Source organism: Aptenodytes patagonicus, chromosome 16 (genome assembly GCF_965638725.1).
Source record: "Aptenodytes patagonicus chromosome 16, bAptPat1.pri.cur, whole genome shotgun sequence".
In the NCBI taxonomy this organism is placed as follows: domain Eukaryota; kingdom Metazoa; phylum Chordata; class Aves; order Sphenisciformes; family Spheniscidae; genus Aptenodytes; species Aptenodytes patagonicus.
This window is the reverse complement of record NC_134964.1, coordinates 754,583-876,478: the sequence shown is the minus strand read 5'-3', so window position 1 is coordinate 876,478 and position 121,896 is coordinate 754,583. Positions and strand designations below refer to the sequence as shown.

The following is a 121,896-nucleotide window of genomic DNA, read 5'->3' as shown; positions in this document are numbered from 1 at the left end:
GCCTTCTGCACCCCAAACTTTGCTCCATCACTGCTTAACCCCTCTCAATCATTATTCATATTCCAGCTCACCCATCGCAACCCTTGATGTGGAAAGGGCTTTTTTTTTTACCCCTTTCCTTCTTTTTTTTTTTAAGGCCTCTGCTGAGAAATCTTTGTAACTAATGGCCCTTTAAAGTAAAATATAATTAAAAATAATGTGGAGCACGCCGAAGCCTGCTGGCAGCTTGCGATGCGGGTGGCTGATGAGGAGCGGGGCAGCCGGGCAGCCACGGGTGCTGCCGACCTGCCACGGTGGTTCTCGGGCTGGGGTGTGTGGGTACCCACTGCAAGATGCTGGGGTGGGCTCACCCTGGCCTCGTTTAGCCCTAAAGCAATTTCTAAATCACCGAGAGTGCAGGGCTTCTCTGTCACACCCGTGGGGACGCCGGGGCATGCTTTGTCCTCGCCCTCCCGTGTGAAATGGGGCATGGGTGGCCCTGCCGGGAGGAGATGCTGAGCACGAAGTGCTGGGGCAGGGGGAGACCCAATCCCACCTGGCTGCTCGTGGGGCTGCGACGGGTCGGTCCGTGCCCAGGGGAGCCTTCTTGGACAGAAAAGTCTGTTTTTCACACTTTTAGAAAGCCAGGGAGGAAGAACCGGCTTGCTGAACCTTTGCCGAAAACTGCGTTCCCCAGTCACCCTCTTGCAGGAGCCGGAGCATGACAGAAGTGTGCAAATGAGGACTGGCTCATTTAAATTTAATGCTGATGAGGAGATCTTCCTCCTCTTTCCAGCAGAGAGCAGATGTTCCCGTTTCACATAGGCAAGGCATCTCTAAATCACTTCCCCAGCAGCGAGGTGGACAGTGATGTCATTGTTTATAGGTTATTAGTTATTATTTCATAGACAAACCTGACATTTTTCCCTTTTAAAGATACATTGGGATGTATTCTGGGTTTCTGCCACTGAAAATATCCTGGCAGTCCCGTCATTAGCCTCCTTCCAAGATTCAGGCTGCTTTCCTCACAGCACATAATTAAAACAGCACTTTGAATTTTCAGCAGCTTGCAACATCTTCATGATATACGGGAACCCAGGCAACAGCTCGCTGTCGAGCCCAGCCCCGCCAAGAGACAGCATCCAGCGAGCCGTGCCGGCGAGCCCACGTGCGAGCAAGGCGTGCGCATGTGGACGTGTGAGATGCAAGCAAGGGACGCGGCACGAGAGGTGGCAGAGCAGCACGGCGGCCCCGGCAAGCCCCGGGTGTGAGCCACATGCCGGCTGCTCAATGTGGTCCCCTCCTCTGCGCCGGCTCCAGCCGCTCCTCTCCGTGATGGTGGGGAGGTGCCGGTGGTACTGGGGTGCTTTTAGCCAGTTCAACACCGTTTAGCTGAGCCATGCAGCCCATCCGTGGCCTTCCTCCGGCATGAATCGTGGTTGCCTTAATGAATCCCCAGGGAACACGAGCAGCTTGCCACTGGGGTTTTAACCTGGCCAGTGGCACCGTGGGCTGCAAGGGTCACCACCTGAATGGGGCAAAAAAGAAGGAGTTTGGGGCTGCCCAGCCCTCGTGAGCACACACGGCCGGAGCTGCATGGGGCTGAAATGAGATTCACGCGTGCAGGAGGTGCTGGATCCAGCGGGTTGGGGCTGCCGGCGTGGGAGGAGGGCAGAGCCAGCAGGGATCTGGCTGCCCTGTGGGGTGCAGGGAGCCCAGGGGATGTGTGCCGGGCTGGAGAAGGGAGCACAGTGCTGCGAAGCCCCATAACACCAAGGGAGCCCAGTGCCAGCCCCCTGCCACTGCCTGTGCTCTGCACGCTGGTACCAGCCCAGTGTGTCCCCCTGTCCTCCCTTTTCTCAGGGTACCAAGTGGGTTTGGCGACTGCAGGGCAGCATTTGAGCAGCTCGCAGCTCCAGCCTTTTCCGCGGGAGCTCTCCAAGGAGCAGCCTGAGTCCACAGACCACACGAGGATGGGGGCGAGGGACCAGCAGCTGCCCCGTGCCGACCTCCCAGCAGCCCCACAGCAAAGTGCAGGGCGCTGTCAGGCTTGAAGCCCATCCCGTCTCCACTTTGCCGCTGCTCCTGCCATGCCAGAGCCGACATGCTCAAGAAGACTGGCCCTGCCTTAAAACATTCATAATGGTACAAAATGCAGTTTGGGGGTTGTTTCAGTGGAAAGCCCAGACCCAGCTGTGGCCCAAATGGCTTCATCTCCCCCTGGACAGACCTGGGCATCCCTCGGCGCACCAGACCTGGCTGTGGTGCTCGGTCACTCCCAGCACGGCAAGTCCCAAGACCTGCCCCGAGAGCCGCTCTCCCGCGGTGCCCGGGTCCCGCTAGCTTGGGACAGACCCACCTTGTCCTCACGGGCAGCAGCCACCACCCAAAAATCACCCGGGGCTTCCTCCCGCTGTGGCCCCAGCCCATTTCACCGTCCGAGCACCCGGCTGTGACAGCCCTGCCCCAGCCCAGGCAGGCGGGGACCAGTGATGCTTTACCTCACGTCCAACCCCACCTGCATCCCTGCCCAAGTGGCAGCACAGCGGGGACGCGATCCCGGCTTTATGTCAGTCCAAACCAGGCTCCATTCAGCCCTTGTCCTGCAAGACCCGAGCTTCAGATGCCTCCTGCCCCCCCCCCAGCTGCCCCTGCCCTTCCCGTGCCCCAGTTCTCGCCCGTACTGGTGTGACTGGGGCAGCTCCCACCCACAGCGCTGCCGGAGCGGGCACATGGCGCTTGCATGCACGGAGGAGCCAGCAATGAAAGGAATCATATTAGTGCTCCCCTAACCAACGGAGGGGAGTTAATGAAATCAAACTGGTTTGTTGTTGTTGGTTCTGATTATTTTTTTTTTTTAAGATCTGGCTTCTATCTGTCGTTACCATTATATTGCATAACCGGGGAGAAATCTGAATGAAGTTAATACCCGCGAAGCGTGGTGCAGAATATTCATGTACTGGGAACCAGAATGAGGCAAATGTGAATCTTTATTACCAGTGGATGTTGTTAAATATTTATATTTTCTGTTTGAGACACACTGTGACACATGAAACTCAATTAGAATATAAGTAAAAACCATGCTAAATTATAGATAAACGGCAACAAATGAAGGGGAGCAGTCTGAGCTCCCCATGCACAGCCTGGGGGGACAAGGGTGACAACTCTGGGAGAAGAGGGCAGCCCCACCAAAGGCACCACCGTCCCGCAGCGACCTGCCAGCGAGCACCGGCACAGCTCTGCGTTTCCTCTGCAGGGCTGATTTTTGCCCTGAGAAATCCCAAACCACCCCGTGCCTTCATGCGAAGCAGCCCCAGACATCCCAGCTTCCCCACTGGTCCCGACATGTCACAAGGACCCCCGAGACCCCCGCTCCTGGGCTGTGCTTACTTTAATACAAATGTGTCTAGTAATAAAAACTACAGGAAAGACAGATGTTACAGAGAAATATATATTCGGGGCCAAACGCTGCGCTGGTGCCATGCTATGGAAATGGCTGGAGATTTCTATCCCTCTGCTCGCTGAAGCTAAGCTAAGGATGCGGTCAGGGCCGGAAAAATTAGGGACTGAAAGGATTGTGGGGTTAATTCTGTAATTATTTGCTCTGGGAGACGCTCGTCATCACCGGCGAGGCTGGGGAGCAGGGGAGGCCGTGCGGACGTGGGCTTTAAGTGGCTGCTGCCGGGGCCGAGATCAAGCAGCGCCTCTGCGCAATATCCGCAGGGATATTGCTGTGGGCGGACAGACAGACGGACAGCCGTGCTCCCAGTCCAGACAGGTGTTTTCTCCCCGACTCTGCGCAGTGCCGAAGCCCCCAGGATGCTGGGATTCCCCTCGCTGGCCTTGCAAGAGCATCCCGCAGGAGCATCCCTCGGCGTTGCCATGGAGATGCGGCTCAGGAGGAGCCCGGGTGCTGTACCCCTCCGGGGGAGCTGCAGGACCCCCCCGCCCCACCGCAGCTCTTCCCCTTCGCTGCCCCAGGAGATCATTAGGGCTTCATTAATGCTCCAAGGAACTCGGCCAGAGACGAGCACAGGATCTGTCCCGGCGATCAAAGCCGCGGCCCTTCATTAGTGGCAGTAACCAGGACTATCATTAGTGTGTGATGAGGGAGACCAGAGCAAAAGGGCAGAGAGGCAGAGAGACAGGGAGGAGGCGTGGAGAGAGAACAGCAGCTTCCCAGAGGGTTTTTTGCCTGCGCTTCTCAGCTTTGCAAGTCTCAAAGGACCCCAAGTCCCTGCTGCCCGCCCTGCCCCACTCCCGTTTAGGTGGAGGGCTCCGAGCACGGGTGAGGGGCGCACGGGCTCTGCCAAAGCAGTGCGGGGATGGGGACTCCGACCCCCTGCTCTGCACCGGCCTGGGCTAACCCAGCTGTGCCACAGCCACATGCAGAGCTTTCCCTCCCTGGGGCACATTTCCAGCCTGATTTCCTCCTAATTTTGTCTCCTACCTCCTTTTGCTCTGCCTCACTGCCCCTGCCTGCCTGCCCCCAGCACGGGGTACTCCCCCCCCCCCCCCCCGTCCACCCCCTCCCCGGCTGTCCCCTCACCGAGCCCCTCACCAGCGCTGGCCGGCCCGGGAGCTGTGTGTGGAAAGATCCTTGTTTTGCCAACAGGTGAAAAACATGCCTTTTAGTGAAGAAAACAGTAATACAGAAGGAAAAAATAATAGAAATTTAAATTAAATTTAAATTATGACTTTTCTGAGGTTCATTCCTGGAGGTATTTAAAAGACGAGTAGATGAGGCACTTAGGGACATGGTTTAGTGGGTGGTGGTGTTGGGTTGACGATTGGACTCGATGATCTTAGAGGTCTTTTCCAACCTCAATGATTCTATGATTCTATGATTCTATGAGCAGAATCCCTTCCTCCTGCTTCTGACTCTGCTCCCACGGAGTGATCAGCCATGTCCAGCCCCGTGGGGCAGGCGTCCTGCCCGTGCTGGCGGGGATCCCGGATCTCCAGGAATCCCACACCTGCAGGGAGAGGATCCATGGGATCCCCGGACCTGCAGGGATGCCTGACCTGTGGGGATCATGTTTTCCACGGGGAGAGGAGGGAAACTTTTCCCCAGCCTGTCCCATCCCCATAAACCTGCTGATGGGAGGTCCCCGACCCGATGAACCCTCCTGTGGGGCTGAGCCCCCTCGTGCCAGGGGTGCATAGAGCTGCCCGGGGGTGCCTGGCAGCCACATCCCCCAGCCCACAGACCCCACCGGTGCAGGCTCTGACCCCCGGCATCGGACCATCCTCGTCAGCGCTCAGCCTCAGCAAGTAGGGTTTTAATTCCTCGTGACCAGGACAGCAGCTTGCAGAGTGTGCTCAGAGCGGGGGCTGAGCTCTCGGCCATGCTACCGACACCCCCGTTGCAAGCAGGCTTATTATTGATAATACTACTACTAATAAAAATACCAGCATTTCCCAGTGTGGTGTCTGCTACCGGAGGCTGACTGCCCAGCTCTGGCGGTCCATTCCAGGTGAAACAAACCTCTGCTGGGAACACACAGGTCCCTGGCCAGGGCCAGGGTGGAGAGCATTCAGAGCAATGAGGAGCTACAGAGCAAGAAAGCAAAGCCAGAGACCTTCCCCTGCCAGAGCTTAGCCCCCGGCCCAGCCTTCCCATGGGTCCCCAAACACCATGGGGAGACCCGCTCTTGCCCCCAGCTCGGGCCAGGCTGCTGGGACACATCCAGCCCCCATGGGCTTGCAGTGCAATCCTCCATCGACGCTCGGGCTAAGGCTTTTTGGTACAACCAGGTCCCCGTCCAGCACTTTCGTCCTTGTAGACTGTTTCTAAATTAGATTTTGCTCTTTTCTCTGTTATCCCTGCCAACCCCTTAGGAGCTGGGAAATAGCTTTGTCCCCTTCTTCTCCCCCTTTAATTTCCAGTCGTTCACCAAAACACCGATTCCCTTTCTTGCCTGCTTTTCTGGGAGATAAACACATCTGTGCTGGCCACGCTTTGCACATCCCAGAGGCAGCCAGCATCCCTGGCACGCGGCGGGGGGAGCAGCTCCCGCACCCCTCAGCAACTGATGGAGACATCAGTCACAGCCACAGAAACCTGAGTTTTAAAGCAGGAGATGGCGAGGAAGAGGTGCCGAGAGGGGTAGAAAGCCTGGTGCTGCCAGCATCCCAAGCAGACGCCTGGGAGGGACGAGGGAGTCGCATGTGGGAGCAGGGTCTGATCCAAAGGCAGGACCTGGGAGCTGCTCACGCAGTCCTGGAGGGACAGGGACCCCCGGCTCCATCACACCCCGGCTGTGGGGCCACACAACCACCATCTGACCATGGATTGGGGGTGACGTCAGTGCCACCGTACCCAGCACCCCGAGTCTATCCAGGGCCCCATGACTAATTTGGGATGCGGTGGACATTTTTAATACGCTGCTATAAATATTCATGGGCTGTCAGCTATGAAAAAGGACCCTGCCTCCCGCCGCGCTGCCCTGCCAGAAGGCAGCACAAGGGAGACAGACCAAGCCCTTGCTGGTGGCCGCAGGGGCTCAGGAACCCTGGGGGGCCACTGGGACATCCCCAGTTTACACCAACGAGCATCCTGTTGTGAGGATGCCTGGCTGGTGCACACCTTGCAGATGGCCAAAGTCAGGTTCTGCCCAAATTCTGGTTGAACCTCAAACCAGTTTCCTTGCGGCCGTGACGTTCCCAGCAAGTGCAGGGGCGAGCATGCCGGCACGGGTGGGGGCTGGCTGTCAAACCCATGTCGCAAATTCCGCAGAGCCGTAGCTCGCGCCTGTCACGGCAGCCTCCAGTCTGCTGAGCTGCAAAAACCTGATGAAAGCCTTGTGCTGAGTTGCATTTCTGCTTTGCTGGTGTGCATCGCCCGAGGGATCGCCTGCCACCGGCTCCCACGTCTCCACCTCTCTGCACCACTCAGGCATCGCCACTACCCTGGCCCCAAAAGCATCACCGCATAGAGCTATACAGCCCATCTCCTGCATTTCTGAACACCTATCGATTCCTCTTTTATGTGCTTCACCCCAACATATCGATCCAATTTAGCCTCCATAAGGCAAACTAAATTAGCTGCCTTTAATCCATGGATAACGGCAGCGAGCCTGGCTCTGCCTGTCCCAGATTCACGGGTGTCAGGGACAGGAGGAGAGTGCTGGGTCGGGCAGGGACGTGCAGGTTCATCGTCTGTGGGCAAGGCCCCCAAGCAAGCCAGCGGGCATCAGCCCCGAGGCACCAGGGGAAGTGGCCTCAGGACAGCCATGCTGCAGACAGAAACCCAGCTCCTGTGGGTGGGGGCCCCATCCTGCTATTCCAGCAGGAGACTTGGCCCCAAAAACCTGGGCATCACTGCCCGGCTCCTGCTTTCCCCAAGCCCTAGGGTCCCTGATGTGGGTTTCAGCCTTAGCTGATACAATGAAGCGTCGCTACATGCTCCTGCCAGGCTGCAGCACACGAAGGGTTAACCCCAAATCCAGCCAGCTATGGGGAGAAGAGCAGCCTCCGCCCCACTGGAGCTGTGTATAAAACCCCAGATGAAAAGTGGAGCCTGTTCCCCTTTGATTAGCAGCCGAGGCTCCCAGGGAGCCCTCAGCATCTCTCACCGCTAATTCAGCAGCTCACAAAGCGCCGAAGGCACCGGAGATGCCACCGGCACCTCACCTGGACTGACAGCCTGGCACAGCACCTGGGGGACATCCCCATGCTAGTGACGAGGCTGCGTGGGACCCACTGCGGTCCTGGTCCCTCTGTGCACCCCCAAAACCCCCCATCCCACCCAGGCACCCGCTAACATGTGTCCTCCTCCGCCCTTCTGTAAAGCCTCCAAAATACACATTTAATTTCAATTTAATGCAATAGTTACCATGGTCAGTAAATACCAAAACCATATTAAAGGAGGATTAATAGCCGTGTAATGGCCAAGTGTCTATTGCATAACCCTTAATAAGCGCAGATGGCCTCCTGCCACGCCGCGGGCGCTGCAGGGCCTCCAGCCATCCCTTCCCATCCTTCCCAGTGGTGGCCAAGGTTGACAGTCCCATGAGAAGTGGATGAGATTGCTGCAGCGCTGCCAGGCGGAAGGGGGACATCTCCAAGGGTTAAAACTGGTTAAAGGCATCAGTCTGCAGCTGCAGCACCTGTTTGGAGTGGCTGAGCATCATGTGGGGATCATGGTCCCCAAAACGCCCTAGCACGTGTGCCTGGCAACAGCAGCCGGCCTGGGGACAGCAGCGAATTTCCTGCACGGCCCCTGGAGCGTGTCTGCCCCTCTCTGCCCAGTAAAAACCCCACGTTAAACGGCTTGGCTGCGCCCCACTTGTGTTTTCTCCCTCTGGGGAGGGAGGCAGGGAGCATCCCCATCCCACATCCTCATCACGCTGACTGCTCACTGCACCCGGCAGCATCCCAACACCAACCCACTTGCAAGGTGTGCCTTGTCTCTGGGGTCCCCCTGCTCCCCGCTTTGGGGGGACACTGCCCTGAAATGCAGCATTTGGGGTCCCCAATTTATCCTGGCAAAAGAGGAGCTGGAGCACACGGTGGCTCTGAGAGAGGCAGAGCAGGGCACACGCTCCAGGGCCACGCGGGGGTGGCGGATGGTTTGGACAGGAACGGCCAGGACACACTTTCACAGGAAGGGAAACTGAGGCAGTGGCCGAGCCAAGTGGGGCCCCCCTACAGAGCCCCCACACCATGGTCTGGCGCGGCCCCCCTGGTCCCTGGCACCGCTCCGCATGGAAAGTCAGTTTAAAAAGAAAAAAAAAAAAAAAAAAAGCACATTTTGAGCAAATGTTGGCCGGCTTCAGCTGCAAATTCACTTGTCAGGAATATTGGAATTACTGGAGCTGGATGGCGTGAACATCTGTGCAACGCAAACGCCGGGGTGGGGAGGGGGAAGCGGGGCCGGCTCACGTGCCAGCCCCCGCTGCTGCCTGCGGACGCTCCAGCAGGATGCCGGAGGAGGGCAGCTGCGACCCAACACGAGCCCCCCACCTGCCACCCCGTGCAAAGGGACCCCAGTGGGCTCCCCAAAATGCCCCAGGGAGGAGGCTGCGACTCAGGGGACTCACCATGCCAGCTCGCCGGCTGCAAATTCCCTTTGGGTGAATGTTGGAGTAACTGGGCTTGACGGCACGGGACAGGCACGGAGGGACTCCTCGCACCAGCGGGGCTCCAGCCCCACATCTCCTGCCCTCCTTGCCCCTGCCCTTCCCTAGGACTGCCTGCACTGGGGTGCTGCAGGCTCCCTCAATGTTTTGGGGTGCCATGGGGCTTTTCCATCACTTCCAGAGCAGCCATGACCAGCACCTAGCCCTTCCCAACCTCCTCCCTCATCGGCACCACTATAGCCCCCAGCTACCAAAACCTGCCCATTTATGCCCAAAATTACCCTCAGGCAGGAGGTAATCGGCCACTCAGGCGTGAGCAGGTGCTCAGGTGTTGACTAATTGGGTGCTCAGGTGTTGACTAATTGGCCACCCAAGCACGGTGCAATGGGGTGCTCAGGCGTGACCTAACTGGGTGCTCACACATGAATTAGTTGCGTGCTCGGGTGTGAACTGGGCACCCATGCCCAGGCACCCATGAGGGAAGCAACCGGGTGCAGAAACCTCATTATTTTGCCCAACGTACCTTCTCCGAGGGGCTGGAAACAGGGATGGCTGAATTGCACCCCCACGTGTGCCTCGAGGGGGGGGGATAGGCACCGAAGCAGGGTTGGACCCGGGCTTGGGGACGCCCCTCTCCATCTTCCCTCTCCCGCAGATGCAACATTGCAAATAACAAACAGCTTTCAAAGCCCCGGCTCCCATTGATGTCACATCAATGCCAACGGAGATAAAAGCCGAGAGACCCAGAACCAGCACCGGCTTTGCTGGGGAATATTAATTAGAGGGAAAGCCTCAATAGAGCAGCAAGGGTGGCCGCTGGTGCTGCCTCCCCTCACCGTGTGCCCCGGACCCCCGAAGGGGCATGATGGGCATCAGCCCGACCAGCTGCCTCGGTGGGCTGAGCGATGGGGTGCACTGCAGATCCCCCAGTGTAAGAGTTAAAAATTGAAGTGTTGAAAGGTGGGGGTTTTTTATTAAAAAAAAGGAAGGGGAAAACCTGCTTCTCCCCATCCGCAGCTGCTGGGGCTTCCAGGCAAGCCCAGAGCCGCAGGCAGGGTGATAAACCCCCCCCGCGCCCTCCAGAGCAGCCTGATGGCAAATCCAAGCGTTCGTGGGGAAAAAGCAGCACATGGGTTATTTAATGCATTTTTTTTTCCCCCAACAGCTCTGCAGCTGGAGAGAAGCACGGGGGAGCGCAGGATGCCACCTCCTGCCACCCTGAGCCTCCCCGCTGGCGGGGAAAGGGGGGTCCGGTGCTGCCCTGGGGCAAGTCCCCTGCAGGCCCCGCATCCGCTGCCAAAGGAAACATGGGAAGGGGTCAGGAAAACGGATATTGTGAAGTGGCACAGGACCCTTGAGCACCGAGACCCCGCTCCATCACACCCCCGAGAGCCCAGGCCAGCTGGGCAGCACCCTGCCAGCCCTGTCTCCCGTTAATCGCCCTGGAAAACGCTTGCAGCAAATCAACGGCATTTGCAGCGAAATTGGTGGGTTAACGACAGGAAAGTAATGAGGAAGGAAGCATCGCCGGGAGGGCTTAACCGCTGTGGCCGTGCCGGCTCCCGCAGCCGGGCCCTCCTTCGGCACCGCCTGCTGACGAGGAGCAGCACCCATGGGTGCGCCAGAGCCCAGCCCGGCCCGGGGGACACTGAGGGGACCAGCGAGGGGGGGTGTTGCAACTGAACTCAAGCAAAAAGGCCCCTTGCCAAGGCCATAAACCCGAAGGGCTGAAGCAGCCGGGTTGCTCCGGGGACGGGGCAGAGAGTGTGACCCACGGGGCCACGCAGGACGGGGCCACCGGCTCCCAGGCAGCAGCGAGGCGGAGGTGCCGGGAGTACCGAGATGCCACAACATCAGTTATGTATTACGGTGAACTTTTCTTCCTTTTTTGTTTTGTTTTTTTCTGAGAGGTGAGCCCAATTCATCCTGACAGAGGTTCACAGCACATTTTTGCCCAGCGGCTGCTTGCACCGACAAGCAAGACGGTGCAGGAGAAAGGCACTCGGTGCCTGTGCCACAGGAGCTGGTGGGCACCAAAACGAGCTTGGCACATCGCCCCCAGCACCATGCCAACTTGGGGATGGCTGCTGCACATGGACCTGGCCAGCCCCAGGGCCTGAGACGTCTGGGCTTCCCCACGGGGTGCTCAGCGCCGGCCCCACTCTCCGAGGATGCTCTCCTGGCACGGACACAGCACCAACCTGCTCCAAGCGCTCATGAAGACGGGTGTCAAATCAATCCCCGCAGCAGAGATGCCAAGTTAAAAAAAAAAAAAAAACCAAAAACAAAAACCAGAGGAAAGCAGCCAGCCATCTGTCAAACCAGCAATTTTCAGCTGGATTTCCAAAAACACTTCAGCTTTTAAAACCAAGAGAGGAGAGAAAATAAAAACCCCTCCTCTTCAACAAGCAGAAAAAGCATTCACAGGATGAGGTGCAAAATTCCTCTTTGACTTCAAAGGCGTTTCTCCTGGCCCGTTACCCCCAAATCCTGGCACAACCCACTGGAAAGCCAGCGGGCAGCGCGGCTCGGAGCTGTTTTGCCGCCAGACGACAGCATCCCACCAGCCGGGGCTGGGGCTGCCATGCCAGGGGAGCCCCAGGGTATCAGAGGGATGCTGAAATGTGGTACTTGCCCATTTGGAAGCACGGAGGAGGAGGAGGGACGGGCGGGAGGAAAGGGAGAATAAAAAAAAAAAAAAAAGTTTACGCTGCAGCAAAGGGAGCTTGTGTGGTTGGCAACAGCATCCCACTTCTGCCGGGGTGGGTTATCTCCCTCTGCTCGGCATGCAGAGATGCCAAGACTCAGCAGCACCGTCCCCATGGCCAGCATCAGCAGGATGCGGCCGAGCCCCCAGTGAGGATGGGCCAGACTCTTGCTCCAGCCTAGGCTTTGCCGGGAAAGTTCAGAGCGAACAGCCCCCTCCTCAAATGCTGGCTGAAAGGCATTTTTAGGGGTTATTTCTCATGCTATTATTGAAACTTTCTGCAAGCAAAGTCAGGGGCCAGACTGGGGCAGCCGCAGCCCCAAGCACCCCGACCGGCAGCACCCACCCACAGCACCCAGCCTGAAAATGCAGCCCCAGCCAACCCACCTCACCAGCCAGCCGCCCCTGCCTGCTCCAGCCCAGCCCAGCCGTCCTCCCTGTCACGGAGCTGCTGCCGGCCGCTCTCCTGCCAGCCCCTCTGCCTGCAGGCTCGGGGGTCCCCAGCCCCTCGGCTCCTGCCCCAGCAGGGAGGGCTGACAGCCCCAGCCAAGGCGCAGGTGGGACATCACCCTGCTTGCCATCCCCGCTGGGGATCCCCAGCCGGGGCGGTGCAAAGCGGGGGCACCCCCCCGCAGTGATGCTCAGGACCCCGGGGCAGCCACGGGGCACACCGGCCCCCCCCCCCCCAGCTCCCCGTGTCCTCAGCCCTGGCGCCTGCCCCCTCCAGCCGCCTCAGCCCCGGGGAAGCTCCCCACCTCGCTGCGGGTCCCAGGGGAAACACTGCAGCCTCACAAGCCCCATCCCAGCATGGACACGGGCACTGGCTGCTGGGCCTTTTACAAAGAAAAGGAGACTTCGAGAAGTCCTTTCTCGAGCTGTACCAGGTCTCTGCACCCTTGGCAAAGCCAGCACGGGACGTTTAGCTGTTTGGAAGTGCTTAGGCTGGGTCTCGTGGCACGTTTTCATCAGTTGTGGTAATCGGCAGGTTTTTTGCGTGCGCTATATTTTAACTTAATGTATGTTACAATCTACCCTGTAATGGAAAAATACCGCGGCTGTCATAACCAGTAACACTTTCAAAAGCACTTGACTCCCAAGTCATCCAGGTGCTTTTGACAACGTTGCCCCAGGTTGCTATAGGAACCCTAATAGTTTTCCCATCTGACTTCTCCATTAACGCTGGGATTTATATTTAATTTGTTTTCCCTTTCCTCAGCGAGAAGAGGCGAGGAGCAAGTGCATGTGCAGGGGGAGGAGAAGCTCCTCGGTGGGTGTCTCCTGGCCGTGCCAAAACCAGCACCGGGGACCAGAGCCTGTTCTGCCAAGATGCTGCCAGAGCAGCAGCGCAAGCAGAGCCCGACCTGCTGCAGGCAGAGAAGGGCACAGCCCCACTGTGCTGCCAGGAACCGTCCGGGAGGCAGTTGATGCCCAGGGTGGCTTTATTACGGCTCTCTCCCGTGTTCCCAGGCTGGCGTGACAGTCTGCCTCCCCCTCGCCTTCCTGCAGGCAGAGGGGCTCACGAGCAGAGCATCCCGTGCAGCTCCTGGGGCGAGGTGACGGGCAGGGAGCAGGCGAAGTTGCTGCAGAGATAGGCGGTGGCTTTCCCGTCCTTCCTCTCCAGGGACGCAAGGAAAGGTAACTGGCGGTAGAGGAACGCAGAGCTGTCTCCATCTGCTAGTATCAGCATCTGCCGGAGAAGGAGCTGTGAGAGCGCAGCCAGCACCAGCCAGCTGGTCCTTCCCTCCCCGCAGACGTGCCAAGCGCTGGCAGCGTCCCCCCACGCACTCGCCCAAAGACAGGAGGGGACGGGGAGCTGAGGGGACCCGTGCCAGCCCTCCTCCAGGGTCCCGCGGCAGCCACCTCCCCATCGCGCCTGCGCCACAGGGAGCCCATGGTCTACACCATCCCCGGCAGCTTTGCCTCCCTTTTCCCCTCCAGACACCTGGCAGCCGGGGAATGAAGCACAGGGACCGGCACACCCCGGCCCAGAGGGGGGCTGCCCGAGCCAGCTGGCTCCCTGGGGACACTCACCAGCCCAGGGGTAGCCCCAACCCCAGCACCAGCTGCAGCATCACCCCTTCCCACCCTGCAGCCCAGCTCCTCCTGCCCTCCAGACGCTTCCCAAAAGCTCGGACACCAGCGAGCAGTGGGTCGGGGGCTCTCCCAGCTGACACGGCAGCACCAGCCAGAGGTGATGAAGGGGCTGCCATGATAATTAGCTTTTCTGAAAGGGAAAATGTTTGTCAAAGCCTCAGGGCTAGCAGGCTAATCAGGGGAAAGGCAGGGAGCCTGGTGCTGACACAGATGCAAAGGGTGACCAAAGCGCAGACCCTTCCCAGGCCCAAGGCACAGCGGCAGCAGCATCCCACTGCCAGGGCACACAGCTGTCCCTCACCCGTGCCCGGCCCCAGCCCCGCACGTGTGCCCGCCGCAGTGTCCGCTGAGCACTGACATGCTCGCCACACGTTTGCGCTGCTCATGCCGCTGCCACTGAGGGATGCTGACACCAAACACTGCCGCCCCGGCTCCCACCGCCCCTGCCAGCCGCAGAGCGGTGGCACGCACACCTCCCACCATGGCACTGCTTGCCTGGCGTGAGACATCCTCTGCCACCGGCCCCGGGGCCAGGAGCAAACCCAGCACCCACACCCAGCAGGGATGCCTGTGCAGCCTCCCCCGTGCCTGGCAGGGGCTGCCCTCACCCCGTGTCCCCAGGGAGTCACCGCGTCCCCAAGCCCTTGCCCTGGACAACAGCTGCTGCGGTCCCTGATGACCCCACATCTCCCCCTCGGCCCCTGCCTTGACCCAGCTCTGGCTCAGCTTGTTTCACTGCCTGCCTCCTGCTCCCCCCCCCCAACATCCTCCCCCCTCGCCTTTGTCTGGAATTAATTCCAGGAGTGATTAATTACCAATTCATGTCCAATCTGAAATTCATTATTCATTTTTCTCACAAGCTCCCTAAGGTCCTCTTGCGGGGCCAGGATGAAGGCGAGCAGCAGGCTAACAACACTCTGCAGCTGAAGAGATAATGGGATCCTTCATAATTACCCTAAAGACCATTAACAGGGCAGGGATCTATACCAGGATCCAGGATCCAGACCTGGAGCAGGGATCCATCCCTCTCTGCTCCTGGCACCGGGACCCCCAGGGGAGCAGCCGCTGGCATCGCCCCTGGAGCACGTGCATCCCCACGGCAGTGGCTGCTGCCTGCGGCAAAGGGCTCCTCTGGGCGCGGGGTCCATTTAAACCTGCGACCTCAATGCCATTTTATCATTGGCGTCTCGTTACAGCAAGGATTTCAATGTGAGGTTTGTAAGGAATTAATTACTGGAACGACCTAATTAATTGTGTTCCTGCAGACAAGCCTAGCCCCCAGCGCCCTGCCGGCACCAGGGGAGCGGGGGTGGCAGGGGACACAGCGGTGACGTTTCCCCAACGCCTTGGCAAAGCCGATTCCCAAAGCTGCCACGTCCGCAGAGCGGGTGACCCGGGGCTGCTCTGCCTCGGGCAGCTTCTCGGGGTGGGGAAGGAGAGATGGGGAGCAGCTGGAAGGGGCTGAAGGCAGGTGGGAAAAGGAGCACCCGCGTCTCCCTTCTCTGTGCAATGCAGCACAGAAAGAGGAATAGCTGTTGGGAAGCAGCAGGCTGCTCCTGAAGGCAGTGTGATCCTCTGAGCAGTGGGATTCTCCTCCCTTCTCTCCATCACCTCTGCCAGACGAGGAGCCATCACTACTGCCAGAGATCAGGCTGTCTGCGGGGAATGAGCGTGGCACCGGAGAAGCCGCCGTGGGGCTGCGCTCCTCCGGGGAGAGAGCCTTCCCGGCAGAGATCCTCCTGCCACATTCCCTCTTCCAGGAAACAAACTCAGGCTGCCGAACGGGACGGCTCCTGATCCATCCCACCATCACAACATGAGGCACACACAAGGGCAGGCACGCCCAGCCCCCGGCCCTGCCTGCTGCCATACTCCAGCTGCAGCCCCCCCGTGCACCCCTCCACGCACAGCCCCCCTGCACGCAGCCCAGGCGGGCACCGCTGTCCTCAGGCAGCTCCCGAGCTTCGCTTCCCCCACAGAAATATCCATCCAGAGCACCCAGCCCTCCTCTTCCTCCATGCTCTGAGGAAGGCAACAGCCTGGGGGAGACGGACCTGCCCCTGAAGAGCAAGCATCCCCACCAGCCGGGCTTGTTACCAGCTTAGCAGGAGGGAACCAAGCTGCACGGGAGGAGAGGGAATGGCTGTGCTATTTGCTCTGCTCAAGACCCCGAAGCTGCCGGCTGCGTTCCCCCAACCCAGAGCCCACGTGGACTCAGGCGACCAACGGCTGAACCAGCTGCAGGGAAAGGGAGAGGGTTATTAGCAGTGGCGCTGGGCTCCCCGCTGCCACCACGTCCCTTCCCGTCCCTGCAAACTGGGTCACCCACTGTAATCCTTCACAGGGAGAGAGGAAGAGCGCAGGAGCAGAGGCCTCGCATGCAGCACGGGGACCAGCATGGCCAAGGGCGCTGCTGGACGGGAGATGGCGGAGGAAGGACAGAGAGCTGCGTCCCTGACCTGCACTCCCAGGCAGAAGTTGTGACTGTCCTCCAACACCGGCGTTGAACACCGCTGGGCACGTAGGCAGAGGGTCAGGGATGAAAGCCTCCATGGGCTAAGCTAACGCGAGGACAGAGCAGGGAATCCCGTGCTGATGGCTCAGCCCTCCCCAGTTCACCCTAGCTGGGGTTACAGAGGGAAACTGGTGCTTTGGCCCCAGTGCCAGCTCCCCACACGCTGTGGCTCAACGTGCCAGTCGCTGGCACCAGGACCCCGACAGGCAGGGATGAATCCGGTCCAGAGGCTGAAATGCTGAGCCCCCTCGCCCACAGCCCAGCCCTGCTTCCCTCGGCTCAACAGCCTTGCCAAGGCGTGAGCCATCCATCCCCGGGGCAGGGACGCTGTTTGCCGAACATGACAGGCGCCAGCTGCCGCGCTGCCCTTCCCTGCCAGCTCCGCGGGCAGCAAACAGTTCCATCCCCATGGCAGCACGGCCCCTCCGTGGGATGCACCGAGTGACGCATCTCTGAGAGGGGACGCAGACAAGAAGAGCGAGGCAGTAACCCCAGCGAACAGCGACAGCACAGCTGGGGGTAAAGCTTTTGGGAAAAGCCAGCCCCTCCCGGACGGAGGTACCCACAGCTGGAGTGAGGTATGGCCTTGCCGCTTCCCAAGGGTGCAAGGGTGGCTCCAGGCAGAAGGTGACCCAGACACTGGCTGCATCTGCACCGGGCGTGACGCATCCACACCGGGCATGACACATCCGCACCGGAACGAAAGGTTTTTCCCTTGGGAGAGCAGTGCTGGGGACGCTGGGCTCAGGCTGAGAGCTGTGAAAACAGCCGGCAGCAACAGCAGCCGCTGCTGCAGCCACTCGCTGGGCTGCCAGCACTCTGTGCCAGGGAAAGGGGTGCAGGGGCTCAGCCATGGCCCTGCCGGCTGCGCTTATGAATATGGGAAGGACAGGATGCTTCACAGAAGGGAGGCAGGACAGAGGAGGAGGAGGAGGATGGATGCTACAGCCGCACTGGGAGAAAGGATGAAGGCACCAGCAATGCAGGTGGCAGCAGAGAGCGTGACGGCAGCTGGCAGGGAGCGGCTGCGCAGAGGCCAGGGGAGGGCTGGCAGGGCTGGCAGGCAGGGCTGGCACCTCTACCTTGTTTGGGCTGAAGACGGAGTGGACGCAGCGCAGCATCTCTTTCGTGTCTTCTCCTTGCGGGTCCCCACAGATAACGACCTGTCCAGGGAGAGCGTGGGTGGCAGGAGGGAGAAAGCAGAGCTGTGACTGCACCCACACCACCACCAGGCCCCCTCCCTGCGGCAGGTCCCGTAGGGGACACATGAGCCCCAGCCCGTACCTGTTTGAGGGTGTGATGGAAGACAGCGGTGGCCCGGGCCATCTCTGGCAGGGTTATCGGGATCTTCTGCAGCCTCTCTGAGAAGGCGGCCAAGATCTGCCCGGCTTTTTCCACCCACTCCGTATGGCCGGAGTAACAAGCTGCTCGGAGCAGGTTTGTGACAGTGACAGAGTTGGCCGTGGGCTCTGCTCCGTCTTGGTCTGCAGGGGACAACAGCTCCTCCATCAGCCCAATGCCTCACCACCCCAGGGCTCGGTCCTCCAGCCGGGCATCACCCCTGCCCTCCCTAAGCTGCCCCACACCATAACCCACGCAGAGCATGGCCATGTCCCCAAGCTCACCATCCTTCAGGCGCAGGAGCAGAGAGGGATCGCCAGCCTCGCTGGAGAAATACGCAAAGCCTTTGGGGTCCCAGAAGAGCTTGTCTTGCATGTGCTGGAGCTGCAGAGCCCACTCCAGCCAGCCCTGCTCCAGTGAGGCTTCGTACAGGTCAAAGAGAGCCTGGATGACGAAGGCGTAATCCTCCAGGAAGCCCTGGATGGGCACGGCGCTGCAGCGGCCGATGGGAAAGGAGCATCAGGGTCTCTACGCTGGCCAGGTGGGAAATGTTCTACAACCCAGCAAAGCCCTACCTACTGGTCTCTGCTACCCGAGGAGATGCCACCTTAGAGCTCAGTCCAAGATAAGCAGCGGCTGTGCCCAGTCATCACACAGCTCAGCCCCTGGTTTCTCTATGGTCGAGCGGCAGCAGGGGAGGGCAGGGGAAGGCTTCTGCCAGCTCCAAAGATGAGGAATGGAAAAGGATTTGACCCTAATTCCTCCTCACTGCGGGGGGGGGGGCACTAATCCATCCCAAACTGCACCAGAGGCAGTTCTGCACAAGGCAAACAGCCTCCCTCCCTCCAAGTTCAGTCCTGCCTGGAGGAGGGGAGGATGGGGACCACCGGGGGCCTGGGCAGCTCCCACAGGGTGGCCGGTAGGTCCGGAGGCACTCTCTGTACCGCTGCTCACCTCTGCTCCACCCTGTTGTCTTTGCCCCGGTAGCAGCTCCGCAGCAACCTCCCACTGGTGGGGTCGAAGAGGTGTCTCCGCAGGAAGGCAGCTGCCTGCACAGCCCGGCTCACATACTCCTGCTTGGCCAGGGCCGCCCCGGCCTGGGCAAAGCCCGAGATCATCAGCCCTGCATAGGCACAGACACGGGGAGAGGCTCAGGGGGGCACAAGGGACTGGTGGGGGTGTCACCGTCTTTCCTTTAAAGGATGCTCAGCATGAAGCTCATCCTCCCTGACATTCGAGGCAAGTCAGGGCTCAGTCATCAGCTCTTCCACTCAGTTCAAACCACTAAGAAAGTCACTTACTGTCACCAAAGAGAAGGACAGAGCGCTGCAAGGCCAGCAAGAGCTAAGCTTTTGCTTGTGGGCAGAAACAGGGCTTAAGAGAGTCTTCCTGTTTGCAGGACGTGGTATAATTCCAGCTCACACCAGCTCCAGACCCAGCTACCCAGGCATTTACTGCTGGGAGCAGTGCCTAGGGTACTGCAGTTATTACCTGCGCAGGACACCTGGACGGACGGACACAGAGCTGTGGTCTCCCAGCTAATGCAGCAGTGGAGATGGGCTCTGTGCCCTGCCTGGGTCCTGAATCCCCAGTTCAGTCCCCTTCCCCAGAGCCCCACCGGGGGAGCCGGGCTGAGCCAGGGGAAGAGTTTTGCTGCTCTCTGCTGGCAACAGGGGAAGAAAATAAAGCCAGAGCAATATCCCGACCCTCGGCAGCCCCGTGGCTTGCAGGTGTGGGGCAGCTTCCCCCAGGTGCTCCCACAGCCCCGGACCCCAGCCCACCCACCGCCTCCGTGGGTGTAGCAGGACTCGTTGCTACAAGCCCCCAGAAACGTGCTGGCCCCAGGCAGCCACGGCAGGGTCTGGCCAAGGCACGCAGCCCCCGGAGCTGAGCCGCCTCTCACCGTTCCACGCCGCCAGCATCTTGGTGTCCATGTGTGGCCGCGGCCGCTGTGCCCGGGCTGCAGACAGCCTCCGCCGGCCCTCCCACAGCAGGGCACCGAGCCGCCCCAGCTCCAGCCCGAACCGGGCTGCCGTCAGCTCCAGGGAGGACTGAACAATAAGGACGTTCTTGCCCTTCAGCTCCTGACGGGGGTCCTGAAAGGAGAGCCCCGTTCTATGAACACTACCAGGCTGAGGAAGGGTTGGACCCCGTGTGCTTTGGGGCTGCTCTGCCATCCCCCCATGCCCAGGGGTGTGGGTCCCCCACCGATGCTCCCGGTACTGGGCAGGTCTTTGCCCTCCCTCACCTTCATGGGGCTCACGTTGCCGGTCTCCTTCACTCCATAGTGGTGCATGAAGACATCTCCCAGGGTCGTCCCCTCTGTGGCCCCCTCGACAGGGTCAGGAAGGAGAGCCCGGATTTCCTCAGCCTCCCACACACAGAAAGCTCCTTCTCGCTTCTCTCCGGATGCGGTGGTCGGGTAGGAATCCGCATCTTCTGCGCTGTAGAAACCTCCTGCCTGGGAAAAGAGCAACGGAGAGACCCTCCAGCTACCGGGACAGCACCTTCACCCAGCTCCCCATCACTGCTGGGCTGGCAGTCTGGCCAGCGAGCCGCGGCAGTGCCCCAGACTGAGCTCAGCTGGGAAGGGAGGGAGGGAAAAGCAGCCCCGAGTCACGTCGCAGGGCAGGGTAAGCGTCTCCCTTTGGCCCAGCTCAGGGAACAACCTACCTGGTCACTCAGGTCCCGCGAGACGTAGAGCAGAATATCTTGGGCGACATCGGCAAAGAATTCATCGCCAGAGATCTGCGGGAGGCACGGGGCGGTCATCAATGTTACAAGGGGCAGAGGGGAGGCAAGAGACACAGCAAGATATAATAAGTGATTCTGATTTAAAGAGCTGGCAAAGGGGGGGAAACACATTTCTATGTCCAGGGATTTTAAATGTGGATGGATTCGGAGTAAGATCTCTGACATAAGTCTACAGGCACTGGAGAGCAACCCTGGAGTTACAGCAAGGTCAGAGGCAGCAGCACGTGTTTGCTGACTCGTGCAAAGACCAGCCAGAAGGCTGTTCCCTGCCCCATTATGCTCAAAACCCTGGGGCTAAATTGTCACGGATTTGTGCAGTGTTCCTGTCCGGATGAAAACCAGTAGATGAAGGGGAGCATGGGACTGCTCCGTGCCCATGGGACGGGGAACATCTTGGGGAATAGGCTTCAAAGCTGCTCCCTAAACCAAGCCAGCCCTCCCCAGCCAGCACTCAGCGTGCCACGTGAGCCCCCCCGCAGAGGGATGCCACGGCTGTACCTGAAACGCTCTGCTATACATAGCTGCCAGCTGCCCCTGGTCGTACAGCATCTTCTCAAAGTGAGGGACGTGCCAGTGCTGGTCAGTGGAGTAGCGGTGAAACCCCTGCAACAACCAAGTGGACACATCTCAACCCCACGCCTTCACCCCACGCCTCCTGGGCATGCCAGGGGTTTACCCCCGAGGCTTTCCTCCTACCTGACCGATGTGGTCATGGATGCCCCCATGGGCCATCATCTTGAGGGTATGCAGAGCCATCTGCAGCGCCCGGGCACCTTGTGGAGTTGTTCGGTGCAGGGCCCAGTACGTGAAAAGGAAATTCAAATTCACTGAAATACAGGGAGAAAGTGGGAGGCTGTGGGGTGGGCTCTGCCCCCCGGCGCTGCCTGCTCCACGGTGAGGCTCAGCAGCAGAGGCCAGACTGACCTGGGGTGGGGAACTTGGGGGATTCGGAAAAGCCGCCGTAGTCCTCATCATAGGAGTTGGAGAGCTGCTGGAAACAGGTGGCCATCACCTCTTTGGATGGTGGGGGTGACTCCTGGCCCCGCACACGGATCTCGGACCTGTATAGCAATGCTTCCAGGATCTTCTGGCTGTTCTCCAACAGGGCATCTTTGTTCTCCTTCCACTAAGATGCAGAGTGAGAAAGTCAGTTCTTCCATTTTTTGTCTCTCTTTCTGCTTCCTGCATTGCACCAGTCCAAACTGCACCTTCAGTTCTCGGTTCCCCTCCCCAGATCAGTCCCAATCCATCTCTAGCCCAGCCAAAGCTCTGACGTGTTCTCTGGGCTACTGTTTCTCATGACTGTATCTCTTAACTCAGTCACCCATCAAGCCCGGACCAATTTCCCTGCAGCCCCTTTGGTTGAGCACTGCCTGCTACGCCATTCCTGCTCTGTACCTGCTCTGCGATTCGGAGCAGCACGGTCCGAAAGCCAACACGATGAACTCCATCTTCGGGAGGGAAGTATGTACCCCCTACAAAGGGCTTGAGGTCTGGAGTCAGCCAGACGCTCATCGGCCAGCCACCTCCACCGCTGGTTGCCTGAAAGACGAATCACGGGTGCACCAAGGTCATGCAAGAGGCACCCTCTGCTCTGTACCCCTCTGGCACACACACGTGCCTCACTTGAGGACAGATGTGTGCTTCTCTCCATCCTTGTGATCGTGGATGGCCCTATTCAGACCACCCCACATACTGGTTCTTCTTGCCTGAGGACCATGAACCTCATCCTGAAACAGTTAAAGCCTCCCGAGCCCTGCCCGTGCCTCCCTTACCTGCACGAAGGTCATGTACACTTTGTCCACATCTGGCCGCTCCTCACGATCCACTTTGATGCACACAAAGTTCTTGTTCATAATCTCCCCGATCTCCTTGTTCTTGAAGGACTCCTCCTCCATCACATGGCACCAGTGGCAGGTGGAATAGCCAACTGAAAACAAGCTCGGGCGAGTGAGGAAAGGCCCTTCGCGGGGAGCAGGACAGGCGTTATGGGGAGATCGCTCAGAGGTGGGACACCCTGCTATGGGGAACAGCTGCTGCCCCCCTGGAGAAGAGGTGGAGGAGAAAGGCCTCCTGCGAGCATGGAGGCTTGCAGGGCCTCCTGGGCTCTCCAGCTCTTGCTCCTAAAAACTGGCCGAGGACTCTGGTAGCCAGGAGGGCCCCTGGATACAGCCCATCTTCAGCGAGAGCTATTAAAGCCCTCTCTTGCTGGCAGAGAATTAGTGCCCAGTGTTCAGCCTTACCTATGCAGTTATTCACACACCAGCTCAGGACACAGCCCGGCTTATCTGGTCATCTACTGCACAACACGTGGGAACACGAAATACGTCTTGTTTCTGGTTACCTGACAGGAATATCAGCTTGTTTTCTTTCTTTGCTTTATCAAAGGCTTCCTGACTCCAAGGGAACCTGTGGAGGGAAGACAAGAAAGGAGCTTCAGGGGTCACTGCTGCCAGGATTCACGGGCTCCTCTAAAGCTGCCTGAGAAGCCGCTGCCTGGTGGAGAGCGGTCAAGACAGCCGGGGGCATGGCTGGCTCAGGAGCATGGACCCCAAGCCTGTGGGGAGCTGGACAGGAGGCCACACTGCTTCGTCTGCCATCGCTTCCATGGCAGCAAGTCCCTCAGCCCCACGGACACGGGACGAGGAGGGAGAAAGACACGAGTCGCTCTTACCAATCCACGGGGTTGTGAGCGTGCTGCAGGAGGTAGGGGGACTTCTCGTTAATCAGGCGGTTGGTGTGACGAGGGACGCTGGGGGGGCTGGTTGTCCCCCCCGTGGCCATGGTGACGCTCCCCGTTAGAAACACGCACCTGCGACGCCAAACAGGCTCATCATTTCCTTGCTCACCACAGCGAAGCGCAGCCCCTGGAGAGAGCCGCGACACCCCAGACCAGCACCACCTTCACCCAGGCTCCCTTGGGTGCCCAGCATGGCCCCGGAACAGGGTGCCGCTCCCTGCTATTCGCCCCCTGTGCCAGGGAACCGCTCTCAGGCCCAGGGCTGGGCAGCTCCACTGGGGCTCAGTCCACCTCCGTCCCCCCCCCAGGACCCCTCCGCCAGGGCAGCAGCCCCTGCAAAGTCTTCCCCACTTGCTGGAGGCTCAGGCGAGGCTGCTCTTCCCATGCTCGCCATCCCCAGGGCTCCCTCCCCTCCAGCCCCCAACCCACCACTGGCATCCTTTGGGGGCACAGTCACCCGACAGCCGCGGGCAAGGGAGCAGCAGCTGCGGGATTTGTTCCGTGTGTCCTCAGAGAGGAAAATCCCCTCCCGCGGGTGCCGGGGTAGGTGCGGGGTCAGGGTGCGGGCAGGGCGGCACAGGCTCTTCGTGGCGAGGGGAGCAAGGGACAGGAGGGGACCGGAGTGATCCTCCTGCTGCTGGGCGGGATGCAGGGGTGGGACGCTGGGATGCCGGAGGGGGCGCGAGAGGGGTGCAGGAAGGGGGTGCAGGGACTATGCAAAGTCACGCAGGGGGGTACAGGGATGCAGGGAGGGTTTAGTTAGGGAGGATGCAGGAGGGGTGCAGGGAGGACTTAGGGAGGATGCAGGGGGACGCAGAGGGATGCAGGGAGGATTTCAGGGAATGCAGGAGGGGTGTAAGGGTGCAGAGAGGATTTAGGAGGGATTCAGGGGGGCATGACTATGCAAAGTCACGCAGGGGGGTACAGGGATGCAGGGAGGGTTTAGTTAGGGAGGATGCAGGAGGGGTGCGGGGGGGGTTTAGGGGAGATGCAGGAGGGGTACAGGGATTGCAAGGATGCAGGGGAGCATTTAGGGGGATGTGGGAGGTGCAGGGAGGATGTAGGGGATATAGGAGGGGTGCAGGGATGCGGGGAGGATTTGGAGGAGCGCAGGGGAGGTTGAGGGAGGTGCAGGGGGAGACAGCGGTCATGCCGAAGGGCCGCCAGGCGCCGCAGCGACCGCCGCCCACCGCCCCGCAGGGGCGCAGCCGGGGCCCCCAGCCGCCCGCCCCCGGGGGCCGGCCCCGCCCCTCCCGGCGCCCCCCGCCCGCTCCCAGCCGGTACCTGCGGGCCCGGCGCAGCGGCGCCGCGAACATGGCGGCGGGGCGGGGCGGGACGGGGCGGGGCGGGGCGGGGCGGGGCTGCCGCCGCTCCCCGTGACCGGCCCGAGGCCTCCGGGGCGGCACCGCCGCGGCCTGGCCCGGCGCCCCCCGGCCCGCCCTCCTCGCCGGGCCCTGCCCGCCCCCGCCGCCCGCCCCGGGAGCCGCACACCGCGTCCGTCAGAGCATTTTATTGTCTCGCAGGCAGCCCGGAGCCGCCGCTCTCCAGCAGCGCCGAAGCACCGGCGCCCCCCGCCGCCCCCCTAGGCCCGGAGCGGGGCCCAGCAGCGGGCGAGGAGGCGGCTGTCCCCCGGGGGGGACCCTGCCCGCCCTGCCCGCAGCTCCTTCTGGAGGGACCGGGGGGGGGGGGGCTGAGGGGAGCAGCGAGCGGGAAGGGGGCGAGGGGCTGGCGGGGGGCGGCAGCCAGGGCAGCGCGAACCAGCCGGGACCCCGGCGTGGGGCAGCGCCTGCCCAGGGAGGGGAGCACGGGAGGGGGCAACCCCAGCTCCCCCCCGGCCCCAGCGTTGCCCTGGCTCCCCGCAAGCACCGGGGCGAAGCCCCCTACCCCGAGGGGAACCATCCAGCAGCGAGGCCGTGGCCAGACCCCATGCACCAGCCCAGCCTGCTGCACCAGAGCCCCCAGACCACAGCCCTTAGGAGGGGCCCCACCACGGCCCCTACACCGCCCTCGGCAGCGGCTCTGGCCCTCGCAGGGGAAGGGGGCCCCCTCTCGCCCGTCAAGCACGGGGGCTCATGCTGGCTGCCCCCCAGCCGGCAGGCACGGGGAGGGGGCTGGCGTGGGGGGCACCCTCCCTTGCAGCTAGCGAACCGCTGGCCCCCCAAGGTCTTGGCAGGAGAAAAGGCCGGGGAGGTCTGTAACAGCCGGGGAAGGGGCAAGAGTCTACACATCCAGAGACTTCAGAGGAAGGGGTTGAGCCCCCCCGGAGCGGCCGGTGGGCCGCTCAGCGGCAGTAAAGGCTGCGGCAAATTGCTGGGGAGTTCGGGGAAGGCGCCGGCCTGGGGGAAGGCACTGGCAGAGGCGGGGAGGGCGGCAGTGGCGGTGGGGACGCTGCTGAGGGGCAGCGGCAGGGACGCGCTGTAGGTCATGGAGTTGGCGGGGAGGCCCGTGGGCAGGCTGGGCACCGGCGAGCTGGTCCGCATCTGGTTGAGTGTCGGCTTGGGCTGCTCGGCGAGGCTGAAGGGGTTGGTGGGGGACGGTGTGCTCAGACCTAGCAAGGAGAGGATGGGACACGTCAGGGCAGCCATGCCACCCCCAAACACTCCTCTGCCCAGCCCAGGGAAGCCCCCGGCCGGCAGCCTGCACCACAGCACCGGCACCTACCCGAGAGAAAGGGGTTGCGCGTCTTGGAGGCCGGTGCAGGCGCGACCAGGGAGTCCAGGTTGACCAGGGAGGAGGCAGCGGGGCCGAGGAAGGCCTCAGGGGTTTTACAGTCCTTCCGCTCCTTGCCGGATTCGGGCAGGGAGTCGGCCAGGTTGGCGAGGTCAAAGCTCTTCGTCCCATCCTGCCTGGCACTGGGGAACAGGTCGCCGAAGGGGTCCAGCTCTTGGGGGGGGGACACGACATGAGCCACGTGAGCCAGCTGGGAGACACCGGGGGTGACAGCGTCCCCCCCGTTACCGCACGGGGCGGCTAACAGCACATCGCGCCCCAGGTCACAGCTTGATGCAGTGGGGCTGAGGCTGCAGCATGGCATGCCTGAGCTCCCCCCGAGCCGCCACAGGAGGCGGCGGGGTTGGGAACATGGGTGCACGCAGGGACCAGAGCTGCCCCCTCGGCTACGGGGCAGCCCAAGCCCACGGCACACACGATGGCAGGTGGGAACAAGCTTTGGCCACGCCAGCAAGCAGCCACACACAGCCCAGTCAGCCCTGGAGCTGCCTCCCTGCAACGGGCAGGGACAGGTCACCGTCCCCACCTGCCCAAATCGGCCCCTGCCCGCTCCCCCAGCTCTTACCAACGGGGCTGTTGGACTTGGCCGAGGAGGGCGGCTGCGAGGGCTCCTGCTCCGGCGGCTCGGGCGGCTTTGCAAACAGGTCAAAAGCATCCCCCCCTGGAGCTGGGGGGAAGAGGTGAGACTCAAGGAGGGGAGCAAGCGGGGAGGTGAGAGGCGGGAGATGTACGGGCAGGAGAGAGGCAGGGGCGGCTGCCTGCAAGGAGACAGAGAAGAGGGCGTGCGGTGGGGGGGCGCAGGGCTGGGGGTCGGGAACGTGCACTGGCTCGGGGGGGGGGGGGGCTAAGATGAACCAGACCATTGGGGGGGTCACTGCAGACCAAGGCAGCCCCCACACTGCTTGCAGCCGTAGCCCCCGCAGCAGGCAGGTCCCTTTCCCAGCCCCAGCAGGGACAGGCGGAGGGGACAGGTCTGCAGGAATGCTGTAACAACCAGCACTGGCCCCCAGGCCGGATTCTGCTCTCCTCCCCAGGGACTTAAAACTGAGGGCAATACATGCAGGGCCTCCACGGGGCCGGAGGAAGCACCGAGGCGGAACCGAGAGTGGCATTGAGCTCTGAAACACAGGCGGCTCCTACAACTGCTTCCTCATCTGCAACGCAGCACCTGCGAGCAGCAACCGTCCCATCCCGGTAGGGCGCGTAGGGCTGGTTTGGGGTGAGCAAACAAACAGGTAGCACCGGTGGGGGACACGCTGTCACCCCGCTGCTGGAGCGGTGCGGCAGCTGCTATCCGCTCCCATGGGAGGGCTCCGTTAACTGTGCCATGTTAATTAAAGCAGCCTATTCTGTGCAGGGACAAAGCCTAAAAGTTCTCTGAAGCCTTCAGGATGCCGAGGGGCAAGCAGAGGTCCCGCTGCAGGGCAGGAGAGCAGGGAGGGGGAGTTTGCAGAGCTGGCTGCGGAAGGAAGGGGGGAGCACCCCGGGATGCCCACTTGCAGGAGGGCAGCGATGGCCAATGCTGCCCACAGTCCCCAGCAAAGCCAAAACGCCGATCGAGCCTCTTACCAGGGTTAGGAGGTTGCTCGGCCACAGCGGCCCAAGGGTCAGCAGCTGGCGTAGAACCAGGGACCTGGGTGGGGGGGGATGCCGTCACCCAGGGGTCCGCAGGAGGGAAGCCAGAAGACAAGGGTGCCTTCCCCCAAGGGTCAGAGGCTGCAGTGGTGCTGGGGGGGAAATCCCAGGGCCCGGCGGAGGTTTGCTGGGATGAAGCGCTTGCCTGGGAGAGGGGCTCCCCGCCAGCGGCTGGGACCGGCACCCAGGGGTCAGCCGCACCGGCCCAGGTGGAGGCTGCCGGCTCCGCTTTGGGTTTCATATCTGAAAGAAGAAGGGAAGCTGTGGAAGAGGGGAATGGCGCAGGGCACGGAGGGATGCTGAGCGGCGGGTATGTGCCCGGGGGACCACGGCTTCCAGCAGCACTGCCCGGGCATGCAACAGACCGGGCAGCGGAGGGAGGAGAAGCAGGAGGTCCTTACTGTTGCTGGGGAGGGACAGAGGCAAGGGAGAGGTTTCTGCCACTGTCCCAAGCTTTGGCAGCCTGCGAGTTGCCCCCACCTGGCATATCCCATGGGTCGGCAGACGTGTGGCTGGAGGGGGCTGGCGCCGGCCCGAATATATCTGCCAGCTCCAGGATAGAGGACTGCAAACAGAAAGGGAATTAAGGGGTGAGGGAAGCCCCGGGCAGACCTGCGGGATCGCCCCAGAGCCCAAGGCTGGCTGTGTGGCCATCCAGGCCCCCAGCGCTGTACCTGGCTTTTCTTCATCTTATCTTCTTCTTCCTCTTCCTCCCTGCCCTGGGCAGTCTCCTCTATGGCTCTCTGCAGCAGGGAATTCTCCCCTTGCCAAGCCCTCACCTCCTGTGGGGACAAGGGACAGGGCCCATGAGCTCAGCAACCCTGCAGGCAGCACCTTCTCCAGGAGACAGACCCAGCACAAGAGCTGCCACCGCATCCCCGAAAAGTCCCAGCATCCGAGCAGGCGGCTCCTCTGGGGCCGAGCCCGCCAGGAGAGTGCTCAGCAGACAGCCCGGAGCAGCGAAAGCAAAGCAGGTGCCGGAGCGAGGAGGCGTTTCAGGCTCCAGTGCTCCAGAGAGAAGCCCAAGTGCAAGGAGAGAGGAGTGCCCGGGGCTGCAGGGCACAGGTACCTTCTCGTGCTCCTCTTTGCTCAGCGCGAGCGCTAGCTGCAATTGCCTTTCTTCGTCTGTACTGGAAATTGGAGGGAGTGGCTTCTGCCAACAGAGGAAATTGGGAAATTCAGCTTGCCCTCAGCTCGCGGGACTGCTTGGAGGTCCCTGTCCTTGCCACCGCCTCTCCTGCGGCCCCTTGCCTGCCTGCACAGCATCTCTGTGCCCATCCAGACAGCTTTGCCTGCAGACCTCCCGCCCGGTGCCCCTACGCTCTTGAACCAGGCTCCCCTGCAGCCATTACCCCAGCTCCTTCCCCTACTCCATCACCTGCCTCTGCATCTAGGCCGGGACGACCCTAAATTAGGCAGCCAGCATCTCCCCTGGGAGGTTTTCAGGGACGCCGATGCAGTCAGCGGAGGAGAGGGGATCGATTAGGCAGCCCCTCGCCCCGGCAGCCTGCTGAGGAGGTGGGTTTGCAATGCCGACCAGCCTCGGTTCGGGAATCCTGCCCGGCCCTGCCCTGCTGGGAGAAAAGCGCCCAGACCTGAGGCAGATTTTGGGGAGAGGCTGTCCCCGTACAGCCATGGCAGCCCGGATTACCGCTCCGTGACGCTTGTCCAGCAGCGTGGGACCAGCTGGGGCTGGGAATGGGGACCCTGGTGGGGGGGGTGTTTGTGTGTGCACACCTGTACAAGTGTGTGCGAGCGTGCACACATGTGCACAGCCCAGAGGGACTCCAACAGGCAACACTTTCAAGAGCGTGTTCCTACAGTACTCATCGCAGCAGCGTATGGAAGCTATAAATACTCCAATTCCAGGACAAAAATAGGGATATACGCTCTGCTCCGTCTCCAAAAGAGCCTCCATCAGGCAGGGAAGACGGGCAGCAGCAAGCGCCGTCTCCAAAGGTTGTCCCCTGTCCCGGCAGGACCGAGCTCGCAGTGCTCAGTGCCAGCCCCGGGGGGACGCCCACCAGCCCGGGCACACAGCCCCTCGGTCACCACGTCCCTCCGACTTTGTGTGCCCGGCCGTACCCGCGTGCCCACACAGGCCGTGCCAGCCAGCGGCAATCTCAGCCGGTGCGCAAATAAGCCGTCCCGGGTGGAAAAGGGGCCGTGGCCAGCAGATAGGAGAGGGGACAGCCCTGGGGGAGGTTTCACGGTTGGGGACAGCAGCTCGCTTGCTGCCCGCATCCCTGCTCAGCTCCTCCTGGTGCTGTTTTCCAGTGCTCCTTCAAGCCCGGTTTGAAAGGACCAGCAGTGGGAGGGAGCACCCGGCCCCACTGAGCCCCCAGCCTGGTGCACAGCCTCGGGGATGCTGCCGGCTCCCCACCCACCACGCAAACCGCAGCGCTGCGCGAGGCATCGCCTCCTAAAACCTCCGCAGGAAGGCAACAGAAATGGGGCGAGCTTAGACCAGAAGCCCTCAGCAGAAGAGCGCAGCCAGGTTTGGGAGGGGTCGTAGTAAATCCAGAAGACCCCCCCCAAGTTCACCCTGGGGTCTGGGAGGCTGGACGGGTCTCAGCCTGGTGCTGTCCCTGCCGGTACGAGGACGGGGAGCAGGGACAGCCCATGCCTCCATCTGCCTGCTGGCAATTTTGGGTGCCGGACAGTGCGAGCAGCCTGGTGCAGTTGCAGGTGCATGCACCGGCCTCAGGCAGCCCCCAAAATCCTCCCTCCTCCCAGGGAAATGACCCACCATGCCCGCAGACAAGGCAAGGTGCAGGGAGATGCCCAGCTTCGCGCGCCCTGGGGCGGGCAGAGCCACCCTACCTTCTCCGCCTCCTCCCGACTCATGGCCAGCGCAAGCTGCAGCTGCAGCTCCTCCTCGCCCGTCGTCTGGGGCCTCGCTTGCTCCAGGTCGGAGGCAAACCGTGGGGATGAGGATGATGCTGGGAGATAACAGAGGAAAAGGGGAAGAAGCAGCGTCAGGATTGGGGTATTTTGGGGAGCACATCAGCAGCCTCCCCCAGGCCCCATCCCAACGCCCACAGCTCCGCAGCATGGCTTCCCCAGGGGACGTAGCCCCACATTAGAGCTCCCTACCACAAATGAGCCATGGGTTTAAGGTTTGGGGCACCGCCAGCTGCCACCACTGCTGGGGTTCACCACTGGCCAAGCCAAACCTCTGCCCGCGGCACAGGATAGAGTCAGGCTTCACCACCGCTCCTCCAAAAGGTGGCGGGGAGCGATGAGCACCAGGAGGGTGCAAACCAAACGCAACGCCTGCCTCCACCCCACAGCGCGCCCGAGCGAGCCGCCAGCCCTGCGAACGAGCCCCCAGGCCCCTGCCAGCAGCACTCACAGTTAAAGGAGGAAGGCGAGCCCCGCGCCCGGCCGTAGTCGTCACCGTAGGGCGATGCGCGGCGGCCATAGGCGACCTGGTGGCTGCTGCTGCCCATGCCCTCGAGGGCCATGCGCTCCTTGGTCTGCAGCGCGTGCGCCCGCTCCTGCTTCAGCCGCTCCTCGTCCTTCAGCAGTGCCATCACCTGCTTCACCTTCTCTCGGATGTTGATGCCCTGGTCCTTGCCGTCCCGGTCCACGTACTGGAAGTCCTTCAGCGTCTGGATGGTGTAGAGGTTCTCCCGGCATTGGTGGGTCACCTTCTCAGAGCCAGTTTTGATGAGGTAGTCCAGGAGGGTGAGGGCTTTGTAGACATGACGCCAGTTCTTGCCACTGTCGTTCAGCCGCCGCCAGATCATGCCCATGACCTCGGCAAAGGCCACCGTGTTGAAGGTGAGGTCGGCGATCTCCGACATCAGGGAGCTGGGGGGTCCCCAGGGATCGTTGGAGGTGGCCTCCCGCACCTTGATCTCTGCCTCCGAGTAGTTGTGCACGATGTTTTTCACCTGCCGGCGCAGCGCCGAAGTCGTCATGGCTGTGCGGTGCCGGAGACCCGCCGGTGGCAGGCAGGAATGGTGGAGAAGGGATGGGCACTCACGGCCACGGCCTCACTGGCACCTGCAGCGGGGAACGGGGACACAAAGACGTCAGCACCGCCCCAACCACTGAGACCCGTCCCCAGAGCCCCCGGCTGGATCCTGGGACACTTCTCAAGGTGGAAGTGCCCATCGTCAGGGCATCAGGTGCACTATGCGGGGCTGCCACTGCTCGCTAACCCAAAGACACGCAGGACGCTCAAGGGGAAAAAAAATCTCATAGCAAGCCAGTACCCAGCACCGAGGAGCCGCCAAGAGATTTGGCTCTGGATTCAGCAACATTTGGAGGAGATTTTACCCTGCACGTCTGCTTCTAAAAGTAACCACCTGAAAATGGCAGCTCCCTCCTCCAGATCCCAGCTGCCTCAGCCCCACCATCCCGGAAAAGCTGGTTTCAGGCCCCCCAGCCCTCACGCCAGCCAGGGGCTCCCCTGTACCCCCAGATGCACTATCTGCGGCCATATGTGGCCCTGCTTGCCCCAGCCATCGCCCCAAGGCTCTCAGTGCCACCGAGGATGGGTCCTACAAAACCAAAGCCCTGCCGTGAGTCAGAGCCTGCCATGACTTACCAGCACTGGCAGCCACTCGGGTGGGTTTTCCCAGCAAACTTGATAATTTTGCTTCCGCGAGAGGCTGCGGATATGGAAGTGCATGCTGACGCGGGGTTGCGAATTTGGGGTGCTATCCTCCAGCGCCAGGTCAGCGAGTGGGATGGATAATGCAATCCCCCTCTCCGAAAACCCCCGAGCTGCCTGAGCCTTCTCTGTGCCCAGATGCAGGGCCGGGGCAGCAGGGGCCCGTCCTTGGGGCGTGCTGCACCCGACGGGGGATGCAAAATCACGTGGGTCAGTCTGGACCCATTTTCACGTGAGCCCATCTCCACTCTGCCCCCTACTCCGGGCTAGTCCTAATCCTCACCTTCTCCCTGCATGGTGGGAAGACACCATTTACCCTCATTTTATCAGAGGGCTAAGCAAAGCCAGGAGGCAGAGGCTGCCTGGAGCTGCCTTGCCCTCAGCAGGGCCGCGGAGCCAGGCTGCTCCCAGAGCTCCCACTGCAACTGCAACAAAACTCAGTGGCAATATTTCCCCGTCCGAGATAGCGCTTGTGGGCAGAGGAATATCTCCCCTACGCAGCAGGGCCTGCGGACAGCGATTACTGGTTTCCATCCCACCACCCACCTTGGGGTGCCGGTACCTTCCTGGACTGCAGCCGCTGTGCCGCGTCCAGCCCTCTTCTGGCTCGGGACACTGCTCCCTCCCGCCGGAGCTGGGCCAGGGCTGCGCCGATGTGCCCACAAGCCACACACAGCGCCTGCCACACTCCCGTGCAACCCGTGCAACCAGTCCAGCACCTCCTGCTCCCGCGGGCCGGCGGCCGGGTGCCCCACGGCTCCGCCGGCAATGTCCCCCGTGAGTCAGAGAGGAGGCTGGCACCGCCACGCTCGCGGGAGGCTGAAGTGTCTCTCGAGACACTTCCCTGTATCGATTCCCTTTCGCAATGCAGCCCGTCAGCACAGCCTTTGGATCCCACGGGGAGAGCACACGGTGTGGACAGCCGCACTGTTGCCCGCCTGGCACGAAAACACCTTCGTGACAAGGGCAGCGGCGCAGCAAAGTCCTCCAGGACTTGGCTCTGCACTCTGCTTTCCACCAACACCCAGGCGGGAGATAAAGTCACGTTTTCCAAAGGTGCCACTGGCCTGGCAAACACCAGCAAACACCGGCACTCCTCCTCCGGGGCAGGACGGTCCCTCCTGCCTCCAACAGGTCTCCTGGCAGGACAAACCCCAGGTCCAGCGTGACGAGCTCCGGCACCACTTGTTCTGGCCGGAGACCCGATCCCAGCTGGACTTTGCCTGCCACGAGATGGGCTGGGAAGTCTGCATGGGAAGAGATGGGAAGCAGGGGCTGGGACAGGGGTGAGAGGAACGTGGCCCTGGCTGGAGCACTGCCAGCGGTGTTAAAAGCAGCGGGGTTTATTGAACACCATATCCCCCCCGCCGGAATATAAAGGGAGTGAAACAGAAGCTGTGCGGGAGATAAGGCGGCAGCACCCGGCAGCTCAGATGGAATTACTGCAGTGACCTTGAACAAGAGGCTGCCAGGTGGGAGAAGGACACACGAGTGCGGGGACAGGTCCCCATTGCCCCGCGGCCCGGCCCAGGGGACTGCGGAGGCGAAGCGGGGACGGCGGGGGGGGGCGGCGAGGAGGAATAACATGGAGGGGGAGCAGGAGGGGATGGGGCGAAGGAGGAGAGGGCAGAGGGGCCAGACGAGAGGAGGAGCGAGGCCGAGGGGGGGATTAAAGCCTCGCTCCATCCCTAATCAGGGTGCGGGAGCAGCGCCCGACATGGAGGGAGCGGCAGGGAAAGGCTCCCGGCAGAGCCCTCAGCCGCGCCGCCGGCTCCCGCAGCCCGCCCGGGGGCCGCCCCCGCCGCGGGGCCCCGGGGCCCCGAGCCCGGCCCGGGAGGCGCCTCGCCACCGAGCTGCCCGCCGGGGCCCGGCATCCCCCGGCCCGCGATGCTCCGGCGTCCAGAACCTTCCTCTTCCTCCTCCCCCTCCTTCTCCTCCTCCTCCTCCCCTTCCTTCCTCTTCCTCTTCCTCCTCCTCCTCCTCCTCCTCCCCCCCTCCCCCCGCAGCCCGGCTCCCGAGGGGCGCGCAGCCCCGCTTACCTGCGCGGAGCGGAGCGCGGCCCCGCCGTGCCGGTGCCGGTGCCGGTGCCGGTGGGAGCGGGCTGGAGGCGGCCGCAGCCCGCCCGCTGCGCGCCGCCGAGTTGCCGGGCTGGCTGGGCAGGTCCCGGCGGCAGGTCGCGGCTTAACCCCTTCGGGGCCGCCCGAACCCCGGCCCGGCTCCCGCCCGGGCACCGACAGAGGCGCTCAGCCCCCGCCCCGGTGCGGCGCAGCGCCGTGCGGTACCGGCCGCGGGGGATGCGGCGCCGAGCCCCTGCCCCGCCGCATGCGGGAGGCGGGGATGCTGTAAATGCTCAGTCACTGCCCCTCGCTGGCAGCCAGCCAGCCGCTGCCTGCCGCTGCTTGCTTTGCTTTATTATTTTTTTTTTTTCCCCTCCCTCCCTCCCCCCCCCCCATTATTTTCAGACAGAAATCAACGTCCCCGGGCTGGGAAGCGCCTCCGAGGGCTGCCGACCCTCCCCGCCCTCCCCATAACGCAGCTCCCTCTCTGGTACCCAAGGCCACGGTTGCAATTTGGGTTCGTTAAAATTTTTTTGCCAGAATCTAAATTTGGAGCGGATTCTTCCCCTGCTCTGAACAGCTACCGGAGCCTGGCTGGGGGAGAGAGGGAGGCATCAGATGACATGACAAAATAAGTCATGTCTCTCGATCGTTTCAATGCCACCCCCTCTCTCCCGGCCTCTGCCTTCCATTTTAATCACTGACAGGCCTTCAAGTATTATGGATAGATATAATCTTTTTAATATCACTGACATTTTCCATAATGGAAAGCATCTCCTGCGTGCTGAGACATTCTGGAGGGGGATCATGCCTTCCTGCTGATGCTCCCGCCGTGCAAAGCGCAGAGCTGAGACTCCTCTTGCCCCAGGCCCTGGCGCTGAAGGTCTGCAGGTCCTGCCTTGGGTCGCGAGGAGAAGGCAACGGGGAGGCCATATGCCTCCAGGAGCTTTGCAGATCTCATCAGCCTGACTTTCCCAACAGGCTCTGGCCGTGCAAGCTGAATGTGCATCTAGTCCCACTCCCAGCTGCAGCCTGTGAGAAGAACACCTCCAGCATCCAAACCATCCTCCAGGTCGACCTGGAGAACATCCCAGTTTGGGCGGTGGGAGGCATTCTTCACGGTTGCCTGAGACCCAGGCCTCCTTCTTCCTCTGTTCCCAGTGCTCCCGGTTCACCTGTGTCAGACGGCCGAGGCAGCCAGCTTGCCCCTCTTCAGGCACTGATTTTTTTATAAGCAAAGTGAACCTCTCCATAGGGACAACACCCTACGAGCTGCAGCGGAGCTGTACAAACACGGGGTTTGCTTTGCTAGGTGGCCCACAACCCCGCCGTAGGAAGGGGGACCCAGCAAGGCTCTAAAGCCGATTTCCCTCAGCCCTGGCACAAGCCAGCTGCTCACCCAGACCCCCTCTGCCACTGAGAAGCCTCTGGAAATCTGCTGTCACCTTCTGTTTGCAGCATTTTCCTGGAATCCCCCTTCCTGGCCTCTCTAATAGTTACGGTGTCTTCAGGCCCCGGCTCACGTGATGGGTTTGGTATATAACTCCCAAGGCCAGGAAGGTCGCTCACCTCGGTTATTTAGCAAACACAACACAAATTATTAACACTAATACAAATAACGCCCACATTTGGGAGAGGAAAAGGAATACGCTCCTTGTCTGGCTGCTAGGACTTGGCATTATAGGGACTGGAGCATCCACGTGTCCTTCAGAGCGCAGGGCTGACCAGCCCTGAGGGTCTCTGCTCTAACGACAGAACCCACATCTCACACCAGGCCTGTGAACGAGGGGTACATGTTTCTAAAGGTGTTCCGTGGAAGCCAGCTCTAATTCCACTGCAGTTCCAGTCATCTAACTTCCACAAATCAATGCAAAGGGGGGGGGGGAAGGCAGCTGGCTGGAGAAAGCTGCAGCAGCCAGACGGCAGAGTATCGCTCTTGTTGGCCCAGCACATCCCTTCCTGTGCGCTGCGTGTACCTCATCCCTTGAGGACACTCTTGTCCAAGGCTGCAAGAGGCACTGGCGATATTTATTTCAAAAAATTAAGACTATTCACAGCATTCAGGTTTGTTCTCCTTTGCAGAAGTTCTTACGCCACCCACCCTGTGCCACCAGGCTCCTCCCGCGGAAGGGGAGACCAGCCTAGGACATGCTTCCACAGTATGTGACTGACGCGAAACTCCCATCTACCTGTCTTCACATTAACAAGTTTTCCTGTGAGTAGAGCTACACATGGAGCCTGGTCTCTATAGGCTGGACTGGAGGCACGGATCCCGTGAATGGGCTTTGCCATCTCGTAAGGTGAGGCTACCAGATAAAAGTATTCCTGCCTTTGAGACAATCACGTTGCCTCTATAATGTGCAGACTCCCTCTTGTCTAGAAACAGATGGCTCGAGCTGTTTGAGTTGGGCAGATTCACAAGCTGATAATCATCTCCAGGGAGGCAGGAGCTATTGTCAGAGCCTGTGAGACACACCCCAACTTCAGGCCTTTTTCCTCCTAATTCTCAAAATGTTGCTGAAATTCTCGCTACAGTAATGCTGAGCAGAGACATTCCCTTTGTGGGTTCGTGCCCGCTAAGCCAGAAGAGACTTCTGGCTTCCACAGAAGCCGAAGTGCTTCCCCTGACCATGCTAAGAGAAAGGATCTCGAAACACGAAGGGCCTCACCTGGCCAGCAAAAAAAAAAAAAAAAAAAAAAAAAGCTGCATTTTGCCATGGTAATGCTGGGAGCCAATGGGAAGAATATATTCCTCTCCCCAGAGACAGCACGAGTTAAAATGAGAAAGCAAGAGAAAACAGTTCTGCAGAAGGAACAGTTACGCTACGCGTCAGCGTGGCTGCCAATGTAAAAGAGCTCGTGCCTGAGGCACACACGCCTGGTGCAACTGCGCAGCGATGCACAGAATTTGTAACAGCAGTGCTCAGCACGGATATGCATCTGCCGCCTAAGAACCCCAAAGGTATCACGAACCTAAATTAATAATCTACACTGATGTCATTTCTCCACAGGGCCAAAGCCTCTCCGGGGAATGCCGTCCAGCTGCTTTAGCAGGAAGATGGCACTTTACTGACATAAGCCAGGTCTCTCTTGATGCCAGGTCAAGAGGGACCCTGCCTTGGAAGCCTGCTCCAACCCAAGCCCAGCTGCAGAGCATGCGACACTCAGACTTGGGATGCTTCCACAAAAAACCCCATTCCAGCCATGATGCACAAGGAAACCCAGACAGACGGTGGTGATAAGCCCAGGCGCACACGCAGGCTGACAGAGCCAGGATGGATGGCTCCAACACAAGGCCTAACCGTGCTCACAGTATTTACGGCATGAATTTCACTCATTTTAATTCAAGAGTGATTAGTCTTGGAAAGAAGCAAGTAAGAGCTGGCTCAGAATGGGGCATCGGCACGGGCACATTGAGCTGGATGGAAAGAGGTGGCAAGATCAGCACAAGAAAAACTCATGGGTGCAGAACCAGGCAGGGTGGCACACCCCTTGGGACAGTGCGTTTTCATCAGGATCCTGAATGCCTCAGAGAAGCCTGCTGTCAGCGAGTCCCGAGAGGAGACTGGACAAGCAGTCAAGAATATGATCAAAAATGGGATGGATTTTTCTAAGTTACTGTCCTGGTGCTTAGGCTCATGAGTACAAGGGACACTCTCTGCTCACTCGCCTGCTAGCCAAGCAAGATCGAGAAACAAAGAATAAGACATATCTCATGTTGACTGGCACTTTTAAATTCTTCTTCCTTAGCAGAAATGCCAGTATTTTCTAGTCTTAACAGTTTCTGAGGCTGTGATATTTCTTGCCTTGTCTCTTCTTGGCAAGCGATCATCTGTAGAAGTAACAGATGATCTAGCAACAGTCTCACATCAGAGCATGTCAGAAAAGAGGCACCCCAGTATTTGTAATCACTGCATCACTTCAGAAAGAAGAATCTCCACTTGATCTGTGTAAATATGGTTATTTATTTTTTAAAAGTAAGTTTATTTCTAGTTACAAAGGGCTTCGCTCTCCCACTTTAGAGCATCTTTTTTCTTTAGTTCCTCAAATAAAGAAACCATTTTGCTCACCATTGAATCCAGCAGCCCATAAACCTGCAGCAGAAATTAACAGAAGATAGTTGCAGTGAAAACACGTGAAGAAGTCCTGATGACAAGACCGACAGACAGAGAGATGGTTTCTCATGCAGGAGCACATTAACGTACGGGCATGCACACAACCGCATAAAAGTGGCTGCCTGCTAACAGAGCTTAGCTCTAGTAATAACTTTTCTGGCTATGAAGTGTGTTTAACGTTATCCGAGATACAATTAATTCTGCTGATCCCTCAAGAGTCTGCAAGCATGCTAAAGACATCCCAGATAGAAATCCCGCATGTGGCTATGTGATGGCTGGATTTACGTTAACAGATTCCAGGCTGGAATAAAGGACATCTTACTTTGTATTTCACACTTGCCTTGCTACAGAATCACAGACATACGTTTGTCAGTTTTCTGAGTTTAACAAAATGCGTTTGCCTCTCCACCTAAGCTTCAACGTAAGCTTAGAAGCAAAGAACAAAAACTAGAAACAAAGATATAAGCTTTGGTCAGACTCACTTCAATATAAAGTTTCTCCTGGTATGTCCCAAACAAAATAGGGTCCACCTGCTCCTGGGGAGGTTCCACTCTATCTGTAGGTACAGCTTCCACAGGCTGTGCTCCCTCTTTCAACTCCTGCGATGAAGTGGAAGATTTCAGCTTTTTCTCATCTTTTAACTTTCTGCTGCTTGGACGTTCCTATTCAGGGACAGACGGAAAAAAAAAGTGACATAGGCCAGAACACCTTTCAGATTGTGGCGAGATGCACCTCCCAGAAGCAGCACCTCTTTCACTGGGTTGGAAATCAGCTCAAATTCAGGATACACAACCTCAGAACGGGTCACACTGTCCCCAGCACTTAGATTTCAACAGGCATCCCAACACATACCTCTTTCTCTTTCCCTGCTGTCTTTGTGGTTCTTTTTTTGCCTTCTTTATCCTTACCACCAAATGACCTTCTCTCTTCTTTCCTAATGGTTATTCTGTCTCCCTTTCCTCCTTTTATAGGTTGCTTTACTTCCACTACAAAAGAAAGAATTTCTATTACCCAAAAACAACATTTTCACATCCAGAAAGACAAGCCCGCTGCACTCACGCAGTGGAAGTATATTACTTTTGCAGTGTATTTTCCTCTTTTTATTAATCTGAGCTGTACTGCACTGAAAAACAATACCTTGAAGAGTACTTCGTTTAAATAAGGAATGAACAGGTCTCAGACATGTATCAGAACGAGCCTGTAAAACAGCTAATAGTGAGATAGGGTTTTCCGGGTTAGTCTGTGTGAAAACCATGGCTACATCTAGCTAAATTAAAAGGCTTATTTGTGCGGTCTTTTTTTCATGACACCAAACCACAGATCACAATTAGTATCACACAATCTGCCTTTTTTTCTGACGCGTTTTGTTATAAAAGGTTTGAGGGGAAACTGCTGACGTTGCCATTTCAGTTGAAATTCAGCACGTTTTCTGGATTTCCAACAGTCCACAGAAACCGGTTGCTGTGCTAAAACTACCATTTACCCGTTTCCTCTGGAACAACATCTACATAGGCGTCCTTCTCAGGCAAGCCAAGCAGGGATCTCAGCTTCAGAGAGTGACTCACCAGACCATCAATTGTTTCACGCCACAGCTGGAGACTGAGAAAAGCATCAGAATCAGAAGGGCGACAAGTACAGCAATTGCCATCTTGTTTTACCCTGTGCCCAGGAGTGAAGGCACCCTACAGCTGAGAGCTGTTCTGCCCAACTAAACCAATAAACTAGCACCCACCATCTGAAAAGCTGTGCAGAGGGATGCTCAATTTCTTTCCTCACGTCCGAGCCTTCTGAGGTCTCAATGGTTTGCAAACCAATGGGCTCATATGGACCCATAAATAATACTGTGAAACTAGATCTCCTGCTCTTCAACATGACACATGTTGGTAAATCAGCATCGACCTGCTCTCTGTTTATCAAGAGGAACCTGCACCCTTCTAATTTAGAAGCAACTGAAAGCTGTTGATATGTTTACAGTCTGAAAGCCTGAGTAAAGAACAGAGAACTGTATCTTCCCTCATACAGTCTATCTGAGTAAAAGGGTACAGAAAATTACCCAAAGGTTTCATAAATATAGACTAGAATAATCTTGCCAGAAATAATCTTGTATACTCCCCAAAATTACATGAATTTACTATTCTAAACTTATCTCCAGGGGGAAAAAAAAAAAAGAAAAAAAAAGGCATTTGGGTCCTAGACTGCTGCTACAATTAATCTATAAAAAACCAGAGTGTAAAGAAGACTTCTAGACCTCATATAATTATCTGCACTCTGAATCACAACGCTTGCAACAGAGCTGGCTAAGGCTGTTGATCACACGATGCATTTACAAGGTTTATCTTGCAAAGGTAACGCACCAGGTTTGATACAAAAGGTCTGACTGAGTTGGCCTCTGTTCAACACACAGCTCCAGCGCTGCCTTATTGAGCTGGGTCAGTGCTGCTTCTCGCTGCTCCTCCCTGGGGATTGACTTTATAGCCTGATGTGAGAGAAAACACAAGGTCCGTGGAGCGAGCGCTTCCTCTCAGTCTTCATTCCCAGTCCGTGGACCCTGAGCTCAACACAGCACGCCACGGCTCTCTTCCTGGACGCCAGTCTGAAACCAGGTTGCACTGAGCACTTACGCACCCAGGTGTGGCCTCCTACAGGGCTGGGATTTGGCCAAGGTGCACAGGCGACCCAAGATCTGGGGAGCAGTGCCAGACCCCTCAGCGAGATTCACAGTAAGCCCCTTTGCAAGGTCACAGGTGTGCTGGAGAACAGGGATTCTAGCGAGCTAGAAGGCCCCGAAGTAAAGATTAGTTATAAAAGCAGCAGAGAGGTTTCCAAGAGAGCACTACAGAAAAACTGCGCTGACAGAATCCAAACCACTCTTGCTTTAATCTAGGGAGGTCTATACTTTATCCACAGCCTGTCATGAGTGCCCCCTTAGTGCTCTGATGAATAGGAAGGACTCTCCAAGGAGAGGAGCCCTTGGGGAAGCCCCAGGAGGCTGTAGGATTAGCCTGCCCCCCACATTCAGTCCTGGGATGACAGAAAGCTAATGGGGGAAGAGCTTAAAATATCTATTACATTGTGCGGTTCTCTTTTCTTCTTCACACAGCAGCCCTCAAAGTCTCTCTTGGGAATCTCTTTACAAGAGCACTGAGGGTGTGGTCAGCAGAGCTGTAGTGATTTTCTGTGATGCACATCATAAATCGTCTCTAACTCACAGCACATTGGAAGCAGACCTTTGGGTGGGCTCACACTGGGGTACACCAGGCTATTTGTAGGGAAACGACAACACCATCAGCTTGTCATAGCAGTAGAGGGAACAGGGGTGAACACCTGCTTAAAGTCCTCAAAGGAGAAGTTCCATCCTGAGGGGCATAGTTCTTCCCCCTCCACATTCGTCATTTGACTCGGAGCCTCCTCAAGTGTGTTCTTCCAACCTGGGACCTCTGCGGTGCTGCTCTGAGCAGGGAGAGCCTCTGAGGTACTCTCCTGGTACTGCACGTCCTCCGCAGTCCTCTTCTGGCCCGAGGGCACTTTCTCCTCAAAGGCTGAAGGAACAGTCATGTGCTGCCTCCATAGTTCATGCAGCTGCTTTACCACTCGATGCTGATAATGCAACTGTGATAACAGGGAAAAGGTAAACGGTGAAATGAGCTATGCCTTTCCTCTACAAACCTAGTTGTTAAAGCTACCATGGCAGACTATGCCAGCCTCCAGAAACCCAGGGATGCACCAGCCCCACGGGTCTTCCCTCCCTGCTATTTCAGTTATGTAGCCCATCAAACAGCAAACATCACCTCCGGATTCTTCTGGTGGAACAACTCTTCCTCTGTGGCATAGGCACCCACAGGAGATGGGGTGCGCTCTGGGGTCCGAATTCGGACAAGAAGTTCCTTCAGACTCTCTTCTACTATAGTAGCACCTTCTTGAGCAGCCAGGTCACTCTGAGGCACCACAAGAAGAACAACACGTGTGAGTCCCCGTTCCATATACAGACACACAAACAAATTCACACCCACGCTAGTAGCCACATGTATACGTTGTATAGGGTTTCAAGGACAAGAATAACTGCAAGCCCCACAAAGCAAAGCAATACTTGCAAGAGCTTTTCAAACAAACCCCACAAATCCCCCCCATACTATACTTTTCAAAGCGTAGTGTAATTTTCAATTTGTACCTTAACTGATATCATAGCGTACGACACATAATCCCATCCCCACTAAGTAACTAATGAAATCCATTACCAACAGAAAACTCATTCTTTAAAGGACCAGTGTGAACAGTTTAGGAGACACAATCACGTCTTTATTAACAACATTACAATAGACTGCAGAGTTCTTCCATTTTATTTAGCAAACCTGCTCAAGTATGTACAGATGTTCTGCAAATAAATAATCATCTTGCTCTCAGCCCTAATTGCATAGCAATAAAAATACCATGTCATCCACTCCCACCCTTATCCTCTTTTTGCGTATTAAGTTCAAAGCTCACAGTTACCCAGTTACATGCTTGGTTACCTCCAGCTTCTCTCTGAGGTCAGCCAATTTATCCTCATACACAGCAATTCCCCAAAGGGTCACCTGCAGCAGAGCTCCTCCTAATAACAGAGGATGTGTCCTAAATTCCCAGGACTCGCTGAAAATGCCTGCTCTCTCTGACTTGAAAAGAAAGGAAAACTTCCTAGTTTCCCCGGGCAAAATTACCCCTGAAATAAGAGAGAAAATGCATCGGTCTGCAAGAAAGCACCTGGTTAACTTGACCCTTTTCCAGCCCCACCCCGAGTGTCTTTATCTCTGTAAGAGACTCTTTCCCCATAGCTTAGCGGGTTATCACGCTTCATCCAGCTATTTTTCTCCTTCCAGATTTACTCTCAGTCACCATGTTACTGAACTGGTGTTATTTCCACCGCACGCTCCTTTTACAGCAAGCTCAGTACTCTCTCTGGCAGATCATGCCCAGTTTGCCATCAGAAAATGATTCACTTCTCAATATTCCACCCATTTACATTCAGTGTAGGAGCAACCTCCTTTCCTTCAAGTCCCACGAAAGGGATCTGCCTCGCACACCTCTTTTGGTGTGAGTCAGCTCTGACACCCAGGGTGGCTTCCTGAGGAGAATCACCCAACAGGCTTGCTCTGCCATTAGTCAGACTCAGCATCGCAGACAACTCCTGAATACTTGATCTCTGGTCTATGTACAAAGGTCTCGGAGATCAGCGGCTCTCATACCTGGTCTGGCATCAAAGTAAAAACACTGCATCCTCTGCCCCTTGGTTTCTCTGGAGGGAATCTGCTGGGGAAGCCTCACCCAGTTATACCAGACGGCAGCTGTGCCATCACTGCTCACCGTCAGGGAGCTTTCAGCTTTCTCACCAGCCAAAGTCTCAAAGGTGAGCCGGGCAGCAATGCCGATTTCATCCTACAAGGAAGAGGAAAAAAAGACAGCTAACTATTTCTACTCTATCTGGCAGGATTTATCTTGCCTGAAGTCATACCGCAAATAAGGGGTTGAGCCTTGGTAGGAGAATTTGTAAGGCAGGTCCAATGAAGCGGCCATTATACAGAGAGAGCCTGGGAATCTGAGCTTCGCGCCACAGAGAGAGCAACCCCTTCTGTTCCTAGATCTCTCCAGAGGAAATGTAGGGATACTCTATTACGCTCGGAATAAATCCCCCATTCTCTGGCCTGGGAGCGACACTCATCGTACAGCTGTGACTTGGGAACTCAAGCAGGCTTAGCTTGACTAAACAATAAAAAGCGCACAATTACCCTGCAAGGAGTGGTGCAGTTGATCCAACGAGCAGGCTGGCCACAGAAATCTAAAGATGGACCCACTACCGCTTCTGGAACCACATCAGGGTAGTCCCTTAAGGAGTCACTGCTAAAGAAAAAAAGAGCCAGCGTTTTCATAGAGTCAAATTCACTTTCAGAGAGGGGAGAACCATGGGTGATTTATAAGACCTTATAAGAAATAATCCCAATTAATGCTCTTCCACATCATCTCTTTAGGGACAGAGCCCTGCAGATGCGGTAAACTCCAGCTAGTGACTTGTCACCATCAAGGAGGAGAGGACACCCAGAACATTAAAGAATGATACCTGCCTAAGGAAGGCTGAGGGTACATGAGTAAGGAGAACGGGCCCTCGGGTTGTGCCTGTTACAGATGGACAGGACAGGGAAAAAAGGCAAATTGGTGATGGAAGTGGAAGGCTGGAAAAAGACAGCCAGATGGAGGTAATTTAGAGCAGAATCCCCACCCTGCCGAATGTAAGCTCTGGAGCCACGCAGAGGGAAGACTGGAGGAAGGGCCTCAAAAAAACCCTTCTCTTTGATTTTTGCTCTTTAGGCATGAGGCCCCAAGGCACAAGGGAACTGCTTGATTCCTAAATCTGGTGACTTTAATATTAGAACATGCCTTTTATTGTGCCCCAGTGGAGACTCCTCTGCGTTCTGGATAAGGACGGTTAAGGATACCCTTACAGACAGATGGTACGTACTCAAAATTATTTATTTCTGCCATGAAGTAAAACTTACAGGGACTCAGACTCTTCAGAAGTGGTGGAACGTGGAAAAGGCTCTGTTGAGACAGATGTGAAAGGCTGCCCTTTACCGATCACCTCCAGTCCATCCAGATCCTGGACATACAGAAAAATGACCAACTCACAATTTCTCTTTTTATATAGAAAGGAAGTTAAAATACCAGACAAATGTACCCACTGAGTCAAGTAAAGTAAAGTTGAGATATCTGGCTCCTACAACGGTTTTTAGAGGTATCCAATGAATGTTTAAGAGACACAGGAAGGAACCAACTCTGGGTCTCCCAAGAATCAACCCTAGATGACTGCATTCCCCACTACCAATGATGCATGGATGGGAAGTCTCCTTCACACACGTTTCTCATGCCCAGAGCCAGGTTTCAGAAAGAAAAAGGTGAGGTTTGTTCAGTTTTTAAGAGGGGCTATCTGCCTTCAGGAGAAGATTTTGGATGCGTGTCTTCCACGTGGATAGAAGTGTCTTCCTTCTGCCCTGAGGCAGATCAAGTATCAAAGTCCCACACCAGCATTGGCAGGTTTTTTTGTTGCCTAGGTCTTGGGAGCTGCATGCTGCTGGTTTGGGGTCCTATTCTGAGGCTCCTAGACCACTCCATGCAACACTTCGGGAGGCTAGACAACTCTTTCATGGGTGTGGCCCTTTGGAAATGTGGGAACTTCCAAGATAAGTACTGTGGGGCTAAGTTTGAGGTTCCTAATGCTTTTTCGGATCCAGTTCTTGGCAATTTTATGTTACTCTACAGCATCTGACAAGAGACGAGTTTTGGGGAGAAGAGTGTTGCTGCGCTGTTGTGGGGAGAAGACTTGCTGGTCTGTTTTGATCGTAGAATCATAGAATAGAATCTTTCTTAAGCTCTGGACCCCTCAGCATAAGAAAGACACGGACCTGTTGGAGTGGGTCCAGAGGAGGGCCACAAAAATGATCAGGGGGATGGAGCACCTCTGCTATGGAGAAAGGCTGAGGGAGTTGGGGTTGTTCAGCCTGGAGAAGAGAAGGCTTCGGGGAGACCTTATTGCAGCCTATCAGTACTTAAAGGGGCTTATAAAAAAGATGGCGGCAAACTTTTTAGCAGGGCCTGTTGCAACAGGACAAGGGGGAATGGCTTTAAACTAAAGAGGGGTAGATTTAGACTAGATATAAGGAAGAAATTTTTTACACTGAGGGTGGTGAAACACTGGCCCAGGTTGCCCAGAGAGGTGGTGGATGCCCCATCCCTGGAAACATTCAAGGTCAGGTTGGACGGGGCTCTGAGCACTAGTTGAAGATGTCCCTGCCCACGGCAGGGGGGTTGGACTAGATGAGCTTTAGAGGTCCCTTCCAACCCAAATTATTCTATGATTCTATACAAAGAATGCCCTCGCTCCTCTAGTCTTACCGGCTTATAAAAATCTAGCTCCTCTAGGACAGATTTTAGCTCCTGCAGTCGATGCTTCAGGAAAAGACTCTTATCCCAGGTTAGATGGAAAGGGATCTTCTTCGGAGGCTTCAGACCTGTGGAAAGACCCATACAAGAGCTCACTGCCTACATACCCACATGCCTATTAATTTCACTCTCTGTCAAAAGTTGGTCTCATGGTGCTTTTAAAGAGGAGGTCCAAGAGATGACTGGGAAGTAGCTTGTGCTGCAGCTGCCAGAAAGGACAACTATAGTGTGAGCCTCCGTACTCGCAGGAGTCGCTATTTCTTTCTGCTGCTCCCTCCACACTTGTACCCCATTTCCGTGGAATCACCTCTCCGTGACGTTCCCTTACCAGTTTCCATCCGGACAGTGTGGGGTTTCCCCACGTGAGTAACCGGCTCTGGGTAGCCACGTTCTCTCTGAGTCAGTGTCATCGTCAGACCAGTGAGTTCATCTCCAATACGCTCGGGCTGGCTCCAGAACTCGCTTCCTCTTCGGTAGCCCTAGGGTGGAAAACAAGGCTCCTGCTGACGCTTTCAGAGGCGTACGGCTGCCTGCAATTTTCACAGGGACTAGAAGCTAAAAAGAAGGAGGGGTCTAACTCTGCTTATACGGATATTTTAAAAGTCTATAAATTGTCACTTTCTGCAGAGCAAGCCAAAATTTTTATCAGGCTGCTGTCAAAGACAAAAGAAGACTTTCCTGTAGCTAGTGCTACATGAAGGTTGAATTATATTAAAATAATGCCTCACACAAATGCAAATTCTTTGATAGTGCTATAAATGTAAAAAAATATTTTTAACATAGGATACTCCCATAATCCTCCTGACTTACCCATACTCCCTTCTCCGTGGCAATCACTAAAATTCAAGCCTGAAGCTATCAGATCTTTCTGTCCCTGGAACAGCAATTGCAGCATGTCCCCATGCCACTTCCCAGTGCATGACGGTCTTTGGTGATAATCAAGAAATGGCACTTGCCCGTGTACGGCAGTTGGTTAGCAAGGAGCCAAAGCACACCACCACCTTCCTCTGACTAGTACTGATAGCACAGTTCATGGTTTTATTTTTAAAGTCACTGAAAGCTCTGCTTGCACACTAGGACTTGGAGTGACTTTGATAAATATCTAATGACAGACCTTCAGAGGTGTTACTCACAACACCAGTGTCTTGGCTCTTTCACAAGAACAGAGGAATCAGGATGCAGAGGACTTGGGGGTCTCACCTTTCCAGGAAGCAGGGCAGGGAGACTCCGGTCAATGAGGTCACGTTCTTCCTGGATTTGCCTGTAATCCTCCGAGACGCTCATCAGCAATTCATTCTCCGGCCTCTGAAGAATTTCTATAAAGAAGGAACGTCAAATCATTGGTGCTGCATTTCTGGGCACACCCTTTACCTATTGTTCACGTGTAACCCCCTTACACTGTCCCCCATCAAATCCACTGTCCTTCCCCCAGCCAGACCCACCAGCTCACCTCCCCACAGCACCCACGGCCACTAGCACTAGCAGCGTGGGGAGCTCCGAGAACATGCAACAGGATTAACCCCGGTCAGCTATGACCATTACAGTTTGTTGTGGTGCCATGAAACTCCTCCACCTGCACACGGAATTTCACAGAACGAGGCCTCAGCTTTGCTCACCTCCTAGATACTTCTCCTGCTTTTTCCTGATTGCCATATTACGGTGCCAGTTCTGGAGAGCTTTGTGCTCTGCTAGTGGGGTCTGATGAACCTTTTTCTTCTCTCCTCCACGTTCCTCTTTTAAAGCTGCTGCGGAAACATCTTGATGAGAAACCTCAGTAAAATCCACTATCTGAAGAGAAAGGAAAGGTTAGATTAACCTCTCCATGCACACACTACCACCACAATGAGAATGGGAGAGGGGAGGAGAAAAGAATTCTTCAGACTGACAGCACTTTTACCTGATCACTCTGAGAGGAACAAAAATAGGGCATTAGGAACACACTCAGAAACAATGGAAGGATTTATCTGAGTCATTAGACTCGAGCAAAGGCATTGCTGCAACACCAGCTCTTCCCTTTCGAGCCTGACGCCATCAGCAGAAGCACATATAGGAGAGGAAGACTCTGCAATTCTTCCCCCTGTGACCTCCTCCTGCACACAGGACTGCAAAACCTGCTGGTGCAGTTTCTCTGAAGGCAGGCCCTCCCCGCAGAGCATGACGAGGCTGGGAAAACCACACCTCAGGCCTGACCTGTTCCTGATAGGTGCTGAAAAGCATCGAAAGGTACTGTAGGCGCTGCACTCCACCTCTAGAAAAGTGCCGCACAGCAGCATTTTCGTAACTTTACAAACCAACCTGAGTGTTTCCTCTGGCCAAGGCTTCCATCTTGAACTCCTGGAGACTTCCCAAAATGTGATGGGGGAGAATCTCTCCACAGCCATCAAACAGTCCTGGTCCTACAACACAAAAAAAAACCCGCAAACGATCCCAGAGTCAGGTCAATAAAGCCAGGCTTGGGAAAACCAAAAGTCAAAGACGTGAAGTCTAACCCTACCAGAAAAACTCAGCGGTTCCCTGGGTGCCTTTGGGAAAGCAGGATACGCTACGAGGAAACGTGACTTCTTCTTTGTCTCTTTGGGTCGATGTTTTCGAACAAGGTATTTCCTCCTAACTGGAACTCTCCCAGCATCATGGGGAAGGTGTGGAGCATGGAGCTTCAGAAAGTAAACAGTCACAAGGCAATTAGGTACATGCTGACTCACCTTCATTCCTTCTGAGCCTTCTAGGATACGCAGAGAAGTCATATCAGTACAGGCTGTTCCTCCCCTAAGAGGCACGTTACATGACTGCGGAGGTACCAGCTTAGCTACTGTCTTACCCTTCTGGACTCTGCTTCATAACTGGGGCAGGGAAAAGAGTTTTAAATCACTTTCCCGACAGTTTTCTGCTGTGTCACTTGGTGTCAAATGCCACCAGTCACACAGTCTGACGCAAGTTTTGGAAGGGAAGTGCTAATAGCTACTAAACAACTTATACGTCTTATTAGGCTAGAAAGTTGGAAATGATGATCTGACAAGAAGCAGTACAGACAAATGGAATGAGAACTGAACTCCAAGAGCGGGTCCAAGTAAACGGACGGGATCCTCTGTTAAACACGCAAAATAGAAGGAGAGTTTCAGGTAAGGTAGCTGTTTCTGTCAGTAAAAATACATACTTTCTCCAGGTCCTCCACCTTAATTGCAAGCGCCTGGATGTCATCTCCTTGCAGGACACACGAAACGGGCTCAGGCTCTTCTGCAATTGTTGAGGAGGACGGTTCACACGTCGTTTCCTCCTTGTCTGAAAAACAGATGAAGAGACGTCCTCTTCAGCCTCCCAAGGAAACCCCACCTTCCTCTTTCAGCCCGGTTATTCATTTCCAGCTGAACTATGTTTTGGGGCAGTTTTTTTTTTTCCCAAGGTTGCACAGAACAATTAAATTCAGCATCTCTTACAATTGGAAAAATCGAACTCTGAGAAGCTACAAGGACCAAGGCGGATCGCGAGGACTCAGCTGTCTCACGCTTTATTCTAGACGAGAGACGACGGATGAGCTGAACTCGGCCCGCGCTTCCCGCAGGGTAGAAGAACGACCCCCCGGGAGCTCCCTGCCCCGGCCGCGGGCGCAAGCAGGCAGCCGCCCCGCAGGGCTGGACGGCGGCCGCCGAGCACAGCGCAGGCAGCAAGCCGCGGGGCTGTCGGACGCTCCTAAATAGCAAAATAGCCCCGAGGCTGTCAGACGGGCAATTGCTATAAATAGCAAAATAGCCCCGAAAGAGCAGAAGCCCCGGCCCAGCCGGGCGCAGGGCAGCGGGCAGGGCCACAGCCGAGGCAATCCCACCGGGGGTTTGCTTCTCCCCGTATCCTTAACCTGCACGTCCCCCCAGCTGGGACCGGCTCCTCCACACACGCGGGGCCTTTCCAGGTGGAAAAAATAATAATAAAGGGGGGGTGGGGGGGGTGTCGCCGCGCGGGGAAGGGGCTCCCGTCAGCGCACGGCTCGGGAGCGGCGGGGGACGCCCAGGCCGCGCCGAGGGCACAAGCCGGGCCCGGGGCCCGGCCGCCGCTGAGGCCGTACCCGGCGGGGTGGCGGCTCGGGGCTCCCGCCGGCCCGGTCCGGGCCCCGAGCAGCGCCGCCGCATCCCGCCGGCCCGCTCCGCGCCCGGGCGCCATGGCAACGCCTCCCGCACACCACCGAGAAACTCGCCCTCGCCGCCTAGAGCGGCGCCTCCCGCCGCGGCACCGCTTCCGGAGGGCGGGACGGCGCCGCCCGCTGTAGGCGGGCGCCAGCTGCCCGCCCCGCCCCGCCATGTCGGTGTCCTGCGCAGGCGCAGTGCGGCAGCGGCCTGGCGGGGCCCGCAGCGCCGAGCACCGGGGCCCGCACCGGGGCCCGGCAGCCGCGGGACGCCGCTCCCACGCCCGGGCGGCGCTGCCCCCCCCCCCCCCCCCCCCGCACCTCTTCCAGCCCAGCACACGGCTCTCGCTTTTTATTCTCCGCCGCTTACGAGCCCGGCGCGCCCCGCGGCCTCGCCACCGGCCCTGTCCCCCGTCGGGCTCCTCTTCGGGGGTCCCGTCGCCACGGCCGGACGCGGCTCCCCGTCCGGGGCGGCCGGCAGGGCCCGGCGGCGCTGCAGCTGGCAGAGCAGGCCGGGCAGCAGGGCGTCCAGCAGGGCCAGGCCCTCCGGCGTGCACCGCAGGCCGCTGGGGGAGAAGCGGCGGGTGAGCCCCCCGGGGGGGGGGGTGCCGCGGTGGCCGGTGGCCACCGCGGCACCCCCCCCCCGGGGGCTCACCCGCCATCCAGGATCAGCCAGCCCTGCTGCTGTAGGTCCTTCGCCTCCCCCGGCGCCCCGAACGCGGCCTCCAGGCCGAGGTGTGGGGAGAAGTGCCCCCAGCGCTGCACGCCCCGGGGGCGAGGAGAGGGTCGTTAGCGATGGGTGGTCAGCGGCGGCTGGATGCCGGGTTGGTGTCCGTTCCCCCCCCCCCCCCCCGGGAGCGTCTCCTCACCTCGTGTGTGACGCCCTCGTCTGTGCGCAGCCCCAGGGCGAGCACCTCTTCCAGCCTGCGGGCAGATGGAGAGCTTGGGGGGGGGGGAGCGCGGCAGGGGAGGGGGGGACGCGGGGGGACACCCCCGTACTCACTGCTCCAGGGGGCTCAGCACCACCCGCCTCCTGGTGCCGTGCCCGCGGCTCCGCACCTCCCGCATCCAGGCGTCGGGCTCCGGCGTCTGGACGCGGGCCTCCCGGCTGCGGCCGCCCTCGCCCCGCGGCACAAACCGCCCGTGTGCCCCTGCAACGGCGGCGGGGGGACAGGGTAGTCCGGGGGGCACGCGTGGCCATGCGTGGCCCCCCGTCACCCCCGGCTTACCTGGCCCCACGCCGATGTACTGCTCGGCCCGCCAGTACGAGAGGTTGTGAGTGCTGAGGGCGCCCTGGGGGAGAGTGTTGCACAGGGTGAGGGGGAGCTGAGCCTGCTGGGGGGGAGCGGCATGGCATGGCATGGGGGGGGGGCACGGCATGGGGGGCACCCTACCTTCCTTGCAAAATTGGAGACCTCATAGTGCCGGAAGCCGGCGGCCACCAGCACGGCGCGGGCGGTCTGGTACATGTCGGCCAGGAGGTCCTGGGGGGGCGTGGGCAGGGCCCCCCCCCAGACCTGCGCCGCCAGCGCCGTGCCCTGCTCCAGCGTCAGCTGGTACAGGGAGACGTGGTCGTCGCAGAGCCCCAGAGCCGCCTCCAGCCCCCGGGCCCAGGCGCCCCGGCTCTGCCCCGGCAGCCCGAAAATGAGGTCGATGGAGGTTCGGCCGGGGAAGAGCCCCCGTGCCGCCTCCACGGCCGCCCGTGCCTCTGCCGCCGTGTGCTCCCGGCCCAGCAGCCGCAGCTCGGCATCGTCCAGCGACTGCGAAGAGAGCGTGGGGGCAGCGGGGGGCACGGGGGGCTGCAGGGGGTGGGACGGGACGGGGGAGAGCCCCTCTCACCTGGACGCCGATGGACAGGCGGTTGATGCCAGCCGCCCTGAAGCCGGCGAGGCGCGGTGTGCCGGCGGAGCCGGGGTTGGCCTCCAGCGTGACCTCGGTGCCAGCGGGGAGGTGGGCAGCCCCTGCGACGGCCTCCAGCACCGCCGCGATGGTGCAGGGGCTGGCCAGGCTGGGGGTGCCCCCGCCGAAGAATACAGAGGTGACGCTGTCGGGCAGAGGGTGGGGAGGCTGTGGGCGGGTGCCGAAGGGCCCCACGGCCCCCCCCCCCCCGAGCCCCTCCCGCACACCCACCTCTGCACCTGGCTGAGGCGGAGCAGGGTGCGTGCCTCCCGCACCAGGCAGGCGCGCACGGCCACCTCGTCCACCGCCGGCACCACGTACTTGTTGAAGTTGCAGTAGGAGCAGCGCTTGCGGCAGTAGGGCCACTGCGGGCATGGGGAGCCGTGGGGGATGGCTGCGCCCCCACCCCCGGGCACCCCGCTTTGGTGGGGGGACAGCCCCAGCCCCATGCACAGGCCCCAGCGCTCCCCTGCCTGCCGCAGGGGCACAAGGTGTGCGCCCCATGGGTGCCACCCTTCATGTGCACAGCCTGGGGACCCACACACACACACGTGCATGGCAGGGGAGCCCCACGTGTGCCCCATGACATGTGCAAGGCTGGGATGCCCCCCAACGTGTGCAAGCCCCGGGCTTCTGCATGCACCCACACATGTGCAAGCCCCAAGGTCCCTCATTCACCCCCCAATGTGTGCAAGGCCCAGGGTCCCATGTGTGCCCTCACATGTGCAAGCCCCGGGTCCCACGTGCACCCCCACGTGCGCAAGCCCCGGGGTCCCTCCCCCGACATGTGCAAGCCCGGGGTCCCCGTGCACCCCCCACGTGTGCAAGCCCGGGGTCCCTCCCCCCACGTGTGCAAGTCCGGGGTCACTCCCCCCACGTCTGCGAGCTCGGGGTCCCCGTGCACCCCTCACGTGTGCAAGCCCGGGGTCCCTCCCCCCACGTGTGCAAGCCCGGGGTCCCCCTGCACCCCCCACGTGTGCAAGCTCAGAGTCCCCGTGCACCCCCCCACGCCTGCAAGTCCGGGGTCCCCCGCTCACGTGCACGTAGAGCGCGGCTGTGGCGGGGGCGGCCGGTTCCGGGACCGTCTCCGGGGCTGGTTCCGAGGGAGAACCCGCTCCCGGACCCCGTCCCGGGCCGCCCCCGCCGGGCCGCGCCGCAGCCATCGCCGCCGCCGGCCGCCACCCCCTCGCCGCCATCGGGCCCCGCGGGCTGCGGCACCGCCCCAAGGCGGGCACCGAGCCTCGCCCGCCGGCCCCCGGCGGTACGGCGGTGCCGGGGCGGCGGGGAGGGGGAAGGCGGAGGGGGAGGGAGGGCAGAGCCCTTTGCTGCCGGGGAGGCTGCGCGGGGGGATGCCAGCTGGGGATGCCGGGGCCGATGTCCTCCCCCGATGCCGTCCCGGGCGCACGGTCCCGACGGGGCTCGGGCACCCCCGGGACCTGCCCCCCCGCAACCCGCTTCCCCCGGCTGCCCCTCCGGGCTGGAGGAGGGCTTTCCCGTCCAGGGGCTGCCCAGCGCTTCTGAGCAGGGAGCCGTGCGTGTCTCCGCGCAGGGTTGTGCAAACCCAGCGTTGACGGCCCCAGACATTATTTTTTCGTAATTTGCACTATTAATAGCCACGGAGAAGTGAGAAACGCCTATGACAAAGGCCGTGGCCGCAGATTCCCGTTTCCAGGCCAGGAGCGGGTAGTTCGGAATAACGCACCCCTGACGTAACCCCCCCCCCCTCCCCGGGAAGAGCCCCCGGCTGCCGGGAGTTCCCGAGCCGGCAGCGAGCGCTATAAGAGCGGGACCCGGGCACGGGGAAGGGCAGAAGCCCCGGAGGCTGCCCTGAGCCCCCCGCACGCTGAGGCTCTGCTGCCGGCCATGAGGGTTGGCCCTTCCCCTCCCGTGAGTATTGACAGACGGGGCAGCGCCGTCCGGGGGGGGCTGGGGCGGCCGTCTCGGGAGGCGTCCTGGCCAGCGAGGGCTGGATGTGCCCCGGGGAAGGGGAGGGCAGGGAAAGCTTCCCGGGCACCCAGGCTCTGCTGGGGCTGAGACCCACGGACGGTGCAGCACCGGTCCCGGGACACGAGCAGAGCTCCGGGGAGCAGGGATGGGGCGAGGGGGGCCTGTACACCCGTCTGCTGGCTGTGACCGGTGCTCGCTACGTTTCTCAACAGCGCGTCTACCCACACAAGCCAGAGCTGACTTCACGTTCATTTCTTACCGGCAAACCCCCAACGATGGTGAGTACACGGGGCCCTTCTGGGCAGCACAGGGGCCGTGCAGAGGGTAGAGTTACCAGACGGGAACCAGAGGAGAAGCTCCTCTCGCTGCAAGCCGGTCCCGCACCTGGGTTAGTGCTGGGGGAAGCAAAGGAAGGTAAAAAGTCCTTCCCTAAACATCAGACCTAGAGGTCCACTGCGTCCCCAAGGTCACTGGCCGCAGTTGCTGTAATGCAGGTAACGGTTCCCCCTCGGGGAAGGAAGATTTATAAGGATCCTAAAACCAGGGCAGGCAGGAGACCTGAGTTTTCCTTGCACGCATCCCACTTACTCCAGAGCGGGCAGAGGCGAAGCTGGTGAAACACGCTGACGCCAGCCCCACAAGCAGTTTGGGAACAGTAGAGGAACTTGCTGGAGAGACACTGTAGGGAAAGGGCCCGACGTGAACCATCCCGTATGTTTTTCTTCCAGAAAGCAGGCACGAACTGCAGACTTGTTGCCCGCTTGGTCTGCTTCCATGGGTAGAGCCCACAGTCCAGCTGGGAGATCCCGGATCGAGACGTCGCTGACGCTTCACCTCTCTCCCCGTTGCACCGTTTCCCCCCACCCGCCGGAGAAAGCCCCAGTGCGGAGGTGGAGGCCCAGCCGCTAGCCCTGCTCGGGAAGGAAGCAGGAGGGAGACAGCCGGGAGGTCGTCAGGAGTCAGCAGCAACGTTATCTGCTTCCCAGCTGGGGTGGGACACTTCTGCCAGGAAGGAAGAGGAGCTCTGCTCTTCCACTTCTCGGCATAGTGCTTCATGGTTGGGAGGTACCAAATAACTCCCGTAAAACGCTGTCCCAGGTATGCTCTGCTTCGCACTGCCGATGGGACAGGAACTTTGGTATTTCTGCAAAATCCTTACTCTCTGTCTTGTCCAAAACTACAAAATAAACAACACCAAGTCTACCTTGGAGAAGTTTCTTTGGGGGTCAGAAGGCCCAGGGGAGGTGTGGGAACAGGGCGAGCTATTCCAGCTAGCTTTAGGGGGCCCCTTCCCGTGCAAAGTCTCACTCTCTAAAGTCCCTGCCCCTCATTTCAAGCTCATCAGCTGGGTCATTGCACTGGGCTGTGTTGTGCGACCCAGGAGTCTCTGCAGCACCCAAGCAGAGAAGGCATTCACCTACCTTGGGAAGCCAGGCCAGGCTGTTAGGACTTAAAATATCAGCAAAAATCTATCAGCATCTGTTCAAGTCCTCTGAAATGGCTGCAGCCAAATTGCTCAAAGAGATGCAAGATTTTAAAACCTTCATAAGGTCTTTCAGTAGCAGGAGAGAACTCCAGAAATAAGCATCCCTTCCTCACACCGCAGTATTTCTGTTGGCAAAGAAACAAACCCAACTAGGGAAAAAAGGCTCTCTGTTTTATTAAGTGAAAGTGCCATCAGCCTGATGTCAGGGAGAGGAGGTCTCCACCACGTCGCCCAAGGCACAGGTGAAAAGCAGATGCAAAGCTGGCTGAAATGGGGCTGATTTATCCCCTTTTTGGTTCTGCCTTCCCGAGCTCAGAGCTGAAGGTGCTTTTCCATCTGCTCCCTCAACTTGTATTTCTGAATCTGGAATAAAGTGCAGAGAGGAGGAGGAGGAGGAGGAGAGACTCAGACAGGAGACGGGACAAGAGGCCAGGGCTCCTGCCCTGCCCCAGTCCCTCTCTTACCTTGCCTGAGACAGTGAGCGGGTACTGATCCACAAACACAACGTACCGCGGGATCTTGAAATGGGAGATCTGGGAAGAGAAAAGCAACCGCTACGCAACCTGCCGGGAACAGTGTATCCCGCCCAGCTGGTACTACCCAAGCCAGGGCTGGATCCCCAGTTGCTCTAATCCCCGGCACTTTCACCTGCAAATCCCCAGCAGCTACTGGATGTGCTGGTCCAGCAGGGAACTGAATTACTGGGCTCAGAGGAGTGGGAGACCCACCTTCCCTTTGCAGAAAGCTTTAATCTCTTCCTCGGTGCAGTCCTGCCCAGCCCTCATGCGGATGCAGGCGCAGATCTCTTCTCCCATCCGCGAATCCTTCACACCAACCACCTGGTTGGGACAGAAGGACGGCGTGACCCCTGGGGACATCCCTCTCCTCCCGCAGGGTATGAGTGCTGGAAAAACAGCGCGAGCCCTGACCCGTATCATGGGGTGCTGGAGTCGTGGTGTGGGGCTGTGTAAAGGCAGCTTGAGCCGCCTGACCGTCCCACCGGTGCTTTCTACGTGACGTCGAGCCCTCCTGGAAGGACTTCCCAGCCATTCGCCAGAGGAAAGGTGGCAGAGCAGGCTGGGCACCCGGACGCTAGCACCTTCCTTTGGGTTTGCCAAGTCACCAAGGGAGCGAGGGCTGAGTCAGACCAGCCAGGCGGCAGCTCATCGTGGGTGCAACATGGACCTGTTATCCCCCTGCGTGCCTCTGCTTCCCCAAAAAAACGGGGCAACAGGTTTCACGACCAACAGGGAGACTTGGGAGGCTGCTTCAAGTGCTTTGGGATCTCCAGATGAAACAGCAGGAGAGGGATGAGGTCGAATTATATTATATATAATAATACATTAATATATTATATTAATTATATATTATATATTAATATAATATTATATATATTTTATATATATTACATGAGGAAAAACTTCTTTACTGAAAGAGTGGTTAAACATTGGAAGAGGCTGCCCAGGGAAGTGGTGGAGTCACCATCCCTGGAGGTATTTAAAAGACGTGTAGATGAGGCGCTTAGGGACATGGTTTAGTGGGCATGGTGGTGTTGGGTCGACGGTTGGACTCGATGATCTTAGAGGTCTTTTCCAACCTCAATGATTCTATGATTCTATGAATTAAAGGATTATTTGAAACCCTTATAATGGCAGATCTTAGCAGACCACTGCCTGTGACACCAGGAGATGGGCTTCCCAAGCCTGATCTCTCTCTAAAATTTGCTCACACTATTTCACAAGAGTCCTACTGTCATTCCCTGCCTTGAACCAGTATCTCAAAATCCTAGAGACACGTCAATCCTTTTGAGTCCAGAGCAGTGACAAAGCCCTAGAAACTACATAAACAGGGCTGGTTTGCAACCCATCTGCACTGGGACTGTTCCAAGGAGAGATGCTAGCCTGGCACAGGCACAACACTGACTAAAGTGGTTTATTTATGGGGAAACTTGTCTGGCACAAAACCTGGAGAACAATCCCAGCAGACTGGGAGCAGCTGCTCAGTGCTGCAAATCATTGCTGTCTTGTGAAGGGGTGAAACTAAGTCTCACTCCTCATCTCCAGGGACTCATTGGAGGAGTCTTTTCGGATTTAGGAGTTTAGTAATTAATTATCAGTAAAAACTGTCCTTCCAGACTGCTTTCCAAGTAAGAATTTCAGAGGGAGCTATGAAAGTGGACAAGCAGTTTAAAAAACTGAAGAATGACAGTCACTACTTTGCAGACGTGAAGCTGGTGCACGAGGGGATTGCCCAAACCGACGTGCCCCATGCCAGGAGCTCTGCCTGTCCCTTCCCTGCCATGAGCCTCTCCCTCCCGCTTGCCGACCAATATTACACAAAAGGACACTGAAAACAGGGGAAGACAACCAGGTCCCAAGCAGCAGTCCCAGCAGCTTTGTGTACAGGTTTCCCACCACAGGAACCATTGCTGCTCACCCACCCCACCTGCCTCCCGCTCACCTGGACCTCCTCAACCTTGGGATGGGTGTGGAGAAACTGCTCAAGTTCTGCTGGGTAGATGTTCTCTCCTCCCCGAATAATCATGTCCTTGCAACGGCCTATAATTTTGCAGTAGCCGTGCTCGTCCAGGCTTGCAAGGTCCCTGCAATGACACCACACTCCTAGTCCTGTCCCAGCTGGGTGGAAGGATGGCTGATGCTCCCACCCAGCCTGGTCTGGAGACCAGGCCAGGGTATCCGGAGGCTAACGGCTGAGATGCCACCTGAACACATGGAAGAGATCAAAGAGCTCCTGCTACAGCCAGACATTGCCACCGGCGGCGTCCACACGAACATCAGGGCTCAGCGGGAGGCGATTCCTGCCCCTGTGGTGTACCCCTGTGGTGTACCCCCACAACCCCTCCATCGCACCAGTAGCGAAGCGACTATCCCCATCTCCAGGGGCACTTGGCACCGAGGGTTCTGTGCTAAAAGCTGTTCCGAAGTTTCATGGAGAGATCAGACCAGGGGGAGCAGGGCTGTTTCCAGACTCACCCCGTCTTGTACCACCTCTCAGCAGTGACCACTTCGCTCGTCTTGGTGGGGTCATCCCAGTAGCCCAGCATGACGCAGTAGCCACGGATCTGAAGCTCCCCGGGAGTGTTCAGAGGCACAGACTTCCGTGTTTCCGGATCCTCAATTTTTGCCTGCAGTGGAAGAGAAGAAGGGCTTAGTAGGGGACGTCTGAGCCAAACGTGATGGCATGCCCCAACTCCAGCACCAGGCAGGGAGGACGGACTGAGGTCTGCTGCAGGCAGAGGACCCGGAGCAGGTGGGGAGGGTCATGGTCACCTCTGTGTGGGGTAAGATGTATCCCACCGTCTCGGTTTTTCTGGCGATGCTGTCATTGGGGAATCCCATGAAGGTGACAGGGCTGTTTTCTGTGGTCCCATAGGCAACCTGCAAACACAAGAGGAGAAACATGCCTCAAGGGGAAAGAGGACCGTGCAGCTCCAGGCATGGGGAAGATGAAGCTAGTGATGACCACAGGGGAGAGTGGGGTGGGAGGAGGATGTTCTCAACAAGTCGGTCAGGTCACAGGCAAGCACTGCTCTCCTGGCCCGTGGACGGGGCTCTCCAGACACTCCTGCCAGAGAGTCCTGGAGAGATAGGAGCTAAAGCAGGACTGCATCTGTCTGCCATGGCCTTCCTCACCTCCATCGCTGTGCTCCAGACCCTCACCACCCATGACGCTTTGGGTGTCATGTACTTCTGACACCCCAACTACTTTTCTTGGAGGACCCCAGGGTTCGCCCTCCTCTTTTTTTAACCTACATCTCTCCAAGCCCTGTCCTGTTGACTCCCTACCATCTCTGCCAGACACTGATTTTGCCTCAGTGCCCTTGCAGCCATCTACTCAAGGTGCTGAGTTCACCTTGCATCTTCTACAGCTCAGGGCACATCGGACATCACTTTGGAAAAACCCTGGAGCCAGCAGTGGGCTCCTGTGGGAGACCGCGTGTCCTGCAGCACGGCTGCTTGCTCCAGATCCTTTTGTGCAGACATCAGCTCCTGTAACCCTCATAAATGCATCACGAGGCTGCACAACGCTCGGCGCAGCTGCACTTACAGACTGAAAGCCTCACAGCAGGACAAAAGCTCTCGCTGCTAAACCTCTCTCACCGCTAATCCCAACGGCAGGCTCTGAGTCACCTCAGCTGAAGGTCACTTCTCCTCGGAGGAAAATTCCAGCTCTTTATGCCCAACTCAGTGGCCTGTCGAGACAGCAGGAGCTGGGCAGGAGGTGCTCTGGGCAGCTCTGAGCTGCACCAACAGCAGCATTGCTGGAACTGCTGCTTCACCTCCAGCTCTTGGGAGCTGCGTTTCAGCGGTGAGACATGCAGCAACACTGCTCTGGTCTCTCTAACCCACTCGGCATGTCGTGTGTCATCAGGCAGGGTTTCTCTCCCACCCACTAATGTCACCAGTGGCTGCTTTGCTGGGAGAGCACAGCTGGGAGAGGACCGACACGGGAAGTGTTTGCTCCTTTCTCCTCCACATCTTCAGACCGACACGTGAGCAGCTCTGACCCACTGAACTGCAACAGGGCCCGACCATCTTCCTACAGCCTTGGCAGCCAGACCTGGGTCGTGCCTTTAAAGCAAATGCCGGGGCTCCATCGCTGGCTGCAAGGGCACATCTGCATGGTCAGGGCTTCTGCACAGTGCTCACCAGACTCCAGGCACCGTGCCCAAAATTAACAAGGGGCTTTGCAAAGGACTATGATGAGGCATCCTGAAAAACATACATACATATATCCTGAAGGAGCTATACATAATACTGGTGGGAGCACTTGGCACTTTCTGCCGCTTGGGTCTGCTGAAGGATCTCATGTTGGGCACAGTCTGTCATAACGGCTGATGCTCTTGTTTGACTACACCGGGGTCAGTGCGAATCCGAGCTGGAGATTTGCAGGAGCCTCCTCTTAGCCAGGAATCTGGAAGAGATCGTCTCCAGGATGCTGCAGGGACCATCTGGTGCAAACTGCTCTGCTAGGAGCCTGGCAACCCACAGGGAGCGACTGTAAATAGGCTTCTCCTACCAGACGCAACGATAGCTTCCCAGCCGGGGTGGAAACCTACTGCGTCTAATGCTCAGACAGGATTTCTCTCCCACCCACTAATACGAGTCCTGTGGCTGGACCAAATGACTGACGAGACACAAATCCAAGATCTTAAACACTTATTAAAAATCCCAGCGCCTTTGTTTTTTTGTTTTACTCTGCTGGATGAATTGCAATGTCGGTCCCAGGATCCCGGCCAAGCCCTGAGTCAACCCTTTCTGCCTCTCCAGGTCGCTCCAGCAGTTTAATTGGACACAGCAGCAGGCAGCTCCCTGGCAGGACGATGCTGTGGGTACCGCGGCTCACCAGGATCCTCTAGATGCCTGGCAGCGTGCCGTGTACCCCAAGCACCGGCTGTCTGTGCCTTGGCCGGCGGCTTGTCGCCATAAACACCCTCACACCCTCAGTAACGGGTTTCCTGACTCGGCCCAGAGAGCGACGTGGGTCTGAACCTCCAGCCTTCAGTCTTCTGCCTGATCGCTGCCTTCCCCTCCCAGCCTGCCTGCACCGGCACCGCTCTCTGCAGCCAGGCACCAGGATGTTGCTCCTGACCTTTCCAAGATAGCATTTCTCTCTTGGGATAGTGTTTTCCCCATCTGCATGCCCAGGACAGAGGCACTGGCTGGAGCAAGCCCTCGTGCCAGCTCTGCTGTCCTTCCTGACCCTCATCTGACACGTGGAGCATCCTCCAACGGCTCCATCGTCCCAGCCCAGCCGCGGCTTGTGGTGCACGAGATGAAACAATGCTTCCACAAAACCCCATATACCAATTTAAGCTTGGAGATATCCACGAAGATTCATAGTTTTCAAGACCCAAAGGGACACTTAGCATCCTCTAGCCTTGTCATCTGGTATAATTCAGTCCAGAAAACCTCACCCAATAATTTCTGCATCAGCTCCATAATTTCCACTAGAGCTATATCTTGTGTCAAAGCAAAGCTTTTCAGGGGCAAGGAGTCCAGCTCGGACCCTTAGCTTTGAGAGGAGCTACAAGAGTACAGAATATAACTGACTGTAAAGCCTTTTTTACTGTGAGGACCACAAGTGACCCCCCCCAGTGCCCAGCACGCAGATCAGTCCTGCCTTCAGCAATGACAAGGACAGCTCCAAAACAAACTGCCACCTAACTTACTCCTACCGACAAGAGATTCATTCTTTGTGAATCCTAAGCCTCTGTCTAAACCAGGAATAAAAAGAACATCTTAGCAGAACTGTGTTTTTTAAAGCACATTTCAAAAACATTTCCTGCTAGCGCTGTTTAAACACTGGCCACTGCAGAACAGGCAAAACAGCCTGAAGAAGGAAGCGTCTAAAAATTAAAAATAAAGCAAAAACAATCAGACTCCAGTCTCTTTAGTAAACATTTGGGAGGCAGACTGATCCGGTGGGGAGAGCGGGGACTCTGAAGACCCTGGGTTTTTCCCAACCGTGCCGCTTATTTACTGCATAACTTGGAACGAGTCACATCAGCTCTCTGCTCCTCGGTTTTCCCCCAGCGTTCAACGGCAATAAAAACACCCACTTCCCTCCGCACTCAACTGCTGCTGAAAGGCTGCGATGAAAAGGCTGGCTTCAGGACCACCAGTACCCCAAGCAGGGCTACACTGGGTGGGACTGGAGCAGAAGGTCCTTGGAGGAAACCCCCTCTGGACCTGAACGATGCTCAGGGAGGACCTTCACGTTCCTCATCACCACCCTCTGGTTATGCCACGCTGGAGGATGATGGCAGGGCTTGAACCACCAAACTAAAACCTGCAGAAATTGAGCTTTGCCGAAGACAATATTGGCCTCAGAAAAAAGCAGCAAATTGACCATGAAATAATAGGGATTTTCAGACTTCAAAGGCGGCGTAGTGAACAACAGAAAGCAGACTGGCAACCCAAGAGATGTGCTAAGGGACCTCTAAGAGACCCTTTGAATCCCTCACAGTGTAACATGCCGGATGGATCTAATTATCCCTAAACCCGTGCTGAGTGTGTTGTCTGCCTCAGATACCTCCACCAAAGTCACCCCCATCCCTTCCCTTCACAGCCAGCTCCAAATCATTCTCAACTGAGCAACAATCTTCCCTCATTCAGCTGCTCTCTACCAAGATCACCCTGAGTGTTGCTGTCCTCTGGGGACATGTGCCTCCTTGCTTTGGAGATGTCCTGCTATCCCAGATCGCGTTGGAATATTCCTGAACCTTCAGGTCAACTTTGCTGCCGCAAAAAAACAACTTCTGATCACGTCCAGCCTATGTCACACTGAGATTTCATTTCCTTCCCCAGCAACAGTACCATCTTTGTGTCAAAAACGTCAGGACACAAACAAGCGGGTCTTGTAGGACTAAACCTCCAAGGGTGGCCACCCTGTTGGCATTTCTCCCCACCCGGAGAGCTGCCAGACAGTCCCAGTTTGGATGGGGCTTAAAAAGTTCCCAAAAATATCAGGTGCCCAAAGCACTGTCTTTGTGTTGCAGCACGCAATGGCTTTGCCTCAGGAGGAGACCACTGCAAAAATGGCAACCCAGCTCGCCCGGGCCAGAAGACTGCCGCTGAAAATTAACCTCCTGTTATTGTACAGTCAGGACAAACTGCTCCTCGCGGTCTGGAGTTAAAGCTGCCTCTCTTCTTCCCAGGCTGAGCAGAAGTCTTGAGGCTTGCAAGTATTTCCCTAGTCCTGCCAGCATGTCAGAAGCACTGCCCAGTGGCAACCAGCAAAGGCATGTGCAGTTACTTACTGGTTTATCCACAGCTTGATAAGAGGCCTTTGCTACGTAATTAACTCCATCCTCCCTGCTGCTGGGTGCCAATGCATTTAGAAAAAGTGGAATTAGAAGGAAAAAGTGAGAGGAAATGTGCAGAAACAGTCTTGCAAGGGTGGAAAACCACTGGTTTGGGGCTACTTGAATGCTCAAAGCTGCTGGAGAAGGAAACTCGGCAAAAACCAAGGGGCAAAGGTAACATCCCCACAGATTTGGAGAGCTCAGCTCCCACCGAAGACATGGCTGGAAGTCCAGGATCTTGTTGCTTCCATGCTGCATTAAGTGTTCTCACAGCACGTTCCCATAGCTTCTGCAGCTACTGAAACCACCTATTTGTCAGGTCCTCCCCAAAAATGAGGTGGAATGGGATGGGGAGGTCTCACTTTGGCTAAGGACAAGCAGGGAAGTTGTCACCGAGTGGAGCCGATTTTCCATTTTGAGAAGGGGGGGGGGGCTCATGGCTGGGGAGCGTTTGGGAAAGTCGGAAGCCTTGCATGGATCGGTTGTGTTCTGCAAGGGAAGAAAGCTCCGCTCTTCTTCAGAGACGGCAAGAGCTGCAGAGAGGACAGCAGCCCTGGGCAGAGCAGCAGGCTGCTAGGGGATGCCCGGTGCCTTGCAGGGTGGACGCGGCAGGGCCGGGCAGAGGCAGCAAGGGCTGGGTGAGCTTCACAGGAGAGGCCAAGAGCGTCATGCAGCAGCTGCTGGGATCTGACAGAAGGGAAGGGTGGGTGGACATCAACAGGGAGCCAAACTGGCAACATACCAATGGGTGGAGGCTACACTACCGTGGAAGAAAACCGTCAGAAGGAAGGAGGTGCACCCACCACCACCTCCTCCGGCTCAACAAGCAGCCTGGGCCCCCACACCACAGTGAAGGGTACCCTTCAAGCATGTCAAATAGAAACGATAACTCAGGTCTGAACTCAGAGCCCCAGATGCCACCATCGCTGATGGTTTACTTGCACATCACCGAAAGCCAGGGATTTATCAGGTACTGCCTGGAAGAGGGGGGACCCTGGAGACCCTCTGGGACTCCCCATGCCCACCCAACCAGGGCTCCTCAAACACTTCCCAGAGGGTGTTCCACACTTGGGACAACTCCCCTGGACACTGCAGAGCTTGCACCTTCTCCCACCCTGCTCCCTCCAGAGCAGAGGCAGGGGCTCAGCTCCGCAAGGGCTGGTGCTGTGCAGGCTGCAGACAAGGACAGCACGTGCAACCCAGGGCACCTCCCCAAGCTGCCTGGGCCCTCGCCTCCAGCCTGGACCTCAAGGCCAGCTACGCTGGTGCCACTTCAAGAAGGTGATTGCTAGCGTGCGCTGACATACAAAATTAGATCTGGATCCCCTTAAAATCTACAGAATCAGGCTTAAGCGAGCAATGGAATATTGTTACATGGAGTAACACATGTGCAGCTGTCTTGATATGCCAGAATTGTCAGTACTAACAAAAATAAAAGATTAAACATGGAAAAGACCACCTCCAGTGTTGTATCAAAACAGTTCTGACTTGCAGCACCAAAGAAACACCCCAAATCTATATTTATACTGTTTCAAAAACTGTATTTATTTGCTTAGCCCACAACGCCTCCAAGAAGGAGAGGAGGGGAGTCCAGCATCTGCAAATTACCAGGCACCGGGAATGTTTGCAGAACTGTTAAATCAATTAAGAAAGAGAGGATGGCAGGATAATCCTGCCTCTTCTGCGATGTCCTAGCAGCACCGGTCCCAGGGGACCTGCGAGGTACGGGGCTGGACAGGACCCAGCTCACTGCGGTATCCCACCGCGGCAGGGGGAACACTGACACTGCTGCCATTGTCACAGCCAGACTACGAGCCACCCACGAGCGGGACCCAGGCGAGCTTTTGAGGATCACTGGACGTTTGCTGGCCAGCCGAGGGCTGCGAAACCCCGTGTGGGAAGACCAGACCCCGCCAGCGAGCAGCTCAAAACACAAACAGCTGGGAGCCCAGGGGCGAGGTGCCAGCTGTGGCAGATGCCAACCAGCTCCCGCCACAGGAATGCGCTCACAGAGGCATGGAAATCAAAAAACATTAGGGGAAAGAACTTCCTTTTATTCAACATTTGTGCCTGGAGAAATGGAGCTGAGAAGCAGACACCTTTCCCCCAGTAGCACTGCCCCGCTGCCACCCCACCGTGGGACCAAAAACAACCCGGCATCCACCTAACCTCTGCTGCAGGCACTGGGCTGGCGGCGAGCCCTCGGGGTAGGGACGGCTTCCCACCTTGCACCGGCATTGTGGCAGCTACATCACGGCATCTTTGCGAGGAAGCTACGGGTCTTACCCCTGTCCACAGCCTGCCTGCTCCAGCCACAGCACACACATCCCGGCAGGGAGCGTGTCCCTGTCCTCAGAAACCTGCAGTCTCAGGCAGCAAAGAGATAAAGGGTAGAAGAAAGGGAAACTTATCCTCAGAGGAAGAAAGGTGAGAAGATGGTTTGGGCAGTTTAACCTCTGAAAAGGGTCTTGTTCCAGAGATACACATGGGTGGGATGTATTTATGGATGGAGTTTGCAAGGCCCTCACCAGCTTTTTGCTTCAATCTGACCCACACTGGCAGAAATCTCTGCAGAAACGGTAAGCTGTCAGCTGGTATTTTTTGCAAGGGGATGGGAAAACCAAGTATCAGACATCAGCTGCACTCGGGGAGGGAACACAGATACGCTACCTAGCTTCAGTGTCCAGCAGAAACAGGCTGGATTTAAAATCTCACCCATCAGTTGCTCTTGCACAGTATAGCTGGTACGTAACTGCAGGAATTGTTCATCAAATAATTACAAGTAAGACTAAGGTGGTTGAACCTGCTCAGAAAGGGAAAAAAAATAAAATAAATCAATCAGTGGATAGAAGATGATGCTTTAGAGGTGACTTTTTTTTCTTTTCCAATCATTCACCCAGCTCCCTGTCTGAACTTTACGAGCAGCATACACTTAAGAGGCACTCAGTCCTGATCAACCTGGAAAGGCAAAGGAGCCAAACACGGAGGGTTCTTCTATCTACCTCCTATTCCGCTGTCTCAAAGGTCCTGACCAAGACACTCAAAGAGATATTCCAGAGATCAAAGCACATGCGTGACCACTGCGGTGCCTACTGAACCAGACATAAGCAAGAATACCGTTGTTTTGATCAAAGAGTTGTAAATTCTACAGTAACTACAGTAGTGAGTCCTGCAGGAGGTCCCTCCAGCAGGAGCCTGGAGCTCCTACAGTCAGAGCATCTCTCCGGAGATGAGGCAGGAGAAGCACTTGGTGCTGAGGCGAGTGGCGAGGCCCCAGCTGCTCAACAGCAGGGCGTTGCGCCTCAGGGCTGACAAACATTGGAAGCCTGACACGGCCTGGTTTGCACCGAGGTCCCACATTGCATCATCGTTCGGCCAACCCCATCTGCCCCACAGGCTCACCAGAACCTACATTCACACCGCAGAAGCCCCTTTTCTCCCCCAAATTAGTCATGCAATGAAAACACCGTTCAGACTGACAGCTGCCGACCAGGGCGCGGGCTGCCAGGCAGTTTGCATAACACCGTCCGGAGCATGCTCAGCGGCGCTGGCTAATTCCTCATTGCAACAATGGAAAAACCCAGAAATCTCGGTGAATAAGCCAGTCTGTGTCCTAAGTCAGCCCTTGGATTTCCTCCCTTTCTTGAGCCTGTCTCGCCTCTGCAAAAGCTCCGCTGGGGCTCTGCAGCCAGCCTCAGGAGCAGAAATCTCAACAAGCTCACAGTTATGTGCTCGGCTCTCAGCTGTTTGCTGCAGCCAGGAACTGGCTGGAAATCAGTTCAAAATGTTCCACTTCCAAACCCCACCCCACAACCCCTGGATCTCTCTCTTCACACTCACAAAAGCAGGCACTGGGGCTTTTAACCGCTTTGCTTTAGCCTTCTCTATTGGGAGAGCAAGGGACATCCCCTGCGTTGTTAACTCGCCTCTGCAACTGCTACCCCAAGACAGGAGCCAAGGCAGACCCTAGTCCCAGCTCCAGCAGTGGTTTCCTTGCTCTGCTACTTCACCATCCCTTTACCAATGCCTACACCTTTCCCTGTCCACAGCTTTGTCTCGAGAGCCACAGGCATTGCCATCCACCTCATCTGAGCCGGGCACGCAGCCGGGCACCACTGCTCGGCGTTTCATATCCACCACCCATGCCCCACCGCTTCCCCGCAGGCTCTGCTGCTGGCCCATCCCTTGCTGGAAGGCAACAGCCACTGCTCCACAGTGCCACGTGCTGAGAAAAAACACCCTCGCACAGGTCTCCTGGCCATGACCACGGATGTGTCACACTCAACTGCTCATAGGAAAAGACGCAGCAGAAGTTAAGGCCGTCTTTGCTCTCCCTTTCTTGGCCAACTCCTAGGTGCAGTCTAGATCTAGAAATCTTCAATGAAAATTTTGCATTGCAAGAGCAACTACAGCGCTGTTGGCCTTTGGCATGACCCCACATCGCTCCCATCTTCTCCCATCCCTGCTCAGGCAAACTCCTTTGAAATCAGCAAGACAAGACTCCTCAAAAGCCTTCCTCTGTTGATAACAGGACAAGGTGCCTCTCCCCAAACCAGCCGAGGCTAAATACAGCCCGGGAGCCTGCTGAAAGCTTCGGCACGAAGTGGCTGCAGAGCACAGCAGTGCTCCCTGCTATGCCGTTCAACCAAGACAGGTTGTTTTTCTCCCCACTGATGAATCTGGGGCCCGCTTGGCTCAGCAGGGTCCAGAGAGATTCCCCACAGAGCAGGTCAGCATTTGTTCTTCCTGACCATTTGCCTCCCTGTTGCACAGAGGAAAACTACCTCTGCACAGTCGCTTCGGCAGCGGGGCCGGGCAGGACCACAGACACTCCTCTGCCTGGTGCCAAGGGGTTAAGCTCACAGCAAGTTCCCAAAGCCAGTTGCTTCCAACTGGCTGCTGCCTGCGGTTTGTGGGAAGGGATTTTGCTTTTTAATAACATTATAAATAGGGCTGTGTTCAGCATGCTACAATCCCAGTTACTCTCTCTCTCCCACCCATCTCCCTCCTCCTCCTGCTGCTTCTCTTCCCACCACGCTAATTCCAGATCTGACCATGAATCGGTCAGGCTTCTTCTTCAGTGTCCTCAGCCTACTGGCATGTCTTGCCTCCATCGTGCAGGCATGTCCCCCGAGCTGCCACTGCCACGGTGGAGACCTGCAGCACGTAATCTGCGACAACGCGGGGTTGAAGAAGATCCCCAAGGTGCCTGAGCAAACGCGGCTTCTCAACCTGCAGAAGAACAACTTCCCCGTCCTGCCGACCAATGGCTTCCGTGACATGAAAAAGCTGGTGTCCCTGCACCTCCAGAGCTCACGGATCAAGGAGATCTCGACCGGAGCCTTCCGGGGGCTCAAAAGCCTGGTCTACCTCTATCTCACTGATAACCAGATCAGTGTCATAAAGCCAGGAGCCTTCGATGACCTGTCTGAGCTCACCTACCTGTACCTGGACCAGAACAAGATCCCAGACCTACCCAAAGGGCTCCTCTCCCCTCTTGTCAACCTCTTCATCCTGCACTTAGGCAGCAATAAAATCCGGGAGCTGAAGCCAGGGGTCTTCAATGGGGCTAAAGACCTGCGCTGGCTCTTTCTCTCTGACAACTCCCTCACCAACCTCCTGCCTGGGGCTCTGGAGGACGTAGAAAATCTCGCTGTCCTCCACCTGGACAAGAACCAGCTGAGCAGCTATCCTGTGAACGCAATGAGTAAGCTGAGAGTGCTGGAGGAACTGAAGCTTTCTCATAACCCAATTGAGGTCATCCCTGACAATGCCTTCCAGTCCTTCGGGCGTTACCTGCAGACACTCAGCCTGGACAACATGAAACTGAAGAAGGTGAGTCTCTTTCCATTCATTCCAGATAGGAAACACGGGGCTTCTCCTTTACAAAGCCCTGGGTTTGCTGTCCCTCCCTTGCAGAGGAGGGGAGAAATGCAGGTCTGCAGGCTCTGCAGACAGCGAGGCACTGGCCAGCTGATAACACCCCTGACACGGCCCAAACAAGGGATGAGAGAGAGTACTCCACCCATCTGTTGAGTTATTTTATGCAAAACCGAATTATCTGGAGCTGATCAAACTCCTTGGAAAGGCAGCACATTCCCTCCCAAGCTGGAGGTGACACCAGTCATTGAGAAAGGTATTTGGGGTGCTCCAGGACAATTAGCGACCTTCCACCATCCCAGACACAAGGCGTGGGATGAGAGGCGAGCGTCTGCCTCGTACTTGAGGGACTGAAGGGCACTGCCACCTTGCAGAGCTGAACTGCTCTGCCTCCTTCGTTCAGCCTGGGTACCTGTTGTAGGTTGGGAGGGGGAGGCTCCTCGGGAGGGCTGTGCATAGCAGCGGTTTCCTACCCACGCCTTGCAGACAGGTAGGCATACGGACCTTCACCTTCACCTCCCCCCATACCTCCCAACCTTACACATTATAAAAAAAGGTTTGTTTATTGATGCTCTCTCAGAAGGAACCCTCGCAGCATCATACAAAGGGGCCCTGTTCCCACTGGAGAGGAGGAGGGACATTCAGGTATCCCAAATGGCAAAACCACCCCCTTCTGTGAGAAAGCATGATCCATAGGCAGGAGCATCACACTCAGGGAATCACTTGCATTGGGACCGCCGCAATGTCAGGCGGTCACACAATGTCTTGTGTTTTCTTGCACAGTGCAAGAAAAGCAGCACCCCGTTGCAGCCTGATGTCCTAGGTGCACCCCACATGGCTGGGAAGGGAGGGTGCTGCAGCAGGCGGAGCAGAACAGTCCCCCCTGGGATGATGCTTTGCCAGGAAGCCCAGAGACACAGGGCATCCAGGTAAGGCAGGCTCGGACTTCATGGCAAAGCAACGCCCGCCACATGCGGGAAGATGTGATGAAAAAGAGAATTTCTTAGCAACAAAGAGCAACTCAGAGGGCCTCACAGGGATGAGCAGATCACCTGAAAGCTACCAGGAATAGAGAACACCAGAGTTTTCAAGGGGATATAGCATCCCAAAATGCTCAAAAACTGGAATTACAGCTTGCCCAGGTGGAGAACAACACTACCTAAAACAGCTCGGTAGCACTCAGTCAGTATTTAAGCCCTCGTCCACTCTCAGCACTAACCTCTCCAGGATGGGAGTAAGCAAACTCAACACTTGAAAACAATCTACTGACCTCTCTAGGTAGGACCTCAGACATGCTGCCTCAGCACTTTTGTAGACTCAGTTTTAAGGCACTTTCATCATGCACAAGTCAAAAATTAAAGCTTAAATTTGTACCAGCTGTAGAGACATCAGAGTCCCAAGTTATACATCGAAGAAATTAGACTAACCCATGATGCTGGGGTGCTCCAGGGAAGTAAGTGTCCTTGGACTGGCCAAAAAGCAAGGGTTAACAATTCTAGCCAGCATTCTTCTTTTCAGTGACCACCTGTGGACTGAACCTTTAAAGGCTCTTCTGCAGCCAGATGCCTCCTTTCCTCCCCAACAGCCCAGTAAGACACCAGTTTACGGGATTAGCACCAACAGGGGTGGCTTCTGCAGCTTTAGGGTTTGCCTTCTTTTTCAGGAAAACAAAGCTCCCATCCCAGCTCAGAGTTTTCTCTTCAAATTCTCAAAGGGCTCGTATCCAAATGGCCCACGCATGAACTTTGCACTGCTAGGAAACATCTAAACACAGAGGCCTCATGACATAGGAAATCAGTACCAAATACTTTAAATGCTGCTGGCATCTCGACTGCAGCTCTTTGTGCTTCACAAAAATATTGTCCTTAGCTGTTCCCTGCAGGGCTGCAAGATTTGAGCTGATCAAGTGCAAAACCCTTCCACACAAAGCTATCCCAGCCTATATTGCACTTGAGCAGGACGAGGAGAGCCCTCAGGCTGCTCTGCAGCTCCAGCACACAGCTCCCCTTCACCACCAGCATCACGGACCCGCACCAGCCACTTGCAGGGCTGCGTCACACAGGCCAGGATCCACTGCATACATCAACAAGAAACCAGGCAATGCAGATCCTGGAAGCTTTACGTACGCCCCCCTCTATGTATTTATTGCGAAATAAATTACAGCGGCAATCCTCCATCTAAATAAGGGGAAAATCACCAGTTTCTTTAAAAATGCATGCTCTGGCAGGCAGCACAGCAGCTGTTACCAGCAGATGTGAACTCTTCTTATGGGGCTGGGAGAGGAATGAGCAGCTGAGACAGTACACCACTGTCCAAACCAGAACGCGGCCAGGCTACCGCCCCGCTGCACAGCGTGCCAGCATCTCTCTGAGCAGCTCCACTATCAGCACAGTAAAACCTATCAAGGTCAGCTCGGTTTTGGGCCACAGAGGCCAGCACTGCTGACTGTCCGACAGCTACAGTGCTCTGGAATTCTATTAGCTAAGCTCTAATCCTATCCAACGTTGCTTAATTTGGAAGATGACAAAAGTTCACAGCTTAAAATAGTGCATTTTCTCTCTCAAGCTCTCTAAGCTGAAAAGCTTGAACACACCCTGATGGTCCTGTCTAAATGCAAGTTTCTGGCCAGAAATGGGAGCACAGGTCCGTGACTGGGGGGGCACGTCTGGTAGACCTAGACCTAGACCTACTCTCCACCCTTTTGAGAAAGCTTTCCCCTTCTTTGAGAAGGGGGAGAAACGGTTTGTCATAGCCAAGAGGAGCTTTGTGCTTTGTCAATGACCCCCTCTCCAATTCATCACTGCCAAGGAAGTTTGTGTTGAGGGGTTTGCTTTCAAGACGAAACTTTCCAACCTGAGTAGCCATGGGCTGAGAAAAGCCAGGGATGAGGCCTCAGGGAAGAGAGGAGAGGGCTGCACAGCTGGGTTTACAGCCTCCCTCCTCTCTTTGGCAGCTTTTTTAAGGGAGGCTCTCCCTTAAAGCCTGCCTGTTAATTGAGAAAAGACAAATCTTGCAGCATCCCTTGCAAACAACCCGCTGGAAATGAGAAAAAAAAAGAACGGAGGAGGTTGAGGTGCTGGAAACCTGCCTCTATTTCTACACTGCTCAGATGCCAAGTGTAACTTTCCACTCGGAGCCCCCGGGCACTGCCAAAGTCTACAGCCCCTTCAGACGCCACAAACACTCCCTCCTTCAGCCATTCCAGGACAGGCAAGGCAACAGGCGCTGGGAGGATTTCCAGCCTTGGAAAGGAATACACCCAGAAAATATCTTCATTTAGAACAGAGAAGTATGGCTCAAAAATAAAGAGGGGCTGCCAGACTTCACTTTATTTAAGGATGTGGCTGCAAAGACAATCCCGCATGGATTTGGGACGTAGCTCTCTTCAGGCAGGAGACTCCATCACCCGTGAGCCCACCAGCCTGATGCCTCTCTTAGGTGTCCAGAGCTTCCAGTGAGCCAGGACCCCCTTCCACCACTCCTTCTCTTGCTCTTTCCATACTTAATACCACTAAAAGTCTTGAACAGAGGCACTCAGGTTTGAAGTCCCCTTGCCTAACTCAGTGTTCCTCACCAGAAATCTTTGTGCTTTAGTTTGCAGACAACGCGTTTGCCGGTGTGACCGTGCTGAAGACCGCTCACCTGGAGAACAACCGTCTCACCCAGCTGCCCCGCAACTTCCCCTTCGACAAAATGGAGACGCTGACACTCTCCCGAAATGCCTGGCACTGCAACTGCCAGCTAGCACATCTGCGCAAGTACAGCACCATGCGCCCCTTCCCTCCCCGCGTTCTCTGGGGTCTCCTTGGGGGTCCCCCCCGAGCCATGCCAGGCAAGAGGAGGCTGCTGAAGGCTGCACACGTGCTCAGCAGCTCTCTCTCCAGCATGCCCTCTCCGTTCATGGTATAAGTGTTGTCCACGATGGTTTGTACCTCTTGTAAACTCCTGGTCTTCTTTCTCCCCGTGTCCCAGGTGGCTGAAGGGCAATCGCACCCGCACCGAGGACACCTGCTCTACACCCGCACAGTACCGGGGGCAGTCCATCAGAGACACCCCGGCCCTCCGCACCTGCAAGCTCCCCACCAAGAGGTCCAAGAAGGGAAGCCGCCATTAAACACGTAAGATAGTTCATAGAGCCACTTCCTACCGGTAGCTTTTAGTCTGACCTACAGCAAACCCTGATGCCACCAAAGGTACAGGGACTTTTGTCTCCGACTTCAGTGACGCTAGGGTTTGGCTGAAAACAGTTCATCCATTCACCCACCGATGCCTTCGCTCAGAGCTGCTCCATCTCCTGGCAATACTGGGCTCCCAGAGCAGAGAATCTGCCTGGAGCACTGGGGATGGAGTCAACCCTGTAAAACAAACACGGGGCTAAAGACAGGCCTGGGGCAGCAAGTAAGGGTGAAACGTGTAATTAAGCGTCAAAACAAGGGTGGATTTAGCCCACTCTTACCCTGAGCTGGGATCACACACGCTTTACTTTTCCAACCGATTGGAGATGCTCAGCCTTTTGCCCTAGTAAAGATCCTCCGAGTCTGATTTGAAATCCAGGGCAGGGCATTGCTGGGAAATCTGGCCCCAGGCTACCCAGCCCCTGTGAAAATAGACGTCTTCCATAAGGAGTAGTTCTCAGTCCAGCACCTGCCTTTCAGCAACTACAGTTCCCATCCTAGACACTCAGGTATTTAAAAACAAGGGCTAATGCCTTCAAATGAGTGTCCCAGAAGAGGAAGGTTCGAGACAGCAAATATTCTTTGAATAAAGTGTTCTGGGCCAGAAGGTGATTCAGAGACAGGGCTGACTTTCCCTTGAGCAACGAGCTTGCTGACTTCTACCAAGCCAAACAGCAATTGTGAAAACCTATCACACAAACACCTTCCACAACTGGAAACTACCAAGAGTATTAAATTCAGCGCACAGAGTAGCAAAAAAGCCACAACTGTCATCACTCCATCCCAAGGATTTTACTTTTCCCATCCCAGCAATAGGTCTGGAGTTTGTACGGATTCCAAAGGACTTTGGACGAGCCTGCAAGTTTGTAAGCTCTTGGGAAAGGGACCTTTGCTCATTTGTTAAGTAAAGTGCAGTGACCCTGCGCTGCACTCTATGAACAAGGGTTGTCACTGTGCCCTTTCGTAACAGAAAGGACGAGGCAGAAGCCCGAAGCCCAGCTACGGCCATTTGGTCCCCAGTTCACTAAGGATATGCACAACAGGATGGAGAAAGTAAATTTATGACCAAAGTGTCAGGGATGATGCCAGCTGCTCCACGCCTTCCTAAAGTGGTTATTTCTCTTGCAGTGCCAGAGGTTTTATGGATTAGAGATGGAAATACCAGTCGTTCCATATAGGGCGGGTAAAGTTCCACTCTAAGGACGGAAAAACTTCAGTTTTCGAAACCACAATACTTAAATGTATTTTATTTACAGGTCTGGCCCTTCTTAACCTTCTTCTCTCCCTGCCTGAACTCAATTCCAGTTCACTCCTCCACAATGAGAGTAAGAAAGCCGTGACAATAATATGTTTTTTCTATAGCACCTTCCACCCAACTCTCTCAAACAAGTTTACGAGTGTTAATGAAATAGAAAACTATTTACTCCAGTCTTGCAGAAGACAAAGCTCGGTACCTTCAGATGTGAGTGCCAAAATGCAGGCACACAAACCCACTCCAGTGTGGTGACACAATTTTAAGGTATATGAAGTACCTCTGACTTCACCGTGCACCTCTTGAGAGCCAGGCAGCTCTCTCAGATGTCAGCTATGGGGGTCTGTATTTCAGGGATGACCAGTGACTTGGGTCACTGACCACATTTCAGATGAAAAGCTGCTTGGCAGTTTCTAAAAATCTACCTGCCCTGGATTTCCATAACTGGGGCACCAAAATAATTCACTGCTCTTGAAAATTTCGCTCTTGGGTTTTTTCCTCTATGAAGGAAGTGCTCACTGACCATCAACACTTTGGGTAAGATACTCAAGAGTCACATAGAGAGTTGGCAGAAGAGGTCAGAGACAGGACTAACCCATCCCCTCTACTGTGGGAACTCGCAATGGCTCCTTGACTCCTAACTCTTCACTTTCAAGTATGGGCTTCATTCACTCACTGTAAAAATAAACAGACAAATGCTAGAAGTTTACTGATCCGCTTGAAAAATCCCCTTAAACTTGTGGCCTTCTCTCACTTTTTCCCCTAGCAGGCCCCGGTATGGCCTGTCCTGGTGACCGGTCACTTCAACCATCAGAAAACTACTGACTTCTGAGTCCTTCCTTAAGCTTCTCCTACCTGTCGGGAAACATTTCTGATATATCCGAACACCTCCAGCCTCCTCCGAATCCCCGCTTCTCTGCTGATCGCAGGATGGAATCCACCTTTTCAATCTTTTCCGACATCTATATATTTTAAAAGAGGCATTTTTAAAAACTAAACTATGCATGACCATACTAAGACAAGCTAACCTAGATCCTGCCGGTAAAACACAGTCATCTTTCCCAGAGGCAACATAACCCACATCCCCGATCAACCAGTTGGTCGCTGTCTCTCCCCTTCCAGTGGAGTGGAAGCAAGTGGGAAGGTAGGAGCATCCCTCCCCCCAGCTGCTTGATCAGGAAAATTGGTCTCAACCCATGCAAAGAGATTCCTCTGCCTTCCCACGGAGGGGATCCCTGCAGGCCAGGGCTGAGGGGGATAGGTGAAGCAGTGCCCAAGAACCGGTGGCCCCGAGACCGAGCTGCCCTTTCACGCCAAAAGGCAGCAATCTCTCTAGGGTCGGCCAGAGATCGTTTAAGTGAAGCAGTACTGGGAAACCCCGAAACTGAAGCCATCTGAAGACTGGATTCCCTCCCACTCTGTGGGGTCTACCAAGATGCATGTACATCCGAGAGGAGGTGTGCACCGTGCAGCCTGGCGTGGGCACCCCTCCTCTTCTCTCTGCCCATAGTCCAGAGGATCTAGCAGGACACCAGGATGACTGTGGTTTATTGTCACGGCTATTACAATACCACAGTTGCAACTTAACTGTGTTTTTTAATCCTAAAGAGTTATATAAATATATGTATATTTATTCCTCTGTAACTGAGTGTAAATGACCTTTAAGAGGGTGAAAACTCCTCTGTCTCCTATATAGAAATCAAATTGTATATTTTCTTATGTACATCTTCTGTATAAAGCTCTTGCTGCAAAGATGAATTCAACAAGTCTCCCTGTGTCTGTCTGAAGGCTGGGGGATCAGAAGTAACACGAGACCGGTGGTACAAATATAGACTTAATCCTCTTTATCCTACGGGCAGAGCAACTGTTTGGGAGGATTTTATTATTTCTCTTTCTACAAAGCAGGAAGATGTGACACCTAATGAGTCCTGGGCACTTGCAGCAATGTCTGAAAATATTTTGTGAGGCCAAACTCAAGCCTGCTATAAAAATAGGTAGCTGTCACCTGACAGAGTCTGGGCAACGGCACTAGGGCTGTCCCTGGTGTTTTCAGCTCGGCATTAAGAGCATCACATCCAGGAAAAACCCCTGGCTGCCTCCGAGACGGCTCCAGGACAGACGCCCTGGACTCCCCTGGTCCGCAGCAGAGCACACAGTCGTCCCTGTAAAACCCTGGTGCTGGTGTGGTCCGGGTCTGCCAAGAATAACACGCCTAATCTGACTCCCAGCCCCGCGTGTTAAGCCATCACAACAGTCTGCTTCCTCAGCATTTGCGAGCAGCGTGGCACTGAAGTTATTTCCTTTAAAGTAAAACAAAAAAGTCCTTTTTTGGCTCAGGCATTCACTTGCAGGCACACACGTGCAGATGGCAGGACCTGCCTACGAAACGTGTCACCTGGAGTGCCATCGACCCCCTTGCTGGTGGCCTGTCCCCCTCCACATGCAGGACATGCCGATGCTCTTGCACAGGCCAAGGGTGCAGGGACATGCGATGGAGCAGCAGCATGCGTGGTCCGACACGCGCTGCCCTTCTGGCAACGCAATGCCTGATGCTGCACGTGTGGATGGTGCCATTCCCACGTTCAGACTCAAACACGTAGCACGCAACAAGGTTTTGTATCTGCATGCAGTCCAAGATGGTGAAAGAAACCCGACAGCTCCGCAGCAAGATGAACACATGCACCCACCCACACCGATACAAACCAGCAACGCCTCTTCCATAATCATTCATCCTTGCAGCATGTACAACAGGAGGGTTCATAAGAGCTTTGAAAAGCACCACCAGAAGCTCAGTTTACAACACCGAATGCAATGTCTTCTCTTCTTACAAAGCCTCCTCCACAGACACCCCACCAGCAACCAGGCAGATTCCCCCTTCTTCATCCCAGCCCCTCTATACCTTCACTCCTCTGCCTGGCCTTGCACCCACGGTCCCATCATGCCTGATCCCAGCAGCTCTGGCACTGCCAGGTACTGCTGCGGTCCAGAGATGCCCAAACTCAGGGTCTCACCACGACAAACACCACTTGTAGCTCTAGTCACAGCAACCATGACTCACCACGATCTCTGGCATGTGCATCTTGGTGATAATCATCTTCATGATCTCAGGGGGAACAGGAGACCCTGCAATGATTCCTGGAAGAAAGAGGAAAAGATTACCATCTTGGAAACCATCTCTTTACTCCCAGGAGCGGTCCCTCAGAAGGTTCTGCACTCCCAGATTTAAATGCTGGCAAGACCTTTGGGATACACCGGTTCCTGTCAAAATACTTTCTATTTTTATGGATACAGACCCTAGTTATTCTAGAAGCAAAGACTGCAGCAAGGCCAGTTTACCTGAATGAATTAAGGGTTGGCAGTTCGCTCGTTAGGAAAATAAACTCTATAGCACAAACCTAGTCCAAGCTGCAGTTCCCAAAAAGGAAAGATTCAGAGCAGAAAGAGGCACAGATTTTTAGCAGGACAAATCTTCCCATCGATCATCACCACCGTAAAACCAAAAGCCTTTCCTCCTGCCTTGCACAGAGCAGCCCTTTTGGGAGAGGGCAGATCACATTTTCACCTGTTCCATCCTAGGATGACAGAGCAAAAGAGCAGGGTAATATATAGGCTTTGCTGGGGAACAAGATGAGACAGGATCATTTTTCACATAGCAGAGATGACTAGGTAATCTGCTTAAATGTTTCTTTATGCTCCAGCACCATCTTCTCTCCGTGCTGTTATTGCCCGTTTCAGCTCAGCTATTTCCGAGGCTGTCTGGGACAAGAGAGAAAGCTCCAGCACACGTGATCACACCCTCTCCAGTATTTAGATGAATGACTGCAAAAAACAGGCAGGAAACTTTAGGTCGGAGAAATCACAGCGCAGCTCTGCTTTAGGGACCAGCCTAAAGCACACAAAGCATCTGCTGCCACACGGTGGTGGCTGGTGAGACGAGAGTCAAGCAACACCAGGCTTCCCAGCTCCCCGATCTGGCAGATAAAACAGAAAGGTCCTTCCCCAATCTGCTTTAAGATGAAAGAAATCTTAAAAATGCATAATTCTTGAAGGAAAACCCAAGGAAAGGAAACGTAGCATCAAATTAACAGTGAAACACAAGGCTTGTGCAACTAAACTCTTCCCTCCAGAAGAGCGATTTGCTCGCAAAGCTTAATACAGCCTCCCAGCAGGGAAGCAGTAATATCCAGTTTCTCGGGATTTTTTCATTTGAGCTGTCAGACTTACCTCCCCGGAGAGTTGACAGGTCGTAGGAGTCAAAGTCCGGCTGGGAAAGCATGTCTATAAACATAGTTGGTGTGCCATGTAGAAAGGAGCATCTTCAGGAAGGGGAGAGAAAAGGCAAAGCTGCAGAGCTGGACCCAGGGGCAGCCGCAGCTCAGCACCGCACCCCACCCCGTCCCATCGCGCACGGGGCCGCGGAGCAGCAGGCACAGCAGATGCGCTCTTCATCCGTGCACATATACATACATATGTATAAAAATATATATAAATATATATAAGCGTGTATTATGCAGACACAGCGATAGCTCTTGTTTTACAAGCTACACATGAAGAACAAGCTGGAAATGCAACTATCGCAGCAGCAGAGCTGGACTTGGAGAAGGAGGGCAGGTGGTTAGGTGTAAAGACACACCAGCCACAGCAAACCAAGACAACGCTACGCTTTCCAGCCAAAGCTCTACAGTGACCTGAAGGATCCCTTATTTTTGGGAAAAAGAGAAGTGTGACAAACTCCCAAGCGCAGCTGAAAAGGCAGGATTTAGGCTCCTGAAGTGCCTGCGCAAGTATGTGCACCAGCAAACCTGCCTCTCCCATGGTGGGAAGGAAGAGCGTGAGCAAAGGCCCAGCAGGTGAGACAAGGGAAGAAAGCACCGCCACCAGGCAATGAAATCCTCTGTAGCAAGACACAAACAAACTCTCACTTCTCTTGAGACACTGCCTCCAGAGCAGCCTTCCCCTCAAAACTCGGCGATGAGAAGATGCAGCAGGACCCGTGCAGAGCCATCACCATGCAGCCTCCTACAGATGCCAGGCAATGATAGAGGGGTGCAGGGAGGCCAACGCGATAGTCCTGGGATCAAGCCAAAGACAACAGTGAGGAGAGATCTTCCAGTCCATGACTAGCCCATCTCGGTGCTAAAGAGCAGAGATCTGAACAGAGAAGTTGTCCCCGATTCACTGAAAACTTGCTGGAAATCTGACATTCACCTGCGTTCCCGTTAGGTGGAAACACGACGCTGGTGCTTCCTGCCTCTAATAAAAAAAATCAGTTTGGGAAGTTTTTAATGTCAAAATTTCATTCCGTAATTTTGCAATGTCTTTTCTTTGCTGGACTTTTTGGTCTGGTATTGCTTACACATTATTTTATGATATGCCAGAAGAGAAGAGCGGTAGTGCTATAACAGGCATGAAATATGCAGGACTTGGCAGATGCTATTAATTTTATTTTGTTTTTAAAAACACCAAAGGCTCTGAAGACTGATTGAAACAACCATCTTTTTTCTGGATCAAAGGTGCTGTGTTAGAAATAACTACTTTAGAACTTCAAAAGAAAATATTTGCCTTTAACAATTTTTAAAATAAACTACAAACAGAAAGGTCATATCCTGATAAGAGTTAGGAGACTGTATACATGACATGAAATGAAGTCATGTAAAACAAATTAAAACCTCATTCAACAGAATTCAAAGCTAACATCCAGAGTCTCGTAATTATTTGAAATGAGTATTCACCAAAATGAAAAGCAATTAATTTCACAATTTTTCCCCCCACAAAAAGGTATTTTTTTTCCCCCAAAAAAAACTTCACATGAAACTAAAATGAAACATCAATGAAACTCCACTGAAATGAAAAATGTTATGCGTGAGTATCCCTCAACGTCATTTGCAGCAGAACATCCTGCCCTCCTGCTGAGCAAGCACCAACGCTCTCCACACACATGGTCCCTCTGTGGCAGTGGAGACCATCCCAAACTGTGTTCCCACCAAGACCCACCTGCTCTGTGATCCCCAGCCTCAGACCGATCAGATTGGCATTATTCACAATGTTCCTGTGAGAGAGGGTGGCTCCTTTGGGGCTTCCCGTTGTCCCCTGAAAGACACAGGGCATTATGCAATGATGCCACATTTTCTGAGGATGAGCTACGTGTGCTTTCTGGGGCAATTTCCCAGGCAGATTCTGGGGTGATCTTGCACTTCATTCTCCATTCAGACCTGGGAGACTTTATTTTCTTCTTTAACAGCATCTTAATCCCAAACTAAACAAAAAAAAATGGTCCAACTTCCGTTGGACAGAATTCACATGACACCCTCTCATCTCCATCAGCCCTTGAGAAAGGGCTGAGCAGCAAGAATGGAAGAAGCAAGGGGAAATGCTAGAACATTTCCTCCATCCTACAGCAGAAGATGGAACCAGGGCTTGGTCTCAGAGGGCAGAAGGCAAAGGAAATGGGATGCTCATCATCGCACACATCTTCCCCTGCGCCCCCAGCAAGGAACCCAACCATGAGTCACGGAGCAGGCAGAAGCACCTACTGAAGTGAACTGGATGTTGATGGGCTCATCGCAGGAGAGGGTCCGCTGCACGGCTCTTAACTGCTTCATATGGCTGCTGTCCCCAGCCTGCATCACTTCATCCATGTGGAAGGTGCCAGGCAGCTTGGAGTCCACTGTGATGACAACGGATAAGTTCGGTAGCCTGGTAGAAAGAAAAATACCATCAGCAATAACGGAGTAAGGAGAAAACTGCCTGGACAGGCGCACACTGGTCAGGGCAAACCTCTAGGACAGCCTAACCCATTCCCTTCGGATGAGACCCTGTGCAGGTCCTTCTTCTGCTAGAGCCTGCGTTGTGCAGCTGAGAAGACACAAGGCAGGACACAGCTGTGAGGTCAGTGCAAAGACACCAGATGCTCCTAACTCACCTTTTGCTCTTTATTCCCCCTGGACTGGATTTTTCTAGCTCAGGACATGACTGCTTTAGAATATCATAGTATTTCTGTCTTTTAAATTGAGTGGGAAACACCAGTGCCTTACAGCCAACCTGTGAAGGGAGACAGAAACTCATGAGAAGTCACGTCGGGCTGATGTTCAGGACATGATAAAGAGCAGTCACCACTGACACAGGAACGTGCGCAGCCCTGTGACCCCACACAGCAAGTGTTAGCCATTAACACCGCACCGGGATTTTCTCCATGGCTTGTTTCTGTAAGCACATGAGCTCTCTCCAGATTAAACCTGGAGGTTTTTAACACCTTCCTAGTAAGAGCCATGGTGTGCAGCCATTTAAAAATTCACTGAAGAGCATGACATAGGTCTTTGCACAGGGAGGGTACAGCAGCCACGCTCCCAGGGCTGGGGACATGCCTCCAAGCAGGTAGATTCACCGAGGGCAAGTGCAAACTGAGCCCTTACAGCTGTGCACTCATAAAACCCTGCAAGCGCAGGGCAGGGTGCTGTTACTGCACCCCAAGCCCTGATCCACGCGTGCAGCCGGTGCTTTGCTCCTCCCCGGCATTCGGTTCAGGACGGGCTGGTTGCTTTTCGCTGGGCAAGAGAGCAGAGCTGCAGCCTGAGGTTCCCTCTTCTCCCAGGATCAACGCCCCTCATTGCGAGCACAAGGCAAACAACTGATTTTTTCAGATTAGGAGTCCCAAGGCTAACAAAAAGTCCAGTTCCAAAATATGAAGGAAAAAAAAAAATCAATTGAGCGTATCTGAAATGAGGATGTTTGAGGAACTTTGGAAAAACAAGGAAGCCTAAAGACTGCCTCTCAGGTCAAGCCAAGGTTTTGTTGTGGGTTTTGGTGGTTTTTTTTTTTTTTTTTTTAAGGTGTTCTGTTTCCTAAGATTTTTCCACCTCTTTTTAAAGAGTTAGCTATTTTGAAAATTAAAACATTTTCCATTCAACCTTTACGTAATCCTGAAAACAAAGCACTTAAATTACTCCAAGAATTTCTTTTTCAGCAGAGGAGATTTGCTGAATTTGACCCAGATTTGCAAACTACTTTCATCTTCCAAAAACCGCATTCTTGTCAAATAAACTATTTACATAAATTATTTAAATGCATTCTTGTCAAGTAAGCTATTTACATAAGTGATTTACTCATCTGTTTTCATTATTTTCCCAAGGTCCATGAAATAAGGAGACCGAGGCTATGCCAATAAACTATTTGTAAGTACCCTCTGGGGTTTGTCAGAAGGGAAGACAAACACTTGCTCTATTTTCTGGAACAGTCTGCCCAGAACCCAGGGGACAGAGTCTGTTCTGGGATGTTTTGCGCCTTTGTAACTTTTTACTATTAGTTCCTCCAAACCAGTATTCTGGTTGAACTAGCTTTGCGAAACAGACGCTACGGGAGGAGAGGAGCTTGCAGAGCAGATGCTGTACGAGATAAGGGTCTCTAGTTGGGCATCTCCCACTTGGTCTCAACCTGAATGGCAGCAGACCCTTCTTCAAAGGACCTCTCATATAAGCGCTGACATCAGTTTGCTCTTACAAAGCCCTGGAAATACAGCAGGAATGAGAGGAATGGTTATTCAGCATGTATTTCTGTATATACCAAAGGGAGGGAACCTGATGGAGCAAGGAAGGGACTGCACAGGCTGACAGGATCCAACAGACAAAGCCCTAACGTCTTCAGGGGGTTTGCTGTGCAAATAAACAAATAATTAGGGGGGTGAGGGACACCAGAGATCCCAGTGCCAAAGGTACACGGGAAAGCTACGAAGACTAGAAAACCTGGGAGGGTGAGACAGGAGTAATCCCCAATGGAGCTGAAGCACGTTTCTGCTCTTACCCCATCCACACTCCAGATTTACACTGGAGGAGAAAAATCAGAGCAGAATCTGACACACAGAGATGGAAAGGAAAACAAAAGCCAGGTCCCACTGGGAAAAAAAGGGAAGTACTGCCGTTTACATTTCCACCCGGCGAGAGAAGCAGGAGGACATCCACACTGGAAGAGATGTGCTTCACCGCAGCACTGTGTTCAATCCTCACGCATGAAAACAGGAGTGACACCAGCGAGACTACCGTAAGAGGTTTAAACGAAGGATGAAACGGGAACTCAGACTGCAGCCCAGCAACCGAATTACAGAGTTACTGATGCAAGAGAAAAGTCTCTGTTGCTAGAAATTATCCACTTCTTTCAAGGTAAAGCCAGAACTTGGATGGTGCTGGGAAGACCCAGACGTAGTTCCAGCTCTTCTAATACCAGCCTTTGATTTAAAGCTGAACAAACCACAGACAACCAGATTAGCTTCTTAATCCCAGGATTAATTTCTAGTCATCAAATGTTTAGTAGCTTGGATTCCTCATTGCTGGAGCTAATTAGCCAGAACAGTTTGAACCGATTGGTGCTCCGCACGTTGCAAACCCAAACCCAGGCAGGTATACAAGGGTAGCTGAGGCAGCCACAATCAGACAGCAGAAAGATGTCAAGCAGTGGCAATACCTAGGACTTAAACCAGGTTAAACTCAAAGACAGCAAGGCCTAGGACACATCTGGGAAGGAGAAAACAAGCTACCAAGTAGGCTGGTCCTTTCTGAGCCTTCCTCCTTTCAAGGTTAAAATCCCAGATGGTGATATTTGCCCTGAGCAGTAGGCAGGCAGGATGGCACTGAGTCAGGCAGGACGGCCGTGTGGTGCTCTCCCTCCTGGGCAGGCTGGACCATGAGCGCGGGAAAGTTAGAACTGATTTAAGACAGATATTGCCTCTAGAGATTGCAGCCATGCTCTGCTACCACATAGTCTCTGCTGTCCTTGCTGCCAGCTTCTTGGGTGGAACAGTCCCTGGGTCAGATACTCCATCTTGCCTTGTTTTCCTCAGTCCCTCGTAAACGACTACTGGCAGGTATGGCTATTATTGGTGTAATACTGGCAGTACGTGGTTGTTAGCAGAGAGAGAGGGATGAGAAGGATGCAGAAGCCTCCATCAAATGGACAGGGTGGCAGCCAAAGGGAACAGCAACAAGTGTGACCACTTCACTGCAGCTTCATCCCCTTGGTCACTGCATGGTGGTGTTCCCTCTACACGGCCACCACCAGCCCTGCTCTCCAGCCAGCTCTCCCCGATATGCCCAAGTGCTTAACCAGAAGCTCATCTGTACTGTCCCCCCACTATCCCCTTTAACAGACGGCTGCTTGTATGCGTTCTCATAACGAATCAATTAGCATTACCAGCAAGTGCCATACAAACCTTCCTGATGACAAACTCCAGCTCAAGGGCCTGGTAGGCTGGATTCACAGATACCTTAAGAGGGAGAAACAAGAAGGTTGATCAGAGTTACCCTTGCCTTGAAAACCCTCTCGCCAACACATATTCCAACAGAAAAGTTCTCCCAGGGACAAGCCACGCTCAAAGCCTCTCCTCCTCTCCAACACGCAGAACTAATAGCTCCCCACTGCAGGGATTTCACATTCACCAGAAAAGTTAGCTGAATCCTGTGTTTGCACGAAAGAAAACAATCAGAAAAGAGATTTATGTGAAGTCAGATAGTCACAACAGAGTTTCAGGAACTGAAACCAGACCTCCTGCCTCCCAGGCAGACATTCAATCCACTGAAGACTCAAAATTCAAGAGCACGTCAGGTTTCTTAACAGACAACCATGAAAACACCAGCTTTCTCCTGCCCAACTCTCCACAGAAGCAGTATTGGCCACTGGAGTTGAGTTCACATCAGATTCATACTGAGCCATGCTCATCCACCCTGTTACTGTGTCTTAGCAGACACCGGGATGAACCACGATGAAGAAAACGGACCAGAAGGCGCAGTGCAGTCCTTACTACGGTGCACCGCCTAAATAAGACGCATTTTCGTGAATGTGCCAGGTCATTCTCTCAGATGAAAATTGGCTTTGGGAGATTTGCAACTTGGACTACATCTTTAAGTGAGCATTTGCACCATGAAGCAACACGGGTCCTATTTAGGAGGGATCTAAATAACCGGCAACTTTAGGACAGCAGCATGTTACATAAAAACGGTCCTACAGGCAAAAGCACGTCTCCATCTATCATCGGCTGCTGCAAGCTAGTTCGCAGCAGTCCATTTCTTGCTGCTCCTTCCCCTGCAGTCTGCTTTCCTACATAGTGGAGGACAAAGACGCAGAGGGTTGCACAGACCTTGTTTAAATACTGGATTCAGTTATAGCCAACACGCTGGGTAAGATCATGGGAAAAAGAGGCAACAAACTTTACTCTCCAGTATCTCCTATTGCTTCTTTGTCTCCATGTCCTTTCCCAACAGACTGCTAAAAACCCAGGCACAGCAAACTCCTTACCAGGATGATTCCTGCCTGGGCAGTTGCAAACTGCATGAGAACCCACTCGTATTTATTGGGACCCCACATCCCCAGCCGGTCTCCCTTCTTCAGGCCAAGAGCCAGAAGCCCAGCTGCTGCCTGGTCCACCTGTAAATACAAGACAAGAGCCTGAGGATCACTCACAGGATGCAGTGGGGGATCTCTCTCTCTCCAGGCCCTGCTTTCTGGGGAAAAAGCATCGTCTTTGCAACTGGCATCAGGCAGAACGTACCTCTGCTGCAGTCTGTCAGCCTACTGCTGCAGCAGCAGCGTCTTCCGAGTCACGGAGCAGCCCCTGCTTAGCAGGTTGATTGAAAGCATAAAAATAACAAGCGTGGAACAATACAACAAAGCAGGAAGGAAACCAAAATAGGCAATTATGTACAAATAGTTGCAAATTAATTCTTGCCCAAAGACTACTTAGTGTCTAGCTCCTCATCAACTCAACTTAGGACTAAGCCTTACCCATACACTGGGCCCATCTACAGCGTTGGATCTGCCTCCATACTGGCGTATCACTTACTTCTAAAAGGACTCAGGTGATGAAAACTTTATCAAGTGATTTTTGACCAGTCTGGGGTTCCTATCCTCATTAACTTGCATTCAGCCACCATATTAACATGACTACTTTATTTTGCAAGATGGTAAGCATGTTTCAGGTGTGCAGATGTATGTATAAATATTCTGAGGTATTCAAAGGTGTATAAACTTCCCTATGTTCTCAAATTTATGAAATCTACCTTGTAGGAGATATGAATTTGAGGAATAGCTATTCTCTGATTTAGTTCTGAATTACAGCCTACCTTTTCAAAATTAGGGTGAGCACAGCTAATCTTGTTTATCTGAATGGATGTAACCAAAACACTAGTAAATCTAAAAAAAGCCCAAACAACTCTTCTTATCCAAGATCATATCATACATTTAATAGAAACTTTCCAGGTAGTTAGCCTTGGAATATTGCCCCTCCATTCAGAATACATATAAACATATATTTGTATGTAATATGGACACATACATACACATGCATAGATACACCCACACACATTTTTGCATATGATATTGAGACCAAGTCCTTGACTTTGCTCAGTTGCCTTTGTGCTTGGACTAGAAACCTCTACACACTCAGGACCTCTGACAGTCAGAGCAGAGCGACTAATACAAGAGCTGGAGCTACTCCAGCTGAGAAAAACACCATGACTCAGCCCATAACACATCAGATAGGGGTGATAACTTAAGTATGAAAGTTCATTCTGGGATATTCAGCAAGCATTTTTACATACACTGCCTTCTCCCTTTGATTTCGAGACTATAAGGAGGACAAAGGCAGCACGTACCCATCGGTGTGTGCTGGGAAGGTGCTATCACACTCTGCTCAGGGCCAGGATGAAGATCCATATACGACAAACCTCACTCCTGAGCTGAGTGATAAAATCGTTTTCCATTTCTCCATCATGCCTGCTGCTGCCGTTATCCACCCGCCTGGGCTCTCTGAGGGGCAAACCAGGTACTCACCTCCTCTTTGAACTGAGCAAACGTCTTCCGAACGCCGTCTCGGCAGAAGACCAAGGCTTCACGGTCGGGAAACAGCTCGACGGTCTCATCCAGGCACTGGCCCATGGTTTTGGTGAGAAGGGGAATGTCTAAGGTCCCCTGGACATAGCTGTTGGTCACCCTGTGGGAGGCAGAGGGCATCGCTGTGTGCAGAGCACTGTGAAAGAAAAGGAGAAGAGTCTATTCTTTAATATAACCCATCAAGACAGTTCTCTCCATCTGGAAGGATTATCAACCCACCGACAGTACCAGGAGTACTTGATGTACATCCCCACACTGCTGGGAACCACAGGCAGCCACTTCAGCAGGTCAAGATCAGGAAGACCTCCGAAAGCACTTGGAAAGCCCATGCAGCAGCCGGGGGAGCACTGGGCAGGCGGACAGCGTCGGTAACCCCAGTGCACCCACCTGGACCTGCCCACACGAGCAGGCAGCACAGGCAGAGCCTCCATCCCTCCACTGGAAACCAGGACCCTGCTCACTGACGGGGAAGGAGCCTGCACCAGCCCTGCAGACCGGGCACAGCCTGGTCCTACAGTCATTCACCTGGGGTGAAAGCTACTTTGGACATTTCGGGATATCTGGACAGACGATGGACTTTGCTGAGGGATGGCAACTGGGTTTGGTCTTTCTGCAACACTAAATAGTGCAAATAACTTGGAAGGAACACAATCAAAACAGTTTGTAGGGAAACTCCCCCGGCTGGCTTCTCTCTGCTGGAAAGAGCAGACGACTGAGAAAGTTAAAATTAAAGTCAGAGATCTGTCATTTTATCAGTCTCCAAAACAGTCTGCAGAGAAGAGTCTAATCCCACAGCATAAAAAGTGTTTAGAAAGAGTTCAGAGAAGTTGAGCCGTAACCGAGAGGCATTTGCAAAGTGATGGTCTGTGCATACAGCAGCAAGCAGGCTGTACATGCCTTACTATCTCTGCCAGCTAGACCGCAGAGAGCTCATGGTACCGAAGACAGCATCAGTAAAACGAGGAGCTACCAGTGAGATGAGGGGGGAGAAGTGCAGAGGCAAGAATACAGCAGGCTCACGGGGTGGAGGAGACTACACCCGCTGCAAACACGGGACAGGAGGGGAGGATGAGAACAGGGAGGCGTTTCAGCAGAGCAGCACCTGGGCAGCAATGGCATGACAGGGTCCTTGAGAGGAGCACAGAGACATTGTGTGGAGGCCAAGCTGGAGAGGGAACACAGGAGAGGCAGCAACGAGAAGATGTGGGCAGGGTGGTAGGGAAAATCATTTCGGCTTTCACTGAGGTCTGATCATCAGTGGAAAAGCAGCAACCTCCCGTCAAACGGCAGCTCCTGACCATCCGAGCGCTGCAGTTCTTGCCCTGGTTTCTCTCTCCACCTCCTCCTGCTCCGAGCCTCTCTCTGCCCCAGCAGCCCCCGGCTTTCTCTGTCCCTCCTCCCTTCTCCCCTGCCTCCCTCCGTGCTCTCAGCTCCTCCATTCCTGCCTTAGGAGATGACCAGGAAGGACAGGGTTAAGCAACCTTGCAGGAACCAGACTTTTGCACTAAATGGAAGAAGGGGCAAAGCCGGAGCCAAGTGACAGTTCCACCTCCAGTCTTCACAGCTACGGCTTCCTCCCTACCCCCAAACATGGGGACGAAAGAGCATCATAGAGCAGTAAAATATGTCCTTATAAAGCCCTGCACTCCAGAACACTGTGAAAATGCTGCTGGTTCCCCTCACGGTGTGGAAGCACGCACAGCTTGCTCTCAAGGGCCCAAGCATTCACACCTTCAAATGAAAGCATCAGCAGCTTTGAAATTAGGGCCTAAGATATCTCATGCTCATAACCCAGAGTCACTAACTCCTCTCAAAGTGCCTGCTCACATGGTTTCTTCAAATACATCAAGGAAAGCAAAATTCACAGCTGTCATCTAGTTTGAGCTCCCTGAATTCTGGTCTGATGCTCTCATCGTGCTTCAGCATTTCTGTATCCCTTATCTCCTGGCCACGGCAAGAGTGAAAGGTGTGGGATAAAACACTGCAGGCTGTTGGAAGCACTGGGGGTCGAGAACAGGAGGAACGAGGCAGATACATGATACATTCATTATCAGTAGCATCATGCTGGAAATAACGTAGGGTCCATCTCCCTCCTGCCTATAGCCAACAGCAAGTGTATACATCTGATCTGAAAGAATGCATCAAGAGACCTCTACAAAGAAAGGGTCCAAAGGATTTAGAAATAATCTTTTTGTTCATCCTTGTTACAGAAAACAAGTAATTCACCCTCCACCTCCTCCTACGAAGCTTCTGGTACTGCTGGAGATAAAACAAGACCGATGGTCTGATATTCCAGCAGCTCTCATCTCCCTGCCTCAGCCGGAGGAGAGCAAATAAAACCCCGCTTGCTCTTGGGTCTCAGCGTAGACTGTCAATTGCTGCTCTTGGAGAGCACATGCCTTCTGTTGGCAACACGTTCCAGCAGCAAGACAGCCTGCGGTGCCTGCAAACGAGCCAGCCTCCACACTCGGCTGCTCCTGCAAAACTCCGTAACCCTGGAGTTGAGCAGCGCAACTGAACGGACAAACAACAGAGACCCAGAAAAAAAAATCACCCCTCTCCCACCTTGCGCGAAAGGCAGGCAGGCAACCGAATGCCAGCAGACCCAGAAAGCACTCCTGCCTGATGGCGGCAAGCAGAAACCATCGGACTGAAACAAGCACTCTTGACTAATCCCAGGAGCTCTTTGTATTTATCTCTGAATAGCCCCAACTAACATTTTATAGTTGTTGACATAAGATAACCAGCTTCATTTTTCATCTTTAACTCTTCACCAGTCTCTATAGAAATGATCAGAAGGGACGAGAGACGAACGCAAGGCAGAGGCATCAGCGTAACCTCCTGCCCCCTACGATGAGCACACAAGCAAGCTCCTGCTTTGCAGCTGTGAAGGACATCGACCTGACCTGTGGTGCCATCCCCTCTGCACCTGGATGAAAGGCCCTGTCCTCCCAGGGCTTGGGGACCGTCCTGACCGCAGAGTTCATGCTCTGAGAGGTCCACGGACTCCCCAGCCAGTTCCTTTGTTCGTGGACGTCTACCAGGAGCTTCTCCCCGCAAAGCAAGAGCTTTTGGGGTCTTTTACGTAACACAACTGCAATAAAAGGGTGGTGAAAGTTAACCCTGCTCTGCTCAATCTTTACTGCTTCTTTACTTTTTAAAACAACCCTGTTGACTAAAGAGTTAACTAGGTTCTGATTACTTTTGTTTGCTTGGTTTGAGGGAGGAACAAGTCCCCAGGGCTTTCAGACTCCAACTGCAGCAGACTTTTTGGTTACATTTTCCACTGCTCCTCTCTGCCCTCTGCACTCTTCCTGCCAAAAGGATAAATACTGCTTAACAACTTTAATAAACCTTTTTATAATGTTACCAGAAAGAGCTTACTCCTACTCTTTTTCTCCAAGTGCTTTGTGTTCCTGCCCCTCAGTTTCACTCTCAGTTCTGGGCTGGAGTCCAAACTGCGGTGAACTCTCCGCCATGCTTCCCTTCTGATCCCCTTTCCCAAGAACAGATTCCGTAAACGGCAATCTTGGCTCCAGCCGCACACATGGGCTTCAGCCACCTCACTCCTAATCTCAACCCAGCTGAAAAGAAACAGCCAGACCCAGCGTGTGGAAAAGCAAGGGCTGCTCCCCACGGTTCTTGGGGAGTTGCTCCCTGGAAGCCATACTTCCCAGCGAGTATTAGGCTCTGAATATCAGCTAATCCTTCAAAGCCTTTCCCAAAGCCAGTTGCGTTCCTTTTGCTGTTCTTTCCCACAAACTTGCTCCAAGAGGCAGCGTTGAAGAAAAGCAACACAAAGAACTGGCCTGACCCCCCCGAACTCCAGAGCTCCTCGGTGCCCTGGACCCGCTGGCACCCCAGTGCCCCCCACCACCCTGCTGCACCACAGGAGGAGGGGGACGCTGCCCAACGAAGCCCACAAGTCAGAGCGCTGAAGGAGGACAGAGAAGCTGTTCGATACATTTCACGTTACTGCGATCAGGCTGGAGCTGCTGCACAAAGAAAATTCAACCCCAGGCACACGTTCACATCCCTCCGCATGCTGCGCGGGGCTTGTCCCTGCTCCCGATCCCCTCCCAGGCCGGGGGGGGGGGGGGGGGGGGGGGGGGCGGGGAGGGCAGACCCAGGGGATGCAGCCTGTCTTCCGCCACTTTGGAGGGGTTTTAGGGGAGCCAAGGGACAATGACACACACTGAGAGCAAAACCTCCGGCTGAACCTGCCCTCCCTGCAAGCAGCCACCCACTTGGCTGGACAAACGTATCGCTCTGCAGCTGCCCTATAGCCCCCGTCATCTGTCACACACGGCCTCCATCCCCTAGAGCCCCCATCCCTCTCCCTACAGCCTCTGTACCCTACAGCCCCCTCATCCTCTGCCCCCACAGCCCCCCGTCCCCCATAGCCCCCCATCCCCAGTCCCCACAGCCCTCATCCCCTATAGCCCCCATCCCCTCTCCCCACGGCCCCTTGTCCCCTGTAGCCCCCATCCCCTCTCCCCCCACGGCCCCTTGTCCCCTATAGCCCCCATCCCCTCTCCCCCCACGGCCCCTTGTCCCCTATAGCCCCCATCCCCTCTCCCCCCACAGCCCTCCATCCCCTCTAGCCCCCATCCCCTCTCCCCCCACAGCCCTCCATCCCCTCTCCCCCCCATCCCCTCTCCCCCCACAGCCCTGCATCCCCTCTAGCCCAGACCCCCTGTCCCCACGCTCTCCCTCCCGTACAGCCCCCGCCCTCCGTCGCCACAGCCCCGTCCCCCGCAGCCCCCTCTCCCCGGACCCCAGCCCCCTGTCCCTACCTGCCCGGCGGGCCCCCCCGCCACCCGCTCGCCCGGCGCAGGAGGGGCAGCCCGCGGCGGGGCAGCGCTGCCAGCCGCGCCGTGGCCATGCCCGGGGCGGCGGCAGGAGCCGGGAGCCGGGAGCCCGGCCCGCCGCTCGGCACGCAGGGGCGGTGCGCACCGCGGCCCGCCTCCGCCTCGGCCCCGGCCCGGCCCCGCTCCCGCCCCGCCTCGCCGGGCTGCGGCTCCCCCCGGCCCCGGGGCTCTCCCGGCTGGGAGGGGGCGCCCGCTGGGACGGGGGGGACAGAGGAAGCCCCCCGCCCTGCCCGGGCCGCGGGGGCGAGCGGCAGCAGGGCCTGCCGGCGGGGGGCGCGGGGATGGGGCTCAGGCCAGGCGGAGCGGGGGACCCCCGCGGCACACGGCTGGCAGCGCAGAGCCCCGCTGGGCTCCTGCCCCATCCCCTGCCGGCTTCCAAGTCCCCGCACTGCGCCTCCACCCCCACCTCTCCCCCCTCCGCTCCCTCTTTTTTCCAGACTGCCCCATCAGCTGCCTTCTCCCTAACGCCAGCCCCGGCCTTCCCCTGCACCCCAAAAAAGCCCCACACCCTAGCTGCCACGGACAGCGGCGCAAGACAACCACCACCACCTGCCCCCGCTTTCCTCCATCTGTACTGCTTGGTGCCTGAGCCCTGTGACTCACTAATTGATTTCCAGCCCTATCTGCCTAATGAGTTAGCACAGATACCGCCTCGTTAATAGCTTTAGGCACTCCCTGCCTGCCTTGTACCCTGCTAAGGTAGGAAGAGAGACCACCTAGGAACCGCAGAGCTAATCCAGAGCCGGGCAGGCTGGGATCCCCCCACCTAAGGGCGGAGGCATGGGCAAGGCGCCCAAGGCGAGGAGCGCTGCGGTGCTGAGCTCTGCCGAGCACCCGGCCATGGGAGCAGCGCTGCTCCGCTGCGGCAGCACTGATGCTGAAGAGAAGAGGTGACACACGCATCGTTCCCCACGTAAAATGACTGACAGCCTTTCTGCGCATTGCCTGCGGCAATGGCCAGAAGCTAATTAATCCTCGTGAAAGGGCTGGAGTATAAATTTGATCCCAGAAAAGTCTCTGTCTTTTAAATACCGTACGGGCATTAACTAGAGCTACCAGTGCCGGCCTGAGACGCGGGCTGTTTCTGGCTCAGCCACTGACCTGCTGGGTGATCGCTGGCTGCCGTTTTGCAGCTCTGCCGGGGTGGAAGCTTGAGTTCAATGTGTCGGGACAGAGTGTGTCTCTACCACGTCGAGCACAATGGCGCTGACGAACAAGGGCCTCAGAACGGGTGTATCTCGGGCACCAAAGCCATAAATGTGCTCGTAACACAGCCGCACAGTGACGTACTGACTGCAGCCAGACCTCCGGTGTTAGCTACTTGGGTTTAGAAGCAGGACGGATTTTCCCCAATGTGCGTCTTGTCCACAAGGAGTTTGGCGGCCGCGGTGACGGCATTTGCTTTTGTTGGGGGAAGGGAGATTTTTGTCTTTGAAATGTGAAAAGTTGGCCGTGGCTGCAGAGGGGACGCTGGGTGAGGAAGGCCAGAGATCTGCTGAGGGTCTGGGAATGTCTCCAGCCCCTGGCTGGCGTGGCCACCTCATGCCCCCAGGGCCACAGTAAGGATCGTTAGGTCAGGATTAGATTGACAGTGTTCATCCCGCTTCCCCCAGCAGTTCCTGCTCCCTTCTCCTTGCTAACGTTCTTGCAGCCTTCCTCTAGCAGAGTACGCAAATGTGGCCCGTGTTACGGTTTGTCTGTCTCCGGTAGGTTTCAAAGTCTTTTTAGAGATGCACAGGAGCTCTGTTTACATGTCAGTCCCACTAAAATCAGTAGCTAGGTGAGTTTACGCATTTCTGCAGACGATGCAAGGCTGTATGACATCCGTGGCCAGAAATTATCCTTTCACCGTTTCAGCACAGAGCAGTTATCTTTGTCTGTACTTCAGGAGCATCAAAGTGTGCTCAGCGTTGTATAACCCCAGAGAAAAAAAAACCCAACATCTGGGATCCAAAAACCCCTCACCTTTAATAAATAAAAATAAAGCTGACTTTCAGTTTGATCTTCCCACGTTCCAATCATTAGCTTACAGGGTGGATCCCGGTTAGGTATTAAACCAAGAATTCTACAGAAATTAATGTGACCTTGACATTTGGGTACATTTGTTCAAGATTGCCAAAGCAAAGGCAGGCTGAACCAGTAACACTTCACACACCGTTGGGAAAGATATCATTTCTTTCTAACGAAGGTTTAAAAATCTGCCTTCACATTAATCACAGATAAGCAGGTAGGTTTTGTAACTAATCTACACCCTCGTTTCCTTCTGCTAAGTCCAAAGGCTCTTGGACTCGTGTAAACCCTGAGCCCAGAAGCGCAGATTTCAGTCCTTGCAGCCTTGCACACGCAAAGGCTTTTTCCAGCCACACAGGGGGTCTTGCTTGGACCCCCCCCCAAGCCCCTCCGGGTTTCTCCCTCGGGAGCAGGACCGTACGCGGTGCCTCCCAGCTGGGGAAGGGAGCGGGGGGCTGTGCAGCTGCACCACACCTCAGCCGAGCCCCTCGCTGCCTCGGGGTAACGCGGAGCTCAGGCAATTGGTTGCCCCCCTTGGCGTCCGTGCTGGGAGATCTGGCAACCTGAGGTTTCCCCACCCGTCCCTGCAACAGGTCGTCCTCCAGCCCCTCCTTGCTCCTCCAAACCTTGTTGTGAAAAGCTGAGGGACGGGAGAGGTTCTTGCGTAACTAGACCTCGCTTTTCTCAAATGAGGGCTCTGTAATTGCAGCTCTTCGGAGGAACAAAAACCTGCTCCGAGAAACTTCTGTCATCTCCTGGACGAGAGCGCGTTAACCTCGGGCAGATTTTGCTCTGCGTTCTATGAGGCAAATCCTTCTTTGCTGTTTTGGGGTGCCTTTGCTCAGAGACTCCCGCGGTCTCCATGACCTCTGTGCCGAGCTAGCGCAGATCTCTCGGTGTGGGAAGAGACCTACTGGCAACTTAAAAACTAGCCAAAGCACCCACGGGGTAGACGTGCTGGGGTAGTTAAAACATCTTTGCAAGGTCCTGTACCTCACGGTTCGCACAGGGGCCAGGAAATTCAAGGTTATTCCTCACTGTAATCCCATTGCCCGGTAATACTAATTTGGCTCTGCCCCAGGCTCCTCTTCTCTTCCGCCGACCTTCTCCACAGAGGGTCGGTCGGGACAAGGGAGCGCTCTGCTCGCGCAGCGCTGGAGCCTCTGGGTCGCAGCAGGGACATGGACTGCACATCCCTCCCCGTGAAGAGGCCTGGTGTGACAGCCCCGCAGCGGGGGAATTCGCCACCCTCAGGACGCAGCCTGCGAAGAGGCTGAAGCCCCGCCACCTGCCATTGTAAAGCGGGGTATAATTACTCAGTTTCTGCGTTGGTATTGGGATTATCGGCCATTAAACGGTTGGTTTTACCGGGGCGGTGCGTGGCTGGTGAAATGACCGGCTGCGAATCTCGCCCACCCGTGGGGCCGGGGCCCGAGATCTCCTTCCCTTCCTGGGGCGGTTTCCCGCAGGAGGGCCACCGACCAGATGATGGCGAGGGGTCCGGGGGCGGTGGGACGTCCCACCGGCGTGGGGGGCCGGGCCGGGCCGGGCCGCGCTCCGCTCCGCTCCGCCGGCGGGGCGCTCCGGGCCGGCAGGGGGCGCGCTCGGCCCCGCGGCTGGCGGGCCCCGCGCGGACGTGGACGCGGACGTGGACGCGGAAGTGGGTGGCGGGGCCGGGCCGAGCCGCCCCCGCCCGCGCCGCGCCGCATCCCCTCGTTCTCGGAGGACCCCAGCGGTGCCGGCGGCCATGTCGCGGGGCGGCGGGAAGGGGCCGAGCCTGAAGGACAAGCTGGACGGCAACGAGCTGGACCTGAGCCTCTGCGACCTGAACGAGGTGCCGGTCCGGGAGCTGGTGAGCGTCCGGCCCGCGGGCCGCCCGGCGGGGACGGGGCCGCAGACCCCGGGGGGCCGGCTCCGCCAGCTCGGTCCCTGGGGAAGGGGCTGGGCGGGGGAGCCAGATGTGCGCGGGGGAGCCAGATGTGCTGGAGGTGTTTGTGACCCGGCCTGCGGGTGTTTAAAGCAGCGGGGGGAGGGGGGGGGGGGGTGTCTCATGCCCTGTGGGCCGGGCAGCTCCCGCTGCTCACATCTGTTTCAGGCTAAGTTTCTGCCTTTAGACCCCGAAATCAATCGAGGTATGACGTGACCTCGGCGGCAGCCGCGGGGGGACGGACAGACCGACGCGGGAGAAACCGCAGAGGCTGAAGCAAAACCAGCAGGCGTCAGAAGGGTACGGGTGCACCTCGACGTTGATCTAGTGCTTTGTTTCTCTTTCAGGCCGCTCTTCCAAAAGCTACGGTATTGGATTTGTCCTGTAACAACCTCATTTCCTTGCCGGTAAGGCGCTAGAGAGCCTTTGTGGGGATGAGTCTGCTGGGAAATATTTAGAAAAGTTACCCAGTGCTTCAGTAAAGGTTCACCGGGAGGTTTGGAACTGGCACTTTCCTCATCCCGGGGTGGCTGAACGACTCTGCTGTCAGTGACGGGTCAGTACTGGTGGGCGGTTTTGGCCGAGGCAGGAGAGGGAAGAGGTTTGCAGCGCGTGAAGATTGCAGCATCTTCCTGCCAGGGGATCCCCACGTGAATACAGACCAGTTTCATCAGCAGTGGAGGCTGGGGTTTGTTTCTGTTGTATGGCCATACATCACCTTGCCGGTCAGTCAGTCAGTCTGTCTGTCTTATCTGTCCCACTGTTTTCCACCTCCATCTTCTGAGGCCAAGGAGGAGAGTGATTTTCCTCCATCACAGTTCTGTAGTAAGTTAAGGATTTGTGGCTTATGTAGGGTGCAGGCTATCTCCACGTACTCCCCGCGCTGAGGTTCCTCCATAAAGGTGCCGACAAGTTTTTTCTGGGTTTTGTTTGTGTTTTGGTTTTAGTCAGACTTCTGCAGTTTGATGCATCTGGTGAAACTGGATTTGAGTAAAAATCGGCTTCAGCAGCTGCCCTTGGACTTTGGCCGCCTGGTCAATCTGCAGCACCTGGACCTTCTGAACAACCGTTTAGTCACCCTGCCCGTCAGCTTTGCACAGCTCAAGGTAAAACTGTTTGCTGGGCAGTTACGTAAAGCTCTGGGCTGCAGCCCAGGGTCTTGTGATCCTTCTCAGGTTGATTTCTCTGGTAAAGCATCCATCCTGCTGACTACCCATTCCAAAATCTGGCTGGCTCTGCACCGCAGCTCAGAGGAAATTATCTCACATCTATTGAAAACGCCTCTGCTCAAGCTCTCTGCTTCTCTTCCGTACCTGTTTCATTCATGTGAAAACCAAGTAGTTCTTTGCTTCTGCTTTGGATCTCTTAAATAATCGCAAGGCTACTGCGCTCTTACAGCCTCCCTTTGCCGTTCCTTTCTGCAGAACCTGAAGTGGCTAGATCTGAAGGACAATCCCCTGGATCCTGTCCTAGCTAAAGTAGCAGGAGACTGTCTGGATGAGAAGCAGTGTAAACAGGCTGCTGTCAAGGTAAGGAATCTGCTTTTATTCTTTTTTTCCTTACTTCGCTTTATCGGTGGTGGTTCTTCCTCTTTTTGCTTAGCCAGCTGGGCGGCTGCTGCAGCAGTTTGAAGTTTCTTCAGCCAGTGAGGTGCAGGTTCACTGCACTGACTTCACTGCTTCTGCACCTGTAGAGAGCTAACATTGGGCTGAGTAGGATTCTCTTCCATTACTGGAGTTGAGAGAGGACTAAATGCTGGTTGCCAAGAAAGCGGAGGCATCATCAGACAAAATAATCCGTGTCTAGGCTTATAGTCCAGAGTACAAAAATCTCTGGAGAAGCTCTGGCAAACCGTAGGCGCACATAAATAGAAGTGCTCTGTGATCCTCTGTATCAGCTAGCACCAGTTTGGCACGTTCGTTTTATAACGGAAGGGTCTGTTTCTTAACCGCAAAGATTCATGTGGGAAGGCGCGAGCTCTCTTCAGAGCCATACCTGTAGGGGTAAGCCGGGGTGGGTGGTCAGCCCCAGCTGACCGTCCTCAGCTACGCTCCAGCTGTTGTGTTTTGAACTGACTGTGCAACGAGCCTCCTGCAGAGACCTCAGGTTGTTTTCTTGGACCTTGAAGGTACTGCAGCACATGAAAGCGATCCAGTCCGAGCAGGATCGACAACGGCAACGGAAGCTCCAAGCAGAGCGAGGTAAGCACAAAAAGCCCTCGCGCGCTGTCTGCTGAGGACTGTTCTTGATCTCTCCTACACGCCCAAACGTACTGATTGCCATCTAAAAATACTTGTAACTACCAAAATGCTGAGGACTCTGGGAGTAGTAGGGTAGAAGGGCTGGAGGGAGAAAGATAGCCAGGGATAACCATGTGACTTCTTGCCTGAACAATAGTTAGATCTCTAGATGGAATGCACTATAGGTTACCTATAAAAAATATGAAAGAGCAGCACAAGATTTATTTTAAGGGAAGCCTAATTCTGAGGGAGCAAAATGCAAGGTATGTAATATTAAAAAAAAAAAAAAAAAAAAAAAGATAAAAAAAGAGGATAGTTATTTGATTTGTTTCCTCATTCCAATTGGGAACAGATAAGCAGGTAATAAGGAAGAAGGCAATGACAACCCTTTACATAAAAGGAAAAAAACTTCCTGTTAATCCCCAGAAATGGAGAAGAAGCGTGAAGCAGAACAGCGAGCAAAGGAGGCTCAAGAGAGGGAACTGAGGAAGCGAGAGAAGGCGGAAGAAAAGGAACGCAGAAGACGGGAGTATGACGCTCAGAAAGCTGCAAAACAGGAGATGGAAAAGAAAACTAAAAAAGAAAATGTGCAGACCCGAAGTAAGTAGCATCCATTGTGGGTGGGATTGCATCAGATTTCATCTTCATCTCATTTGGATGCTGCCAGATTTGCTTTTATGCAGCCCAGGTACTGGGAGATGGTGGGAGTGGCGGGGAAGTACCTGTAGGACTTCTAATGAGCTCTCCCGCTGTGCCCTTTTCCCCTTCATCCCCGTTCCCGACGAGCTGCTGAGCTACAAGATTCAGAAAGCTCTTCAGCTGCTCCTACGGGGAACTTCCCTCCACTCGTTTCTTTTTAAACGTACTGAACTATATGTGCAAAAACGGATCTCGTGCGTGTGCGGTAAAGCGGTGCTTTACACCCTGTTCACTGCTGCCCATGAAACTACATCTGAAGCTTTTCATCCTAAACGGGTAGATCCTGTGCATCTATTTATTAACCAGAGTTAAGTGATGAAAATTCACCACAAAAGACAACTGCAGCACAGGCTGAAGTATCTTACCTGAACAGCTTGTTTCTGAATGTAGACTGTTAAAGATACTTGACTAATTCCTCACGTTCTCTGTCCTGTAAATGCTCTCGTTACAGAGCCCGCCTCCAGTTCTCGTCCCCCTCAGCCACCCCGGCACAAGCGCTCCTGGTCGCGGTCGGTGCTGAGGGTCCTGTTCTTTGTGCTGCTGTGTGTCCTCTGTACTTTGGCCGCCTGCAAGCTGACAGAGCTGCAACATCAACCTCTGTGCGTCAGCGTGAACACTCTCTACGAGGACGTGTTAGCTGCTCTGCAAAACCACAAAACCCTGCAGAATCTGCTACAACAGAACTCGCAGCAGTGATTGTCCTGGACGGGCACTTGCTTCGTCAGCATCTCCCTCCACCATCTACGCAGCCAGAATTCCTATGGAATTGTGTTCTGATGAAACTGCTTTTAATCAGTCAGCATTGGTTTGCTGGTCCACTCCACGCAGAGCAGAGTTATTGTTCAGATCATCTTTGCTGTGCATGTTTCGCAGTTGGCCTGTAACTCCCATTGTTTGCCCACGTTAACCTAAACTTGTTAACACTTCTTACCTCCGAGGGATGTTTACCTAGATTGCGAGGTACAGAAAGCTGCCAATCTGTCGGGGTGGAAAAACCCAGCCCTTGCGTTATCTCGGTAGCTATAGCTCTGTCCTGGAGGTAGAAAGTTTTTAATACGTATCCGTTCCTTGCTCGCATTTCTATTTGTGCTAAAGTTGGTGATACAGCTGTATGGGAATCGTATGTTAAGGCCTACTCCAGGACCAATTACAAGTGTGTAGGATGGCTGTGCATCCGTGTGTTGGGCGAAGAAGCTGATGTACTATTGAAAGGAGCTGAAAATTTTCAATACAACAGTTTTCGCAGCAATTTGTCTGAACTGACTGTTTATGTTGCTAATGCAGTTTTAATTTTAATTACATCTTCTAGAAACAGCCAAAAATTCCTTCTGAGTACATACAGTAATGATTTCCAGCTACATTTATTTTTAACCAGCTAGTGCCAACAAAGCGGCTACAGCTCAGAAAGGGCTCCTGGCCAGCCTGCGGGCTGGTTTTGTGTGTGCAGCAAGAGAGGGGTGTCTGAGACCCCCGGGCAGAGGGCGGGTGACGCTGGGTGGCACTGTGGCAGCATCGCCCGCCAAGGCAGACAGGCGGAGAAGGGCTTCGCCTGGGGGCTGTTGGGCGGGCTGGGAGGTTTGGCGGTTTGCGCCTGGAGAAGAAAACTCACCTGTGCAAAGGCCTGTGAATTATAATTTCCTTACAGAGGAAACCAAAGACAAGTTTGTCATACCCTTAAGGGCTTTGCGAGTACTAAAATGAAGTGACATCATGTTGTAAGTGCAGGCTTCAGAGAATATCCATGCTACAGACTCCACGGAGACATCCTGCATTAGTCACCAGAATCGCTCCCTCTCTTCTAATACACCTGGGATTATTGCTGGCAAGAGCAGTGCCATGAGGAAATAATCTATAGCATTTCATACCAAGGTCATCGTCGAAGCAGTAAGCCTTCACCTTTTCGTAACCTAACGATAAGAGTGTGGTTCCCCGAGTACCACGCATGAATGTCAGATAAAAGGAAGGAAAGGCTGCCCAGCTCTGGCTTAGCAGTACATATGTTTTCTAAGCTTCCTTGAAACAGCTTTAGGCTTTGCTTTTGGTACCTAACTCACCGTGTTCTTTAAAAAGGTCCTTGCTTACTCTCCAGAGATGTTCGGAAGTGCGGCAAACAACATTCAAAGCGACATTTCCTCCCCGCAGACGATCCTGCCAGCGTCTGGCAGGAGTCTGCTGCTTTGCCATCTAGGAGAGTGCTGCTTAAGTTCGCAAACGCCGGGCTAACAAGATTTATCGGTTCAGGTCGAAGCGCGCCGCTGGCCAGGCGAGGGCTCCCGCTGCATGCCTGAAGCTAGCGCAGCGGGTGGGTATTTTTTTCATTCGAGGCAGCACGGTTCCAAAGGGTAACTTCCACACATCGGACGCAGTTTAATTTACTCTCGGCACTTGTCTCAGTAAGTGCTGCTGTCACGGAAGACCTCAACCATCCTTATGTGCACACAAGTGCTAATGGCTTCGTGGACAGGCGAGCATGTTCCCCAAGCTAATTAAAAGAAAGCTTTTTCTGCCAACTGCTTAGACCTCGTAATTCCAGCGCAAGTAATCAGATTTCAAGACCCTCTGTAGATTAAGCCATCTGGAGGCTGAATCAGGGCAGTCTAAATTTATGTCTTAAAATTAGTCTTACTCATTCCCATCTGCCACAGCGGAAAACTGAGTCTATTTTGTGAGGTGAAGTCCTTCCACCTCACCAGGGCAGGTGCTAGGGGGCAGCACCACGTTGCTTTTAGCATTAGGATCTTTCACGCTGGAGAGAGAAGATAACTCCTTGTAGTTTAGCAGTAGAAAGTATTGCCTTCAACAAATGACATACCTGCCTATATTCAAGACAGCATGTTAAGAAGCAAAGATCATTATTATTATTAAAAATTATTTATTCCCTAGGAAGACAAATAAAAGGAACTATCAGTACTGTAAGCTGTGTCCAACTCATGCTCTTATGGAAGATGTTCACCATCTTCCTTGTGTAAACTCCAGCCATTCAGCAATTTTACCCAATCTTCTTCTCCTACAATAAAGACTAAATGTCTTTTAAGTCTTTAAATGAGGATCAGTGACTCTATTTGTTATCTAAGCACTTCTCCCCAGAAGGAAGCTGAATACTTAAACCAGGCAAACAGTAAAATCCTCATTCCCTGGGGCTACCCAGTGAAATCCAAGTAGAGATCGGGATCGTGGGAAGTCATCTGCAGGTAGATTCGTCGGGAGAGTTCTGGTCCGATCCGCCGGGAGGTGGCTGTCACACCGTCACCGCGGCGCACAAGGATATTAGCCAGCATGTTTTCCCGCTCCTGCTCCGAGGAGCATCTGCTATAGGCCTAAAAGCAACACAAAGGAACAACGGTATCATCCATTTGCACCCGTTGCTCAAAAAAATAATCAAAGCTATGCACCTCTGACTGCTCTACCCTTTCACAGTGTACACTCATTTTCCACCTGGTCCCTCCCCAGATCTCATTTGTGAGCTTAGAGGCTGATGCAGAACCAATACTGCTCCCCCAGTAGTCTGCTCTGTAAAGCCAGAGCAATGGGTGCCAGGGAATCGGTTCCTTCACTGCCTTACTGAACAGCTCATACAGAATCATCGTGTCAAGTTTAATGCCAATTCAATGATTTCTTCCACTCCTTACATCAGTTGGCTCTCTGCACACAGTACTCAGTATTCCTGAGGCATCCTCACCTGGTTCAGAAGCTGAGGAGAAGGGTAGGCAGACACAACAGCCTCAGCCGTCTCGAGGCTGACCCGGTTAAATTGTTGTATCTGCCTCTTCCAAACTTCCAAGAGACCCTTTCCGGAATGATCCACCTTCACCCCTCTGCACCACCCCTTCTCTAAGTAGAAAGAGAACCCCGTCTTCTCTCGCTCTCGCCTAGGGAGAACAAAGAATGGGAAAGCAAATGAGACAATGAGGCTATGAAGAAAATCCTATTCCTGCATCTGTTGTCACATAGCCCGAGAGAGAAGACAGAGCACCATTTCTCACTTGACCCTATTTTCTTTACATGCACTGCCAATTTCCTTGTTTAAGACCCAGATATCCTGAAAAAGAAACAATCCTGTACTTGGGAGCAATCCTGCCACAAGCCAACACGCATACAAAGTGGTAAACAAGAATTCCCTTTCTGACTGTCAACCATAATAAAACACTTTTACATGTCATTTTTAATGACATCTCATCTCTTCTCATGGCTGAGATGTAAAATACAGCAGCTGCTGCGACGGGAATGCTAGAATTGTGCGAGACTGCACAAGATGGCTTGCTTAGCTATCACTGTGCAACATGCTGCTGTCCTTCCTTATCAATGGAAGCAGCTAAATGGTTCAGTCTCAGTAACATCTCTCTTGGTTACATACTGAAGAAGAAAAGCTGGTGCTGTAAGAGCCCAACCCTACTTGCATTCCCTTCCCCCTCCTAAAATCAGACCGAGAGCAAGAGCTTTACTTGATGTCAAGACTCCAACGTGAAACCAGGGTCTGTCCTCACCCCACCCCAGGCCGGACATCGGTTTCCAAGAACTAACCCTGTGTTGAAGGAGCTGCATTAGCAGCTGCTCTCTGTCGCCTGCTCCTTTAAAAATCACTGTACTCTGTTGTACTGAAGTACAGCCACGTACCTGCTATTCCCTCCCAGTAACTGTGAAAGTGCAGCCACTCCAAAGATAGGACCAAACCTCATCTGCTTACTCACTTGAACGGTGCTTCAGCTACAGCTTTTGTGAACATAGTGGCAAATTCTCCAAGCTCCTCCCAGCTCTCAAAAAAGCTGACTTGGACTTGTTTGCACAGCTGCAGATCCACCAAGGCCTGTAAAACATCATTGGAAACAACAAATGGAAAAATAGATCTTCTCACATCAAACCCCACTCTTGTCTGAAACAAAAAAGGGTCACAACGTCTTGCTACAGGCCAAGAACATCCACTCTCTCCCTGTGTCGGCAACAGTTAATTTAAGGCACTGAAGTATTTGGGGGCAGCCTGCTCCTGCCAGTTAGTATCAGTTTAGCACCATTTCAGCTGCCGCAGCTCCTCAGCAGCAGGCTCTCGTTACAGGCAGGCCACCCAGCCCAGGGCAGCACTGATGTGCTTTGACAGCAGGCCCCGAAGGGCGAGAGGTGCTAACCGAGATTGACAGCAGAATCAAGGTGAATGAGACACGTCAGTCCGTGGGAGAGCAGGTACGTAACTGAACCCAGAGAGCTCTGTCCACAGACACACGGACTAATGGAGGCTGACTGCCCCCGTCCAGGAGTGTGTGATTGGGTCAGATGTTCAAACAATGGCAGACAACAAGAGATGACGGCTGCATGCCTGTTCTAAAGGTACTCACTTCTTCCACGTCCATTCTGGTTATCTCCAGGCCAGAATCCTTAACTTCCTTTTTTCTCCGTTTTCCCTGTTCCTCTTCTTGGTTTCCATTCACTGCTGCCTGTCGCAGTCTCTTTTTTGACTGAACTCTGAGACACCTAAGAAGAGCAAAGTAAGACTGGGAGTTCTTAAAAAGTAAGACTGTAAGTAAAGTAAGACTGGGGAAGAGCATTTCCCCAGGTATTTCCCATTGGTCACTGTGGTGACAGGCTGGATGGACCTTTGCTTCTGTTTCTATATAACAAATAGTGGAGCAGCTCTGGGTGGGAATACCTCTCATGCTCTGGTCTTTGCTAGAAGGACTTAATGTAAACACCTATGGCACTTTCCAAGGCCAGAGACAACACAGAAACCTTTCTGGAGGGAAGAAAGTTTAACCTGAAATAATCTTCTACTTCAGCTACTGCCAGTGCCAGAATTTTCCCCGGCATTTTCTCCATCACATGAGCTATATAGCTCTGTAGAGTCTCCTTCTGTCCTTCTGTACAGCCACGGGCCTCCTGCAAAGATCAACGGAAAAAAGGAGTTAAACCATTCTGAGTTACACATGCAAGCCTAGCAACCTATGGCTCCAGTTTCACAGCTGGGTCTGCAGATGAAAAACTCTGCTCACACAGCTCTTCAGGGGCAAGCAGGCAATATACTTGATTCAGTATAAAGTTATGGCAGAAAGAAATAAAAAATAAAAAATTAAAAAAAAAAAAATCCCACTTGATCTGACAATGTTACCTCTTCAAAAATCTGTGAAAAATTGTAACTAAAGCCTGTCAGAACTTTGCATTATACAACCCTAGTGTTTTTGATCCATTAATGGCTTCTAAAACCAGATTTCTGGTTTACTGAAACCATAGCTCCATCCCACATCACAACCTTCCTGCCACGAAGAGGGATGACAACCACCACCCTTACAGCAAGGCGTGTTCAAGAGCACCAAAGTCCTAAGCACTCTCACTTGTTTGTAGTTGTGAACCATGGACAAAAACTCCTCCAAGCGAAGCAGGACCAGGACATTTGGTTCTTCTGTCCATTCATCTCCCTCTGCTATCTGTCCGGATACGAAAACAAACAGCCAGACCAACAGCCTGTTTATAATTCACTCACTCAAACTGGTGCTCCCACTCAGACCTCTGAGGCAGGGAGAAGATTAGAAGGTGTTTACTTGGGTTGCTAAATACAATTACTAATGAGTGCAAATAAAAGAGGGAAACAAGGGCAAGAACATCGAGATTTTGTTCCCACACCTGAGATGACACAGTCTTTCTCCTCCAGGTGATGCTGCAGGGAACAGCCTGACTCTCAACCACACAGGAATAATTCGCAGCCTGCAAAGCACAAAGGATCTGTCCACCACCTTCTACCTGTAAGAGAACTGAAATCAGTGCATGGGTCAGGCCTCCACAGCAAGAACTGACAGTCAATATAAGGCAGGTGCAGGCTGTGAGGACAAGTACCTGGATCTAGCACCACCGTTATGTATTTCTGGCACTCCCCTGGTCGTTGAGCTTTCAGCATCTTGGCAAGGGCCCTCTTCCTCTCTTTTTCCTCCTCCTGCTGCCTCCTCTGTGCTTCTCGCTCCTTCCTCCTCTGCCACGCAGCCTGGCAGATTGCCTCCCTTTCCTTCTGACTACATTTTGGCTTCTTGGGAGGGGGGGGTGTTTCTGGGCTTGCTCCGCTTACCGGGAGCCTATTAGGCTGGTCTGCGGAGTCAGACCGAGAGGCTGGCAGCGGGCACAAAGAGGGCCTCTCGACACCGCGCGTGCCGTTTTGGCTGCCACGAGACACTTCTCCGGAGGACACCAGGGCCTCCTGCGGCCCTCCGCCGCCAGGGGCCCGCAGGTCAGCGCTAGCACAAAGGCCAGCTCCCCCTGCTGCATCCCCACCGCCCGGCTGGGGGGGCCCAAAAGCCGCCTCCCTCCTTGCTTCCACCCTCCTCTTGATCCTCTCGGGCAGAGGGACGACCTCCACCTCCTCCTCCTCCACCTCCTCCTCCTCCTCCTCTTCGCTCCCGCTGCTCACCACCACAACCACCCCCGCCGCCCCCCCCGGCTTGGGAGCGGGGGACGAGGACCGCCGGCGGCCCAACCCGCCGGGCGGCGGCGGCGGCGGCGTGGGCTGCAGCAGAGAGGCTAAGGTAGGCAGCTCCTCCTCGTCGCTCTCCCCAGACCTCGGCTCGCTCTCCGCCATCCCGCTTTCCCCCGAGGTAAAGCCCCGGGCGCCTGAGGGAAGAGCGCGAACGGCGCCCGCCGCGCGGGAAGCTCGCGCGGGTGGCGGTCGGTCCGAACGCGCGCGCCCCGCCCTCCCGCCGGAAGAGGAAGAAGAGGCGGCGGCGCTGAGGAAAATGGCGGCGCTGCCGCGGCTGTGTGAGTGAGGGCTTACCCCCACCACCGCCACCTCCACCACCTCCAGCTTCACCCCTCCGCGGGGTAGGGAGGGTGGTCCGGCCGTGGGGCGGGAGGCTGAGCTGGGGAGGGGGTGCCCCGCGGGAGATCACTGCCGGTAGCTCGGGGTCGAGGCCTTCGCCTTTACCTCGGGCCGCGGCTCGGCTGAGGCGGTGCTGTGGTGAAATGGGAGGGTTTCGGGCCCTAGCGCTACCGCGTCGCGGGGTCATTCATGCGGGAAGGGGCCTCAGGTGCACAGTGCTCGGGTTCACAGTGCAACCCGCTGAAAGCAGGGTCAGCTCTGAGGTGGGGCCGAGGTGCTGGAGGTTTCATCCCTTCTGGCCTCGAAAATCTCCAGGGATCGGGACGGCACAGCCTCTCTGTGCTGCTGCTTGACTGCCCTCATGGTGGAAAAAATCATCTTTGGGAAAACGGTACTCGTGTGCGCTAGGTAGGGACCAAACAGTGAGGAGTGCTGCTCTCTCCTTGCACAACGCTATAGTCGGGAGGCTTTAAAAATCCCTTTTTTTAATCTAGAAGTGTTACAGGCATAAATATTCTCGTGGTTTCTTCGGTGGGACGTCAGAGTTGTGAAGTTTTTCCACTGATTTCCATCATGACTTCAATTGAGTTACAAACTCTCTGTCTCAGTCTTTAGATAACCGCTTTTCCCCGCAAGTCTGATGCTTTGAGGTTCGTTTTTTTTGTTAGCAAGCTGCTTCCATGCAACACCAAATGTAACCCTGGAATCAACCTGTTGGAGGTTTTTTTTTATAAAAGTTGATTGGACTATAACTTCGTAGAACTTGTGTATATGAAACTGTAACTCTCGTTCACCTTTGCCTACTTCCCTGTAGTTTGTCAAGTCTCAGAGCCTTTCTTTTACTTAATGGGTAAGATCCTGAAATTAATAGTTCTTTGTCGAGCAATTTCCCTTGTCTCAACAATACTTCTAGCTCGCTGAGTATAATAATGTAATTAAGATTAAATTAATCCAGTGGTTTTAGTCAGGGTAAGAAAAGAAGAATGTTATGATAACCACTCTTCCATACTAACTTGCTGCTTAAGAGGTTGAATAGAGGGATTCAGAAAAATTGTATTTGCCTGCTAACTGCATGAAAGGAGGTACTGAAGAGATTTTTATAAAGGACTAATATCGCAATCACTTTTTTGTACAGAGCGAAGTTCACTAGAGGGTCAGCTTTTTTGATAAGAAAACCAATGTGTTTTCTGTCAATGTCTTCTGTTTGTTTGTTTGTTTGTTTAAGGAAGAAGTTTGTGGTGTGAATAATATTTCGTGTTCCAGAGATAATCAGTGTCTGTAACAACTGATTTTTTTTTTTTTTCTCCTTGACTTGTCCTGATTGTAACTCAAGGATTTGCACAAAATGCTTCAATTAGTATGTTCAGGATAGCAAGTCTATATATGCTTATATATTGTCCTGAATTGGAGTCTTCTCATTTGTAAGATTTCAAAATATTACCGTGTAAGTAAATGCTATTCGATCAAAGAGGAAACTGAAACAGAGATCACAACTTGTCTTTTCTCAAAGCAGTGTAAGGCCAATCCACAGCAACCGGTAACTGCTGTACCTTATTTCACAAGGCCGTGCTGAAACAGGAATTTGTGCATGTCCTTTAACATCGTTGCCAAGGGTTTTATTCCTCCCTGGGCAGCAGCAGTACTTGAGATGTGGCCTCTTTGCAGGGGACTTAGGCCATGGTGGTCTAATTATCGTTTATCTTGGAAGTTGGTTTTTTTTTTTTCCCTCAGAGCTTTCTTTTGCCTTTAGTTTTAAAGCCTGCATTAACTGACATCCTTTAAATCTGAAATTGGGCGGGAGCGTTGATCTGCTGGAGGGTAGGAAGGCTCTGCGGAGGGACCTGGACAGGCTGCATCGATGGGCCGAGGCCAACTGTATGAGGTTCAACAAGGCCAAGTGCCGGGTCCTGCACTTCGGCCACAACAACCCCATGCAGCGCTGCAGGCTTGGGGAAGAGTGGCTGGAAAGCTGCCTGGCGGAAAAGGACCTGGGGGTGCTGGTCGACAGCCGGCTGAACATGAGCCGGCAGTGTGCCCAGGCGGCCAAGAAGGCCAATGGCATCCTGGCCTGTATCAGAAAGAGTGTGGCCAGTAGGAGTAGGGAAGTGATCGTGCCCCTGTACTCGGCCCTGGTGAGGCCGCACCTCGAATACTGTGTTCAGTTTTGGGCCCCTCACTCCAAGAAGGACGTCGAGGTGCTGGAGCGTGTCCAGAGAAGGGCAACGAGGCTGGTGAGGGGCCTGGAGAACAAGTCTGATGAGGAGCGGCTGAGGGAACTGGGGTTGTTTAGCCTGGAGAAGAGGAGGCTGAGGGGAGACCTCATCGCTCTCTACAACTCCCTGAAAGGAGGTTGTAGCGAGGTGGGGGTCGGTCTCTTCTCCCAAGTAACAAGTGATAGGACGAGAGGAAATGGCCTCAAGTTGCACCAGGGGAGGTTTAAATTGGACGTGAGGAAAAATGTCTTTACTGAAAGAGTGGTTAAAGATTGGAACAGGCTGCCCAGGGAAGTAGTTGAGTCCCCATCCCTGGAGGTATTTAAAAGACGTGTAGATGAGGCGCTTAGGGACATGGTTTAGTGGGCATGGTGGTGTTGGGTCGACGGTTGGACTCGATCTTAGAGGTCTTTTCCAACCTTAATGATTCTATGATTCTATGAAAAAAGAAAGCATGTGTAATAGGGGTTTTTTTTAAGCTGATAATGATGATGTTGTTGTTCTTGCTCCGAACCTAGTTCTAACTGCTCCACAAACAAGCCTGGTTGCTGTCAGATGTGCTTCTAAGAAAACTGGAGGCAGCTCAAAAAATTTAGGTGGCCGCAGCCCTGGGAAGCGCTATGGATTCAAAAAAGTGGAAGGTAGGTCTGAGTATCTGCTGAGTCTTATTTGTGTTTCATTGCATTCTTCACAGCTTCTGCCCTGGTACGGGTGTCAGTTGTTGAGCATTTCAGTAGGAGGTGGCCAGCGCGCTCTTCCAGGAGAAAGGAAAGGGGAGGTTCAGTGAAACCTCGTGATCAAGGGTAGCTGGCGGGAGGGCAGGGTGAGTCAGCCTCCCTCGCAGACAGGCCCACGAGCGGCCAGCCGAAATTGCCTACAGAAAATGTACTTTGATTGCAACTTTGCCGCCCTGGAGAGCCTGGGAGGAGGGTACGCTGTGGGACACCTAATAACTCAAGTGCACTTTCCCCCCACGCTGTGTTGAAAAGCTGGGCATTTTCAATGTTTACAAAGGGGAGAATGATGAGGCTTAGCAGAAGCCAAAGTACAGATTCTTGCAGCTGAGTGCTTAATAATTATTAGCTTTGCTGATGAAAACATATCAATAATAAACAGTAATAAACAGTAATAAAACAAATGCCTTCAGCAACCACAAAATGCTCTGTACCCTAGAAGTAACCTTTTCAAAGACTAGAATTGCTCTTTGCCATTGTATATCAATTGCCCTTTATTTCCTGCTAACAGCATTTTTGTTTAGATGCTTTTAACATTTGAAGTAATTTTTCCTTAGAAAATTCCCCCAGAAAGCTGGGTTTTGTAAGTCCTGGAACCATTTGTGTTCTGCCAGGGCTTCGGGGAGCTCTGTTTCTCTGTAGTCTGACTCTGTCACTCTGTTGCAGGTGCATTTGTGCACGCAGGCAATATCTTGGCTACGCAGCGGTTGATACGCTGGCATCCAGGGGCTCATGTAAGTTGCTTTTCCATCTCTCCCTTGGTTCTCGGAGAACAGCAGCCCGCAACAGAGTCCTGTACTCAGTGCCTCCTCTCCCTCAAGCTAGTTTTTAATGCTCTTCCCTATATGCTATATAATCCTGAAATTGGGTGTCATTACCTGGTATTTCTTAGTCACAGAGCCTGCTCAGAGTCACACTTGTGCCCACGTGACTGAGGAAAGGACTGAAAGTTATGGATATCCCCAAACACTTCTGTGTTCTTGTGCTTCAGGGTAGAATCGGTATCTTCTCCCTTGTAATGAGCACCATTGCGTACTGACTGCTGGAAGCAAACAGCATGGTCGTCTTTTATTTTAAAATACAAAGCAACAGATGCTGTTGAAGCCAGGTTATCAAACGAGGCAGACCAACGATCAGATCTGCTTTAGTGGTGGACCTCCAGCCTTTGCTTGCTAACACTTCTCATCCTCCCCCAGGTGGGGATGGGCCGTAACAAGACACTCTACGCCCTGGAGGATGGGATTGTGAGATACACCAAAGAGGTCTACGTACCTCCGCCCCGCAGCAGCGAGAGCAGGGAAGTGATCTGTCGTCTACCCAAAGGAGCAATTCTTTATAAAACCTTTATCAATGTTATCCCTACCGCAGAAGTAGGAAGCTTTAAACTGGTCACCATGCTCTGAGCCTCCTGCGTCATGTAGGGACGGGTGGGAAGGAGCGGCTGGGACAGACCACTCCAGCTGGACTGGCATCCGAGGACAGGAATAGTCTAGCTCTGAAGATACCAGTTTAGGACTTTTTCTTGCTCCTAAAGCACACGTGGTCAGTGTTCAGGCACTGGGATCACCTGCTGGCGTTTGTAAGAGTGTTTAATAAATGCTGTGGGGCTGCTGAAGGTCTTGGCTCTTCGTAGAATATGTTACTTACATATTCATTTAGTATCGAGCTGCCTTACTCTGCAGAACCTGTTCCGTCGTGCCGCTGGATGAGTTCTCTCTACAGTCACTCTTACGTCAGTACTTGTCCCACTAATAATTCCCTCTATCTATTTTTATTCATTTTTAGACATTACTGTTATAGTTGTATCTTAATTCAAAATACCGCAGAACAGATCCTTTTCCATTTGCACCTAACTGCATCCCAGAAAGCTAGTTTTTTTCCTTCTATCTAACTCACCTCAATGATTAACTCAAATATCTGAAAGTGTTTCATTTACTAGCCACGTGAGGCAAGTTCACACTTGTAAAGCACACTCGTGACTAATTTTAGAGTGCCTGGTATTTGAAGCTCAGTGGCTGGTGGTGTATCACAAAGCCATAATCCAGAAGATTTATCCTTTTCTCTTCCCCGAGTCATTCCGTGACATTTTTGAGCTTATGTTGCTCGAAAGAAAGGAGCCCAAATGCCCTGTGGCCAAACTGATCTCATTTTATCTACAGGTTTGTAAACAATTTGAGACATTGGCTCTGCAGTAGAAAACAGGTTATCAAAATTGGTGGTGGAAGGGCACCAGTGTTGATGTTATTAGATTGTCTGCTCTGCAGAAGACGACTAGGAAGACTGGGTCAGCCACACGTCCACCTTTGCTTTACGTTCTTCATGGAGACCACCAGCTATTATTTTGTCCATGCTTCTGTCCTTTCCCAGCTTGCACATCCAGTCACACGGTTCATCTCGGTGGTTGCTATTTGCATACAGCGGGTGACACAGCCCCTGTAGCCTCTCTGAATCTACCTGAAGTCCATACAAAATTGCTCTCAGTCACAGATGACCGTTGCTGTGAGAGCACACAGCGATGCTGCGATGCAGGTTCATTCTGCCGCTCACAGGTGAGGATCCCCACCTGGTACCCAATACACCAATAAAGTAAAACATTTTACAACCTAAGAAGTAAGTGAAGTAGCACAACGTGACCACTGTCCGAGGTCTGATCCTTGGCACGCCGGGCAGTGCTTGCCTCACAGAGGTATGATAACAGCAGCTGCCTGGAGGAGCTCTGCCTGAGCAGACCTTCACCTTGGCTTTGCTCCTCGTGTAGAAGCAAGCAGCTGGTCCGTCACCTTTGGTAACGGTACGTTTGCCAAAGAAGAGCGAGCGGGCATCCCTGGTTGCTCTGCTCAGAGTGCGATACCTGGCGGTGGCTCCGTGGTTGTCCTGGTGCTGCGGGAGGGATGTCTCCGCTGGCTGGGTCTGACTTGCCTGTGTCTCGGCTGATTGCGGAGGTCTGAGGTTCGGCTGTTCCCTGCAGACGAGAACGATGTCACAGGCACTTCCGTCGCTGACGCCACAGGAAGCAGCAGTACGTGGAGGCCGAGGCCTTATACGTCCGTGTTTCGCTGAGTTTGGCAGCTGAGAGGGGCCTGGAAAGGGTCTGGCACACCACGTCTGTCCAAGGTCTCCGAGCTTATTACTGTTCCTGAGAAAGCTGGAGGATGCCTCAGAGCATGCTCGTAGGGAGGCGGCATCTATTGAGGGGAGAGGAAGAGCATTACAGATGATCAGAAATAACCGGGAGATTATCCCACCTCTTCTTACAGAGCGGCTGACAGGGCTCACAACCACCACCAGCCTGAAATTAAATTCCTGCAGTCCTCAGAGCAGTGAGCTGCTGGCTAGATGAACACCTGGAAAATGAGTTCTTAGCAGCAGTTTGCAACACAGCAGGGCAGGAATCCACTGGAGGGGCACATTCCACCTGCTCCCCCCTCACACTCTCTGTGCTGGGCTCCTGCTCTTCCCTGTCCCCCTTCAAGGACTTGTCACTACTTGGCACAAGGCCAGAAAAGACTTGACTTTTGTTAAAACGGAACTGTTGTTTGCTTTCCTTTGACCAAGGACCAATTACTGGGATTTATACAAGCACCTCCAAACCAGGCTTTCTACCCAGGTTTTGTTAGCAAGCACAGCAGCAGAGAGGAACCGCTGGGCTGTCGTTACGTTTATGTTGTCAGAGCTGGGCTAGCTTTGTCCCCATAAGAAGAGACGGGAGTGGCACAGGGATGTTGTGGAAGAGCTCTCATTGCAGTTCCTCAGCTGCTCGTCCTTGGGGGCTTTACTCTCCTGTGCCCTCGGTGCTCTGGTTTCAGGGCAGGTATCATTAGTTACAGCTCCAAACACCGAGCAGCAAGTGCTGACTATGCCAAACTTTACGGTGCAGCTTTAAGAGCCCAAAATCCAGGTAAATCAGTGAACCTTTAGTGCTCTACTCTGGGTTTCAAATGTTTCTGTCCTGCTTTAGTCAATGAGGTCTCTTTGTTCAACAGGAGTCTCTCGGGCCGCTGCCACAGGACCTACTTGGCAGACGCACTCGCTTTTCTCTATTCTGTTGCAGGAGTGCAAATCTTAAATGCCGTAACAGGCAAAGCCTCCTGCTTATAAATAAGCCATAAACACTTCAAGGTAATAGCGAGGGGCCTCCCAGAGGTGTCCTGCAGGGAGAAGGGAGCAAGAAACCGTGGAAGCCTTACAGATCTAAAAATAACATTCCCAGCTTGGGCTTGTACCAAGCAGATGATCTGAAGGGCCTGCCCTTTCATCAGCAGCTCTACCCTGCCTCCTGGCACAGGCATTTCTGCAAACGCACGGGGAGAGATCGATCATTAACCAGCACAAATGTACACAAAAGGAGCCTCCTGGTACACTTTGTGCCCTTCCCAGAGATAAAGGCTATCAGAGAAAGGCAATCGCAGAGAACAGAGTCCTTAGCTACTGCAAATTGCTGAAGCAAGACCCAGATACAGACCGGAGGGGGGACTGCCCCCCGGGCCTCTGCCAGCACCCTCGTGCAGGGGAGGGAGAGCTCACCTCCTGGGAGGGCTCTGCCCACAGCCCAAACCTCTCGGCAATCATCTGATGGATTTCCCGCTGGCGATCTTTCTTCCGCACGCTCTCGTAGCTTGGCAAGCGGGGCTGCTCCCAGGAAGGGAGCTGGTAGCTGCTGGGAGGTCCGACGCAGAACAGCTCGTCTCCCTAGAAATGCCCAGCCCGGAAGAGAAAGGTCAGCGCGGCAGTGGCTCTCTTCGCTGGAAGTTCATGGCCTGGTGCCACCTCAAGTTACTTCAGGGTTCAAAGTTGTGGGTGCCCTTCCTTGGACCCCGAGAGAGGAAATCCTCCCTCCCGGGAGGTAATTACACCACGACCTGCTTTGCAAATCCCAGGCCCCGAGGGATCTGCCTGGCACTTCATGCCCAAACACCTCAGGGCACCGTGGTGTCCTCTGCAGTATCCCTGCCCCCCACGCCCTCCTCCAGGTTTTTACATACCAACAGCACTTCCCAAAGTTGCTCCTGCTGTCCAGCACCTTCTCCCTATGCCCCAGGTCCCCATAACCAGCATCTTTGCTACCGTTTCCCTCCCAGCTCCCATCAGGGACCCAGCCGTCACCTGCACGCCAGGGTTCTCGGCAGCGCTCTCCAGCCGCGACGCTCCGCACTGGGGACCCACCAGCCGCTGGCTGCTGCTGAAGTAGGGCGGGGGGCAGTCCTGTAACGAGGGGTCAGGGAGGAGGGCGTGAGCAGAGCCGAAATCCCTCACATCCTGCCCGGCAGCGAGCGGAGCTCAGCCAGCTCACTCGGGACAGCCTGGGAAGCGGGACTCTGGGCGGGGAGGGGGGAGAACCGCTACCTCTGCCCATTTGGCTCATGCGGCTCTTGCCGCTGGCAGCCAACCTCCGCCTGCCTGTTTACCGACACCGACAGCTCGGGCACATCCTCACCGGGCAGCGCGGGACCCGCTCGAAGGGCCCAAGCCAGCTGGCGCCGCTACGCAGCACAGCCGGAGGGACAGCAGCCTGGGCCCAGGGCAGGGTTTCATTCAGACTCGGCAGAACCATCTCTCTTTGGGGGACAACAAAAAACCAGCCCAACTCTTCCGCTAGTGTAGATAAGAGCTCCGTCACGTGCTCAGGGTTACAGAATTTGTAAACGCTTATCTACCGAGGTAGTCGTTTCAGGATAATGTAGCAAGCAAATCTGCAGAGCAATAGCTGTTCTGCTCCCGAGCAGTCTTGCTCCAGTTAAACTCGATTCCCTGTCAAGGTGTTGAGCAACAGCAGAGATCCCGCTCGCGGAGAGCAGCCCCTCGAGCCAGAGCCAGGACTGGAGCTGGGGGACGTTCCTCGCTCTCAGAAAAGCCCCATCTCTGCCAGCAGAAAACAGTCCAGAGACTCCCAGAGCAACCAGGGACTCCCAGGGGGGACTGCGAATGACAGATTCGCTTTTGCTCTTAACAACCGAGGAACCGTTCGTCTCGGCCCTACGGCGCAGTTACAGAAGCTGCAGGAAACGGGGCTGGCTGGGGCTGCAACTGTTTGTTTTAATAACTGATTAGCAAAACCAGCGCAACTACACCTGCTTGAAAGCTGCCTCACACCACTACAACCGCTTCACTTTTTCTGGTGGAAGTACGTCCTAGATACGTTCCCTTTCCATATATAGTTCTTCGCATCCACATCCATCTGTCCGCACAGCCTTTTGCTAAAGGCAAGATGCCTTCTCCTTTAACCACCCGCCCACCACGAGCCAGGCCCAAGCACGGCGAAGGCTCCGCAGCTCACGGCACACCCTGCACAGCCTTGGGGAGCAGCTCTGCAGGGCGAGGAGCGCGGCGTCCGAGCCCTCTCCCCCACGCGTGCCACGGACAGGGAACGGGGAGGAAGAGGGGGAAAGGAGCAGACGCAGCGAAGCGGGCAGGGGACACCAGCAGCGCAGCCCATTCCCACTGTGCTTTCTGCTGGGGACTTCCCAGCCTGCGCTGACTGTTAAATTTGCCTTTCGCGGCACAAGGCTCTCTGTCCCCTGCTCGCCGAGGCTGGAGGCCCCCTCTTCTCCCAGGGACTCTGCAGCAGCAGCCACAGCCCTCCCCTGAGCAGCCATCCCTGCGGCCTTTGGAAGCCGAGCTTTCCCCAGGCAGCCACCACCACAAAGGCAGCGCTGGCTGAACCACGCTGCTCTTTATCCATCACCACTCTCCCACTTGAAAGCCAGCCCCAGGAAATTACAGATGCAAGCGAAAGGGCTTTGTCTCTCGCTGCTCGGCACCTGGGAGCTGTGCACAAGAGAGCCAGTTGCCGGGGATGCGAGCGCTGGCGAGCGGCATTGTCTGCCTTCGCCCTGAGCTTCCAGCCCCCTTCCCCGCTGGGCTCCTTCCCTGTAAAACAGAGCCCGGCCCCGCACGCAACTGTGCCAGGGGAGGAGGACACCCCTCCCGAGCTGCACGGGGAGCTGGGGAACCTGCTAGTCTCGGGCCTTGGAGATATTACCCCGGCGGCACAGCCAGGCAGGGCTGGGTGGGTGGATCTCTGGGGTAGAGTGGGAACGAGGAGGAGGCAGAGCCCCGCTCCGCTCGGAGGTCCCACGTCCACCAGCGAGCCCAGCCAGGCTGCAGGAGGGGAGCCCGGCGATGCAGCCTCGCAGACCCCAGCACAAGGGAACAAGAGCTCGGGGGGCAGCCGGGGACTCGCAGGCAGGAGGAGGAGAGGGAGGACACTCACATACTGGCTGGGGGTCTGGAAGAAGCGGCAGGAGCAGAGGAACTGGCAGCACATGGGGTCCCGGTGGTACAGGAGCAGCAGCAGGACGAGGACCGCCACGATGAAGACGGAGGTGGACACCGCTGCCAGGGGAAGGGAGAGGAGGCAAATGAGCTGGTGGCCCGCTGGGTCCGTGGGCCTCCCTGCCGCCTCCCCGTTCGCCCTCCGGGTGTCTCGGCAAAGAGCAGCCTGGAAAAGCTCCAGAGAAGCCGGGTTTGCCCGCTGCCCATCCCGAGGACGCCAAAAGCCCCGTCGTGCCCAACACCTCTCTCTCCCTACGAGACCAGAGACAAGCCGCAGAGCCAGAGGGGCTCAGCCCCGTCCTGGACCCAAAACAACCCCCGGACCCCTGCAGCAGGGACCAGCCCCCTGCAGCAGGGACCAGCCCCCGCACAGACCGCGGTCCCGGCACCCTCCCGCCCGGGGCCGGGGCTCCCGGTTCGCCAGCGCTCCGGCGTTCCGGGAACCCGCGGCTCCCACCCGGCCCACGCTCTGCTCCGCGGAGCCCACCCGGCACCGCCAACCCCTCCCGCCGCCCCGCTCGGGCCCCCAGCCCCGGGAGCCAGCCGGGATCCGGAGACGGACCGGGGGCTGCGGCGGCCGCTCCCCCGGGCCGCCCCCGGGGCGGGGGGAGTCGTCTCGCCGGCACAGCCCGAGGCCGCCCCGGGAGGCAACGGCGGAGGCTGATCCCGCGCCGCGGCGGCCGCCCCCGCCCGACCCCGCTCCGCCGGAGCCCCCGCCCGCCACTCACTCGCGGCGATGACGATGGCCAGGACGTTGCTGTCCATGGCCGCGCCGGCGGCCGCCGTGTGCGCCGAGGCCTCGCTGGGGTGCGCCATCCCGCCGCCGCCCGTTACCGGCAGCCCCCGCCCGCTGCCCGCGCCCCGTCGGCCGGGGGGCGGGGCCGGGCCGGGAGGGGCGGGGCCGCTCCCGGGGCCGCCGCGGCCGCGCCGTGCGTCCGGCCCCGCCCCGCCGGCCTCCCATTGGCCGCCGGCGGGGCTGGCTCCACTCGCCGGATGGGACGCGGTGCCGGCGGTTGCCGCGGCGACGCGGCGCGGCGGGGCCCGGGGCGGGGCCCGGGGCGGGGCCCGGGGCGGGCGGGCCCGGGGCGGGCGGGCACGACCGCGCTGCAAACGCGGCCCCGATCCGGGCCAGCGCTCTCCCGTCCTCCCCGCTCCGGCGACAAGCGGCCCCCGGCGGAGACACGCCCGGGCCGGCCCAGCTCGCCCGCGGGTGCCCCAGCCCCACGCGGCCCCGCGCCGGCGTTACCGGGGCACCGCTGTCCGCGCGGCTCCGGCCGAGCAGCAGCCGGGAGCCGCAGCCAGGCCGGGCGTCGCTCCCCGGCACTGCCCGGGCTCGGGTCGGCGGGCAGGGAACGGCCTCAGCGCTGCCCCCGCTCCTGGGGAGGGAAAGCCGGGCTGGGCTGCGGGAGGCTCCCAGCCCTCGCCCTCCGCTCCGGCCCTGCAGGCGCCGGGGGGTGCCCGTTCATCAGCTAATTACCATTTTAACGCAAACGCCAAGCAACCTGACCAGGCGGTACCCGCTGGGCGCCCGCTGCCGCGGCCGGCCTCTGCACGGAAAACCGGCAGGCAGCTGCCGCGGCCCGGCGGGTGGAAACCGGGCTCCAGCCCCCAGCTCCGGCCACGGGCCAAGAAAAAACAGCAGCTTGGTTTCGGGGCGCACGTCGCCCAGGTGAACGAACCCACCCCTGCCCCAACACCCCGGTGCCCGGGACGGATTTACGCCCTCACCAGCACGGCAAGCGGAGGAGAAGCCCCTCCAAAGCCTTTCTGAAAGCCAGCGGCCCCCCCCAGCCCTCACCCCTTCCAGCACGTGCTGCAAAAACCCGACACACGGCACCGTAGAGATATAGATATATTTGTGGTGATGTTGCATATTTAAGACAACTTTACATAATGCTTCTGACACAGAGTTTTGGCGTCTGCCCCTGCAGCGGGGCCGGGCCCTGCATGGCCCCTCTCGCCCGGCGTCCCTCCGCAGCCCCGGCACGCCCCATGGGGGAGCGGGCGCAGGAGGGGAGGGCTGGGGTGCCAGCAGCTATCTGCCCTTGCCCACCAAGGCCTCCATCTCCCTTCGGCGTGAGGAGGAGCCCGTTTCACAACGTGCCTCTTGCAGCACCAAGCATCCTTAAACCACAGAGCCTGGGAGCGCGAGCCCCGTCAGGCGGGGAAGCCCCGGGCTTTGGAGGAAGGTGAAGGACGGCACAGATCTTTGGAGATAGCAAAACCCGACTGGCCAAGCCCCGAGCCTCCGGCTCCTGCTTGAGCAGAGGGGCTGGTCCAGACAGTCTCCAGGTCGCCCCCAGCAGCTCCCCTGCCCCAGCCCCATGCAGGGGCAACAACCCCTTCCCAGGCTGCACCCGCGTTCCCCGCTGCAGTCCCGCGCGGCGCACGTGAAGCATCTTCCCCGCGTGAAAACCAAATCCAGACTTCTCCACGCAGCGTCGGTCTTCGAGAAAGGAACATCGCAGGCGGTCCCCAAGCCCGGGAGGACGGCGGGGAAAGGGGATGCTCCGCTGCACCCCTTCCCCGGAGGAGGCGGCGTCTCTTCCCTCCAGAGGAGGGGGAAGCAGAAAGAGCGGAGAGTGGGTGGAGCCGGCTGGACCTCGTCTCGCCTCTTCGTTTTGGCCAGGGAAGCACAGCAGATCCCGAGGGCTTCTGCCGACCCGGGAGAAAAGAAAAGGCTGGGCCAAGGGGCCGTGGCACAGGGCAGCCCTCCGGGCGCAGCAAGCTGCAGTCTCATCCGCAGCAGGACGGCAGCCCCGTGGATGGCGTTTTGGCAGGGGACTGGGGCGTCCCGTTGCTGAAGCGGAGAGGGAGGCGGCAGGGTCTACAGCGGCCCGTCGGACTCGAACCGTGAACCGAGCGCTCCCCCGCTCGCCGTCGCACAACGCACACCGGCAGCTCCAAACGTTTGGCACAGTCGGGCAGCTGCCTGGGAGAGCAGGCAGCACCCCACAGCCAACCCTGCCCGAGGGGCAGGAGGGTGCCGTTCCCCAGCAGCCCCCAGCAGGAAATGGGGAAACAGCAAAACAATAACAACAATACTAATAATAATTAAAAAAAAAAAAAAGTAAACGACCCAGCACCCTGTCCTGTAGCGCCAGGACACCCAAGAGAACAAGGTATGTCACAGTCTGAGGGGAGATGGAGACACAAGGACTGCCCGGCCAACACGGGGTCTCGTCTCTATTGCACTTTGCATCATATATATTTCTATATATATATATTTATAAAAATACAAACTAAAGGGCTGGGGTGAAGGGGATGAGATGCAAACCCTGGGCCAGCAGCAGCTCCTTGCACATGGCAGGCTTTGACCCATTCTACTTCTGCCTGTCCCTAGAGTCCCTTACCAGCCCTCCCGGGGGGCAGCCAGCAGCACAGGGCCCGATCCTGCAGAGATCCAGCCCGGGGCTGGGCAGGGTGCCGAGTTGGTCCAGAGCCTGCCCATCTGCCAGCCTTCCCTCCCTCCCCCATCACCCCTCCCCGAGGCTCCGAGGCCTGCAGTAACAAACACACAGCTCTTCCCAGCCGCTGCCACCGGCCGTGCCCCCGCGGTGACGGGCGCCCCGGCACGCTCTCCCCGGCCAGCAAGTGCCCGTTCCTGGGGGAGGTGGGCAAGACCGACCTCACGCCTCCCCCTCCACCGAAAATACCCCACAGGAGAAGGTTTCCCCCTGCCCGGAGGTTCCCATTCTCTCTTCCTCGAGTGACTATGGTGCAAATCCCACGGGGTGATGTAGTCGGAGACCCCCCCACACCACTGATGGAGGATGCTCCTCGCTCCCAAGGCCGCCCCCCCGGCTGCTCCTGCTACCTCAGCCGCCCGTCAGGTTTGACGGGCCCCAGTTCTGATTTGGGGTCCGGGGAGAGGGAGCTCCAGGAGGTTTTGCTGCAGGTCTCCAGGGAGGCACAGGCGGAGGGGCTGCCGACGCAGACGTCCGCCGCAGACCAGAAGGTGCTGATGGCACCGTCCGCCCAGTCCTCCAGTGCCTTGCCCGTCAGCTGCGCCTTCCGCACCGCGTCCTCCTCCGCCTCCTCGGAGCGCGGCAGGTTGAGGATCCCCCCCAGGCCCTGGAAGCTCTGCTCCATGTACTCGTTGCGGGGGGGCCCGCCGTGCAGCCAGTTGCTGTCGTCTGGGCAGGACAGGGAGAAAAGAGAGGGGGGGTCAGCAGCGCGGCAACATCCCGGCACCCTGCCCTTCCTACTGCCACCCTCCCGGCGGGGCTCAGCACCCTGCCCCTTCGCAACCCCAGCCCTCCCCCAGCTCGAGGAGAGAGGTGCTGCTGCAGGACTTAGGGATGGACCTGACCTACAAATGGGTCCTCCACAGCTGCCCGGGGGCCTGGTC

General features: G+C 55.5%; 11 protein-coding genes and 1 long non-coding RNA gene across 21 annotated transcripts in view; 4 read left to right on the top strand and 8 right to left on the bottom strand.

Annotated features, from left to right (window-relative positions):
* Window positions 1-13,190: 13,190 nt before the first annotated feature.
* On the bottom strand, window positions 13,191-24,539 carry SPATA20 (spermatogenesis associated 20). Its single transcript, XM_076353676.1, has 16 exons — window positions 24,498-24,539; window positions 23,148-23,285; window positions 22,818-22,882; window positions 22,249-22,403; window positions 21,872-22,015; window positions 21,398-21,599; window positions 21,170-21,300; window positions 20,972-21,076; window positions 20,393-20,467; window positions 19,968-20,180; window positions 19,623-19,815; window positions 18,674-18,842; window positions 18,004-18,212; window positions 17,663-17,862; window positions 17,461-17,541; window positions 13,191-13,456 (listed from the first exon to the last, which is right to left on the bottom strand). Exons 1-16 carry the CDS (start codon window positions 24,527-24,529, stop codon window positions 13,286-13,288), a joined length of 2,283 nt encoding a protein of 760 aa, XP_076209791.1. The 5' UTR covers window positions 24,530-24,539; the 3' UTR covers window positions 13,191-13,285.
* Window positions 24,540-24,922: 383 nt separating this feature from the next.
* Window positions 24,923-34,333, bottom strand: EPN3 (epsin 3). Of its 5 annotated transcripts, XM_076354099.1 has the most exons (12): window positions 34,242-34,333; window positions 32,765-33,449; window positions 32,137-32,200; window positions 30,934-31,589; window positions 30,402-30,520; window positions 28,648-28,731; window positions 28,253-28,360; window positions 28,059-28,143; window positions 27,513-27,821; window positions 26,509-26,610; window positions 25,875-26,096; window positions 24,923-25,761 (listed from the first exon to the last, which is right to left on the bottom strand). In XM_076354099.1, exons 4-12 carry the CDS (start codon window positions 31,502-31,504, stop codon window positions 25,451-25,453), a joined length of 1,911 nt encoding a protein of 636 aa, XP_076210214.1. In that variant the 5' UTR covers window positions 31,505-31,589; window positions 32,137-32,200; window positions 32,765-33,449; window positions 34,242-34,333; the 3' UTR covers window positions 24,923-25,450. The 5 variants fall into 5 exon arrangements, with proteins under 5 accessions (XP_076210214.1, XP_076210216.1, XP_076210213.1 ...); XM_076354101.1 differs by lacking the exon at window positions 32,137-32,200 and having other exon boundaries at window positions 32,749-33,449; XM_076354098.1 differs by lacking the exon at window positions 32,137-32,200.
* A 3,873-nt stretch (window positions 34,334-38,206) lies between these two features.
* On the bottom strand, window positions 38,207-50,460 carry MYCBPAP (MYCBP associated protein). The gene is made up of 20 exons (XM_076354108.1): window positions 50,397-50,460; window positions 49,494-49,618; window positions 48,834-48,993; window positions 48,635-48,735; window positions 47,956-48,127; window positions 47,540-47,655; window positions 46,668-46,818; window positions 46,292-46,407; window positions 44,899-44,999; window positions 44,134-44,245; window positions 43,594-43,783; window positions 42,883-43,070; window positions 42,163-42,309; window positions 41,699-41,983; window positions 40,729-40,850; window positions 39,858-39,973; window positions 39,512-39,583; window positions 39,227-39,360; window positions 38,857-39,036; window positions 38,207-38,353 (listed from the first exon to the last, which is right to left on the bottom strand). The coding sequence occupies exons 1-20, from the start codon at window positions 50,458-50,460 to the stop codon at window positions 38,249-38,251; spliced, it is 2,757 nt and encodes a 918-aa protein (XP_076210223.1). The 3' UTR covers window positions 38,207-38,248.
* Window positions 50,461-50,790: 330 nt separating this feature from the next.
* On the bottom strand, window positions 50,791-53,548 carry RSAD1 (radical S-adenosyl methionine domain containing 1). The gene is made up of 9 exons (XM_076354103.1): window positions 53,390-53,548; window positions 52,584-52,717; window positions 52,293-52,497; window positions 51,848-52,213; window positions 51,683-51,746; window positions 51,457-51,604; window positions 51,323-51,377; window positions 51,109-51,212; window positions 50,791-51,019 (listed from the first exon to the last, which is right to left on the bottom strand). Exons 1-9 carry the CDS (start codon window positions 53,546-53,548, stop codon window positions 50,806-50,808), a joined length of 1,449 nt encoding a protein of 482 aa, XP_076210218.1. The 3' UTR covers window positions 50,791-50,805.
* Window positions 53,549-54,104: 556 nt separating this feature from the next.
* Window positions 54,105-55,502, top strand: LOC143167787 (uncharacterized). The gene is made up of 3 exons (XR_012996597.1): window positions 54,105-54,239; window positions 54,512-54,577; window positions 55,028-55,502. It is a non-coding gene; the product is annotated as an uncharacterized LOC143167787 (long non-coding RNA).
* Window positions 55,503-55,935: 433 nt separating this feature from the next.
* Window positions 55,936-92,678, bottom strand: ACSF2 (acyl-CoA synthetase family member 2). Of its 2 annotated transcripts, none has more exons than XM_076354038.1 (16): window positions 92,590-92,678; window positions 87,734-87,929; window positions 86,201-86,329; window positions 85,119-85,172; window positions 81,843-81,961; window positions 81,454-81,616; window positions 80,915-81,010; window positions 79,843-79,991; window positions 79,145-79,236; window positions 77,979-78,055; window positions 59,076-59,183; window positions 58,779-58,930; window positions 58,246-58,387; window positions 56,514-56,624; window positions 56,250-56,318; window positions 55,936-56,148 (listed from the first exon to the last, which is right to left on the bottom strand). In XM_076354038.1, the coding sequence occupies exons 1-16, from the start codon at window positions 92,676-92,678 to the stop codon at window positions 56,098-56,100; spliced, it is 1,797 nt and encodes a 598-aa protein (XP_076210153.1). In that variant the 3' UTR covers window positions 55,936-56,097. The 2 variants fall into 2 exon arrangements, with proteins under 2 accessions (XP_076210153.1, XP_076210154.1); XM_076354039.1 differs by having other exon boundaries at window positions 87,734-87,893.
* CHAD (chondroadherin) lies at window positions 68,612-76,785 on the top strand. 2 transcript variants are annotated; one of them, XM_076354042.1, is made up of 4 exons: window positions 68,612-69,448; window positions 73,088-73,251; window positions 73,466-73,611; window positions 75,690-76,785. In XM_076354042.1, exons 1-3 carry the CDS (start codon window positions 68,669-68,671, stop codon window positions 73,605-73,607), a joined length of 1,086 nt encoding a protein of 361 aa, XP_076210157.1. In that variant the 5' UTR covers window positions 68,612-68,668; the 3' UTR covers window positions 73,608-73,611; window positions 75,690-76,785. The 2 variants fall into 2 exon arrangements, with proteins under 2 accessions (XP_076210157.1, XP_076210156.1); XM_076354041.1 differs by having other exon boundaries at window positions 75,687-76,785.
* A 3,665-nt stretch (window positions 92,679-96,343) lies between the features above and the next one.
* Window positions 96,344-100,789, top strand: LRRC59 (leucine rich repeat containing 59). 2 transcript variants are annotated; one of them, XM_076353684.1, is made up of 7 exons: window positions 96,344-96,526; window positions 96,949-97,008; window positions 97,549-97,707; window positions 98,026-98,130; window positions 98,730-98,802; window positions 99,268-99,441; window positions 99,992-100,789. In XM_076353684.1, the coding sequence occupies exons 1-7, from the start codon at window positions 96,422-96,424 to the stop codon at window positions 100,234-100,236; spliced, it is 921 nt and encodes a 306-aa protein (XP_076209799.1). In that variant the 5' UTR covers window positions 96,344-96,421; the 3' UTR covers window positions 100,237-100,789. The 2 variants fall into 2 exon arrangements, with proteins under 2 accessions (XP_076209799.1, XP_076209800.1); XM_076353685.1 differs by lacking the exon at window positions 96,344-96,526 and having other exon boundaries at window positions 96,948-97,008; window positions 97,553-97,707.
* A 1,609-nt stretch (window positions 100,790-102,398) lies between these two features.
* On the bottom strand, window positions 102,399-107,159 carry EME1 (essential meiotic structure-specific endonuclease 1). The gene is made up of 8 exons (XM_076354213.1): window positions 106,357-107,159; window positions 106,147-106,274; window positions 105,858-105,950; window positions 105,284-105,405; window positions 104,868-105,003; window positions 104,229-104,344; window positions 103,220-103,409; window positions 102,399-102,857 (listed from the first exon to the last, which is right to left on the bottom strand). Exons 1-8 carry the CDS (start codon window positions 107,087-107,089, stop codon window positions 102,681-102,683), a joined length of 1,695 nt encoding a protein of 564 aa, XP_076210328.1. The 5' UTR covers window positions 107,090-107,159; the 3' UTR covers window positions 102,399-102,680.
* A 45-nt stretch (window positions 107,160-107,204) lies between these two features.
* On the top strand, window positions 107,205-111,888 carry MRPL27 (mitochondrial ribosomal protein L27). Of its 2 annotated transcripts, XM_076354215.1 has the most exons (5): window positions 107,205-107,265; window positions 108,141-108,176; window positions 110,058-110,180; window positions 110,940-111,007; window positions 111,470-111,888. In XM_076354215.1, exons 1-5 carry the CDS (start codon window positions 107,244-107,246, stop codon window positions 111,674-111,676), a joined length of 456 nt encoding a protein of 151 aa, XP_076210330.1. In that variant the 5' UTR covers window positions 107,205-107,243; the 3' UTR covers window positions 111,677-111,888. The 2 variants fall into 2 exon arrangements, with proteins under 2 accessions (XP_076210330.1, XP_076210331.1); XM_076354216.1 differs by lacking the exon at window positions 108,141-108,176.
* A 515-nt stretch (window positions 111,889-112,403) lies between these two features.
* On the bottom strand, window positions 112,404-118,345 carry LOC143168089 (uncharacterized). The gene is made up of 5 exons (XM_076354214.1): window positions 118,274-118,345; window positions 117,484-117,605; window positions 115,377-115,475; window positions 114,798-114,962; window positions 112,404-113,458 (listed from the first exon to the last, which is right to left on the bottom strand). The coding sequence occupies exons 1-5, from the start codon at window positions 118,308-118,310 to the stop codon at window positions 113,312-113,314; spliced, it is 570 nt and encodes a 189-aa protein (XP_076210329.1). The 5' UTR covers window positions 118,311-118,345; the 3' UTR covers window positions 112,404-113,311.
* Window positions 118,346-121,056: 2,711 nt separating this feature from the next.
* Window positions 121,057-121,896, bottom strand: part of XYLT2 (xylosyltransferase 2) — a 12,388-nt gene continuing 11,548 nt past the window's right edge. For both annotated transcript variants that reach the window (XM_076353854.1, XM_076353855.1), the window contains one exon: window positions 121,057-121,681. In XM_076353854.1, coding sequence (XP_076209969.1) covers window positions 121,359-121,681 — 323 coding nt within the window. In that variant the 3' untranslated portion in view covers window positions 121,057-121,358. The remainder of the gene's footprint in view (window positions 121,682-121,896) is intronic.

What these genes read in the sequence shown, in the direction of transcription:
- SPATA20 (XM_076353676.1), bottom strand. Translation starts at nt 24,529, where the DNA reads ATGTTCGCGGCGCCGCTGCGCCGGGCCCGCAG. An exon ending in TGTACATGACCTTCGTGCAG is followed by an intron (nt 22,016 to 22,248) that starts GTAAGGGAGGCA and finishes TTCGTCTTTCAG; the next exon opens with GCAACCAGCGGTGGAGGTGG. An exon ending in TGTATAGCAGAGCGTTTCAG is followed by an intron (nt 20,468 to 20,971) that starts GTACAGCCGTGG and finishes TGCCTCCCGCAG; the next exon opens with ATCTCTGGCGATGAATTCTT.
- EPN3 (XM_076354101.1), bottom strand. Translation starts at nt 31,504, where the DNA reads ATGACGACTTCGGCGCTGCGCCGGCAGGTGAAAAACATCGTGCACAAC. An exon ending in GTCGGGAGGAGGCGGAGAAG is followed by an intron (nt 28,732 to 30,401) that starts GTAGGGTGGCTC and finishes CTCTGTTGGCAG; the next exon opens with AAGCCACTCCCTCCAATTTC. An exon ending in GCGCAACCCCTTTCTCTCGG is followed by an intron (nt 25,762 to 25,874) that starts GTAGGTGCCGGT and finishes TCTCCTTGCTAG; the next exon opens with GTCTGAGCACACCGTCCCCC.
- MYCBPAP (XM_076354108.1), bottom strand. Translation starts at nt 50,460, where the DNA reads ATGCGGCGGCGCTGCTCGGGGCCCGGACCGGGCCGGCGGGAGCCCCGA. An exon ending in CACTGTCCGGATGGAAACTG is followed by an intron (nt 46,408 to 46,667) that starts GTAAGGGAACGT and finishes GTCTTTCCACAG; the next exon opens with GTCTGAAGCCTCCGAAGAAG. An exon ending in CAGCAGGGAAAGAGAAAGAG is followed by an intron (nt 39,037 to 39,226) that starts GTATGTGTTGGG and finishes GTCCCTGAATAG; the next exon opens with GAACGTCCAAGCAGCAGAAA.
- RSAD1 (XM_076354103.1), bottom strand. Translation starts at nt 53,548, where the DNA reads ATGGCGGCGAGGGGGTGGCGGCCGGCGGCGGCGATGGCTGCGGCGCGG. An exon ending in GCCTGTCCATCGGCGTCCAG is followed by an intron (nt 52,214 to 52,292) that starts GTGAGAGGGGCT and finishes CTCTCTTCGCAG; the next exon opens with TCGCTGGACGATGCCGAGCT. An exon ending in GTGCTGAGCCCCCTGGAGCA is followed by an intron (nt 51,378 to 51,456) that starts GTGAGTACGGGG and finishes ATCTGCCCGCAG; the next exon opens with GCTGGAAGAGGTGCTCGCCC.
- CHAD (XM_076354042.1), top strand. Translation starts at nt 68,669, where the DNA reads ATGAATCGGTCAGGCTTCTTCTTCAGTGTCCTCAGCCTACTGGCATGT. An exon ending in ACAACATGAAACTGAAGAAG is followed by an intron (nt 69,449 to 73,087) that starts GTGAGTCTCTTT and finishes TTTGTGCTTTAG; the next exon opens with TTTGCAGACAACGCGTTTGC. An exon ending in CAGCTAGCACATCTGCGCAA is followed by an intron (nt 73,252 to 73,465) that starts GTACAGCACCAT and finishes CCCGTGTCCCAG; the next exon opens with GTGGCTGAAGGGCAATCGCA.
- ACSF2 (XM_076354038.1), bottom strand. Translation starts at nt 92,678, where the DNA reads ATGGCCACGGCGCGGCTGGCAGCGCTGCCCCGCCGCGGGCTGCCCCTC. An exon ending in TGGAGTTTGTCATCAGGAAG is followed by an intron (nt 81,962 to 85,118) that starts GTTTGTATGGCA and finishes CTCCCTTCACAG; the next exon opens with GTTGGCTGTAAGGCACTGGT. An exon ending in AAGCTTTCTGCAAAGGGAAG is followed by an intron (nt 56,319 to 56,513) that starts GTGGGTCTCCCA and finishes TTCTCTTCCCAG; the next exon opens with ATCTCCCATTTCAAGATCCC.
- LRRC59 (XM_076353684.1), top strand. Translation starts at nt 96,422, where the DNA reads ATGTCGCGGGGCGGCGGGAAGGGGCCGAGCCTGAAGGACAAGCTGGAC. An exon ending in TCAGCTTTGCACAGCTCAAG is followed by an intron (nt 97,708 to 98,025) that starts GTAAAACTGTTT and finishes TCCTTTCTGCAG; the next exon opens with AACCTGAAGTGGCTAGATCT. An exon ending in AGAAAATGTGCAGACCCGAA is followed by an intron (nt 99,442 to 99,991) that starts GTAAGTAGCATC and finishes CTCTCGTTACAG; the next exon opens with AGCCCGCCTCCAGTTCTCGT.
- EME1 (XM_076354213.1), bottom strand. Translation starts at nt 107,089, where the DNA reads ATGGCGGAGAGCGAGCCGAGGTCTGGGGAGAGCGACGAGGAGGAGCTG. An exon ending in CCAGAATGGACGTGGAAGAA is followed by an intron (nt 104,345 to 104,867) that starts GTGAGTACCTTT and finishes GATGTTTTACAG; the next exon opens with GCCTTGGTGGATCTGCAGCT. An exon ending in GTAGCTGAAGCACCGTTCAA is followed by an intron (nt 103,410 to 104,228) that starts GTGAGTAAGCAG and finishes TGTTCTCCCTAG; the next exon opens with GCGAGAGCGAGAGAAGACGG.
- MRPL27 (XM_076354215.1), top strand. Translation starts at nt 107,244, where the DNA reads ATGGCGGCGCTGCCGCGGCTGT. An exon ending in GGCGGCGCTGCCGCGGCTGT is followed by an intron (nt 107,266 to 108,140) that starts GTGAGTGAGGGC and finishes ACTTCCCTGTAG; the next exon opens with TTTGTCAAGTCTCAGAGCCT. An exon ending in GCCTTTCTTTTACTTAATGG is followed by an intron (nt 108,177 to 110,057) that starts GTAAGATCCTGA and finishes CTCCGAACCTAG; the next exon opens with TTCTAACTGCTCCACAAACA.
- LOC143168089 (XM_076354214.1), bottom strand. Translation starts at nt 118,310, where the DNA reads ATGGACAGCAACGTCCTGGCCATCGTCATCGCCGCGA. An exon ending in GGCCATCGTCATCGCCGCGA is followed by an intron (nt 117,606 to 118,273) that starts GTGAGTGGCGGG and finishes TTCCCCTGGCAG; the next exon opens with CGGTGTCCACCTCCGTCTTC. An exon ending in CCGAGAACCCTGGCGTGCAG is followed by an intron (nt 114,963 to 115,376) that starts GTGACGGCTGGG and finishes GGGCATTTCTAG; the next exon opens with GGAGACGAGCTGTTCTGCGT.